This window comes from Alosa pseudoharengus, unplaced genomic scaffold (assembly GCF_046254945.1).
Source record: "Alosa pseudoharengus isolate Yale_2024_CS ecotype anadromous, Long Island Sound unplaced genomic scaffold, YU_APseudo_1.1 YU_APseudo_1.1_scf_16, whole genome shotgun sequence".
NCBI lineage: Eukaryota > Metazoa > Chordata > Actinopteri > Clupeiformes > Clupeidae > Alosa > Alosa pseudoharengus.
Window position 1 is genome coordinate 36,673,957 of NW_027468630.1, and position 101,936 is coordinate 36,775,892.

The following is a 101,936-nucleotide window of genomic DNA, read 5'->3' on the forward strand; positions in this document are numbered from 1 at the left end:
ATTTGAGTAATTTTCTGCGGCACACCTGATGATCTCTCACGGCACTCTAGTGTGCCCCGGCACAGTGGTTGAAAAACACTGGCCTAGGCTAGGGGTAAAAAAATTCCCCTTGGAAATGAGACATCATAGCCTAAGGGAGAGCAGGTATGATTGATAGGCTACACTTTTGAATTAAACGTAATTTACAAAGTGATTGTACCACACAGAAAGTTAATATTTTGTCACTAGCAACCTATGTCTTCTGTCAAATGCCGTTGCATTTTTAGCTCTGAACAAAATAGTTCAGGTATTATTTCAGCAACAGCGAAACGTGCATAATGTTTCATTCGTCCCTCCTGGTCCGGATGAATGAAACAGGCAAGGGGGACAAAATCAACATAGAGTTTAAGGTATGTAAATGTCCCACAGCTTTTTACAACATATCCTAATGGTCATTACTTGACATCAGAAGTCTGTAGTACATGTGAGTGTTTACAATCAACAACATGCAGTCGGCAGCAGTAGACTGCAGCATTCATGTCTGACGAGTGGGGAAAAGTTCAGCAAATTTCGCTGCTGCTGCCTGCTAGACATTAGTTACATTTTGAACATGCTGTCAATTCATGGGTGATTCTCCAACTACAGGCACTTTTGGCCTTTCAACTTTTAGAAAATTAATTATCTCCAAACACACATTCAAAATCATTGATACACTCATTAATATATCTTGAAACAAAGTATGATACTGGGCACAATTGCATGACATGGAATATTGAACATTATTTTTTATCAGTTTTCTAAAGCGTAAGGGAAAAATGTCATTTCCACCACACCTCAAATTATGTCCTTTATTTGCAGATTATACAATATAATTCATTATGTTACATTATATATCAGTTACCATATGACTACCTAATCATACCACATAACAAATCCTAAGACTTTGTGTAATGTATATTGCTTGAAGTTGCTCGGTACAATATGAATTATGTTTTTCATACTCAAAAATACTCTTTATTTAAAGTATACATAAATTATTAAAGCCACTCACATGTTTTTTCTATTAATAATGACGTATGGATTATAGTTTCTGAAAATAGTATAAGTCTATTTGTTGCACTCTTAAGACAGACTCCGTCTTCTCTTTAGCAACTTTATTTTGCCAGTTCTGTTGGAATTATATTTTTACACGAAGCAACACAAAATCTTCTCAATGTTCTAATTGCAGCAACATAGCCCACGTTTTTTTTACTTGGCTCAGCTCTCTACTAGGCTACTGCGCTGGCTGATGACATCATCGTAACTGAACTTTTACCTTTCAGTAACATAAATCATAGAATTAACAGAATAATATCAAGAATATTTATAAAATGAAGTTACAATTATTTCCCCTACTGAATCTAAGCATATCCCTATTGTAGGAAATTATAAAATTATAAAATAATACTTCTAGGTCATAACATATATCACCTGGAATTATGTTTTATTCCCTTAAAACATATGTTGTGATGGTCATTTTGTGGTGGAAATGACTGTGGGGACTGTGGTGGAAATGACATTGCATCACTGTCTTTCTGACTTTGTGGTGGAAATGACCTCAATTTGTGGTGGAAATGACTGTGATGGAAAATACATTCTCACAGTTTTCAGCCATATATAATCACATTCCATTGCCATACCCATACTTTTGGAGATAGGGCACAATGTATCCAAAATACACACAACTATGCTTTTTTCACTTATTTTGCATATTTTGACAAAGTTACAGCTGTGGTGGAAATGACGTCAAATAAAAATATTATATTCTCAAGTGAGGGTTACAATGATTTTTCTTCAGTTTCTGATCACCATATGTCTCTGATATTTGCCATCAACCTCCCTCTTTAGTAACACTATGTTTTCCCCTGGTAAACAAATAAACATTTTTAGGTAAAAAAGTATATATTACTGGAAATAGGTTGTGTGGTGGAAATGACAGAAAACCTTAGGGCCACTGATGTTTTCCCTAAAAAATTGTATAAATATATTATTTGCATTAGAAATTGAAATGGTATGTGTTTATTTAACTCTTTCTTGCAACAAACATGGTACAAAATCATCTAGGTTTAATTCATTTTTAGTGTATTTTAACAGTTAAAGGTTACAAGTCTGGGTTGGGGACAAGCTCAAAACAGCCAAATCCACTGATAAAAGCCCCTCTAAGAGCAGTAAATCAGAATATATAGGCATGATTAATTTTTTATAGGATGCTGGTGATCTGGCCTTTGCAAATTGACATGATTGAAACAAAAATATTATATTTTTCCACAAAAACAACCACAAGGACACAAAAGTGCCTGTAGTTGGAGAATCATGTGGAAGCTGACATGTAAAATGCGTGCAAATATAGGCAATAATTAGGCATGTGCTGTTGTTAACATTCGCAAAATAGTGATTTTTAAAAACTTTAAAAACATTTTCTTAAATACTTTTGACTAATATGTCTTCCAAACAGAACTTTCTGAGTTTGGCATACATCTCTTCTCTTCCTCTGATAAATTTCCTGCATGATATAAAAATATGATGTAGCTGTTTCAAGTTGTTGACATTCAAGACAGGCTAATTTGGATGCTTCCCTAAAATATGAAACTATTGAGGTATGGCCAATTCTCATTCTGGAAATAATGACTTGTTCTTTTCTTTTTCACCCTCCTCTTCTACAAATACTTTCTAGACCATTCACTTTTCTGGTTAATGTAAATGCCTCCTATTCCCAATAATATTGCCAATTCACATTGATTTCCATCCACACAATGCACTGCATGCCCAAGTCCAACTGAACCATGCCCGAGTCCACCTCTTCAAGTGGGCCCAGGCACGGATCAGCGTACCATGCCCAGGTATGGTATGGAGTGATCATACTAATCAAACAAACTAGACTTTGGAGGTCAAGCGTATTTGGACACGATACAGGCGGCATACTGTGAATACGCTTTTTGAGATTTCATTTCTGAATACGCTTGAATACGCTTTTTGAGATTTAATAATTTGGCATCACTGACTATGTTTAAAGACATGGTCTACAATTCTGGTGAAAGGCTGTTGATATAATTGAGCTCAACAACTCATATTACACTCCTGCCTTTGTGTTTTCCAGAAGCAATGCATTGTTTGGCTGAAATAGTTTGATTCACTCTGAGCCACTTTGTCTGTATCCCATTTTATTAGTTTTCTTAGTTAGCAGACATTCACAGAACGTACTATAGAGGATATTAGAAACAATCTGACAAAAAACATAGGCCTATTAGATTGGAATTGCAGACTGAACCTTTAAATATGTAAAATGTTGAAGTGTTTCACAAATATGAACCATGTATTCATGTATTTCTGAAAATGTAGCGTAATACATCTTAACATAACATCCATCAAACATGCACAAGGCCTACATCTCAATCAATGGATGGTCTCAGACCAAGAATGCTCACAAATTTTCAGGCTTACAAAATGTATAAGAACAAATAATCAGACAACAAACAGTTGACTAACTGCTCATTACATGTGGAAATAATGGGAATATACTCTATGAAGCTTATTAGGAGAAAAATAACAGCAAAATACAGTAAAAACCCTGTGAAAAGATCTCTGTCTTAAAATCCAAGCTAATATCAACACACTGGAGTCATTCACTTGGAGTTGTGTCCCAGTCTGCAATATTCAAATGCCCAACTGGAATGTTCTCAGTCCAGACCAAAGATTGTAGAGCGCTACTTTGGTCTAGACCTGTTTTTATCTGAATCAGAGCACTTATTGGCTTCCATTGTCCTTATTTGGAATGCTCAAACATTCTTTGAAGGAGTGGTCATCTTTTGTTGAAACTGGGGCTTTGTATGTAGATCTGAGAAACCTTTCCAAAAGGGTCCATGCTGTCTATTTGCAGGTGTAATGGGGTGTCCTGATGGTGCTCAGAGAGAGAGACTGAGTCACGGTGGTGGATTTGTGTATGTTTCAAATTATTGCTCATGGGCAGGAACTGAGCATGAGTGTTGAGACCCTTTTCATGACCATGGACCTGGCTGCTGGTCCTCACACCCAGGCTTAACAGGGTGCCATGCTTGCTGGAAATGTAGATGTTGTATCCATCTGGAAGAATCTGCTCAACAAAAGTGCAGTCATCTCTCACATAACTGTACTAGAAAGAGAAAGATAAGAGAGAGCGATGATGAAAGACTGCACATGAAATACGTGTGACAGCCCTCTGTCGTCACTAAATGACCGCCCTGCTTTAAGTTCTTCAAGAGCTGTTTGCGTTAGGTATACAGAGGCCAAGGTTGTTTATGCTGTATGCTGTTTCTTTTCAATGAGGTTTTAACAGTGCAAACATGCCACAATGGGACAAAGGTTGTATTAGAAGCATGCATAGCTGTCATATTATTGTTTTAATATTTCTAAATCAATTATTGTAAAAAACTCTCCAGGTAACCAAGTCACCTATAATAATGTCCCTTTGTGACCAGCAAGCTATATTAGTCTATAGACTTCCAAAGCATAATACTTGTAATTGTGCATTAATTGAAAGCAGAACTTTGTGGTTGTAACAGAATGAACAGACTCACAAACTAGCACAAGTTGTCTTACAGGCTAAAACATTGCACTCACTGATTTGAATGGCTGTTTACATGAAATACTTACAGATCCGTACAATTTTCCTTCTCTCTCCAAGCACAAGAACTTAGAACTTGCGATTCCTTTGATGGCCACGCAGCCGTTATCAACTGGACGTATTTCCATCAAGCCTGAGCCATAGATGATAAAATAGAATGAACACAAGTTAAGATAGACTGACTAGTCTTTGCATCAATAACATGAATGCACAATAACATGCTATGACTTATGCTAACCTATCTGGTTCGTGCTGCCTATAATGTACTTACTGTGCAATTACCACAGAAGCTGACACTTAAGGTTGTAAGGTTGACTCTTAAGCAAGCTAATGCAAGCTAAAACACCCAGTCTGAAGCCCATCTGAAGCAAAGTCTGTGGTATGTATAACTGATAACTTACTGAGAGCACTTTGTTGAAGGGATCCATCCACTCTTCCATCCCTTCTAATTTGAAGATGAAGTCCATCTCTGGCAGCATATAGATGCTTTAGCCTGATAGGCTGTGTCCAGTCATTTCCCAAATGCGGTCCGGAGTCAGGCAAGGGGATTGACATTACAGTCAATGCCTGAATAATATTAATACAGCACAGTGTTAAGGACATCATCATTTGCATTACTGAGGAATCCCTAGAAATGTAATTAACTTAAGTTAACTGCCTCCACAATGCAACTGGCTTTCGTTCGAGTGAGCTCGTCCTTTGCCTTTTATCTGCAAAGCTTATCAGTCCAATCAATAAGCATTTACCTCTTTGCCAGTTCTGAGAAACACATCACAACACACCCCACTGAGTAGCCAACAACAGTTAAAGAGATAAGAAAGGGCTGTCCACACTCAAACTCAAAGTTCCAGATTTTCAAAACTCATCTCTGGGCTACCCGTGGAACATCGGAACTTACTCATATGTATCTCAATACATTTCACTCAATTTTTGATAGAATATCCCTACATTCATTGTACCTTTAATTTGGCAACATTATGGCTATTGTCACCAAAAAAGGTGTGGGCTAGTTTAAACTGAACACATGTTAGCTGCCAGAGAGCTAGCCCTTATAATGATCGGTTATGCAAACTGATTTCTAATATTCGAGAAGGCCTTTTCATTCTGCCTTGCTTTTTTTGTGAATCACTGGGGTGGAACACCTGAGTTAAACAGTAATTTAGAGTAAACAACTCCATTCATGAAAATTCAGTCGCTGCATGAAACTCTTTTTGTGACATAGACTGATCCATCTAGAATATTTCTGCACTTTGCTGTTATAATATAGGCTGTATTTTCTGGGCTATAAAGCTATAATTGTGATGTTTTATATAGTTGGCAAGGTTACAGACTTGCCAGTGGACTAAAAAAGCTGAGTCTATGTAAATCCTTGTAACATGACACTGTCTGAAGTAGTTTGAAGTAGTTGAACCTTTTGTTGAAGGATTCGCTGCTTTGAAGGACCATGCAGCAAAGGCAGTCTACTAACTACAGTAGATCAATGGAAATGTAAAGTTAAAAGCATATAAAATTCGGCACATTAACAGTAATCGAATAACATCCTTAAAGGGACACCAGGCAAGCTTTTTCTCTACGAAACTCCCCCAAGCTCGGTCTGAAGCTCTTTTCCTTTTCTTTGCGGCTTCTGTCAAGGGTTTTCGCTGCTTCTTCGCCGGCTCTGCCATTATACACACGTTTGCAACAATCTCTAGCGTTTTGTTAACCTGCCTGCTTCGGTCGGCGGGTAGGATACACTGAACTTGCAAGCGGGATATTCTTCCTACAGGCAGTAGGGGCGGGCGAGAGAGTCTTCATTCGCCCTGTAATGAGTCATTTAACCATATACCGACTTACGAAGAGAGTAATTAACACAAAAACGTTACCTGGTGTCCCTTTAAGATTTAAGGTGTAATGTGGCTTAACGAAGGATATGATTTAACAGCACAAAATCAATCACACAAATATAGCTGCAAGCAGCAATGAGGGGGCCAAGCTGGAGTTGCCATGGCAACTGCTGTTACATCAGACATATGGGGACTGCCCATTTCTCCGATGCTCCATTGTTCCAACCTCTCAATAATCCGAAAAATTCCCTCTGGTCCAACAGCCCACTAGTCCGACATCCCTTAGTTTCGAAAAAAAGGCTATTTGCACCCCTGGTACAATTAGCAGTGTATGCTATTCGTACCCTGGTGCAATTAGAAGTAAATTCTATTTGTACCCCGGTGCACACAGCAATGTGTTCTATTAGTACCCTGTCTGGTACAAATATCAATGTATGCTATACGTACCCCGGTGCACACAGCAATGTGTTCTATTAATACCCCGTCTGGTACAAATATTAGTCTATGCTATTGGCACCCCTATGCATTTATTCTGGCATATTGATCACGCAATGTAATAATAAAAAAGCAACATTTTTTTTCTTGTTATGTAACAGGTTGTGAATAGCTCAGCTGTGTAATAGACACTCTGAATAAGGTATGCTGTTTGCATCAATGTATAGTTAGAAGTGGATGCTATTCGTACCCTGGTGTTTATAGTAATGTATGCTATTTACACCCTGGTGCGTGAACTAGCTAATTGTTGCAATCAAAACTTCCGTTTGAGAACCGATTTCTTGTTCAAATTGCACGCCTTCTCTCCAGAGACGTTGGTACACATGCGCACTCACTCTGCCAAAATGCATCATGCGGAAACCACCCCCGGTGTCACGACACCACCAGGTTCTCCACCAGTCTCTTCTCCTAGTCACTCTGCTCCAATGATCTCCCAATCTAATTCCCCTGTCTACTGATTACCCAATCATCCAATCTTCCGTTGGCCACTCCCCACCTGTAGCCAATCTCCTACTGCCTATTTAAACCCCTGTCACTCTGCTCTCTCTGTCTGGCCTCTTCAACGGAGACACTTACTCCAGCGCACGGACTGCTCCTTGTTTCCAAGCCCCGCTCCTCTTTTCTGGAATTTCCTGCTACGTCCCAGGTTGTAGAACTTTTATGTTGGACATTTTCTATTGGACTTTTTCTGTTGAACGATATCCTCTTGCAAGATTGGAGCCTTTATATTGGACTGCCTTGTTTGTCAAGTCAAGATCTTCTGAGCGTTAACTTCACTTCAAGACCTAGTTTTAATTCTCCTGCCTTGGTTGCTGTTTTCAAATTAAAACGACTCGATTGAGCCTAACCTTGTTTCCTGAGTCTGTGTGCCCTGACAGAAGGCCAGACCAGGTAATGGAGCCTCAACCATTAAGAGCTGAACATGTGGATCCCTTCCAGGGAATGGTGGACAATGCACGGCAAACACTTTCCAACTCTGCAACCGTAGCAGCTGCCGCCGCCGCTGCAGCTCCAGTAGCACCTCCAGCTATGATTCCAGGGAACGCAGTGGTGAATCCAGCGCCATATTCTGGAACTCCAGAGGCATGCAAGGGATTTCTGTTGCAATGCTCATTGGCCTGGGAGATGCAGCCACACAGATTCCCTACAGACCGATCGCGAGTAGCCTATATCATCTCTCTGCTCTCGGGGCGTGCCTTGCAATGGGCTGAAAGCGTCTGGAGACAAAATGGCCCCACAGTAGCATCGGTGGACAACTTCGTGGCTCATTTCAAGGAAGTGTTCGACCTAACTGAAGGCGATTCCTCCACCCAAGCAAAACTGCATGCCCTGAGGCAGGGCAGGAGGTCTGTGTCCGAGTATGCAATCCAATTCCAAACCTTGGCTGCTATCAGTGGGTGGAATGAACCAGCACTGCTCACCGTTTTCAGACAAGGGTTGGAACCCTCTCTCCGTCTCCAGCTGTCCCCCTATGATGACGCCATCGGACTGGAGAGATTCATTCAGCTCGCCGTTCGAGTAGCCAACCGCCGAGAGTGCTGCTTCAAGGACCTCCGCCATACCACTTCAGCCTCTGTTCCCCAAATCGATGACGGACATGCAGCTGCTGGAACAGAAGCAATGCAAGTAGATTCCCTGCGACTCACCCCAGCAGGGCGACGCATGACCCAAAGTCTATGTCTGTACTGTGGGACTTCGGGCCACTACATCACTAGATGCCCTACACGCCCACCACGACCCATGGTCGGTATCGTGAGTACTCCTCTTGTGCACTACAAACCATTACTCATTGAAGTTGCCCTGTCCCATGCTATGTCCACCTACCCAGTCTTTGCTCTCCTGGATTCAGGGTCAGCCGGGAACTTCATTTCCGGGTCCCTTGTCCAGCGTCTCCAGCTCCCGAGGACCCGATGCACTGCCCCCCTCAACGTCCACTCAACAGTGGGTAAGCCCTTAGCCCGCAAGCGGGTCCAATATCACACTAATAACCTAGTGATGCGTGTTGGATGTCTACATGTGGAGAATGTAACTTTTTATATCCTTGAAGACTCCACAGTCGATCTGATTCTAGGGCGCCCCTGGCTTATCCAACATGCCCCTGTGATCTCCTGGTCCACTGGAGAAATCCTTCAATGGGGAAAGGAATGCCATACCAACTGTTTCCCAAAACTCCCTCGCCCCTGTACTCTCTCTCCAATGTTGTCACTGAATGCAACCACCATTGAAAGTCCAGGGCAGAGTCGTCCAGTAGTTGTCCCACCTGAATACTCCTCCTTCAGCGATGTGTTCTGTCCACGCCGTGCAGCTCACCTTCCTCCACACCGACCCTGGGATTGTGCAATCGACCTGGAACCTGGTCAGCCCCTACCACGAGGAAAGGTCTACCCACTCTCCGTCCCTGAGCAAGAGGCAATGAAGAACTACATTGAGGAAGCTCTACAATTGGGATACATACGCCCGTCAAAATCACCAGTGGCTTCTTCCTTCTTCTTCGTGGCTAAGAAGGATGGTGGACTTAGACCCTGCATCGATTACTGTGCACTGAATAAGATCACAGTGAAGTTCAGATATCCCCTTCCACTTGTTCCGGCAGCTCTTGAGCAACTGCGTGATGCCAAGGTATTCTCCAAAATGGATCTGAGAAGTGCCTACAATCTAGTCCGCATTCGCCCAGGCGACGAATGGAAGACTGCTTTTGTCACCCCCACTGGTCACTACGAATACCTGGTAATGCCCTACGGTTTGTCTAATGCACCCTCAGTTTTCCAGGGGTTTATCAATGAAGTGTTCAGAGAATATCTCAATCTGTTTGTCATGGTTTTCATTGATGACATACTCATATATTCAGCCAACCCCACAGATCATGTCAAGCACATCTCTCTGGTCCTGATGAAGTTGCGGGAGTTCCGGCTCTTCGAGAAGTGCCTCTTCCACCAAACCTCCGTGCAATTCCTGGGCTATAACATCAGCGGCCACGGAATTAGTATGGATGACGAGAAGGTGAAGGCGGTCCTCTCCTGGGATGCTCCACACACAGTCAAAGGACTCCAACGCTTCTTAGGGTTTGCAAATTTCTACAGGCGCTTCATCCATGGCTTCAGTCTGACCGCAGCACCCCTCACCTCTCTACTCCGGAACAAACCCAAAAGCCTCTCCTGGACTCCTGAAGCTTCAGAGGCCTTCCAGAAGTTGAAACGGGCCTTTGCATCTGCACCAGTCCTTTGCCACCCAGACCCGGAGAAGAAGTTCATCGTGGAGGTGGATGCATCCACCACTGGAGTTGGCGCCGTCCTTTCTCAGTACCAAGGTGATCCTCCTCGTCTTCATCCCTGTGCCTACTTCTCTAGGAAGCTTAGCCCAGCGGAACGTAATTATGACATCGGTAATCGTGAATTACTTGCCATCAAGCTAGCCCTGGAGGAGTGGAGACACTGGCTTGAGGGATCGAAACACCCATTCTCAGTCCTTACTGACCACAAGAATCTCCAATACCTTAAAGAAGCAAAACGACTCAACCCCCGCCAAGCCAGATGGGCCCTCTTTTTCACTCGCTTCAATTTCACTATCAGCTACAGACCTGGATCACGTAATACTAGGGCAGATGCCCTATCAAGAATTCACCATCCAGAGGAGTCCAGTGAGCAACCTGAACCCATCCTGCCAAATGAGTCCATCTTGAGTCCCATCTTGTGGTCCCTGGATGAGCAGATGGCCGCCGCCAGGGAGTCCGACCCGGCTCCACCGAATACCCCAGCTGCTCGTGCCTACGTTCCTCGTCAGCTCAGAATTCAACTCCTCACCTCTGCGCACTGCACCCCCGGCACTGGACACCCTGGGACCAACGCCACCCTTACACTTCCCAGAGATCGCTATTGGTGGCCTGGCATGACTCGGGACATCCGCAGGTTTGTTGCGGGATGCCAAGACTGCGCAATGGCAAAAACTCCTCGTCACCTCCCTGTGGGGAAATTGATTCCTCTACCTGTGCCACAGCGGCCTTGGTCGCACCTTGGAGTCGACTTTGTCACAGACCTCCCACCGTCCAAAGACAATACCTGCATCCTTGTGGTGGTCGACAGATTCTCCAAAGCCTGCAAACTCATTCCACTCAAGAGTCTTCCTACGGCAGCTGAGACAGCAGAGGCCCTATTCACTCACGTGTTCAGAAATTATGGCATCCCTGAAGATGTGGTGTCGGACAGAGGACCCCAATTCATTTCCCGCTTCTGGCGAGCCTTTCTCCACCTGATGGGTGTAAGCGTGAGTTTGACGTCAGGCTATCACCCTCAAACAAATGGACAAACAGAACGGAAGGTTCAGGAGATCAGCCGATTCCTTCGAACCTACGGTCACCGGCACCAAAACACCTGGAGTCAATTCTTACCCTGGGCCGAGTATGCGCAGAACTCTCTGCGTCAACCTTCCACTGGCCTGACACCATTCCAATGCATCCTTGGTCACCAACCTCCACTGTTCCCCTGGACGGGAGAATCTTCTGATGTCCCTGCCGTAGACCGTTGGTATCAGGAAAGTGAGAGGGTCTGGGGTGAAGCACACCACCATCTACAGAGGGCCATCAATCGCCACAGTCGCCATGCCAACCTACGACGATCCTCAGCACCGGAGTATGAAGTGGGTCAAAAGGTGTGGCTGTCTACCCGGGACTTCAGAATGCGTCTCCCATGCAAAAAACGTAGCCCTCGATACATCGGCCCCTTCACCATCACTCACCGAATCAACCCTGTCACCTATCGCCTCTAGCTCCCGGCTCATTACCGAATCCACCCGACTTTCCATGTGTCTCTTCTAAAACCCCCTTCTAAAATCTCTCTCTCCTTCCTCCACAGAGCCTGGTGCCGCTGTTGATCCCCCCTTGCCGCTTTTCCTGGACTAGTGTCCTGTCTATGCCATCCGCGACATCCTGGACTCTCGGCGTCGCAGAGGCCGGTTAGAATACCTGGTCGACTGGGAGGGCTATGGTCCAGAGGACCAGTCCTGGGTGCGCCGATCTGACGTCCTGGACCCAGCCCTCCTTGCTGAGTTCCATCGCACCCATCCCTGTCGACCAGCCCCCCGTGGCCGTGGCCGACCGCGACGCCGTGTCACCTCGTCCCTGGAAGCGGCTCCTGAAGGGGGGGGGGTAATGTCACGACACCACCAGGTTCTCCACCAGTCTCTTCTCCTCGTCACTCTGCTCCAACGATCTCCCAATCTAATTCCCCTGTCTACTGATTACCCAATCATCCAATCTTCCGTTGGCCACTCCCCACCTGTAGCCAATCTCCTACTGCCTATTTAAACCCCTGTCACTCTGCTCTCTCTGTCTGGCCTCTTCAACGGAGACACTTACTCCAGCGCACGGACTGCTCCTTGTTTCCAAGCCCCGCTCCTCTTTTCTGGAATTTCCTGCTACGTCCCAGGTTGTAGAACTTTTATGTTGGACATTTTCTATTGGACTTTTTCTGTTGGACGACATAAATTTACTCATCTAATTTGCATATTATGACGTCACTGGATGGTAACCACCGTGAATTATGTACATTTCAGTAAATACTAGATGTTGAACATATTTGAGCAGTTATACTTTCTTTTTTTGTCATTTCACCGACATAACAAATGAACAGGAATACAGTCACATGTAAACCAACAATAGTAAACTATTACTATAATCACAAACCCTATGCTACTATACAATAAAGTAGCCTGGTCAAATCAGTTCCATATCGCGGGTGACTTTGTAGTTCTTCAGAGCCCTATTTTTACAACCCCTGCTGTCTATACCACGTCCATTACGGACACTATCATCACTATTGCCACTGGTACCTCCAGCTATGTTGGGCAAAGGGTCGAAATAAGCATGGTATGCTTAGTGGACACTGTCGCAAAGACGTACCTCCATTCACAGACGCACCGTGACTATCAGTCAATAGACGATCGATCATATTCTCCAAAAGGCAGATATTCTCCTTCAGAATCAGAATAGGTGAATAACAGATCCAAGACTTCATCACACGTGAATTTTTTTTTTCAACATTTGGTGTATTTCTGCTTCAATTTGTGCAAAACTAATGCCTGCATCGCATCCGCGTTATGGAGGACATGCACGTCTTCGTGTGTTTCTCGCGTGTTTTCGCGAGCTTCCTGAAAACTTTGAAAAAGGTTGAGCTTGAATCAAGCTCTGGGTGTCTGCCAACTAGTGGTCAAGAGTACAAATGAGATTTTACACTGTACTCGCGTCTATCGTCTGTTTTATTCAGTAATGACGCTTGTCGCAATATTGCGACATGGGCGGTTAGAGGGTTAACTAACAAACTGACGGTTGTATGTGTTCACTGAACCAAGATTATAAAAACAAAACACAACTTTTCAATCTAAAACTTAATCTGAACAGATATTAGTGCCGAAACCTTTCAGAATTCTTCACTTTCTGCTGATGAAAAAACGAATGTCCGCCATGTTTTTTGTTCACGTGAGCAACGTCTTTTTGTTGTTGTGTGTAGCCCGGTGCATTAAGGGTTAACTTCTAAAAGCCAGCTGGCCAATGAGAGCGCGACCCCTGCGTCTCCACAGCAACCACAGAAAAACTTTTGAATGAAATCAAACGAAAGACACGAACCAACACGAACTAACACGAACCAACGAGAATAATCTATCAATAAGAACTCAATAAGAAGAGAAAAGGTAACTATTTGATCCAATAATAAGTTAGAACATGGTGTAATATGATAAACATGATTAGTAATGAAATTCATATGATATAGTAACCTGAACGAGAACATAAACCTGACCGGAGGGAAAACGATTGACAGGACTAACGTTAAATCGAATGGATTGAAGCAGGCCCGGGGTGGGTAATCGGGAGAATCGGGAGAATTCCCGGTGGGCCGCTTCACTTTTGGGCCGGTCGAGGAAAAAAATATTGACATTTGTCACGTTAGTCTAACTTCTCAAAAAGTAGGCTACACGTTCCGCATTCATTGCATGGCACCATTGCCTCTGCATGGGTTGTAGCCTACCGTGTGAGGGAGTTCTCCCCTCCCAAAAAGAGTTGGTTGGGTCCATATAGCCCGTCTTTTCCAAAAACTTTTCTCAGATACGGATAGCCGGGCCGGCCCTACAGTAGCCATAAGCGTTAGGAAGGATGGATGGTAGAAAGAGGCCAGGAGGGACTGAAACGGCCAGGTAGATGCTGCTAAATGTGCCAAGCTTCTAGATTAGGCCTACAGACAAAAGTGGCAACTGGTAAAGAGAGATAGCCTATAGGCAATGATTATTAGCAGTTATTGGGCTAATATTGGACGTTTGTAGCGTTGTCAAGCTATTTGCAAGCAACATATTACATTTCTTAAAATATTAGCCTTTTGTATCCGATTCATAGACTTTGCAGTATGCAAATATTAATAACAAAACTGAAGTTTGATCTGTGTAGGCCTATGCGGTAAAAATTGTAGCCTCTGAGCAGCAGATCAACCAGTCGACCACTGAAAATGATGAGCCCGAAATTAGTGAAAGAGCAAAATATTTATGCTACATGATGAACCTATATGCCTTGTTTGCTTAGAAGAGGGTGTAGTAAAGAAGTAGGCTAAATCACCAAACAACAATATAGCCTACCCATGCAAAAAACATGTAGCCTAAACATTAGTTCAATATGCCTCTTTGTGGAAGCGTGGGATAGGCTACATTTCAAAAGCTTTCTTTCTTTCTGTTTTTGTTAAAGGAACCATATGTAAGAAATGTATTTCAATTAATCATAAAATGGCCCTGATATGTCACTAGACATTAAGAAATCATGTTAATTTCAAATACTTATATCACTGACAACTGTAGTCCGGCCAGGATATTGCCATTTAAAAAGTGAAGTTGCAACCCTCAACTGATGTTGATGTTGTGTTTTGTCATGTCATGTTGTGTTTTGGCCTGATGCGCCACCCTCTACCTATCTACTAATCACAAAGTCAGTAGTGTTTTGGCATCCGGGTTGGCAACCTCGAGTCAGGAGGGAGGAGGAGGGGATACACCGCTCTACAGTAATTTGAAAGTGATTGCAGTACCAGTTTTGGCCAAAATCTTACATATGGTTCCTTTAACTTGTGGAATAGTGGAATATTTTTTGTTAACTTCTCAGTTTAAGTGAATTATTATATAACCTTTACACATTTGTTGAACCATGGTACTAATAAAAACTACAGGATAGTAAGAGCTGAAATGTTGCTTCATTTATCCAATTTCCACCACTATGGAAAACGTGGGCCGGTCTTGGGCCTGAAACTCCCGGGCTGAAAAGTGGCCCCACTCCGGCCCTGGATTGAAGGTACATATTTAACTGAAATATCTACAAGATTAGAACAAGACTAAATACATAAATAGTAATGTAGACATAATTATGACCGTAGACATCCAGAAGACAAAATTTCAAACAGAACTGCAACTTTCTGAAATGCCTGTACTGTCATGCTGGCTTCGGTGAGTTCGTTTTTTCTGTTAAAAGTTTATGCTAAGCTTGGTTTGCTACTAGAGCTACTGCTGGTGCAGCACCATAAAAGCCTAACGCTAGCTTGAACTCCGGTAATGTTTAATAAACCTTTTAACATAGACCAGTTTCATATAATTTATTTATTGATTTAATTTATTTGATGTGACTATTTATTGGATGTTTTGTACTCTGAGACCTGGATACATGATTGTTTCTGGCCTGTATATTTACAGGTCAGGTTTTTTTTATAGTGGATAAAAGATCTGAATTGATGGCGAGCCTCCCAGAATCCCGAATCTGAACTTCCCTTCACCTTTCATTTCCCTTCACACCACTGTGGTAGGACTGTAAGACTGACCCAGACTGACCTTTTGACTATTCCCTGACTTGACCCTTCCTGATAACTTCTGAATGAACTGAATTAATTGATTGTGACACATTGATTGTTTAACCCATTGATATTGATAAAACACTTTGTTGAATTGATACACATACATACTATAATACACTGAATATTTATTGTATATATTTTTATTTTCTTGTAACATTGAAAAATCACATTGAATATTTTAGAACTTAGGTAAGATAAGGGTGCACCCGAATATAGAACCGTATATAGAACATCTGATATTGTTATTTATTGCACTGCACTTTGTACATTCTATTTATTTCAATCTATTCATTGTACTTATTAATTGTCTTATTTGTAATTATTAAATGTCATCATTATTCTAACTTTAGCTTGTTGCATCCATCTACCTCCAGTAGTCTTATCTAGAAACTTCTGATTCTGGTCCAAGTAACTAGACATAACCTATAGTAAATTAAGCCGAGTGCTACATGTCACAGGGTGTGAATAGCTCAGCTGTGTGGCCAAGGCTATTCGTACCAGGGGTGTAAATAGACACTCCGAAAAAGTAAACCCTCTGCTCCGACATCCCATTGTTCCGACCATAGGCTAGGCTTTTGTGGATCAACTCCCATGCATAGCCTAATCTAACTTCTGAATCAACAATAACAAGCTAAATCACTTTTCTCTAGCTTATTAGCCTAACACATTTAAATGTGTATCTTTGAAAAACTGAAATAAAATTGTAGGCTAACCTGTCCAAAGTTCATCAGGGTAAAGTTATCTCAATTTTGGAGGTGAGTGTCGCTAAAGAAGGTGCTAAGATTGTGTAGATTAGGCTGAAAGCTATATGCAGAACACAAGTCTGGAAAAGCATTTTTTTCCCTCTTTTTGTAATGCTATACTCAAGCTTACTGCATATGTGCTTAAAAAATGAAAATATGCTCCGCTTTCCAGGTGCCTTCCATATCACCGCATTGCACAGTAGGCCTACTCCTGTAGCCTCATGGTTAGATGATCTCATCCTTCAGGTACGCACACCCACCTACAGACCCCCCCCCCTCCCCCCCCAAACAAAACTTTCAACACGTTGATAATATTTGTCCGTTTCCCGGTTATGTTCGTGCATTGGTCAGCTAAAAAGCTACACTATACCATACATAGTACACTACTAACATCCACATGCAATATCTTAACAACAACGCCTAACAACGACCTATTATTAATTTGGACAACTTTATACAGCCTTATAAATAAAGTTACCTTTAGTTTTGTTCTAGCGTAGCCTACCGTTCACGTATGGCTTTAAACAGCTGTAATACTAGCCTAAAATTTTGACAAGCACACCAATGTTGCCTACCTTGTTCTTGCAGCTTGCATATTTGAAATAACCCCTGTAGCTTTGCTGTCGCCACCCTTTCTGTTTTCACTGTTTAAAAAAAAAAAGTGGGTAACACTTTATAATAACTACACACAGTTCATCATTTATTAAGCCTTTGTTACTTATTAGTTAATGGTTTGTTCATCATTAGTAATTTCTAATTTATCATCAGTAAAACATTTGTTCACACAGTTATAAATAGTTTGTTCATAGTAAATAAGCATATATATAAAATATGTTCATACATTATTGTTAATACTTAATAAATGATGCAATAATATGTTTTTGATTAAGTAATATTTCCATTATTTAACAGTTGTTACATACACATGCACTAATGATGAGTTAAGGTGAGGATACATATTTTATAAACCACTTCCTAATACTATAATTCATAATTAACTCAGGAGTTACAAGTGGTTAGTTAATGATATTTTGTGAGCTCATCTAAAGTGAGGACGTTTTATGCCTTGCAACACATTTACAAATGAGTTATAAAGTTTACACTTGGATTTATTAATTTAGCCAACACTTTCACCTAAAGCGACTTACACATGTCAATGAAATTAAAGGGCAAGGTGGACGCTGGGGTTTGAACCCCCAACTTTATGGGTTACTGCATGTTAACCCAGCTCCCTATCCACTACACTACCTCTGCCCAGTAGTATTACAACAGTCAATTCAAAAATATAATATAGATATGCATGTTTACTATGAGCAAACCATTTTTAACTGTGTGTAAACATGATTTACAAATGATAATTAATGTAGGAATAATGCTTTACAAATGAAGAATACAGCATTTAATAATAGTTTACAGATGTTTAATAACAGTGTGTAGTAGAAGAAAACAGAAACTCTTGCATAGTTGTAGGGGTTTCTATCTGGGCCAAGGTAGTGTAGTGGATAAGGAGCAGGTCTAGCATGCAGTAGCCTGAAAAGTTGGGGGTTCGATTCCCGGCGGTCACTGTTATGTCAATGGCCTTCAATTTAATTGACATGTGTACGTCGCTTGTCTGCTAAATGAATGAATGTGAATGTAATCTTTACAACTCATTTCAAAATGTGTTGCAAGGCATAAAAAGTCCTCACTTTAGATAAGCTCACAACATATCATTAACTAACCACTTGTAACTCCTGAGTTAATCATGAATTATAGTATTAGGAAGTGGTTTATAAAATATGTATCCTCACCCTAACTAATCATTAGTGCATGTGTATGTAACAACTGTTAAATAATGGAAATATTACTTAATCAACAAAATATTATTGCAACATTTATTAAGTATTAACAATAATTCATAAACATATTTTAGATATAGGCTTATTTACTATGAACAAACCATTTATAACTGTGTGTACAAATACTTTATTTATAAGAATTAACATAGGAACAATGCTTTACAAATGATGAACAAAGCATTTTGTAATAGTTTGCAACTGGTTTATAATAAGAAAATGATTTCATTTTAAGTGGTTGTTTCATTACTTATTAAGTATAAATCATGTACTTACAAACATATTTTTTGGATAGGCTTATAAACCATTTATAATTGTGTGAACAAATGCTTTACTGATGATAAATTATGTATGAACAAGAAATTACTAATGATGAAGAAACCATTAACTAATAAGTAACAAAGGCTTAATAAATGATGAATTGTGTGTAGTTATTATAAAGTGTTACCAAAAAGTGTTATGTCCATGCTGAGCCTCGAGTCTCGAATGTTTTGCATAGACTCAAACATGCATTTAATCCCTTAAATGTTTCTCTTTGTGACCTTTCCTCTCTCTGTGCTCAGATTGATAGACGTGCCATACTTCTTATGACCAACCAACAGCTGAGACCTTACTTCCCATCATGCTGATCGACTTGTGGTGATCAGCTTTTGAAGGCGGAGTGAAGGTGGAAGTGGGAGAAAAGCCAGGCTTTTTGATAGTTTGCGCAGCAAACTGCAGAGGACAAACAGGAGACGAAGAAGAAAGAAGCTCAGGGCAGAATTCTGCTTCTTTGAAGAGTATGACAAAAGTAGAGTTAGGATGGATGAATTGCTTCAAGCAAGTTAGAACAAAGCTAGGAGGGGGCACAAGGAAAGTCATCGTCTACAAAGATGCTGAAAAGGATGATTTAGGATGTCCCGATACCATTTTTTTTTCAAACCAATACGAGTATGAGTATTACATTTGTGTACTTGCCGATACCGAGTACCGATACCGATATTTCTACCACAAAATAACTAGCATAAAATTGCAATGAATTTTCTTCTCTGCTCTGATTGCTCTGACATTTGTGTATTTGCCGATACCGAGTACCAATACCGATATTTCTACCACAAAATAACTACCATAAAATTGCAATGAATTTCTTCTCTTCTCTGATTGTTACAATAAACCTAAAATAAATGTAAATAATAATGAGTATCACATAAAATATAATAGCAGGCTATTTCAAACAAAAAATAAACAAACAATCAGGTCTGAAACAAGCCTCCAGTTGAAAAAGCACAGTTTTATCACGCACATGCAAAATTCATCCAGGTGCAGAATCAAAGATTCGGTTAAAGTGAAGATCTGCACACTGTAGAGCTCCCATTTAAGTATTTTTTATTTTGGTAACGTTTCAAGCCCTTACGGCCCTCTGAGGAAGGGCGTTACCAAAATAAAAAATACTTAAATGGGAGCTCACAGTGTGCGGATCTTCACTTTGTATTAAAACAAGCCTCCACACTGGCACTGTGTCCATATCTTAACTAAACAAATGATTAACTAGACTATTTTGCACTGTCTCTCAGTAAAATTTGATAGGACAACAAAATATGATCCCACGTGACCCTACTGCAGAGACTTTTGTAAAACTGGTGTGGCTTCTTTAAGAACGTAGAGTGAGCGGCCACCTAGCGAGAGAGGAAAAGAGAGAAGATGCTTCTGCCATTTATTGATTGCTGCCAAAGCAGAGTCAGTGAACGAGACTTATGCATTGTCTAAACTATTGGCCATTGAATAAATTGTGGTGATCGGTGATTTTTCGCACTATGTCTTGCCTGCCTGTTGACTTAGGCTACCGTAGAAATGATCCGACTAATGTGACGATCTGGACTGAAATAAAGGCACTTTATTACACGGCTGTTCAGAGTGCTGCAGAAAGTTCCATTCACATGAATGGGCCTTCCCAATGTTTGGGCCTATGTTAAAGGAATACGCCACCCCTAGGTGAAATTGAGTCACTCCCCGCAGTCCCTAGAGTTGGATGAGTGAGCCAAAGCGTTTTATAGCCGACCCAGCCATTGTCCTAATCTAGAAACGGCCCGGTTAGCTTTAGCTTAGCATAGTCGCTGTAATCCGGAGATTCCAGCTAGCATGTCGTTACAAAAGTGAATCAAATAACTCAAGATTTTTTATAATTATTTCTCGTAACCTGTACATTCACATCGAGTACAAATATTAATGCAAATTAACACGAAGGGATTTACTAGACCAATTTAGATTTGGAACTATTTTCGGGCATAGCACCGGCAAAACACCGCTGCCAGGCGCAAAGACATCACGCAGCATCTGTAAACCCTCAACTTCCGGCAATACACCAGCGTGACTACCAAGTTCTCTGCTACTAGGCTGACACTGACAGGTGGGCTTTCTCTAAGAGTTCTAATGGCGATGAATATGGAAGATTACACAATTGGGGTCATTCTTAGCAAATGGTTCCATTTGTGTCCCCATGATATAATCAAATATAAGTTGTGAAAAAATGGGTTGATACTTATTTTTTTTAAGCTTTCTTACTAATGAAACCCTTCTTCACTACATAATAAAAGGTTTATGCCCTCAGAGTTTATTAACACTTAAATAATTACTCTGACTGTGGTACAAGCACTCTAAAATGTCATGTCCCCGGTCAGTTTTTTTAACTTCAGTTGCAAATATAAGTAATAAAAATCAAATATTTTTTATGTTTTTAACTATAATTGCAAATAACTATTGATAATACATCTCACCACATGCTATTTGTTAAATTTAAAATATATTTTAATATTGAAAATCTTGAAATATGGTCTGTCCCTGAGTTCACTGTCCCCCCGCGTTACTTTGATGAAAATTCTTCTGGACACGCCCCCTGACTGTTCCTTTAGTCACCTGACACTCAGGAAGTAGGATTCATTTTTGGAGGGAAAGCAACTACAAGGAGCAGAGTCAGTAACTCTCTTTAATCAACACTTTTTTTAACATTTATGAGTGGCTTACTAATGCGGTCAAGCATAACATGTCCCCTACGTTACTCAGATTTATATTGGAAACGGATATTTTTGTGTGATTTTGAAGATATAGCTAATCAATATACACAAAATCTTCTTGTGTAGTCACCATGTGCTAGCCTGTTGTTCATTACATGAGTAAAAATGGCCGACTTTAGCATAATTTGTCCCCCCGTGTTACTGTCCCCCCCACTGATCTATAAAGAACACTTTTCTTCTTTATAGATCAGTGGTCCCCCCGCGTTACTGTCCCCTCCCGTTACTCCTGGCTGTACATAAAATAGGGTGACTTATTAGAGGGTTAGGGTGTTGATCAGTGTCTGACATGTATTTTTATGTTTTTATGAAAGAGCCGCAACCTTTGAATAAGAGGTCCATGCAACTGGAGAAGACGGTGTGGAATTTCATTGAAAAACACCTGGGTTGCTGGTCCGCTTCATAGCTTTGCTATATATAAATAAAAAAAAAAAAAAAAAAAAGATATTTCTTTATAGTGTAATACATTTCATGATTGAAGGTGGGGTGAGGTGAGTTGCCTTTCAAATATATTGTTGTTCAGGGATTTTTAATGACCAACATTTTAAATGTTGTCCACCCCGTTACCAACATTGTTACACCAGGGAGTGTGTTTTTGTTATATTCATGAAATAAAATCAATACATATTTTGCATATCTTTGTGGTTACTTGCAGAACAAGAACTGGCAAAATCAAATATCTTAAACATTTGACCAAATTCCATAGAATTTCCTTTTTTTTTTAAAACAATTGTGTGGACATTACCATCTAGTCTTAAATCAGAGTGTGTATTTTATATACAGTGTGTGCTTATTAAAACTTTCTTAAAATATATTTACAGGGGCAAGGTGAGGGACAGTTGAGCTCTTAGAAAATGTAAATATTATAATAACTGTCCATTAAAAACATGTATTAATAGAGATGAAAATGTCCAGTAACGCGGGGGGACATTTGTGTATACACATGTACAACAAATCTGATTAAAATTCTGATGTCATAACATCCTGAGCTGGCCCAATATATGTTTCTCATAGTTGAACATGTCCCTCATCAGATGAAATGATAAAATCAATGAAAATGTGAAAAAATTTTAGGCAAGGTCACCACCCTCAAATGGCACCATTTGCTAAGAATGCCATGATGATTTCGACTACCAAGATCCAAGACCCTACCTTTTCGAACCTGAGTTCACTGAAGAGGAGTTGCGAGCTTTGGATCTGAGAAGAGAGGACGTTGCGACTAGTCAAGGCGAGTCGGATGAGAGAACGAGAGCAAACACGAACTGGTGGTGTGAGTGTGGAGTGTGCCAACCCATGCCGACTGAAATGGAGTGTTTATGCTGTGCAGAGTGGGATAAAATACTGCAATCGATGGTGGGCAACGCTCCCAAAGAGGAGCGTGACCGCAGTTGTGTCACTGCTCCCGACAACTTCTCAGCAATCTCCACACTCCCATCACCAGTTCGTGTTTGCTCTCGTTCTCTCATCCAATCAACAACTAGGCTACACTCACGCATAGTTTAGGTGAGCTATTAGCCTGGAGATTCCAGACCTTGGTAATCTAAGATTAAGGGTCTGGCCACGAATAATGTCCAACTCGAGGGGCGGCACCAAGCGTGCATTTGAGAATCTCACTGCACGCAATTGGATAAGACTATACGACCAATGTTTACTGACTGATTCCGGACTTCGACGCAATTGGATACGACAGATACACTATAGGCGTGTCTCATTTCAGGGGCCGGATGCTTTGGAGCATTCGTGCTACCTAGCACTGGTCTTCTGTGACAGCATTGACCGGACCTGGCTGGACCAACGGTTTTTTAAATGGGACGGTCTAGCCTAAAAGAACGGATCTGTTACGTCATTAGCCCGAGTAGACTGTCATCTGTTTAGCTTGCCTTTGGCCCGCCTATATCAGATACACCAATGATACAGCGATGTGATTGGCACCCCTTGATACAAGTGGCAAAAGTAACATGCATCATTACTCATTGCCAGAGTGGCTCGCAGAGGCAATTCAAATTGTGCTCTTGCGAGAACTCTGGATTTTCCAGGGTAGTGAGCTATAGTTTAAACAGAAAACCATACACGCGAGGGTATTAGCTGCATAGATTCAACGCAGATACATGAATCTAGCTAGTTGTTTGTTTTTCAAGTGCACACAGTGATTTAGGGGAAACTGTAAGTATCGGTGGGTGGTATCGGGGAATTTTTATGAGTAGGAGTACCATATGGGCCCAGTATCGGCCCGATGCCAGTATCGGGCCATCACTAGATTTATTCCAAGAAGCCATTCAGCGATTCTTTCCCTCTGGTAGAACCGCAAAGACTAGGCTATCAACAAATCACCGTAAATGAGGGAGTAACAGTTGGCCAATTGTACTCTGACACTAAACTCTCTCTTCTGAGGTTCTACCTGACCACAAGAAAGAAAACAGTCATCACAATCAGAGGGATTAATCTGAAGTTGCTTTCAGACATGTGGATCTTTGTCAAACAAAAGTCCGACCCTTCGGGTGATTCAGATATGATGCTAACAAGCGGACATTATGTGTAAACGACACCAACGCACATAAACAGAATCTCCACGTGGTTGAACAAGTTGAATGTGGTTGAACACGCATATGAACAGAATCTCGTTCAGACATCAGCTCATTTACATAATGTCCATCGGAAATACTAGGAGGGGAGTAGTGTAACAGCCGGCCAGCTAAGTTTGAAGTTCCAAATGGCCAGTTATGTTGTTCAGATATACGTCCCAACCACTTGACATACGCAGAACATGCGGACTTACACCTATGTCTGAAAGCAGCTTGAGACTCCTCTCTATCAGGAATTTGCAGTACAATCACAACCTGCAAGACAACCTCAGTAGACAGCAACATTGTATTATTTTCTACAGAAATCATCTCTGGTTATACAGAACAAAATTTGGATGACACATTGCCAGTGTCACCACAAGCCATACTAGCACAGACAGATAAGACAAATGTGACATGTGTTTCGACACTGCACATTTCCATAACAACAAAATCACATATACAAACATCCAGGCTAGGAATTATGAGAGATAGCCTTTCTGAGTTCTGGAGTGAGTTTTATGTTGCCTGTGTATCTCAGGTTCTGATGGTATTTCCTTCATAAAATGTTTTATGCTGTGATGAATGTGGGTCGAAATAATGTATCACTGCTGAGATTAATGAATTCATTGTTTGAATGAAATGAAATGAACTGATAGATTTTCAGTATTGGCAAATAGGATGAAATGATGTGTAATTAGAGTATTAGAGTAGATGTGTAGACAATGAAGACACAGGTATTGTGTTTAAGTTTCCCTCCGTTGTCCTTGGTTACCTGTCTGACCAAGGCCCTTCATCCCGGATTACTCAGTTAGGCTGAGTGGCCAGATCTAGGAAGACTGCTGGTTGTTCCAAACTTTTCCATTTGAGAATGATGGAGGTTACCATGCTCTTGGGCACTTCCAATGCTGCAGAATTGTTCTACCCTTCCCCAGATCTGCGTCTTCACACAACCCTGTCTCGCAGGTCTACGGACAACTCTCTTGACCTTGTGGCTTGGTTTTTACTCTGACATACACCATCAACTGTAAGACCTTATATAAAGAGATGTGTGCCTCTCTTAATAATGTCCAGTGAATTTATTTAGGCACAGGTGGACTCCAATCAAGTTGTAGAAGCATCTCAATTGATAGAAGTAGGATGCACCAGAGCTCAATGGCAAGTGTAATAAGAAAAGATGTGAATACTTATTTAAATTAAATATTTTAGTCTTTTATTTTTTTATACATTTACAAAACACTCCAAACACTTGCTTTTTGTGGGGTGCTTGAATATTGTGTGTAGATTGATGAGAAAAAATAAATAATTGAATCAATTTCAAGATGAGTCTGAAACATAACAAAATGTGGAAAAAGTGAAGAGCTGTGAACTTTCTGTATGCACTGTAACACTTTAAAGGCCTCCTTTTGCCAATAAAACAGCTTTTAATCATCTGTGACATTTGAGAGTAATCCATTTGAGAGTACAAAGCAATGGATTTGAGACCATTCCTGGTTACAGAATCTCACCACCTTCCAATTTTCATATCTTGTGCATTCTCCTCTTTGGCTCATCCCACTGGTTTTCGATGGAAGCTTCACTGCAAAAACTGCTTATCTAACAAAATCCAACCAAGTGTTATTAATCTTATATCAAGATAAAAAAACTAGTTGGTATTGTTTTCAGTATAAAGAGACTTACCTAGCGCTTTCTTGTGAAATCATTTGACTTAATTTAAAAACAAATTGACTTATTTTAAGACATCTCATCTTGAAAACAAGCAAATTTGTCTGCCAGTGCGTTAAGCAAATTTGTCCTAAAAACAAGCAAATTTCTCTTCTTAAATTAAGTCAAAATGGTCTATTGAGAGGGCGCTAGGTAAGTCTTTCCATACTAAAAACAATACCAAATAGATTTTTTAATCTTAATATAAGATCAAAAACACTTGGTGTAATGGCTATTTGTCCTTTCGTTAACAAAACAAAATAAAAAAAATAAAATGGCCATATCCTGGCACCGTGGATTAGGCTTTACGCAGGTCAAGGAAAACAATTCAAAGTCCATACCAGAAAAGGCATTTCAATGTTGGTTTATTCACCATTTCAGCAAGTTACAGCCAGCAAACACAGCCTTCACCTCTCTGATCCCTGGTAAAAAACCATATGCCCCGGTGCCCTCTCCAACCCATCCCACTTGACCTACATATATGTACATTTGCACCTGACGGCCCATTCAATTAACGCAAGCTTAAATTAAACTCCCATAATGGAAAACAATAATACAAATAATAAAGAAACATAAACCCAGTTTAAAGTTAACAAATAATGATAATAATAATTATAATAATAAATCAAGGATGTTAATACTAAAGAAAATTAAACCACAAATAGCTCCAACAACCCAGCCCCTAATTGTGAACATGAAATCCCACAATTACATTCAGCGTAAGCATAAGAGGTATTTCTAAGCTACACTACTAAGAATCTTCAGGTCTTCTTCTCTCCTCAGGGACACTTGGACATCTGAAACAAATCAAATAGATAGAGGAGGAGGAGGGGAAGAAAGAAAGAGAAAGACAGAGAAAGAGAGAAAGAGAGAGAGAGAAAGAGAGAAGAGACTTTCAGGGGACAGCCTAAAGGAGGAGACAGAGCTTGGTAACAGATCTCTCCAAGATGCTGGTCTTCGTTTGGACCCTCACAGAGCGGACCAAGCCTCTGGAGTCAGATAAGGTACTCAACACTCTGCCCATCATCCAGGAGCCTCTTGGAGCTGTGGCATCAGCAATGGTGACAATATCCCCTAAACAAAAGCTCCTCTTCGGTCTCACCCATTTTTGTCTCTCTTGCATCACCAGTAGATATTCTGATGTCCACCTTTTCCAGAAGAGCTCGGCGATATACTGTACTTGTCTCCACCTTCTCCTAATGTACAGATCAGATGGCTCAAACAAACCTGGTGGCAAGATGGGCTTCCCTTTTAGCTGGAGGATGTGATTGGGAGTGAGCGCCTCCAAATCATTAGGATCATCTGAAACTCTTGTGATTGGCCTGTCATTTAATATCGCCTCTACCTCGCAAAACAGAGTCTGCAGACCCTTCTCATCCAGAGTTTGCTGCCCAACAACAGAGGTAAGTACACTTCGTACTGAGCGTATCAAGCGCTCCCACACGCCACCTTGATGTGAGGCCGCTGGTGTGTTGAATCTCCATTTCACTCCCTCTTGGACAAAGGTACTCTCCATCTTTGATTGATTTAACGCAGCCAGTGCTCGTCTTAGTTCTTTCTTTGCGCCAATAAAATTTGTGCCATTGTCTGACCTTATACTCGCCACAGGACCTCTTCTGCAAATGAATCTTCTGACAGCATTTATGCAGGAGTCTGTATCAAGAGAACATGCCACTTCAAGATGGACAGCACGGCTACTCAAACAGGTAAAGATTACTCCATACCTTTTCAGAATGGTTCGTCCTCTTTTTACATCAAGTGGTCCAAAATAATCCACTCCCACATCTGTAAAAGGTGCTTTGTCTGGCAAGACTCTCTCTTCAGGCAGGTCTGACATTTTCTGCTCACCCAGCCTTCCTCTGTAACGTCTGCATACTATACACTCAGAGATGATTCTTCTGGCTGCAGAATTGGCACTAAGGATCCAATATTTCTGTCTTAACTTGCTCAGCATGTGATTACGACCAGCATGTCCAAGTTGTTGATGAATGTGACGCAATATCAGCTGGGCAACATGCAGATCTTTGGATAGGATCACAGGATGCTTTACTTCCAATGGCAATGCTGATTTAGACAGGCGACCGCCAACTCTGAGTGTGCCATCTTCCAAGAAGGGATCAAGACGATACAGGGGACTATCTTTAGACACATTTTTTAAGCCTTGTTTTAAAGAGGCAATTTCACTGCTGAATCTTTGCTTTTGTACATAATGGACTACTGCCCTTTCAGCTTCATTAAAGCGTTCAAGGATCAAGCTGGATTTTCCAGATGTGGCCCTAAACCTTTTTAGCTCCTGGTCCACTTTGTCACATTTACCAGCCACAAGTTCCTTCCTCTTCCGACTCAAAAGCAAGAGACGCTCTTTTAGCTCTAGGAGCCAGGCTACTGATGTTCTGAGCTTCCTCCAAGAGGAAAAATAATGGATAAGGCGATCTGTAGGAGTGTCACTGTGCTTAACAATAACATTCACTATTGGCTCCTTCTTCACCTCTGGATCATCAACAGAAACCAAAGATGAACCTATGTCAAATATTGGCCACTCACTTGCAGGTAAAGACAGAAATTTGGGGCCCTTTAGCCACTTTCCTTGAGTCATAAACTCCTTAGCCGTCAGCCCGCGAGACGCTTCATCAGCAGGGTTGTCTTTGGTATTCACATATCTCCATTGCTGCATGCTTGTGGCTTCTCTAATAACTGAGACTCTATTGGCAACAAAAGTGTGGAAGCGACTTGTCTCATTTAAGATGTACTTGAGGACAGTAGTACTATCAGTCCAGAAAAATGACCTTTCAAGTTGTAACTGAAGCTCTCTCAGCAACATCTTATCCACACGAACGGCCAGCACAGCTGCAGCAAGCTTGAGGCGAGGAATGGTGACTTGTTTCAAAGGTGTAACTCTGGCTTTTCCTACAACAAATGAGATATGCACACTGTCAGTATTTTCAATCCTCAAGTAGGAGACTGTGCCATAACCAACCTGACTGGCATCTGAGAAATGATTGAGTGCCGCCTTCACAGGTGTCCCAAAACTTCGATGCTTCATGCATCGCTCCACTTTAAATCCACTCATATGCTGGAGGTCAGTGAGCCACTTAGACCAGCGTTTGGAGAGCATAGATGGTATCGGCTCATCCCACTTTAAGTTCAGTCTGCACAGCTCCTGCAACAACAACTTGGCAGGGATAACAAAAGGGGACAAAAACCCAAGTGGATCATAAAGAGAGCTCACCACAGATAAAATGCCCCTCCTGGTATATGGCCGCTCTTGCACTGCTGTTCTGAAGCTGAACGTGTCGCCTTCAACACACCACTCCATCCCAAGTGCTCTTTCTAGGGGAAGCTGATCCTGGTCCAAATCCATTTCCTTTGTGTTTGCAGCTCTGATGTCACTTGGAATTGATGCCAACACTTCACGACTGTTAGTAACCCATTTTTGAAGATTGAAGCCGCCCATCTTGCAGAGTGAAGCCAGTCCATGTATCAGTTGTATTGCGTCCTCTTCTGTGGCTGTGGACTTAAGACAGTAATCCACATAAAAATTACATTTAACTGTATTAATGACATCAGGTGAGTACTCACATGCATTGTCCTCTGCTGCTCTTCTCAGAGCATAATTAGAGCAGCTTGGTGAAGACACAGCTCCAAATAAATGCACCCTCATCCTGTATTCCTGTGCTTCATTGTCAACATCTCCATTAGGCCACCAGACAAAACGCAGAAAGTTGACATGTTTGTGTGGAACCAAAACCTGGTGGAACATGGCATGGATGTCAGCCATAACAGCAACAGGCTCTTCTCTGAACCGGAGGAGGACCCCGACAAGTGAGTTGGTTAAATCTGGGCCCTGCAGAAGTTGACAGTTAAGTGATGTTCCTTTATATGTGCATGCACAGTCAAATACAACACGGAGCTTTCTTTTGGTGGGATGATATACACCATGGTGGGGAATGTACCACACCTTTCCCTCTGAAACCTGTTCATCTATGGGTACTCTTTCAGCGTAGCCTTGCTCCAGCATGTTGTTCAAGAAGTCTGTGTATTCCTGTTTAAATGCAGTGTCTCTAGCAAATCTCCTCTTCAAGCTTTGAAGTCTTTGTAATGCAATGCAGTGGTTGTTGGGAAAGACAGGATCGATCTTCTGCTCTGAAGGGTAAGTCAATGCAATAATGTCCATTTTGTAGCTCTGTTGTGTTCTGTACAATGCTCATGAATTTAATGTCCTCCCTTGACATCTCCAGTTGTTCATCACATGTCCTTTCATTAAAATCATGATTATACTGCTGTCTTAACATGTTCTCCAAGTATTCTACTGATATGTGATTAGCAGTTACAACAGTACAGCCTGTTTGGACATTACCTCCAGAGTCTCCACCACGAAGAGGCCCGTTTATGACCCAACCAACTCTTATCCTTACTGCATAAGGTCCATCACATTGGCTGTTGATTAGCTCCCATGGTTCAAGTACTTTGGGAGCATCGGTGCCAATAAGCAAATCCACGTCGGAATCCACCTCAGGTAACTTAATGCTGCTCAAGTAGGTCCATTTAGCAACATCCTCTTGACATGGGATATTCCCTCTTGACACTGGCATTGTAGCTTGTGTCAGAACAGATGGTAACTCAATAAAATCCTCTTGATCAAGACCAGATACCTCCAATCCAGATACGACAGTAGTTTGTACCTTTTTAATCTGCCCCATTGTCCTAAGTATAATGTTCTCTGTTTTGCCAGTTACCCCCAACCTCTTTGCCAAATTAGTAGTACAGAATGTACCCGAACTCCCTGGGTCAAGAAAGGCATATGTGTACACTATTTTGTTGCTCTTTTGGCTTTTCACTTTCACAGCGACAATAGGGAAAACAGTACGGTCCTCTTCTCCAGCCCCTATATGTCCACATGTCTGCTGTAAAGCAGGGCTCACAGTCTCTTCCTTTACGCCATCCTTTTCCACATGCAGGACAGATGGATGCTTCCTATGGCACACTTGACAATCCAAACGACTCCTGCAGTCTTTGCTTGTGTGTCCAAACTTTAAGCAGCCAAAACAAATCCCTTTTTCCTTTAGGAAGTGTATTTTGTCCTGCTGTGTCCTTGATTTAAACTGTGAGCATTTGTCCAGTGCATGGCTGGTATAATGGCAAAATATACATTTTATCTGGAATAGGAGTGATATTTTTTCTGTTATATTTATCTCCATCTTTTGTTGCAGTAACATTGGTGGCAAAAGTACCTCCTTTTCTCCTCTGCTTCATGTGAACTGATGTTTTAGCTTGGTTGGCTGAAGATGGATCATGAATATTCCCAAACAATGGGTCTGAAACAATTTTGACTTGTTTTTCAATAAAGTTCACAAGATCAACAAATACTGCCCTGCTACCTGTTTGTTCATGAATGTTACATGCAACATTTCTCCACCTTTCCCGCAGCCTGTAAGGGAGTTTCATTACGATAGTCCTGAGGTTTGCTGGCATGTCCAACTCTTTCATGTATTTGATGTGCTGTACTAAGTTAGAACAACCTCGAAGGAATAAAGCAAACGATTGCAGTGCACTTACGTCCTCAGATTTAATTGAGGGCCAGTTGGTAATTTTGTCCATATAAGCAGAGGAAATTTTATATTCACTGCCAAAGTGTTCAGTGAGCAGTGTCTTTGCTCTTTGGTACCCATGTTCAGGGGGAAGATGCTGGCAGCTTCTAACAAGGTCTCTTGGCTGGCCCCTGGTGTGCTGCTCCAGGAAATACAAGCAGTCACTAACATTTGTTGTTTTATTCTCAACACAGTTTTCAAAGGCTCTCAAAAAAGATTTAAAATGCAAGGGGTCACCATCAAATACAGGTATATTCCTCATAGGTAGAGCAGAGGCTGAATTTTGCTCGACTAACAAAGCAGTGATATCATTCTGGCGTTGCATGACGCTAAAAATGTCCGGAGTGGGCTGGGCTTGATGCCCTTCTTGTGCATCATGTGCCCTTTGTGCTGGTGGTGTGAAAGTTGGAGTAGGCCTATTTGTAACTGGTGGTTGTATTATCCCAGTGTGTTTTGGTCTGACAACTTGAGGATTCAGTGGAGGGTTAGATTCACCTTGGGTTGGTACAAACTGCTCAGCATTAGGATTTAATCCATTTGACATTATTTTGGCCTTTTCAACATATGAGTTCATGCCATCTGATACTCTAGAGCCACACTCTGAACTTAACTTATAAACTTCAAGTTTTGCGTTAGTCTCTTTTATTTCAGTTTCCAATGCCAGTTGTTCCTTTTCTCTTCTTAACTGCTCCTGTTCCCTCCGGAGTTGTTCCTTTTCCAAACGTATTTTTCTTCCTTTGCCTCCAAAAGGTGTTTCTTTTTTAAAGCAGCCATGCGTTCTACCAATGCTGCCCTTTCTGCTTGTGCTTTAATTTTAGCTGAATTGGTAGAAGATATTTTAGATAGTCTAGAGCCGGCATTAGAGCTCACTTTAGGACCAGCAACATTTGATGCGCTGTCTTCAGGCCCAATATCGTCATTATCATTTTCAGCGGGTTTATCGTCATTTGGTGGTTCATATGAGTGCCCAACATTAGATAGCCAGCTCTTTACTTCTTCAATAAAACTAGAAAAGGTAGCCACTTTTCGTGGCTTCTTCAAAACACGTTATCAATTTACTCAGAATGGAATTAACAGCGTTTACATTTTCCGTGGCTTGCATCAACTCATTCAACTGATTCATATACATTTTAGCTTGGCAAGTCTGTATAAAAAACATCATGCCCTTTGTTGTAAAACTGATGCGGCGTTTAGACAAAGGCACAGATTGCAGGCCGATGTCAGTGGCTGGCGCTGCGCGCTGTGGTGGCTCATTGGCAGCTTTTAATGCAGTGTCGGACATTGTCTCCAGTCTCTTGTTTATTTTCTTTATTTATTCTTTACTTTTTTAAAAAGGTCACAAATTTTAAAACTGATTCACAGTGCATAAGCCACCTATAGGCCTACCGTGCAGCAGACTTGAGCTGGTGATGGCGACTGGATGCGCGCGCCCGTGGGCTTTTCCCGAAGTTGAAGGCCTTTCAACGTCCAACAAACTTGATGCGCCAATAATCCAAATACTGAAAGATACATCCAGCGCTCCAGTAGCGTCACCGTTATCCAATACGATGTCCTCAGAAAACTTTCACTTTGGGATGGATTGGATTGAAATAGTCCTTGCTGTATCTAGGCCGTAAATCCTTCACTCCTAGGCCCGCGTCTCCTCGTGGGAATAGTAATCCAGTACGCACAAACATTGTCCTTAGTCCATTTTCACAATTGTTCAGGTAATCCAAGAAGTATCCACTGCTGGGGAGGTTTTTTACTTTATGTAATGGCTATTTGTCCTTTCGTTAACAAAACAAAATAAAACAAATCAAATGGCCATATCCTGGCACCGTGGATTAGGCTTTACGCAGGTCAAGGAAAACAATTCAAAGTCCATACCAGAAAAGGCATTTCAATGTTGGTTTATTCACCATTTCAGCAAGTTAGCCAGCAAACACAGCCTTCACCTCTCTGATCCCTGTAAAAAACCATATGCCCCGGTGCCCTCTCCAACCCATCCCACTTGACCTACATATATGTACATTTGCACCTGACGGCCCATTCAATTAACGCAAGCTTAAATTAAACTCCCATAATGGAAAACAATAATACAAATAATAAAGAAACATAAACCCAGTTTAAAGTTAACAAATAATGATAATAATAATTATAATAATAAATCAAGGATGTTAATACTAAAGAAAATTAAACCACAAATAGCTCCAACACTTGGTTAGAATTCATTTTTTGCAGTGTTGATTTTGTATTCAGTAAAATATGTTTGTGTCTTGTGGTTTTTTTGTGATCTGGACATGTGTTTTGGATAGACCTGTTGGATGATCCAATCATTACCCACCTTTTAGTGTTTTGGCAGAATGATTTTTAAAATGATCAGGTACTTCATGCAGTTCATGATACCATGCACCCTAATGATGTATCAAGGAATAAAAAAAAAAACATAACATCATAGAGCCTCCACCTTACTTATACAGTGCCCTTCATGTCTATTTACACCCTGGTAAATCTGAATAAAAAGAGGTATAATCTTTAAATCTCCATCATTCTCCAACTCTATGGAACACAAGACCTGTGTTATTGGTAAAGGGAGGCTTTACAAGTTTCTTGGTGTTTTAAGCCCCCAACATTTTCTTCAAGGCAGCGCTGCCTGGAAGGCGCTAGGGTTAGGCATGGGTTAAGGTTAGGGTTAGGTGCCTTTAAGTCAACGGTGGCAGCGCTGCCTGGAAGACGACTTTGGGGGATTAAAACACCATCGATCGCTTTACAAAGTATGTAATACAGGGGTGCCAATAATTCTGGCACATGTGTTTTTGCTTTCTGGCATTCTACCTTGCACGTGATTGTTATCTAGCCTACTGAATATCTGAGTATCTACTCTGCCATGCCTAGACTGAGTTGCAGTAGTGTACACAGACTGGCCTGTCTCCAGGAGAGCCAGCTGTGTAAATGCACACAATTCATGTTTTGGCTGACAGGGGTCATCAGTAAACCTTGCTTTATTTCACAACATGTTGGTGATATATCATTTGCTTTCAACAGAACAGATTTAAAGTGGTTAGAACCCAATTGAGTTTATTATTGTTCTTGATTTCTAAACATATAATGAGGAAATGCCACACACTCTCATACAAACATATAATTTTGATCATAGATTTCAAATGGGTCACATAAGTAATAACAAAAATATGAGCCACTACTAGTCAGATGTGAGGAAGCTTTACTGTGTATGTTTTTGGACATCTTTGAGGATGACTAATCCCCACTTAATTCAATCTCTGGCACAAATGCTCCATTACATATGTTTTTAAACAGTATCCATCAAAGTGACCTGCATGCATGTCTGCATATATTCCTTTAAAAACATTTTGAAATTAAGTTTAGTTTTGACAGATTTCAACATTACATATGCATGTGCAAATGTTCTAACTAAGGCCACAGTAGGAATTGATCAGGCTTCTCACACACATTATTACCAGTAATACTTTTGATGCAACATTTGATATATGTATAACACAATATACTTATAAATAATCTGGTTATACATTGCTGTTTATGGTTGCTTAGTTCCCCTTAGCTTCAATACCATGTGAGGAACAATGTTCATGTATTACATCACTGAGAGTCACGCATTGTCACAGCTGAACTAACATAGACATAGACTACAGTGTTACAGAGATCAATATCAGTTTACTAAATTCTCTGACTGCATGACAGAACATTCTGACAGATTATTCTCCTCAGTACGTGTTGACTCTTCACTGCTGGTTGGCAAATAGATAGCTTAGAGTTTTAGACAAACAGGCATTTAAAGTGCCCTTTTGCTATTAGTCATTTAAAATCCAGTATAATGTGCTTGTTTAGCCCCCCATTTCTGTTTTTAGAGTACCAAAAAGAAGTAAATTGAAAATGTTTCTGACTGACACATTTCTTGGAGCCTGGGAAATGGAAACCTCCCTAACAAGTTGACAAAACGTGTCATGATATTGGATATATGGTATCATAGTATTGATATGTTTATGGTATTTGCCAGACATTTTTGTCCAAAGGGACTTACAGTATACACACTACATTATTAGTTAAAAATATTAGCAGTTGAAAAGCCTAGGCATAACAATAATAGTAATAATAACAACAACAATATAAATAATAATAAGAATCAACAATGAAAATAATGACTTTTCAAATTAACAAAACACATAAACATACAAACCATAAAGAAGGGGAGGGGGGAGTATTGAACGTGTCAACATTTTTTCAAGTATATTTCCAATGAGGCTATTACAAGACATTAGTATTACCTCAGGGAAGTATTCACAACATTAAAGTCCGTTATGTGTAATACAGTGGATTAGCACAGGAAAAAAGTATTGAACACGCTAAGAAAAAGTAGTACACTAAAGCAAGGAATCAGCTGAAATATGTAAGTAGTTAAAAAAGTCATTCCCTATCTGTACAAATTGTTATAAGATGGGTTAGTAGATATTGATAGACTAAAAAGATTTTTCCTTACTAAGGTATCAAACAAGATACGTCTATGTAAAAGCAAAGAACTCTTCCAAGACCTTCACAACCTTGCCAGCAAATCGGTGGAACTGGATGTGACCTCCACAAGACTGAGCTTATTAACAACCAAGTATAAGTGAGTAGGCTATCAACCCCCAGGAGGGCACAGTATTAAGGGCGAGGGTAAAGAGGCCAACCATGACTGAAATCACCCAGAGAAGGCAGCCAGCTGGGTTCTATACTCCCCTATATAACACTATCTAGGACAACAGCCCATCCTCTGGAATCAATGTGAATAATTATCCCTGCCCTCTCTAAATTCTCCAACACAACAGGTTTAGTGCTATAGAATTATGTCACATCTTTCTCATCCAGCTTTAACCAAATGTAATAATATTACAACCATTATTACATAATAATAATTATATTATTATTAATACTAATAATTAAATAGGCCTACAATTATTTCAAATGTGTAGTTTATTGTTAAAAGAGAAAATTTCCACACAAACGTAAAAACATTATTAAGACACATGGTTATGCCATTCGGGCAACAACAAATTCCAACTGTCGGGGGAAAGGCCATCCAGTAGGCCTAATGTTCGGTAGTCCATCATTAACGTGGAGTCGACAAATATAGCTATTGATATTGTGTTTGGAATGAGCGTTTTAATTAACGATGGATCGTAATTTACCTCTTATTTAAGATGTGGAGTGGAGACTTTGTAATCCACCGCTCTCTCTCCATTCAGTCAGCGAATGTCTGATGTGATGTCACACAGGAAGTGAACCTCAGCCGTCATGGTAACGTGCGCAGGAAAATAATTACTTTTTTTTTTTTAGTTAATTAGGCAACGAAAACTTTGAGGAACGAAATAAAACCGGTATTAACCGGTTACCATTATTTTTAAATAAGTGTTCCTGTTCCAGAACATAAAAAATAATAACGTTTTCGGTTTCGTTTCTGTTCCCTGTAAAATACAAAAAGTTCCCGGTTTTCGTTTTCGTTCCTTGAACCGGTTCAAAGCCCTGGTACGAATAGAATTCACTTCTAATTGCACCAGGATACGAATAGCATACACTGTCAATTGTACCAGGGGTGCAAATAGCCTTACCCAACAATTAAACATGGTGGTGGGAAAAACAGTGGCTACACAACCGAAAATCTCACAAATATGAAATTGTACGCAACCATAATGTTGGCCTACCCACAGGGTTGGGTAGTAACTGATTACATGTAATCTGGATTACGTAATCAGATTACAAAAATCAAGTAACTATAATCAGCCCAGATTACAATAAAAAAAATGTGTAATCAGATTACAGTTACATTGTTGGGGATTACCTGATTACATTTTATCATGCAAACAATGCAACTTTTTTATGATAGCCTAGCTATCTTTTAATTTGACAAGCTTTGGGCTTGCCGGTTTGATCCCCGAGCAGTAGAAAAAATGTGGGCGGGGGAAGTGGTTGAGCACTGCTCTCCCATGCCCACATCCACGGCTGAAAGTGCCCTTGAGTAAGGCACCTAACCCCTCACTGATCCCCGAGCGACAGCTCACTGCTCCGGGTTGGTGTGGGCTTCACCTCACTGTGTGTTTCATCTCACTGTGTGCTCTGTGTGCTTCACTAATTCACGGATTGGGAGACCAAATTTCCCTCACGGGATCAAAAGAGTATCTATACTTACTAACTTATTTACTATTGGGGCAGGTCTCTCGGCACACTGCCTGATCTTTTCCTCCTAATCTCAATGTAGCCTCTTGTTTTAGTGTTACCGTTTACTTTGAGAAAGTCACCAGGTCCCCCTGGTTGAAAAACATCCCAAAGGAATAATTTTCTCATCCCCACAATTGAAATGGACATGGTGTCATTTGGGTTTAATGCTTCCTTTTTTATTCCGATCTCAGGCCATGTCCCTGGGTCAAAAAAAATCCAGCGAAAGCTACATTCATTGTTAAATTCATGTTTGGAGAATAGTGATCCATGATCGCATCCATGATGACTAAGTGCAATTTTTGGATGGGGTGAAAATTTCAACCACCAAAACACCACCCCCAAAGTGGAGAATAGCTATAGAAATGTATTAGTTTTGGGTGTTTTTCAGACAATGGGACCTGGTGACCTCAAAGTAAATGGTAATACTTTTGGAGGAAAAGATCAGTTCATTCACACAGGAATGCTTTACTCAGAGCAAAGAGATTCCTTAGATGCAATAAAATAATAAAGAGAAAAATAGAATGAGAATTCTTTCATCAATTCAGTAGTGGTGTCTTTTACTTAAGGGACATATTTATTGAAGTAATTCTGAAAGTAATCCTAAAGTAATCAGATTACGTTACATGTGTTTGGTAATCCAACTGATTACGTTACTGATTACAAAAATTGCCATATAATTTGTAGTCAGTAATGGATTACATTTCAAAGTAATCTGACCCAACCCTGCCTACCCATAGCCAGTAAGTCACACATGCACAGTAGCTTACAGATCTGGTCTCTCAAGTTTGCAGCTGCCATTCGCCCGAATTGAGCCAAACAGAGACTTGTTTTCTAAAACAAAATTATAGCATTGAACTAGAAAATACAATTTTAAGGAATTACCAGTGCATGAAACTGCAAAAATGGTATGTAAAATATCATAGTTAAAACAGATAAGGCTGCTAGATTGTTGCTAAGGTAATTGAGATGGTTGCTAGTGTGTTGCTATGCTAAATACAGTGGTTGCTATTTTGGTTGCTAGGGTAATTGTGATGATTGCTATGCTGATTGCTAGGTTAACATTATGATTGTGGTTGTGAGGTTGTTGTTAGGTTAGATATGGTTGGTTGCTAGATTGTTACTAGGATAAATAAAATTGTTGCTAGGTTGTTGCTAGAGAAGATATGGTGGTTGCTATATTAAATAAAGGAGTTGCTATGCTGGTTGCTAGGGTAATCATGTTGGTTTCTAGGTTGACATGGTGGTGGTTGCTAGGTTGTTGCTAGGGTAATTTAGATAGTTGCTAGGTTGTAGCTAGGGTAGATATGGTGGTTGTTAAGTTGAATAAAGCGGTTGCTATGCTTGGTTGACAATATTGTAGTGGTTGCTAAGTTGTTGCTATGGTAATTGAAATGGATGTTAGGTTGTTGCTTGGGTAGATATGGTGGTTGCTATGCTAAATAAAGTGGTTGCTACATTGAACAGCAATACTATGTTATATGCTGGTTGCTAGGGAAATCATGTTGGTTGCTATGGTGGTTGCTAGGTTGACATTATGGTGGTGGTTGCTAAGTTGTTTCTGGGGTAATTGAGATGGTTGCTAGGTTGTTGCTAGGGTAGATATGGTGGTTGCTATGCTAAATAAAGTGGTTGCTATGTTGGTTGCTAGGGTAATCATATTGGTTGCTATGGTGGTTGCTAGGTTGACATTATGGTGTGGTTGCTAGGTTATTTCTAGGGTATGGTATGGTGGTGGTTGCTATGCTAAATAAGTGGTTGCTAGGGTAAGCATGTTGGTTACTATGGCTGTTGCTAGGTTGACATTATATTTGTTGTTGCTAGTTTATTGCTAGGGTAAATGAGATGGTTGTTAGTGTGTTCCTAGGCTAGATAGGGTGGTTGCTATGCTGGTTGCAGGATAATCATGTTAGTTGCTATGGCGGTTACTAGGTTGACAATATGGTAATGGTTGCTAGGCTGTTGCTAGGGTGATTATGTTGGTTGATATGGAGGTTGCTAGGTAGGAAATTCAGTAGACTAGGGGTGTACCCAAATACCCATACTAGCGTACTATATTGCAGGTAAGACACAGTACGTCACAATCATAGTTTACATTACATTACATTTGGCTGACGCATTTTTAACCAAAGCGACTAACAACATGGTATGTCTGAATACTTAGTAGGCATCGACTAGTAGGCAAAAAGTACCCAGATGGCCTACTACCTCCAAGTCAAATCAAGTCAAGTTCATTTATTCTTCTCCCTTGGGAGAAATGGTTTAGAGACGGGGTACTGCTGCACAGACAAACATGGAACATACAGAGATAACAATGTGTAAAACATCCAACATAGAAAAAGAATACATACTGTAGCTGGATAGGGACCAGAGTGCAAGAGGATCTGAGCTGTGTAATTCACTCTACCTAAATCAAAAGTACAGTGCTAGTACACATAGTGCAGTGCACAATAAAGTGCTGGTGCATATTACTGTAGATTGTTAGTACATATTAAAAATGCTGGCACACATTAGATTAAATGTACAGTTTTAGTACACATTTAAGTGCAGTGCACAATAAAGTGCTGGTGCATATTAAAGTGCAGTGCACAATAAAGTGCTGGTGCATATTAAATGTGCTGGTACAGATTTAAGTGCTGGTACATATTACAGTTGTGGTGCTTACAAAACCTCCCTACATTTGCTCATTAATGAGCTTGACTGACAATGGGACAAAGGAATGTTTGAACCGGTTGTGTTTGCATAAGGAGACCCTGTACCTTCTCCCTGAGGGCATTTGTGAATATTCATTGTTCAAAACATGGGAACTGTCATTTAGAATGTTTTTTGCCTGAGTGATGACAGCCTCGTCGAACAGTTCCTGAGGGTTAAGGGGGGAGTGACCCATAAATGCCCGCTACTCTGACCAGGTTGGGAATTTGTGATTTTGATTTTGACATTTAGGTTCCCAAACCAGTTGGTGATACCATACCGTAAGATGGGCTCTATTGCTGCGTCTGCCAGCTCAGGTCGCTGTCAATATGAATGCCTCTAGGTACTTGCATGAAGTCCATTGTACCATTGTACCCTATGTGGTGTAGTGCCATCTAGTGACAATCATCGGTGTAAAACGTCACACCCACAGGAAGTGAGCAAGTGCTTCCGATGTAGAAAACATGCAAAAACCAAGGCCGTAGTCATGATGTCAACATTGGGGGGGACCAAATCTGTGGTGGGGTCTGAGGGACCCCCAAACAGAATGCTTTCTTTGGTTATTGTCCGCGATTCACATTAACTAGGCTATCACGTATTGTAAACGTCGCCACATTTGATCACGTTTTGCCTGCATGGATGCGCGATTAAGTGCGCATCTAAATATAATATGCAAGATGCAACAATCATTTCTAAGAGGCCTATACACGGTAATTTCTGGCATTACTATAGCATATGAATGCATTATTTATGTTGAAAGACGTGAAAGAAATGACACAGGCTTGCACAAATTCATCATTTAAAATAAAACGTTTCACTTTCGCTATCATTGCGAGAATAGGCTACAATATATAAAGCGGTGGGCGGTGGTAGTGTAGTGGTTAAGGAGCTGGGCTAGCGTGCAGTAGCCTGAAAGTTGTCGGTTCAATTCCCGGCTTCCACCGTTGTGCCCTTGAGCAAGGCACTTAACCCCAAGTTGCTCCGGGGACAATGTGATCCCTTGTAATATAGCTGACATGTAAGTCACTTTGGTCAAGAAGTGTCTGCTAAATGTAATGTAATATGGAAAATGTTCCCTTTCAGTCTGATCGGCTCCAAACATGTATAGGATTTCCTTAGCCTGTGCTACACCTTTCCAAGAAGTTTTGTGAAAAGTGTTCCGGTAGCTTTTGCGATATTGTTGACAGCACTACCTCACCGCAGTATAGGGTGCAGTGTTGCGCGGGTTTGGTCACAAGCGGCCCGCGGTCGCCCGATATTTTAATCAACCCGACCGCAACTCGGACCGCAAATATTAATTAGGACAAAATTATACCCGACCCGCGATCCGACCCGCTTATTTACAAAAGGTGTGCTTTTGGTTATAGCCTGCATGCAGTGTGACAGTATAGGCTGTCTTTCTGTAAATCAAACTAATTTATTTGCGAAACTTTATGCAGTAGAACTACACGCAGTAGGCATGCAGGACATTTGCGCAGGAGAGAGAATGAGAATAAGAGCGCAAGCACGCATGCAACCACCAAGGATTAGAACACTAGGATAAGATTTGAAGGCCATGGACATCTTACATACATCTTTCTTTCGAAAACAGAAATGGTGAGGCAAGGTAGGCAAGAGAGATACATTGCTGGTCAAAACGTTATGACATGTTGCCAGGACACCGACCGTATGGACCACAGAGCGGTAGCACAAAACCAATACGTCTTACAAGGCGAAAACGCAGAAAGGCTAGATTCAGCGCTAGCTATCAAGGTAACCTCTATGATCTAGAAAATATGATTAGACAAATTAGGAAAGAAACTGACCAGGAATTGAATCGTAATGTTAAACTAATTACTTTGCAACCTACTCTTGAATTAAGATCACCTGAAAGCGTGGAAGTGAATGAATGTGTTGAAGCAGATGTTGAACAATGTGCAGGATTACTAAACCAGATCACCCTGACCTCAGAAATACTTGATGATTATTGAATGTGAATAAAAGAATGGATGATGAACCATAACTGCAAACAATGACCTCATAATAAATAATAAAGTGCGATGAATGAAATGTATCAGTACAAGTATTTTAGTAGCATGACTTTGTAAAGTCTAGAGAGTTATGTATGTCTCAAAACTGTGAAATGAGTAAAGTGCCTTAAACTGTTTAAATGAATGTATTCAGATTGCATTGTGTGAAGGTTAATGCCATAAGTGTTTGTAACCTGTAAGAATGTAATCGATCTCTTGATGACTGTAAAGTGTATGTTGCTAAATGTAATGTGTCACATGGTTATAATTGTCATTAAATATAAACTGTTTGTGTAACCTCTGGAAACTATTTGTAAACCTGAATGTGATGTATCATCTCCGAAATGTAACCCGGAGAAGGATGTGAATGCGTGTCATTTTAAATTGTTGGTTAAGATTAGTGACTTCTAGAATGTATTAGCTATTGTGAGAATACTCCCAGCCATATTCCCAGCTAACGTGAGAATATTCCCAGCTATATTCCCAGCTAACGTGAGAATATTCCCAGCCCTCGTGGGAACTTCTAGAAGTTTCTAAACTGTCGTGGGAAAATAGGATTGATTTGTCTCAGGAATGTGTGGGGGAGGTCAAGTCTACCTAGTATGAATAAGGGCTGAACTAGACAATCGGGGCTGCTTCTTCTTTTTTTCTTCTACTGCTACGTGCTGTTTGCTGTTACGCTTGATTGTCAGGATTCGTTGTCCGTACTTCGTTGAGAAACCGAGTGTTGGAACTTTGTGCCAGGCTGAAGCCGCGGATCGGAACTCCGCACCACCTGTTGCCGGGATCGCACTGTTACTCCGACAGTAAAGAGACTGCCGAACGACTATCAGCGGATTTTTTCCCTTTTTTTTGAGGACTTACTCTTTTTTATACCTTTTCCTCCATTTGTGGATTTACTATTGTATTCTCTTCTCCATCTGTGGATTACTATTTTTATTGTACTCTCTTTTGTGGATTTACTCTTTTTATATTCTCTACAACATTATAACCTGCAAGTGGATATTACGCCGCATTTTGTTATCATCTCCAGAGTGCTGAAAAGTAAAGAACTCATTTAACCTTGGCATCTCACTCAGTATTTTTTTGTCTTTTCTTGGTTTTTCTACGAATTCCAGCAGGAGGGTAAGATAACTGGTTTCTTCTGTGGTTATTCATCTGCTCTTTCTAAGACTTGGGTTAGTTGGACTTAGGTGCTGCTGGACGGTAACTAAATCTCCATCCTTATAAAACCTGAGCAAGAAGTAGCCTATAACCTGTGTCTCTAGATAAACTCTAGGGTCAAACATCTTCGCACGTTAGCCAACTGTTCGAGACCTAGGCGTAGTCGCTCCTTATTTCATAAACATCTCAATAAATCCACCACGGAAGCCTGATCAACTTCCAAGGGGGATATTTAATAATAGGAGTTTTGGGTTATCTGCGCCGCAGAGGGAAGTCGTGCGACTGTACTCGACAGTAGGTCCCTGCCATCTACAATAACTTCCAGGGAGGTATCGTAGGTTTTAACCGCTTAGGCCTGGGGTTACGTCTGAGAAACGGCTGACGTTGACTAGGTTCTGGGGGTTACCTGCAGGGGGCAACACAGTTAGCGTAAGAACTGGTTTATAATGCTGAATGAAGCACAAAGCTTTACTAAAGCACATCCACTGTTTAAAGTCACAAACACAATGAACTAAGCTAACTTTTATGCGCAAACCTATACATACCGGTAGATATGGCTGTGTAGTCTGTGCCATAACATTTATTCCTGCAGGCTGCCCGTTTTGGCTGTCATACTTTTAAATGGCTTCGCAAGAAGTAGGCCTATAGACCATAACTTGTACTACTGTCATCTTCTTTAAGAACTTTTCCCAATATTTCCCATAGCCTATATCGCTTTCCCTGAAGGGGTGTCTTTATTATTTTAACTCGCGTCTTCAGCTTCTTTACTGTTGACTTTACTGTATTGATGCTAGCCTTCTCGTGATTTTCTAAGTAGGCCTATTTGTAGAAAATATATATTTAATTCATTTTAACTGACCCGTCCGCAAATGACCCGAATATCATTACAATATTTTGTTTATGACTCATAACCGCGGGTGACCGCGGTCATCCGCGGGCAACCGCTTAATTTCGGGCAGACCGTCACCGCGCAACACTGGTAGGGTGCAGTAAATGGAAGCTTTTGATATCGCACGCCACTAACGAAAAACGGAAAATCACCAGGACAAACCACTCAGGGGTGTAGGCTACTCTGGAACCATAGGTTTGTGCGTTATTTACGTTTGATTACATTTCAGATACGTGTTGGTTTCCTGTAGGCCTAGTATAGCGCTTTATTCTTTCTTTATTTTTCTATGTTCGAATATTGGGGGGGACATTTTGGTCATATTTGAATATTGGGGGGGGACACGTCCCCCTCAATGTCTATGGTGACTACGGCCCTGGCAAAAACAAATAGCACACACATCAGATATGTACATTTGATAAATACACCACATGTATTTAAATACACCGAAATGTCATGGGTCGAGGACCGCAGGTGCTCGGGACTGCCATTGTCGCTTGCGGCTATATTTATACATGTTTCTTCATGTGATGCTGGAGTCTTTCGACTGATTCTAAATGAAATCAGGTCTGTGGCTCTCTAAGAGCCTTGTGGGTTGTATTTTTTACAGACAGTCCTACAGCTATCATTGAAGTTTATAGTCAACTCTGGTTTGAGTTTGACGGACATATCAACAATAACTAGAAAAGCATTTCCTGAAGGAAATACAGTGCATGAAAATGCAAAAATATGATGAGTTCATATGGTTAAATTATTTGCTTGGTAGATAAGGTTTACTATAGTTGGAATGACTGAACAGTTAAATAGGTTGATAATTGAAATGGTTACATTTTTAGGCAGATAGTTGACGATAACTAACAGTTGGAATGGCTCCAATGTTTACTAGTAGTTATGCTAACTATGTTAACAAAGATAATAATGCTAACCAAGTAACTATGCTAACTAGCATGTTAACAATGTTAAAATGTTAACTATGCTAACCTAGCTAACTTAGCTAACCTAGCTAATAATTTTTATTAGTTATGCTAACTATGCTAACTAGCATGTTAACATGCTAATTATGCTAACCACGTGACTTAGCTAACTTAGCTAATCATTTTTAGCAGTTATGTTAACTATGCTAACTAGCATGTGAACATGCTAGCATACTAACTATGCTAACCATGTGACTTAGCTAACTTAGCTAATCATTTTTAGCAGTTTTGCTAAAAATGCTAACTAACATGCTAACATGCTAGCATGCTAACTATGTTAACCATGTGACTTAGCTAACTTAGCTAATCATTTTTAGCAGTTTTGCTAAAACTGCTAACTAGCATGCTAACATGCTAACTATGCTAACCATGTGACTTAGCTAACTTAGCTAATCATTTTTAGCAATTTTGCTAAAAATGCTAACTAACATGCTAGCATGTTAACATGCTAGCATGCTAACTATGCTAACCATGCTAACTAGCTACAGTGGGTAGGAGTCATAGTTGATGACAAGTAACAGTTACAATGGCTAAACAGTTAAAAAGTTCAGTAGTTTAAAGGGTTAAATTGTTTAACCCTTAGAACCCGATTGACGCAAAGTGCGTCAAAAAACACACCCCTTCTTCTCTGTTACATTGCTCCGGAACGGTTCATCGCAGCGAGATGAAACCTTTATTGCACGACAGAGCAGAAGTGGGGCTTTCCAACGAGACTACACACTTGTCTGTACGATCAAGTATGAAAATTAAAAAAAATCATGAAATTAAATCAAATTGCATCATATTTACAGTCTATACTTCTCTGCGTTCACCTGCACACACATTACTCTAGTTTGAATTACTCGCGAACCCGGGCTTATAAAACCAGACGAAGTGACTGGAAAATAATAACGTCATGTACACAAACCAACGCTGCACACTCATTACTCTCGTTTGAATTACTCGCGGACCCGTGATCGCATAGATATGCCACGCATGTCAGATGAAAGAGGAGACTCAGAGCTATCATTTGATACCAAGTACATCCTTCTGGGTTATAAAACAGACAAAGTGACAGCAAAATAATAACTTCATATAGCTGGACTTACCCCACGTTTTTGTCTGTTCTTGTGGCAAAGCATGTTTATAATCCAATGCTATCATGTGTTTCTCTATGGCAAAGCATGTTCATATTCCGGTTTTGAGATCCTAGCAAATTCCTGCATGGCATCCAATTCAAGGCTCACATTGCATCCCAATTTGTTCAACAAATAAACACCTTTTTTGCCTTTACTTTGTTCATGGCAATGCAGTAAAAAGTTGAGAATTATTATGACAGCATACACACAGGCACGCAGGCTAACACATAACCTCGGGTCAAGTCAGGTCAGATCAGTTCGTGTCACAGATATGGAGCTCAGAAAGGTCACTATAAAAAAATGGCATTTATTTCCGTAAATCACACAGCAAATATTTCTGTAAATTGCTCAGCCCCAGAGTATCCCTCCAACATGGCAATTATATTGCCCGATTCAGGACAGTCTGCCCTACAACCACATGAAATGCATGTAGAGCTGTGAGCTTGCTATGGTGAGATACATGTCAAAATATAAGAATTTTTATAATACACTTTTTATATTTTAATTCTTTAAAAATCAAAATAAAATCAATGCTAGTATTAATACATGAAATTATGGCAGATCTGAATAGCCTAGACTCTCCTGAAAAAAACAATATATAATATAGCTGCAAGCAGCAATGAGGGGGCCAAGCAGTATAGCCCGGAGTAGCCACGGTGACAAGATAGAACTCAGCAGACACCCGGGATCAACAGGGCCGAGTATTGCCACCGCCTCCGCCAGCCAGCCCCCCCCCCCCACCTAATCACCCCAGCCCGTCCCATCCCGTCCTGCCCTGCCCTTCCCTTGCACGCACGCATTAGAATTAACTGGATGGAACATGTTGTCATCAGTTTCACATCAAAAAGTAAAAGATTGATATAACACATCAGCAACTACACATCAAAATGCAATATTGCTAATTGCAGCACCCCCTACAGGTCAAAGGTCACCATATTTTTTGAGCGTCCTCCTAATGGGGTAATGAATATATGTAGTAAGTTTGGTTATGATACATGGCAGGGTTGCTGAGATATGAGCTCACTTCCTGTTTGGCGGCTTCGCTGCAAATTTCGATTGGCTGTTACAGCCGAATGCTTCTGTCAATTGTTCCAGAAAGCAATATATTGATAGGTTATGGTCTGAAGATGGTCTGTGCCAATGTTGGTGAAGATCAGATGAAATTTGCGAACTGTGATAACTTTTTGATGTTTGTGATTAAATCTAACATGACGGCCGAATCAATTACGATTACATCACAAGTTGGCCTGGGTCGGCCTAAGGACCTCCAACAGTATTATCAGACACCACTAGTGCGTTTTAATTCTAAGCAAAACTGCAGCTACAGGCCAAAAAGCATGTTTCTTAATTACAGCGCCCCCTAGAGGTCAAAGTTCACCACATTTCTTGAGCGTCCCTCTGGTTGGATCCTGACCTCATGCACCAAGTTTGTCTTTGATACATGCAAGGGTTGCTGAGATATGAGCTCACTTCCTGTTTGGCGGCTTCGCCGCAAATTTCGATTGGATATTACGGGTGAACAGTTATAGTTCCGAAGACAAAACACCACAACTTTTGTGCGGCTTGGTCTGAAGATCATGTGTGTCAAGTTTGGTGACGATCGGACAAAATTTGTGACCTGTGAAGTTTTAGTTTCACTTTCACTTAAATCCAATATGGCGGAAAATCCATCATGGCGGAAAATGACGTCATAGGGTGCGTTGAACTCGGGTTGGTCCAAGGATTCCAACGGTACCTCATTTTTCAAAATCGGGTCAACAGGTCAAAAGTTACGTGCGTGAACGCACGTCCAACTTTGGCCTGTTGGTGGCGCTAGAGCCCTCGAGGTGCCGACATGAAACTTGGTGAAAGTAATCATGGGACTGTCCCTAATCAGTGTGCCAAATTTCACAACTTTTCACCAGACGGTTAATGGCAGAGGAAAGATGTTAAATAATAATTAGAAAAGCATTTCCTGAAGGAAATACAGTGCATGAAAATGCAAAAAATATGATGTAAAATATACAGAGTAAAAACAAACTATATTGGTTGCTAGGTAGATGAGGTTTAATATAGTTGGAGTGACTGAACAGTTAAATAGGTGGATAATACTTAACTTAGTTAACTTAGCTAATGTTTTCATTTTTAGTAGTTATGCTAACTAGCATGTTAGCAATGCTAACATGCTAACTATGTTAACCATGTTACTTAGCTAATCATTTTTACTTAACTTAGTTAACTTACTTAACTTAGCTAATCATTGCTAACTATGCTAACCATGTGACTTAGCTAACTTAGCTAATCATTTTTAGCAGTTTTGCTAAAAATGCTAACTAGCATGGTAACATGCTAGCATGCTAACTATGCTAACCATGTGACTTAGTGAACTTAGCTGATCATTTTTAACAGTTTTGCTAAAAATGCTAACTATCATGCTAACATGTTAGCATGCTAACTATGCTAACCATGTGACTTAGCTAACTTAGCTAATCATTTTTAGCAGTTTTGCTAAAAATGCTAACTAGCATGCTAACATGCTTGCATGCTAACTATGCTAACCAAGTTACTTAGCTAACTTAGATAACTAGCTACAGTGGGTAGGAGTCATAGTTGATGACAAGTAACAGTTACAATGGCTGAACAGTTAAAAAGTTCAGTAGTTTAAAGGGTTAAATTGTTTAACAGTGAAATATTGTAGTGAGGACTTTTATTTTGAAACAGTTTTTGGCAGAGGAAGCAGTTGAACAGGATGTGTAGTCTTAATAGGGCCAGTTTGTATGCTTAAAGCCTGAGACTGGCAGTTGATGCAGGTGGCCCGAACACCTGCCATAGGATTCAAATGGTTAAATTATTTGCTAGGTAGATGAGGTTTAATATAGTTGGAATGACTGAACTAGGTAGATGAGGTTTAATATAGTTGGAATGACTGAACTAGGTAGATGAGGTTTAATATAGTTGGAATGACTGAACGGTTAAATAGGTGGATAGTGTAAAAGGTTAAATTATTTACTAGGTAGATGAGGTTTAATATAGTTGGAATGACTGAACTAGGTAGATGAGGTTTAATATAGTTGGACTGACTGAACAGTCAAATAGGTGGATAGTGTAAAAGGTTAGCCTGAGAAACTGATAGGGTGCAGGTGGCCTGGCCACCTGGCCTAGGATTCTAATTGCTTAACGGCAGTCTTAATAGAGCCATATTGTATGCTTAAAGCCTGAGACAGAGTATATCGTTTAAAAGTTAAATGTAGATAGTGTAATGGATGTTGATAGACAGAAAGTTGAATGGATGTTGATAGGCAGATTGTTTAATGGATGTTGATGGATAGTTCAATGGGTGGATGAGTGAATTGTTTGAAGAGGATGAATGGATAGAAAGTTGGATGAAATGTGTCTTATATCCTTGTAGAATGGAGAAACACAGAGAGAGTTGGTCTAGTTCAGTAGAAAGCAGTTGATACAGGTGCAATCAGTTGAACTGATTCTTTGATGGGGCCTAGATGAACAGCTGGAAGATGATACCAGGTGCAAATCAAGTTAATTAGTCCATTGTGATGTCATCAGCCCATGTTAAGTCTATGGGGAAATTTTGAGTAGTTTTTAATTAATAGTTTAAAAAGTATAAAAGTTACAAAGCTGAAAAATACATAGCCCACATGTCCTAAGTAAGACCTACGCAACATAGTTTGAATGAAGTTTCTACGTTAAACGGTTGAAGCTGCATTAACTGCGTTAGAAGAAGACGAATAATAAGAACTAGAAAAGCATTTCCTGAAGGAAATACAGTGCATGAAAATGCAAAAAATATGATGTAAAATATCATACAGAGTAAAAACAAACTATATTGGTTGCTAGGTAGATGAGGTTTAATATAGTTGGAGTGACTGAACAGTTAAATAGGTGGATAGTTTATATGGTTAAATGATTTGCTTGGTAGATAAGGTTTAATATAGTTGGAATGATTGAACGGTTAAATAGGTGGATAATACTTAACTTAGTTAACTTAGCTAATGTTTTCATTTTTAGTAGTTATGCTAACTAACATGTTAGCAATGCTAACATGCTAACTATGTTAACCATGTGACTTAGCTAACCTAGCTAATCATTTTTAGCAGTTTTGCCAAAAATGTTAACTAGCATGCTAGCATGCTAACTATGCTAGCATGCTAACTATGCTAACCATGTGACTTAGCTAACTTAGCTAATCATTTTTAGCAGTTTTGCTAAAAATGCTAACTAGCATGCTAACATGCTAGCATGCTAACTATGCTAACCATGTGACTTAGCTAACTTAGCTAATCATTTTTAGCAGTTTTGCTAAAATGCTAACTAGCATATTAACATGCTAGCATGCTAATTATGCTAACCACATGACTTAGCTAACTTAGCTAATCGTTTTTAGCAGTTTTGCTAAAAATGCTAACTAGCATGTTAACATGCTAGCATGCTAACTATGCTAACCATGCTAACTAGCTACAGTGGGTAGGAGTCATAGTTGATGACAAGTAACAGTTACAATGGCTGAACAGTTAAAAAGTTCAGTAGTTTAAAGGGTTAAATTGTTTAACAGTGAAATATTGTAGTGAGGACTTTTATTTTGAAACAGTTTTTGGCAGAGGAAGCAGTTAATCAGGATGTGTAGTCTTAATAGGGCCAGTTTGTATGCTTAAAGCCTGAGACTGGCAGTTGAGATCCAGGTGGCCTGAACACCTGCCATAGGATTCTAATTGCTTAATGGCCGTATTATGATGTCATAATCGGCAATGTTAAGTCTATGGGGATTTTTAAAAAGTTTTTCTTTAATAGTTTAAAAAGTATAAAAGTTTCAAAGTTGAAGATATAGCAACCCGATCTGTTTGAAGACCTACGTTACAAAGTTTGAATGAAGTTTCTAAGTTAAACTGTTCAAGAGAAATTGCGTCTAGAAAAAGTGGTAAGCGGAATAATAATAATAATAAGAAGAAGTTGCCTAGGAAGAACAGTACAGTGCATTTTCATGCACTGTAATAAGAAGAAGAAGTTGCCTAGGAAGAACAGTACAGTGCATTTTCATGCACTGTAATAATAATAATAAGAAGAAGCCTAGGAAGAACAGTACAGTGCATTTTCATGCACTGTAATTAAGGGGTGTGGCTTTTGCGATCGGTCAATTGGCTGGACTGCTGTTGATTTAGGTCAGTCACTTTTAAGGGGGGTGAATATTTATGCAATCGCTTATTTTGCATTATTAATTAATTAACATTACTGTTTAGAAATTTGCTTTCACGTTGACATTAAAGGGGGGATTTTGTGTCAATTATTGTAAAAAAAAAAGCCACGTTAAATGGACAAAGATTGCATTTATTGAAGCAAGAAAAGGGAAAATATCCAAGGGGGGTGAACACCAACGAACAGTAACTAGCAAAGACGTCTGTGGTTCAGCAGTAACCTTCTCTCTCTCCCATTTGCTTCCTGCCTCTCATCACTGTCCTATCTCAATAAGGGCAAAAAGCCCCCATAATAGACAAAAACCTTCCAATTTTTTATTTAATCGTTTCAAATTGTATTTGTAGCTTTTGCTTTGAAAGTACTAGTATACTCAAGGAAATGCAAATATGGTTTAAACAATTCCTTTATTTCACTGTTTTTAATGTCCAAATCACTATTTATTTAACACATAATTAACAGAAGGTAAATTAGCCCCAGCTGAAAACATTGTACATACCACACATTTCATATTTCAGTACATATTTCACTGTATAACTTTTGAGTCATTGTATACTTGTGTCATAAGAGCAAAAGTCAAGAGTCTCCTCATGACAAGGCCATCTTTATTTATATCTTTACTGTTACTTCATCCTCTCTCCTCTTCAGGTTGGAAAGGTGGAAACATTGTTGGCTAAAGCATTTCTCCTATTTTGCACCACCTGTATAGAATCTTATATATGTTTTTTTTATTTTACTCCTTATATAAATGCATGGATAAGGCACTAGTATGTTTGCATCTATGATCTATTAAATAACTTAATGTGTCCCTGTTATTCAATTACCATTTACCACTGGTTCACAAAATAGAAACAGAACATTCATATATACAGTATAAAAATGTAAATGGACAGTCTATGGAAACAGTTCAAATCAAGCCATATTAATCAACATCTGCTGGTATCACATATCCTTCTGAATCATCACACTGAACGAACTTAAAATAAAATAAATACTCTTCAGCATCAAATGAAGGACAGGGTTTTCTGCATCAGGGCAAGTTTGACGTTTCCAGTGCTTAACCTGCCATCTTCTCCTCTTTGGACTTTGACTGCCAAGCTGAAGTACTCCTTGAATTCAACGAGTTCTCCTCCAATACGCCACAGCTGTGATGAAAGCCACAGCAAACAACAAGGAAACTGTACGCCATCTAGAAACACCATGGATAACACCCTCCTGAAAAACATGTAATTACATCAATTTACAGTAATCTTGCTTCCTAAAAGCAGGGGAATCATTACGTTCATCAATCCTGTACTGAATCTTTTATCAATCCTGTACAACATGTGAACTAAAACTAAATATTTAAATCGGCTTATCCGCATGAACATATAACCCCAAATCAGAAAAAGTTGGGACGCTGTGTAAAATGCAAATAAAACAGAATGTGAGAATATACAAAAAGGACACAGACAACATCTCAAATGTTGAAAATGAAAATTTGGACTATTTCATGGACAATATATGTTCATTCTGAATTTGATGCCAGAAACATGTTTCAAAAAAAGTTGGGATGTTTACCACTGTGCTGCTTCACCTCTTTCACAATTCTCAAAATTCTAATGCTTAGGAACTGAGACCAGAGTTTTGAGAATTAAATGTTGTCCCATGGATTCTGGAATCCAGTTCATTATAACCTCATTTATGAGTGGCACAGGTTGTTGGACAGCAAAATAATTGGTAGATTGTGTATGGAGGGGGGGTTGGAGAGGGGGTTTCACAACAGGTTATGCTTTGTGCCTAGTCTGAGGGGCCAGTAGAGAAAATGTAGACCTACAAAAGAACAATACTTGACAGTCAAAAACATTTAATTCCAATCTTTGAGGGACTGATTCTTCCTCAGTATTTAATCCTTCTCCAATATATGATCTGAGCAGTATTGAGCTTGATAAATCCCACTTTTCCCTCACATATCTAGTAATGCTGTGCTCATTCTGCTCTGGCCATGCATAGCACCCTGCTTCTTACAACTGGGGACATACCACTCTCCTGTGCAACAAAAACTCAAACTTTATTGTCTGAATGTTTGATTATCATTTTAACTGTTACAATCAATGTATGGCAGTGCATAGCTGCGGGTGACCCATCCTCTGTAACAGTTGCTACAGCTCTCACTTCCACATTAGTCCAACTTCTACAGCCAGACATAACCAGCTAACGTAGCCTAGCTTGTTTAGCTTTTTATTTTTACGCATCACGGCAAAATCGTCATGGCTATCATGTTGTGTATTTACATAATCACATCATTTCTGTCAAATCAAATGTGCATTTACAGAGCAAACCATAGCCAAACTTGAGTAGACTCCCCAAACAATGTTTTCTGTGCATGTAATATAAGTATAGTATATAGTATATACTCTTTTGATCCCGTGAGGGAAATTTGGTCTCTGCATTTATCCCAATCCGTGAATTAGTGAAACACACTCAGCACACAGTGAACACACAGTGAGGTGAAGCACACACTAATCCCTGGCGCAGTGAGCTGCCTGCAACAACAGCGCCGCTCGGGGAGCAGTGAGGGGTTAGGTGCCTTGCTCAAGGGCACTTCAGCCGTTCCTACTGGTCGGGGTTCGAACTGGCAACCCTCTGGTTACCATTCCGAAGCGCTAACCAGTAGGCCACGGCTGCCCTTGTAATGGCTACTTAAGCAAGTGTGGTGAGGGGTGGGCCCCCGGCAGCAAATCAGCTTTATTTGGAGTTGAGCGCTTAGACCATGGCTCTCTCTGGCAGCCACAGGCACAAATAGAAACAAATTATTTCTTAATTATCCACTTCACTATCCAACGTTACACAAATACAAAATCAGAAATTAGGAATCTGGAAGCTTATAGTTTTTAACGTCGGCATTTTAACACTTCTTGGTTCATAGGAAAAAATATCTATGGGAAAAATGAAATGTTTTTTTCTGCAAATACATTAAAAAATATAGCCGCAAGCGGCAATGGCGGGCCCGAGCACCTGCGTGCCGCAACCCATGACATGTCGGAATCCAACAAAGAACCGACGTGGTGCATTTGTGAAATGTACATATTTGATGCGTGTGCTACTTGTTTTTGTATTTTATTTTCTGCCACATGTACTTGCTTGGCCAGGTGGGGGCGCAATGCAAGGCAGGCCCATTGGGTGTCATCATAATCATAGTATATATTAACCTGAGAAATTTCAGACCATTCATTTTAAGCAAAGAACATTTCTGATACACTTTTTGGTTGGCCAGATGGTGGCGCTATGTTAGGCATGCAAATTACACATGTGAATATCATCACAATAATGATATCCAACATTTTTGTAAACTTTCAGATCAATCACTTAAGGCATTGTCCATTTCTGGCACATTTCCTGCTTGACCAGGTGGTGGCGCTATGCCAGGCAGGCCCATTGGGTGTCTGGATATCATCATAATCATAATATCTATTAATCTGAGAAGTTTCAGCACATTTATTCAAAGCATAGAGCATTTCTGGCACATTTCCTGCTTGGCCAGATGGTGGCGCTATGCTAGGCTTGTGAATAAAGAATGTGAATATCATCACAATAATGATATCCAATATTTTATAAAGTTTCAGATCAATAACTTAAGGCATTTTCCATTTCTGGAACATTTCCTGCTTGGCCAGGTGGTGGCGCTATGCCAGGCAGGCCCATTGGGTGTCTGGATATCATCATAATCATGATATCTATTAACCTGAGAAGTTTCAGACCATTCATTCAATGCACTGTGATTTATGACACATTTCCTGTTTATGTGGTGAGATATTAAAATCATATCAAATATATTACAACATTCAAAAATACCTTCACAATTTAACATCAGCGACATCTTGGCATAATGTTTGCCAAATTTCAAATGAATCTGACAAACCGTCTAGGAGGAGTATGTTCAAATTGATCATGTGACATCAGTATAATTGTCATTCTTTCTGTTGCCAGTTGGTGGCGCTATGCCAAACATGCATTATGGACATGTGAATATTATCATTGACATGGTCTTCAATGATCTGTGAAATTTAAAACATTTCAAGCCATGCATGGTGAATTATGACACATTTATTGTTTATGTGGAAGGGTATTAAAATGAATAATTTCGCCATTTCGTCAAATTACAACATATCGAATAAAAACTTCACAATTTATAATCAGGAACATCTCGGCATCATGTATACCAACTTTGACATGAATCGGATCAACCGTCTAGGAGGAGTACGTTAAAATTGATCATGTCCACAACGCACAAAATCTCAATTACCTCACTTCCTGTGGGCGTGGCTAATGGCATGTTAATACAAAAGTTGTTTGTTTTTGGGAGTTACATACACCCACCAAATTTGGTGTGTGTATCTAAAACTATATGCCAACCACAAGTCACTGTGACGTAAGGGGGCGCTATGGAGTTCCTGGGCAACGCCCGGTGCCAAGCTTTTATCCCTGTCTATTCACTGTACCACTTGATGTGTGTGCTAAATTTCATACGTTTTCGATTATGTTAACCACCTCAAAATATTTGCCAACCACGGGATCAGTCACCTAAGGGGGCGCTAGCGAGTCCCTGGGCCACGCCCGGGGTCAAGCTCTTGTACCTAACTGCGATGCATGACACCTGACGTGTGTGCCAAATTTCAAGAGTTTTCGACCATGTTAACCACCTCAAAAACAGGAAAGCAAAAAAGTGGAATAACAATAATAATAATAATAATAATAATAATAATCCTTACAAAAACAATAGGGCCTTGCGCCCTTCGGGTGCTCGGGCCCTAATGAGCGAAACAACATAGAAAACCTAGGCTTTTGGCTTGGTGAGTTATAATGTAATTATTATTTTGTCTTGTCACAAACTGTTGTCCTGTAAAAATGTTGCTACTGAATCAAAACACTAAAGCACAAATTAAGCAGACTACAAGATATCGCTTACCTGGTGCAGCAAGTTGTGCACAGGTTGTACCATTGGTGGCAGTGAAGCAAAATTTTCAAAATAACATATTTCCTAAGGAAACACACACACACTCAGGAAACATACCCATCCTCCCTGCTGGCGGATCCAAGCTGAGATGTTTTCCCTGATAAACTGGAGTACCCAGCTAATGATGTGGCGAATGATTTCAAAGTGGTTTTGAGTCAAAGCCTGGGGAGGGATGAAAAGAGACAACAAAGTGCTGAAGTTTAGGAACATATAAATATTCAGTACTTATACCAAGCTGTAATGCATTAAAAAAACATGGGTCTACAATATTTCTATACTCCATACCAATTACAATTCAATAAACATTTATCTCTTTCACTCATCTATTTAAACACATTCACATTCATACCCACACAGACACATACACAAACGCACACTGGGTGTGCTTTTTACATTGAACAAGTTACAAGTTAAACTAAATACTAATTTAAATCAAGCTAAACTTATCTCAACAAAATGTACAATCCTAGAATCTGATCTGAAGGACCCAAACATTATGGGTTTCTCTAAATATACATACTGCCTTTAATGCTAGACAAACACCTTCTAGAGTGTTCATTGGATTTCTTTAAAAATTGGTGCAATATCATTTACATACATTTACATTTATTAATTTGCCGGATGTGTTTATCCAAAGTGACTTACAGCAATGGAATAACATTTAAGCTATTAGCATTTAAGCAATTTAACATTTAAGCTACAGAGCTACAACTACAGCAATATAATAACATTTAAGCTATTAACATTTAAGCATTTTAAACATTTACTACAGTGCAGAGGAGACTATAGCTAGGAATTACCACTGCATCTGTCAAAACTAGTACTATAGGAGTACCTATTCATTAAGTACTAGTCAAAGTATGGAGGAGAAGTGGTAGAAGAGGAGGTAGAGAGGATGTAGAGCGAAGCGAAGAGGGAGACATGAAGAGGGGGAAGAGTGTAGTAAGTCTATATAGTGTGTGACGTTGTCATAAGCGCTAGGAGAGGAGGTATTCCTGGAAGCGTTGTGGCTTTAAGAGTTTTTTGAGGATAGAGGAATGCCCTGCTCTGATGGAATTTGGCAGATTGATCCAGCATCGGAGGACCCCAGATAAAAAAGTCTGGATTGTCTTGGGTGTGGAGGTGGCAGTGCCAGACGACACTACTTGGATGAGGGCCGCATCCAAGGGGTAATATACAAGCCTTTATGAGAGCACTTAAGTAAGTGGGTGCAGACCCAGCAATCACTATATGCAAGCATTAGTGACTTGAATTTGATGCGGGCGGCTAAGAGAAGCCACTGGAGCTCAATAAACAGCAGTGTGCTCAATGAACAGCGGGGTCCACACTGGCCGCAGTGTTCTGGACCATCTGTAGCGGTTTTACCACAAGCTGGAACGCCTGTGAGGAGGCTGTTGCAGTGGTTTAAGCGTGATATAACCATGGTCTGTAGTAGAAGCTGAGTGGCTTGTGGGTAAGGTATGTTAGACCTTAGACACGCCCAAGGAGGCCATGATTTAAGTTCATTCATTCTGATCAATCCCAATGCAATGTGAACATCTCATACGTTTATGTTTCCTTTTATAAGATAAAGTTATCCCAACTACATATCACCTACACTGATATTAAGAGGAAGGTCAGGCCTTCTGCCTGTTTGAGTTATGTTGAGCTGAGGCCTTTGCCTGAATTTAGCCAGTGCTATTTTTCAACATTGTGGAATAGATCTGGCCGCAATCTTTAATCTTTAATTTTGCTATAATATATAATATTTCTGATTATCACACCATAGCTTTCTCCCCACCCAATTATAATAGTTATCACCGGAAACACTTTATTTTAATGTGTCGCTGTTACAGTGTACCTGACTAATTAGGTACAGTGGTACAACCTGTGTAACAACATGTACTATCAGGTACTATCATTGTACTTACATTATGTATTTGTGGGTACCTACATATAGTTGTTACATTGTAATACTGAGTGCTTTTACAAAACTTTGCCAATTTGCCTAAATTTTCATCAGAGGCAAAGAGCTGACCTGAGACCTGCTGGATGGGGTAAATCTGGTCATGATAGATTTGATATACAAACCATTCTTAGCTCCAGTCAAGGCCTCATTGTCTTCAGTGTATGCCTGATGGATGCTACTATCTGCTACTATACCGCAACTTACTTCCGTGATTTGGGAAAAGCCCGTAAAAGTCCTGGCAGGAAGCGATTACATCAAAATTTTTTGGTATATCCAGTTTTTAATATTTTTTTCCCGAAGTGTTTACAACTTAGTGTTAACTAATAATTGTTGCAAACTGGTACTACGAACAAACTATTAGTGCATTCCTGGATGTACATCCTTATGCATGCTTCCTGCCAGGACTTTTATGGGCTTTTCCCAAATCACGGAAGTAAGTCGCGGTATAGTAGCAGATAGTAGCATCCATCAGGCATACACTGAAGACAATGAGGTATACACTGAAGACGTAGCGGTATAGTAGCAGATAGTAGCATCCATCAGGCAAGTCTTATTTAAATAAACTCCTGGTGTATTTACAAACTTTTCAATGCCTCATTTTATGAGTAAAGAACATACTGTAGAAGTTTCGTACCATTCAGGGCATTATTAGTGGGGTAATTTACGAGATAAAAGTTGGTACCATTACAACTGCAGAAACTCATTAGTTTCTGACAGCGCTACTCGACCAGGGTTCGACCAAGGGAAAACAGGTTCTGGGAGGGTGTTTGGCTCGGGGTCATGGTGCAAAGGACCCTAGGGTGAAATTACTCCGAACCATCGCTTTAACCACCTCAAAAAAGGAAAACGCTCTGAGACAAAGTTAAAATCAGAATACTCGTAATAATAATAATAATAATAATAATAATAATAATAATAATCCTTACAAAAACAATAGGGCCTTGCGCCCTTCGGTGCTCGGGCCCTAATAAATGATAACAACAACAATAATAAAATACCAATATTAACAATAGACTCAATAAAATTGAACGGAATACAAATAAACATAAACCATAAACATATACTGACCACAACTCTATAAGAAGGAATTCATTATATGAGGTAAACAGACATGACTTTAAATGTCTTTTGAAGAACCCAAATCATTCCACCAATGAGGGATCACACAAGAGTCTTGATTGTGAAGGACCACTTTATAGTTTTAATGTATGCTGTTGATTAATAAAATGAGCATGGGTTCTCACACAAATTTCACAAATAATTCTGTTTTTTGTATGTGCTTTAATGTCATTTGTATGTGAATTTGTGACCGGAAATTCTATGCACTTGTAGTATTGAAATTTGTCCTTCTGGTGGCATGGTAGTTTGCACAAGGGGATACCAGTCTCCATTGATGGGGTCAATGTCAAGGTGGTAAGCACCTACAAGTACCTGGGTCTCCACCTGGACAATAAACTGGACTGGTCAGGGCTCCAGACTAACTTTTTGCACTGGTTGCACTGGTGCGCCTAACTTTTTTTCTTAGGTGCACCAGCACAAAAGTTAGGTGCACCCAAATTTTCAACCACATCGCATTTAACACCGCAGCAGGTTCACTTTTTATCCTAATTACTGTCCTATATAGGTTGTCCTATGACTTATGATTTACAATTCTACAAGAAAAGTAACTTAATGAAGTGTTGGTGCTTTAAGTGCTCCACTGAGCTGAAATTTAAACTTAAAACATCTCAAGATGAATCAAATAAAAATAACAGTGAGCAAATTAACAGTGCACGTCTTTTAAGGGCTTCAAACTGCACATCTCATGGCTCAATGTCTTACATACTATCCTTCATGATCTTTAGGCCTTGGCTAAACCAGCTCTAGCCAGGCTAGCATCTTCCATATAAATGTATTTGAGCACAATTTAAAGAGATGTTCCAAGTAGCCTGGGGGATTTTTATGTGATTTTGCAATGATGATTGCAATAATCATTTGACAGCCCCACAATGCAATTTACTTTTTAATTTTAGTATTTTTAAATTTTCAATAAGAACATCACTATGGTTAATGCAGTAACGAAATGGTAGGCCTATTAGGCCTATTATAGGCTATTGCAATGACTTGCAATGCTCGATCTAAATGTGTCCATTCAATTCACCGTACACAATGACCACAGTTATACATTCAGGGAATATTCCAGACATCCCAACCTGCAAAAAGCCATTTCAGGGAGGTATCACAACCCCCCCCCCCCCAAAAAAAAAAAAAAATAATAATAAATAAAAAAATAACAATACTAAAAAAAAAACCTTTAACCTACTTAGATACTGAAATACAGATGAATATGTTTGTTCAATAATGTCTAGTCAGTACACCAAATAGGGAAGGCCTATAGATAGTAATTGTGAAAATAAAATATGTAGATCTTGCAGTTTGGTCTTGTAGCCTTGGCAACTAGCCATCTAGTATAGGCCTGAATAATATGCACATGAATTGACACTAGTTAAACTCACCTCAACATGTTTTTTGCAATCATTTAACCCACCATGGGCAATGCTAACACTGTTACAAACAGTGCATCGTGCAAGACTAGGCCTATCATTATTTTTTACTCTTATAAACAAGGGTACACTTTGAAATGGGTCTTACATTTTCCTTTTTTTGGGGTGACTCTCCTGTTCCTAGATACACTGAACTGATTTAAAGCTAAAGATTAAAAGCCCGCCTACACTGAAAACTGATTGGTTGATTTAGCGAAACAGGCCAATCAGGATGCTCTATGTCTTGGATGCGCTCAGACACACGCGCCACCCCTCTCTCTCCCCTGTCGTGTGCGCGCTACACTCAGACGCACACGCGATTTTAGGTCTCCCTCTCACGTGCGCGCTCTTGATCGCTCGCTATAGATTCCGGGAGATTTTATCTAATTTGCGGGCGTCAGGGAGTCACCCGGAACTTCCGGGAGACTTGGGATGTCTGATATTCGGGCTTTAAATGTAACAGCGATATTCAGTTTGCGCCAAATACCGGATTAAATTGATTGATGCCATCAGAATGAGTTTACACAACTTGCGCGCAAAACGAATATTGCTGTTGAAAACCGGGTTACTCCCTGCATGTAACTGCGGTCAATGACGCACTCCTTTTCGGCGATATCTGTATCTCTGTCGTTCGGGAAGGCCTTGTAGGCCTATGCATTGTTCGCAATTTTAAGACGTATTTTCATCTGCAATGACTCCTATAAATTTGGCGCAAGTGGCATTCCTGTACATCGGATTTACGTTCAAACTATTTTTCTGGTGAATAATTATTTCGGACTGAACTTGGTGAAGGGAAGTTTCACTAGGCCTATCGTAGGCAACGATAAACTTGATCATCATCTCGGGCTCGTCTGATCGGTTTGCTACTGCCAGCCGCCGAAAGGCAGTGGGGAGAGGGGACATTTATCTCGGCCTATGTGACCACACTGTAATGCAACTGCATCCACTCTGTTTATCTGACGGGTCTCTGACCTCTCTCTCTCTCTCTGCAGCACACGCAATTTACACACAGGCACTGGGCCACGGCCAATCAGAGGGGAGGTCCCGCCCTTCACTATCTGTGATTTGTTTAAACCACGATATTGGCCAAATATGTGTCTGTTATTGATCCAAAGGTAGAGTTTCAATGTGGACAGTTTTTCCTCTCTCGAATAGCTGGTCGCACAGGTGCGACCTCCGATTTTTTTTAGTCGCACTTTTGAAAAATTAGGTCGCATATGCGACCAAATTGGTCGCACTCTGGAGCCCTGCTGGTCAGCCAACACTGACGCACTGTACAAGAAAGGGCAGAGCAGGCTGTACTTTCTGAGGAGGCTGCGCTCCTTCAATGTGTGCAGCAAGCTCCTCAGGATGTTCTACCAGTCTGTTGTTGCCAGCGTCCTCTTCTATGCAGTGGTATGTTGGGGAGAAAGCACAAAGAAGAAGGATGCGGGGCGACTTGACAGGCTGGTAAGGAAAGCTGGCTCTGTAGTGGGAGCTGAACTGGAGTGCATCACTTCAATATCTGACAGAAGGACTCTGAACAAACTTAACATCTTGGACAATGAGTGTCATCCACTCCACAGCACTATTGTTAAGCAGAAGAGCCTGATCAGCTGGAGACTCCGCTCACTGCCTTGCAAAACAGACAGACTGAGGAAGTCATTCATCCCCAGGGCCATTGAACTATTCAATGCATCACTTAAGGGAAGAGGAGAAATAGACTTCTCCGCATAGTCTGTCTGCCTCTTCACCACCTCCATGTCTTGAGCTGTCTGTCCACTAGCCACTTTACCATTGTCTTTTGCCTCACTGTTTGCGTGCTTTATTAGCACATATGCACAACCCCTCCCTCCATGCCACAGCCAAACTGTGACCACACTTATACCTTTCTTAATATAGTTATTTATACATAGATATATAGACTTTATTCTTGTACTGTTGCACTGTTTGACTTACTCATTTGCACCATCACCATGACACTCATTCACAAAGAGCACCTTACCTTACCTTACGCACAGAGGACCACAGGCTCAGTCCTTGCTTCAGTCATTGCAAGCGCACCTGATTGATTAATTACCCACTATGTGGATACTGTTTTTTAGAATTAATTTAGATTAAGTTTTATTTAGTATAATTTGTATTTTAGTATATTCTTTATCTTCTACAGTCCTTATTGCTTAGTTGTGTTTTTTTTTATTATATACTTTTAATTACTTTTTCTGCTGTTAGTGAATGTTGTGTGTGATGTCTGTATGCTACTGAGACCTTGAATTTCCCCTTGGGGATCAATAGTATCTATCTATCTATATTTCTATCTATCTATGAGCTTTTAAAAGGTAGCTGGTGGATGTGAATGTGGTACGAAGCTGTGCTTGAACCTATGTGATTTTATATGGCGACTTATAGTCACGTGTGACTTAGATATGAAAATATATATAATTGAACATGTTTTTAAATGTTAATTCATATTAACTGACATGAACCCTACATGAAACATTACCATCTACAGCTGCGAGAGAGCGCTCTCAAATGCACAAGTTCTGTGCACTTTCAGTCAGAGATTAGTGCTTGCACTATGCCTGAAACATACGTGCATACCTAAATCCTCAAATTATGGCCGGAATTCTAGGGCCTCAGATTCGGACAAATAAAGGCCAGTAATAATTGCCTACATTGTTTCGATTTAACTCATAAAAGAGCTCTTCTTACTATGTTATATTGTTGGTTGGTTTAATATTGTTGCCGATGAAAAGTCATTGTCCTACACCATGAGTCTCCAACACCATCGCTCTCAAGCTACCAGTCGCTCGCCGCCCCCTTCTGAGTTTGCCAGAGGCTGAAGCAGTAACCTACATTTAAACACAATTGTTGCTGCCAGGCATCAGCCTACGAATTTCATAAAAAAAGTATATAATGCAAAAAAATAACTCAGGTTAGGCTATCGTAGACTTCTTTGGCTATATGGAATAAGGTTTCCATTACAGCACAGCACACATTCAATGAATGAAAGTGGATGCCTGATCTCAGCACTTTGACACTTTTAACTAGATGAAACTTAATAGTGAACCATCAAACCCTTACAGATTTCAGTGGTCATCAGTCCCGATATTTAGCAATATAATCAAAGAGTCCAAATGTAAATTAAATCGAACATCTTCTGCTTTTGATAGCCTACCGATATTCTTTATCTTCTACGGTCCTTATTGCTTAGTTGTGTTTTTTATATTATATACTTTTATTACTTTTTCTGCTGTTAGTGAATGTTGTGTGATGTCTGTATGCTACTGAGACCTTAAATTTCCCCATGGGGATCAATAGTATCTATCTATCTATATTTCTATCTATCTAGTTGGCATTACATCCATGCGCTTAACGTTTGGACCGTATACCATAATTAGAAAATTGAAATGCAATGTAATTGAAACATTTATAAAATTGTATAAATGTTTCTATTCATTCTATATTCCGATAATGTTCTATATCATACCAGCTATGCTTTTTACAAATATGTTTTTGATGGAAAAGTGGTGTTTAATTAATGCAGCAACAGACCACGAATGTTCGCCTCTGTTCAAGGCAAACTGAAACATGTTTCAAATCGATTGCGAACGTTCGCCTATGTTTGCGACTTTGAACGCACCCACTTGTCGTCTTTAAGTCTCGGTTGCTACCCTAGGTAACCAAACTATATACAAAGCTGGCATAATATCTTTAGACTGCTGACAAACTGTTTTATGCGTTCACTGAACAAAGATTATGAAAATTAAACACCACTTTTCCATCAGAGACATATTTGTAAAAAGCATAGTTGGTATGATATAGAACATTATCGGAATATAGAATGAATATGAACATTTTCTTCAAAAACACAGATAGAAATGTAGCTCAGTCAGTAACAGGTCACTCTATGATGCAGGAGACCGGGGTTCGTTTCCTGCTTGCTGCAGCAATTTTGAAGGTGCATTTCTCACAGCTAAATCAAGCTAGATAGATAGATAGATACAGTAGATATATAGGGCCCTATCATGACATTCTAAAGTGCATCGTCACTCGTCAAAAGTCTATTCAAATTTAGTAGGATGTCCAGTTCACATTGGGAGGGGTTTCGCTATCAAAAGTGGGGTGCATGGCGTAACAAGGTGTTCCTAGGTCTTTTAATCAGTCATATGGGTGTGTTTGGGGCGTAACATCATTTTAAACCAATGAGAATGACATATGTCATTCCCTTTAACGACGCAACGCGCGATATGTCAAATAAATGCATCGGTATTTTGGCATTCAACGGCGCATTTGAAGGAGGCTGCTTGCGAGACCGTATGAAATAGTCATTCTTAAACCATGCATTACTAAAACCTAGCATAGCCTTCACGCATTTGCACTCGTCTATTTAAACTCATTGGCAAAGTGAAACTAACTTCACCAAGGAGTCAGTCAACGACAAGACAGTTATATGCAGTTACTTTCACTATTGACTGACAATAGGTTACCACCGAAAGCATAGGCTGGAAAAAGCAACACTTACCCTAATATTGCTCAAATGACTGAATAAAACATTTATCCTGCAGAGGAGTTGCTTATATCTCGTGACAGTGCATCTTCAGCTGTGCTCCATACGTGTCTCTCGCCTCTCCCCTAATCACTTTTAACCGTCATTACCAATTTGCAAAATGATGGTGAATAATTACTCATTATGAGATGTACAGTATTTCGTAATATCTTTGTTCTAATTATGTTTCCCATTGTAATCGTGCAATTTGTAATGCTTTGCATGGACGTGCACTGGTGTGCGTTCATGAATGATAGAAGGATGGTGCGTGCACCTGCCAATATGACTGTTGACATGCGCTCTTAAAATAGCATATGAACAACTAGCCATTGACTTCTGACCAGGTTTAGGTGGTGTATGATAGCGATTTTTAGACAACGCGCTAGGCCCCTCCCTAGGTTGTTAATTGCCAACCCCTGGGCGCAATGCTTAAAAAATAAACGTGCAAAATACCGAATTCAACTTCACGCGGGTGAAAAACGAACTTTACGCCATGCGCTGGTGACCCAAAATACAGCCCATAGAGATAGAAGGCCGGGCTTGTGGAGCAATATGCTACATGGTCCTCGCTTTAGATTGGGGGGCTGCAAAATTTACTACAAATAGGTAGGAAAGGTCTTATAAGTGTATTAGTTATCCACTTCTTTGTCTTATACACCATTAACAAGCATTAACAAGCTGCTTGTTAACACTTACAACTGTTAACAAATATGCTTGTAAGTAACTTAAAAGGCTGCTTACACTTACAAGCTGCATGTTAACAGTTAGTTAATGTTATTAAAGGATAACAATAGTTAACTAACTGTTAGTAATGAATTGTTAACTGCTTATTATGCACTGTTAATACCTAATAAGCACATGTTATTCTAAAGCGTTACCAAAATTCCAATATGCATTGAATGCAAAATAGGAAAGACACAACCGCCATTATACAAAGTCAATTGCGCTGGAGTGCACAATAGGGGCCTAAAGGTAAATGTAAGTCAATATGAAAATAATGTATAATGTATATTGTAAGTAAGAGATAATGTTCAGAATGCTGGTCATCATCGGAAAATAAGTCCCGACTAGGGTTGGGCGATGTCCCCTAAATTGGCATTTGACGATGTGTACAGTAAAACATTGTGATGGACGATGATATTGTCGAGGGGGGGTCTAGTAAACACTAATTAATACCATATGTCTGTACAGAAATACATTTATAATTTTCTACATGAAAAATAAAAAATGTATTATATATATACGGCCTGATGAAAGTGGACAGCTAAGAGAGACATACTGACCAGACTACCGAAGTTGTGTGGAAGATCTGCTCCAAGAAAATCGTTGTGAAAGACGGATAGACAATCAATCTGAACACTGAATATTACACATTGCCAGCCTTCGCTGGGCCTAGCAAAAAAGCTACTTAAGACTACTATCGTTGTCACTCATTTAAAATCTTGAGTAGTAGGCCTACGCTATGCAGCATCCCACGTTATCAGGCTACCGTCTATGCTGACTATGAGGGCGGCGGGAAGTGAAAGTAAAGGGCTGCGATCGCGCAGTCCAGGCTATAGGAGGGTGAAGTAAAAAAACTTTTACAGATAACGAATCCCGATTACCACTCCGCTACTGTCTGGGTCTTTTGCTAAATGCATAAAATTCAAGCCTTACAGTGAAAGACGGATAGGCTACCTTCTGATCCTGTAATTAACGAAAGAAGTGGTTTATTTATAATTTATGTATAACACAGAGGAGAAGGACGCATTTGGCGCTCGCTGTAGCCTCGCAAAAATATTTGAGCGCTAGAATGTCCTAGTCGTAGCCTAACAATAATAATTCAATAGGACTATTTTCTGCTAAAACATTGCTACATATTTTACGTCCAATGTAGGCTATAGGCCTGCGAGACGTAGGCTACAAAAAGACAATTACACATTCACGTCACAGTCAGGAATTATTTGAATAAGATGGTAGACTAATAAGTCTTTTATTTTATAAGACGGTAGACTACTACGTGATAACTGTTTGGCTGACAGCCTTTAAAGTAGGCTCAATTTCATTTCCAGGGAAAGGCTTTTTTATGTTTTACCCTTCAGACCTGTTTTTTTTCTGTTGAGCAAAAAAAATATTATTCAGCTGATTTTTACTCATCTCCAATGTAGAAATAAAGGGGAAAAATATTTTTTGCTAAATCATGTCTTTATTACTATTTTTTAATGTCCATTACAATGGACGCCTCGACTAAATAGGTGTAAAATGACATGAGGACTTAGGGAAAAAACACTATGTTTTTTACATAGTAGTATTGAAAGTAATACTCACATATGACTTAAACATTTGGAACTGAATGTTTGCATGTGTCTGAATGTGTTTATATGTCTATGAGCAAGTCAAAACATGCACATTAACTAATGTGCCGGATTGCGTCCACACAATACCTGTGGTGAATGTTCAGCAGTTTTCAATATACACACACAGTTTGCATTGTGTTTTGCTTTTTGCACTGTTGTTTTCACACAGTCTTATGAACTGAACTGTTAAATTGAATTTTTTAATTACATGTTCCAATACGGAACACCGGGGTATGTTTGCAACATATTTGTTTGTGTATATGGAGGGAATGTGCTTTACTAAAGTGTGTGTGCTCATTTTACTAAATTGTGCGCTCAATTTTGTTAATCACATGCTCTTTTTACTAAACAGTGTGTTTATTTGACTACATTGTGGGCTCATTTGCTAAATTTCACTCTCATTTTATTTCATCACATTCTCATTTTAATGTTTGGAAAAAGAGCGCACAATTTAGTAAAATAAGCGTACTTTTTAATAAAACGAGAGCAAAATTTAGTAAAATGAACACACTATGTACTGTAGTTAAACGAGCGCACAATACATAAAAATGTGTGCACAATCTAGTATATCGAGCGTACAATTTAGTAAAGCGAGCACATGATTTAGTAAAACAAGTGTATGTTTTCTCTATACATAGAAAATCTTGCAATGACACCCCCCAGGAGATGTCATTGCAAGATTGTTTTTGTATCAAGATAATATACGCTCGTTTTACTGAATTATGCACTTATTTTACTATGGGTGCGTTTGTAAATTGCCACTCCAAGTGCTCTGAGCCAACTCTGAAACTTTTAACCATTCGTAAATTTGGAGCGTGGGTGGAATTATCGTTCATTTATTCAAAGTGTCACACTCTCGGGGCATCCAGAGCGTACTCTGGGTATTGTTATACTAACAAGAATAGATTGTAACATAGTTAGTACGGAACCCTAGAGCGGTCATTGCAAGATATTTTTTGGTATATATCCAGAAAATGTGCGCTTATTTTACTAAATTGTTTGCACATATTACTAAATCGTGTGCTTGTTATACTAAATAGTGCACTTGTTTGACTAAATTTAGTAAACGTGCGCACAATTTAGTAAAACTTACGCACGTTATACTAAATAGTGCACTCATTTTACTAAATTGTGCTCTCATTTTAATTGTTGTAAATTGAGCGCACAATTTAGTAAAACGTGCACACAATATAGTGAAATGTTATGTAAAATGTAATAAACTAGTTTTTTGAACTTCAGAGAGCTATTCTATTTTCAAAGTGTCAGATTGAATTTATGAACGCACCCTAAATTGTGCACTCGTTTTACTACATAGTGTGCTCGTCTAATAAATCGTCCACTCTTTTTAGTAAATAGTGGACTCATTGTACTAAAATGTGCACTCATTGTACAAAAAATAGCACAATTTGACTAAATGAGCCCACCATTTAGCAAAATGAACACACTATTTAGTAAACCGAGCACACATTTGACTGAATTCATAGCACAATCTAATCAAATGAGAGCACGATTTAGTAAAAACGACGACACATTTTAGTAAAATGAGTGCACATTCATCCAAAATAGCTGAAATAAATAAAAAATGCATTCAAAATGATAGCTTGGGTCTTGAGGATATGTCAGAACCTTGCCTGGTGACACTAATTAAATGTGTTGGCTAACATCTCCCAACACCTGATGTCCATTGGGATGGACATTAAACTTTGAAAAAATCCTGTACTACACTGTTATGAAATATATTCAAACTAACTTCAAATATCATTACCTGCAATGGTTAGAATTATATGAGTGCAAATTGGTTAGGCTATCATAAACATAAATTTATATTTATGAGGGGGAAAAGGTGCTTAGTCCTGTTCCTATCTAGCTTCAGAGCCATGCTTGTCTTGTCTGATGTCTGAAGTGCTCTCAGATCAAGTTACAGGCCCTAACTGCATTCTGATTGGGTCATCAGGATCCAATCATTTACAAAGCATAATTGACCTCTCCAGAATAAGTCCCGCCTCCGTAACTTCCGTATCCATCCAACTTCCGGGCGTGGATTGCCTATGGGAAATAACATGGCGTTTCGAAATATCATACCGGTAAAACATCTGTAGGTAGCGAAGTTGAAAAAGCTGGTGGGCAGATTGGCCTACACACTTCTGCCATCTAGTTTCCACTGGATTTTTTGATTGTTGGTGCCGTTTAAGTAGTATACTATAGACTATACTACTTAAACGGCACTGAAAATCAAAAAATCCAGTGGAAACTAGATGGCAGAAGTGTGTAGGCCAATCAGCCCAGCAGCTTTTTCTACTTTGTCACCTACAGAGTTTGACAGGTACGAACTTTCAAAACGCCATGTTATTTCCCATAGACAATCCACGCCCGGAAGTTGGATGGATACGGAAGTTAGGAGGCGGGATATATTCTGGAGAGGTCTATAAAAATGGTGAAATCACAGATTTTCATTGGTTTAGACCTAAAAATATGTCATGTCCATTCCCTGTTACAGCAGGAATTAGTGACTGGCATGTGGGGGCGTGGCATCACGATGGTTGCTTCCCATCGTGATGTCTGTCAACCATCACGATGGACGATGATATCGTCCATCGGCACAACCCTAGTCCTGACAGGGCGAACAGGACCCTGACGAGCCAGCGGAGGACCCCTCACAAACTCCCAAGCATCCTAGCCTGCTATACCAAGGTCAACAACATCATCGTGCATGTGGGCACGACAAAACTCTCACCACCCTATTGGACACAGGAAAACAGATCATTATCTCTGGGCCTCTCCCTAAAGGAAGGGTGCCGAGAGATGGTCCAGACTGTTCGATCTCCACACCTGGCTGCAACGCTACTACGCCTCCCTAAGCATCCCCTTTGTCAACAACTTTGACTTGTTTTGGGAGAGGCCCAGCCTGCTGAAGCATGGTCTCCACCCAAACCGATATGGAGCCAGGCTGCTCTCTGACAACATGACAACCACACAGGCATTGACATCCTGTACAAAATATCAGAGATTCATGCCCCAAGGTATCGATTCAAATAACATTGTGCATGTAAATGGATCTGAAAATGTTTTCTACAGGGTAACATATAATACTACCACTTAGGGCTGGGCGATATAAACGGTATAAGCGGTATGCGATAAAAATTTGGCCAACGATAGAGATTTTTGTTATACCGGCATATTGCGATAGGTCATTATGTCATCAAATTGCAACACGCTTGGCCTGCCGGGACCGGCAGCAACCACGAGGAGGCCACAGGTGTGGAAAAATGGCAGCGAGCGGTAGCGACACAGACAGTTGTCCAATCAAAAGGTTTATTAGCTGAGAACGAGAGCAGGGACACAGACCCAGAACACAATACACACGGAGCAGGTCAAGTACACACACACGCTACACATACAGGGGTGGACGCAGCCCCCCACACAAAAAGGATCACACACGAGTAGGGTTGGGTATCGTTTGGGTTTTATCCGATACCGGTGCTAAATCGATACTTTTAAAACGGTGCCGGTGCCGAAACAGTGCCTGAACCGGTACTTTGTTTTTAAAATGTTTTAAATTAAAATGGTCTAAAGCATGAATTGCTTTTTTTATTGATGAGACAAATTTGAACATGAAATTGAACTGTTATATTCAATTTACTATCAATATCTCATTGCTCCTATGAATAATACATTTAAATGTTAAAACAGCTTGCCATGCATGCACACACAATGGTAAGCTTTCAAGTTTACCCAGTGTAGGCGGTTTGCCATAAGGTATGTTAAAACCGCTTGCCATAAAACTGCCAGGTCATGGACAACGGCATTTGCAAGCAAGCTAATCTAACAGGGACTCTACTTTCCAGTTAATTCAGTGTGTTCGCAAATGCTTCAAGAAATGTTATGTCTTGACTTAACCCATAACACGCAGTAGTTTTGAACATGTTAGGCTACATGTCGGTGTTGAAGTGTTAAGATTCCCAGCGCTAGCCAAGTAGGCATTTTAACAGCAACCATGGCTATGCGCTAACACCAGTCAGCTGAGTTTAATTAGCGATAACGTACGGAGATGGTTTCGTAGCCTCTTTGACAGCTCAGTGACATCAGGTATGTAACCTACATATTTGTTTTTTGCCAGCTAACTTTTAACATGATCTTCATATTCATTGTGATGCTATATGGACCTCATGCATATGAAAGATTAATATCATGCCATTATGTTGTTTAACACACCGTGAAATAAAGTTTTCACCTTACAACTTTGCTGATAACATTTCAAATAAATGTCAGTTATGCATTAGCAAGGATATTGTGTAACGTATAGGCTATCTAGCCTACTGTTTCTGTTGTTTCATAGCCTTTTGCTTGTGTGTAGTTAGGCCCACTGCTAGATTTTGACAGGAGCTCCCGATATCGCTTAAAAGTAAGCTTGGGCTCACGCAAGCTGTCAAACACTGTCCACTCATGTGGTGCACCCCTCTGGTTTATACATCCAGTGTTTATGTTAACTAACTGTATCTGGATGTGTTGCTATCAGAGCAAGACGTTAGAGATGGCGCATGACATGCAGTGATGCCTCGTATAAAAAATAAAAAAAAACGCTATTTAAGCACCGAAATGAGGCACCGAAATCCACGTTGTTATTCGATGCAGTTACTACCGTTTGTGTCGGCACCGGTGCCATATTAGAACCGTGTTTCGGTGCCCAACCCTACACCATGGGGAGAACTAAAAGGGAAACATGTCACGATAAAGACGCTAACTTTAGACTTATAACTTAGGAGAAAAACAGACATAAACCCCCAAACAGGGTAGGAATTTCACGGCGGCCACATCGTTGCCTCTTGCGTTGGCCGTGAGGCCCCTTTGAAAATCAGAGGTTTACAGGCCACGGTGGCCTTGGTGCCCCCTTCTTTCAATATTCTGCTTTGCGTCCTACTAATAGCGATTTTTATTTAGCCTGTGTGGCCTGTCAAAATAATCTAAGCATTCACAGCGCAAATTAATTGAGTATTTTACGCAGTGGAGAAAGTGACAGCGCAAGAAAGAAAGTGCGTCCAAATTCCATTCATCTCAGTTGAACTACTCGCGAAGTAGCCTATTCATCACACAGACATCACAAGTATCACATCGTTCTCAGCTTTTAAACGATGTTACCCGATAATTGCTTAGTTGAACGGTTCGCGAGAAAAGTAAATAATATAATTCAATTTAATCATACATTCTACTGAAGGTTTTGCGTCCCATGATCTCCCAACCCATTCATCTCGGATACTTCACGAACCCTTCTTTTAACACATGACAAACCTTATATCAAAATAAACAGCAGACCTTACCGAACACAAAGGTGTAAAGCAGTCCCCTGTACAGTTAGCCGTTCCAGAGTAATCCAGTTTTGAATTTGCAGTAAATTTCGACATGCATGGATGTCTCCAAATTTGGGCTTTAAGTTTTACAATGTGTTTAAATTGTTCCACATGATTTCATAACCGGCCAAATACAAAATAAATGTTACAAATATCGCCTAGATATTGGTAAATCAGAGGACAGCTGACTGAGTTTGTGAAAGTAGCCTTAGCCTAATGATCACAAAATGCTAAGCATGCATCTAGGCTATTTGAGTTTCTTAAAGCTGAGCTGTGGTTAAATTGTTCAATACATGATTTTATAACAGGCCAAATATAAAATAAATGTTATAGCCTAGATATCTGTAAATATTAGATGATCAGATGATTTACAGTTCTATGTAATATGTCATGTTTCATGTTTTTGTAATTTCATACAGTGATGTCTACTGCAGTGAATAGGCTAAATAAAACTTTGATCATTTTTATTGATCAAATTTTTAAATAAGTAACAATCTTGACTATTTTATGCAAGAACCTGCTAGACCTATATTGAAATTCACACACCAAATTATACCGCAATATATACCGTTTACCGTATGTGTCCCAAATTATACCGCAATATTAATTTTAGGCCATATCGCCCACCCCTACTACCACTATAGATTAAGCTGCTTCATGCACTTATAGTTCTATTCCGACATTGATTTCTGCCCAACGTATAGTGATAAGCAAAGGCAATTTTAAAACTAGACACCCAACTAATATTCTTTCTATACCTCAGCATATTCCTCCTATAGTTTGTTTAGGAGAAACAGGTCAGAATTCAGTTCTCTCCAAAAAAAGATCTGACTTTTTCTGTGAAACAAAGAAAGACAGCAAAGACTGGCAAAAAATATGCTTTGACATAGTACATGTTTGAAATATCAGTGTGCATACCTTGAAAATTAGCTTATAGGCAAGGTGAAATAGTGCAACCACTCTCCCCCAGTTGATCCCATCTGAGAAGATGCTTCTGGCTACTGTGACAAACACATCCTGGGCACAGTTAGCCTGCACAGTATTAATGAGGCTGGTGAGGAGAGGAGACAGTGACAATGTAGTTTATGTGTAATACTTCAGTGTCAACATAATACTCTGCATTTTGATATTGGATATATAAGTAAGGAGTTATAACCATATTTTTTACCAGATATACAGTTGGGCTCATACATTTACATACATACATACTCACACTTTATTTGTGAGATAAAGTTTTCTGAGAATATGACTGATTATGCTGCAAACCTTGAATGGTTGGCCTTATAAATACACACTAGTTTACAAACCCAGGCTTGGTAGACCATAAACAGTATGCCAGACAAATCCCTCAGATATTTCCCTAGTCATATTATGGACCATTGGCCCATGTGTCGGTTCTGCTGAGCATCGAATGCATTATTTAAAATTTGGCCGAAACCGTATCCCAATAATTTTTTGTGATGCATGGATTAATGTAGTAAACATCACCAGAACTGTAAAACTGTGCTCTGCACCAGAACTGTGAAACATTTACAAAGCATAATTATTGCAGCACTTGAATTGGTCACATTATAGACAGGGTTATTCATATTCATTTTCATTTTCAGCTTTTTAATTTACATTATTGGTAAAAATGTAAATTAAAAAAAGAAATGTCACAACACAGAAAATTATTATTAATTTTCTTTCTTTTTATTATTATTATTTATTATTATTATTATTAGCAAATAATTGAAAATTGAAAAATGAATGGCATAGGCCAGGGGTCACCAAATGGCGGACCGCAGTCCGAGTCCGGACCATGACATGATCCTATCCGGACCCGGACCATAATAGCCTAATTTAGATTTTCTCGTATACAAAGCTGCGCTAAATGTTTCGTTGCTTAGGATAACAACATTTACTTCAGGAGCTTTAGGAACCAATATTTCTCTTGCTGCTACTCAGCCAGTGAAATCTGTGAATTCTAATAAAGTCGAGTCAGTGAGTAAAGTAGCCTACTATGGGGAAGAGACTCTGACTCACTGATAGCCTGAAACGAGCGAGGAGAGGAGACAGGACGAGAAACAATCAGATGGATATCTAAGTTAACGATAAGTAAGTTATTTTCAAATCATCGATTGCACAAAGAGGAGAAAGCTAGACAGCGAGAACAGAGCTTTATATAACGATACGGGGGCAATACCACGCAAAACTGTCACGTCCGTAACGCCAACTAAATATGGATGTGACAGTTTTGCGCGGAATTGCCCTGGACCTCTTCTACATATTCTGAGACAGGCGATTTTTAAAAGCGCCAATTTGAAGCACCTCTACTAGACAAAGCATAGGCTATATATTGAGCAAGCATAGGGTAGGCTAGGCCCATTCAACAGTGAACTGAGACCACAGAATATTTTACGATTTAAGAAGGCAATATGATTGATCCACCACAATCGTTAAGCCTATGCATTCACTGCCCAACGTGATGTTCTGGGTTTCCAGGATTTCGGGTCAAAATAAAAAAACAAAAAAAATAAAATTAAACTTGCTGATTAATGGGTTCAAGGAACCAGCTGTGGAATATCCATCCTTGTCTCAGCTCAAATTTTATTTTAAGTTCACGTTAAGATCTTAAAAATAGCCAAAGCTACTCAGTTTTTCTCCCCAATTACTCTTATCTTGCCTTATTTCTCCTCATTTCGAATGTTGCCTTTTAGGCTACTTATTTTATTTCACATTAAACATTAGGCCTAGGCCTACAACTAGGCTCCATCCATCCATCCTAATATATTATATATACACACACACACACACACATACATACATAGCCTAAACACGCACGTTAATCATTATGATGCTCTGGACCTTTGCTTGCGGAAATTTTCCGTAACTGGACCTTGCTGAAGATTAATTGAATACCCCTGGCATAGGCCATACCCCACCTGTGAGCTAAAGTATTACACTTATTTTTAATGCCCCACTTCTGCTCTGTCACGCAATAAAGGTTTCATCTCGCTGCGATGAACAGTTGCGGAACAATGTAACAGAGAAGAAAGGGTGTGTTTTTTGACGCACTTTGTGTCAATCGGGTTCTAAGGGTTAATCAGACATGGGTGTGTTTTGGGCGTAACATCTTTTAAACTAATGAGAATGACACCTGTCATTCCCTTTAACAGGAAGCAGCGCAACTTCAAATTGCACATTGGTATTTTGATAGTCAGCGGCACATTTGAAGGAGTCTGCTTGCACACTAGACTGTATGGAACAGGTATTCCACTAAACCATGCTTTACTAAAACCTAGCAGAGTATAGCCTTCACATAACAAACTTAACAAACTCGGCAGACACCATCAACGTCAAGTTAACATTAACCAGCTTCCATGGGCTGATGAGCGCCTTGGCTAGCCTGCCTTATGTCTCTGAAGTCCCTCATCCATCCGTGACGCTGCACATCCAATGTCTGGATGGAGGGATTGCTCAGCAAAGCTGCCTAACATTAATCTGCAAGAGATCTGCAGCTGCCACGACCACCGAGCTGCGGCTGACATGCGAGCTGTCATGCTAGCATCTACCGGTGCCTGGAGTCTGGATTGAGTGCTAAGAAATTCTGATGACAGCGTCAACCATGAAACAACAAACAACAAACGGTCACTGTCTAGGACCACCGAGCTGATAATCAGCAGGGTCGCCAATCACAAATTCGGACTGTCTTGTTCTTCCAGTCTCTCCAGACTGCCAGTGAATTCTCCGGGTTGGTCAGTTATAAAGAACTTTGTTGGTGTTGCATCGGTTGTGAAGACACAGCTGTGCACAGTTTTCACGCGGGTCATCTTTGCCCTTGGACATTTTCAGCCGGTTGGAATTTTTATTTATTTTATTTATTAATTTGTTTGTTGTATGTCTTATATGTCTTGGTGTCACGGGTACACTGGCGACTACGCCGCTCCGTCCGGCATCTTTTGTGTTTGTTATTTCTTCAATGTATGTCTTGGTGTCACGGGTACGCTGGCGACTACGCCGCTCCGTCCGGCATCTATCGTCTTTGTTAGTCTGTGTCAATGACAATGTCTTATATGTGGAGCGCTTTGGGTTGCACTCTGTGCATGTTAAATGCGCTATACAAATAAATCTGACTTGACTTGACTTGACATATCTGCACTTGTCTATTATTTGAACTCATTGGCTAAGTAAAACTAGCTTCACCGTGGTGTCATAGTCAACAACAAAACAGTTCTACACAGCTAATTACTTTCACTATTGACTGACAAGGGGTTACAATCGAAAACGTAGCCTGAAAAAAGCAACATTTACCCCAAAAATGTGACTGAATAAAAATCCTAAGGCTATTTATCCTGCAGAGAAGTTGTTTGGGACTGCTGCTAAGGGCTGCTTACATCTTGTGACAGCGTGTCTTTAGATGCGCCTTTCGCTATAGACCAGATTTTTCTTGGTCAGTGGCGTAATGATTTTTAGAGGGTGTAAGATCAGACCACAGCTTGTGCCACACCCATGGGCACAAGGCTTAAAAAAGCTAAAGCTAAATTGTTATTAAACCCAGTGAGCATCATTACACATAATTGTGCAGGCTGCACAATTTTGTCTTAACTGTTGCATTTAAGTTGACTGATCATCTCAATACCAATGTTTTCCAAGACTCAAAAAGAGAAAAAGTATTCAGAATCAGAAATTTAGTATTTTCTCATTTTATATCAGTAGTTTATGGGGAAGATCCTGCCTTTAGGAGGGTTAATTGTAGAAAAGCTGCTGGACCGGATGGAATTTCTAACAGGGTTTTGAAATTCTGCGCTGCTCAGTTAGCTCCTGTGTTCACTTATATCTTTAACACATCATTGGCTCAAGAGACAGTTCCTACTTGCCTCAAGCAGTCTGTTATTGTTCCAGTACCGAAAAACAAAAGTCCATCATGTCTGAATGACTTCCGCCCAGTAGCCCTGACGTCTACAGTGATGAAGTGTTTTGAGAAGCTTGAAAAGATTATCTGCTCATCCCTCCCTGCCTCCTTCGACCCCCTCCAATTTGCTTACAGAGCCAACAGGTCTACAGAGGATGCCATCTCAAACCTCATGCACACCACCTTAACTCACCTGGAGGAGGGGAATGGGAATTATGTGAGGATGCTGTCCATTGACTTTAGTTCAGCATTCAACACGATAGTACCTCTCACCTTGGTCACAAAGATGAAGGCCTTAGGACTGAACACCACCCTGTGTCACTGGATATTTGACTTCCTCACCAACCGTTCACAAGTGGTTAGAGTGGGGGGTCTGACATCTGACTCATTAACCATCAGCACTGGTGCTCCCCAAGGCTGTGTTTTGAGTCCACTGCTGTACAACATCTACACACATGACTGCAAAGCCAACAGTAGTCATACCTCCATCATCAACTTTGCAGATGACACAGTGATCTTGGGCCTGATTAGTAACAACAATGAACCGCTCTACTTGGATCAGGTTGATGAGGTGGCACAGTGGTGTCAATTTAACAGCTTGACACTGAATATCAATAAAACCAAGGAAATGGTAGTGGATTACAGAAGGCAGCAGCAGAACTACAGTTACACCCCACTAATGATCAGCGGGCAACGTGTAGAGACAGTCACAAGTTTTAAATACCTTGGTGTCTACATGAAGACTTAACATGGACTGTTAACACTCAATATGTTCTGAAGAAGTCCAGACAACGACTCTACTTCCTTCGTCAGCTAAGGAAATTCAAAGTTTCTACATCCATCATGAAGGCCTTCTACACTTCAGCGGTTGAGAGTGTTCTAACTGGTAGCATCATCACCTGGTATGGGAACTCCACAATTAGAGATTGTAGTACTCTGCAGAGAGTAGTGCGCTCAGCTGAACGTACTATAAGAACTCAACTCCCTGCTCTACAAGATATCTATTCCAGAAGAGTACTCCTAAGAGCCCAAAAGATTCTGAAGGACTCTTCTCATCCTAACAATGGATTATTCCTACTAGGGGTGGGCGATATGGACAAAAAATAATATCTCGATATTTTTTGTGATTTTGACGATAACCATAATTAGTCGATATCCTTTAAAAAATAGTTTTTGTTAAAGTCTGAGTTACTTTACAGCTCATTATTTATGAATAGCATCATTACAATAATAACCAATAACCTAACCTGTGACTTTTTAACCAAATCAACCAATGCATTGTCACTCTATGACACATTTCCAATTCTGCCCCCACTTGTGTGTGGCAATGACATGGTCTAGCCAGCTACATTAGAGAAGATGAATAGGCCTAACAGTTTCCCAAGAGAAAGTCTGAAGCTGAAGTCAAACCTTTACATAGGATTCAATGTAAAACTAAGAGCAGACCAACAGCCTACATCTCAGTTATTTCCGTCTATGTTTTGTTTTAGAGCAATCACGTAGGCTAGCATTCCAAGTTACTGAATAGAAACTAATGCGTTAGCTTATGGCTAATGTAAATGAGAAATCCCATAGAGATGCTAACGGTTAGCATAATTGGTAAACGTAGATATTTAGAGCGAACTTCAGTCCATTTACAAAAGAGTTACATGAGAATAGTTATTTGTTTACAACTGACTATTAAAATACTCAAAGGCTAATGTTTTCTCTACATATAATACCGTGTAGGAAAAATAAACATGCGTGGGAGAACGTTGTGACCCACTAGTGATCACGTGACACTTGCTCTGCTGCACTTCTCCCGCATAGCCTACCTCCTGGGAATGTATGAGTCTTCAGTGCGTGATTTCGAGTGTTTTTTCAGTAATTTAAATACTCGATAATGTCAATTTGCACATCGTTAAAACAATAATCACGATATTATCGCAGACGATATATATCGCCCACCCCTAATTCCAACCGGTGAAATCAAGAAGACGCCTATGTAGTCACAAAGCCAGAACTGAGAGACTCAGGAGAAGTTTTTATCCCCAGGCCATCCGAACTCTGAACTCACACTATACTGACTTTGCACACATTCACTCCTCAGCACTCTCAAACATTTCCCAACTCTGAACTCACACTATACTGACTTTGCACTCATTCACTCCTCAGCACTCATGACCCACCCCCCCCCCCCCCCACACACACACACCTACAAGACTTTTAGCACTTTTACATCCCTCTCCCTATGCTACAGACCTATTTATTTTCTTATTTCATCACACGTCAAAACACACACACACACATATCTGACTTTCTCCAACTTTTGCACATCTCCATAGAACTTTTTATTTATTATTTTTGATTTCTCCTCCATCTACCCATGTCCTTGATTGCCTAGCCTTTCTGCCACCCCCCACCCCACCCCCATCCCCAACACACACACAAAAAACACACACACTTACATCATCACTGTCATCACCTCACATACATACAGCACACTGCTTGCTACAGTAAGCCTCCTCTACATACTTGCTGCACACTGCCCCCCCCCCCCCTCCCTACATACACAGCACATTGTCTTCAGGATCTTCTCCAACACACATCATCTACATACTTACAGCACACTGCCCCCACCTACCCACACACACACTACACACACACACACACACAGTCACTGCTCCACTCCCCTCCCGCCCACACACACATCTTCACTGTCATCACTCACATACATCATACATACAGTACTCTGCTTGCAATAGTAAGTCCCTTCACCATACTTGCAGTACACTGCCCCCACCCTCTTCTGCTTTTGATAGCCTACCGGTATGCCACTCCAAACGAAACGTATGTCTCACAATAAAACGTACCATGTAAGAAATAAAAACCTGCCTCGAATACAAGCCTGCCCCAAATAAAGATGCTGTGCTTTGCACAGCCTAAGTAAATAAAAGACCCAAGCCATAATTTGAGGATTTACGATAGTCTGTCTCCTAAACATTCCTCACCTGTTATCCAGACATGCATGAAAACATTTGAAAACAAAACTCACAGTCATATATATATTTGATCGCTGTTTTGCTTTAAAGCATCTTTCACGTAATGAATGCGCACTCTAGAAAGTGAAAGGATGCCTACTACAGTATGCGCTCCGAGGCTGTAGCTGTCTGTTCACGTCCGCTGTTCACGTCGATTATAACGTTCCTCAAATGGAGAACACATCCATGTTCTCTCACGTCTCATGACCACTGTGTTTTCAAAATTCCTGATAGTTCCTGATCGCTTTTGTTTTCCAGCATTTTTGTTCAGTGAATCTTTTGTAAATTGTTTTACAATTGCATTTGGGCCCTCCTTGGCAGCCTTAGTTATTGCCCGGCTCGCCTCATCTTGCAGCCATTCACTCCTTCCTCTGCATGTTCTTTTAAAACAGCATCTTTTTCTCTCGTTCTCGGAGGTAGAATTTGCTCTGCTGCCGGCTTGTGCCTCCATGTCGCCCAAAATGCTTGATTGCATTGCATTCTGCACATTTTTTGCTAAATGTTCATGTACCACATCAGCATCTTGTAAATTGCTTTACAATTATCCTCGGGCCCTTATTGGCAGCCTTCTTTATCGGGCTTGCCTTAGCTTGCCACTATTCACTCCTTCATCTTCATTAACATTCCCGGTAGAATTCTCAATATTTTTGATCTCTATGTGTCCAGTTGCATAGTCTGTCTGTTCTTGGTCTTGGATTTTGTGAAATACATTTCTAAATAAATGCGACTTAAAGTCGGGTGCGACTACATGTGTTTTTTTGTGTTCGTGACGCATTTTTTGACTGATACGACTTATACTCCAGAGTGACTTATAGTCCGGAAAATATGGTAACTACAAAATCACTTTCAAGTAAGATGAAAAAGGTATGTAGATCATAAGAAGGTGCTGCTAGATTATTTGATGCTGAGAGAAACAAAACATAAAAAGAATAATGAGATAACATACTGTTGAAGTTCAGCATTGCGATTAAGGTCATCAGCTATTTTGAGCAGCTGACCCACCACTTCTTTCACTTGGGGATCATCTCCCTCACAAGGAGTCCCCCCCAGGATCTCATGGCTGATGTGTACGTCAGGATTTTCTGTCTGAATTCTTTCTATCACATATCTGCAAATAAAAACAAATATGACAGCAATAATATATCAAATTGAGGCACCAAAGACCAACACAGACACAAAAGCCATCTTTATGGGATTATGTGGCAAAAGTGATTTACCCTCTTAATACTACTGCTCCTTGCTCAATTATTTGGTCATCTATGACATCTAGGGAGAGAAAATAAACAGTTACAGTATATGTATTTATTTATTTATTTTCAGGTACAAAACTTTTGGTAAGGACAAAAGTGGTGATAGTTGATGTCATATCAAACTAGTGTGCTAATACCGGCAATGGCTAAATGGCTATACAACACAATCCTGAGAGGAAAGTGGTGAAATAGCTTTGCAAAGTACAACCCCAAAAAGTTGGGACGTTGTGTAAAATGCAAATAAAAACAGAATGTGATAATATACATGTTTTGTAAACCCATTTAGCAGTGTCATTCCACGTCAATTCAACCAGGGCCCACGCACTTAGGTCTCAAAAAAATCTGAAAACATTACCAGGTGTGCCTATGTTACCCAGGAGACACACTGTAAAATTACTCTTATGTAAGATCAATACTTTCCAAGATACAGCCAGTTTTACGGAGGGAGGGGGGTGTCGATTTCGTTCGGCCTCTTTTTTTTGTCAAAGTTCACAAGCCCATAGCGCAAGAACTAAACCATGTAAGAGGCTCAAATTTTGCATGCTGGTACATAAATAGGAATAGTATGTAGCAAAATTGTCACGTTTGGTCTGGATGATCCTGCATGGTCATAGCTGTCCCTCAAAGTGATCAAAATTGTATTGGAGTTTTTGGTTGGGCTCTGTTTAGGCCTTCAGAAGACATATTTGTACTCAACATAGGCTCTTGATTTATTTTCTTTATTGAGATAAGTAGAAACACTCTCACAAAAAGCTATGAACAGAGACTAAATTCCTTCAGGGTCTGAACAGCAGACCTCACAAGTCTGAAAAATCATTTTGGTTCTCATGTTCAGCGCACCCAAACACCTTGTGGGAATATACAAATATTTTTTTATATTAGTTCCTTTATTCACCATGATCCCTTCTTTTTAAAGACACCAATTTGATTTGTCTTATACAAATCTTTCTTTTTTTATTTTCCACCCTGAACATGGGCAAAATGCACCATTGAGATCAATATGTTTTATATAGAGTTACCACAGTGCCACCTGTAGTTGTATAGAGTAACCTGTGGTAAACACAGATTGTAATGATATTTGATTTTTGAGGGCTTCTGAGATCTGGGGTTATTACCTTACAGAGTTTGTCAGAGCCGTGCCACTGGAGGAGGGGCCACTTATATAGCCTCCTATTCCCCTTAATTATTGCAAATATTTCCAGACAGTTTTTGTGAGGGCTACTTTGTTAATATTGGGAAACTGCGATAAAGGGGATGCGACCGCACAGCCTAAGCTGCTGAAGTACCGTGAGGGCGCAGCAAATGAACTTCAGAAACAATATTTAAGCTCATGATATTAAGACCGGCCCATCCTCCTGAAGCTCCCGATTAGCCACTCCGGGCCTGTACTAGCATAATGAATACAGTACGTGTTGCACAATGCTTGCACACAGTTACAGTTCTATCTACCGTTTTCTTTCCGCTGTCATCATAGGTAAATTTAAATCTAAAAGCTTCCCATACACCAGACTTATGGGACGCTGGTGCATCCTCCAAATCCGGCCTGCCTTCATTATCTCTCCCACTAGCCATTTCTACACGTGACCCACAGCACTCCACACCTCCGCTTTCACGCGAAAGAGGAAAAAAACTGTCTGAGGTCCCATATGGGCATGAAGCTACATTACGTTTGCCATGAACCATCAAAACTCTACGATGCACAAATGCCCCACACATGCCCCACACTGAGACAAGCGAACCGAACAGTTCAGATTTTTTACATGAACCGTGCCACCCTTAATAAAAAGCATAGATGTGACAAGATTAACCAATTGGGCATGTTGCAAGCCTCATTAATTAAACCTTTGTGATTAACTACTTGCATTAGTTCAAAAATCGATTTCGATTGAGGTCTGGACTATGGCCGGGCCACTCTAAAATGTTGATATTGTTGTCTGTTAACCATTTATTGCCTTGTTTGGTTGTATGTTTTGGATCATTGTGTGGTTTAATGGTCAAATACCGCCTATTGGGGCAGGTCTCACGGCACACTGCCTGATCTTTTCCTCCAGAATCTTAATGTAGCCTTTTGTTTTAGTCTCATTGTTTACTTGAAAGTCACCAGGGGCCCGTTGCACAAAACTATAAGGGATTAAGCCAGGATATCTGGGTTATTTATCCATGATCCGGTTGCACAAAAACGGGATGGGGGCAGTAGGATATGTTATGGTAAATGTCACCATGGAGATTTATTCTGTGGAGCTAGCCTGCTCCAGACCAGGCTAAGTTCCAGGATCTATTTAATCTCATCCCTTATCTCAGTCAGCAGTCACCACAAACAGAATTCAATAGTTATTCCACTGCCCACTACACATTGTTGTCACATAACTAGACCCACAGTCATTATTTAAACATTTGTGATCATTAATTTCAATCATTTTGGATAAATAATGATTTTTAGATGATGTTGCAATCATTAGATAATTGACAGTTTTCCACAGACTATATAAGGCTATATAAAATGACAGAATATTAGGGCCACAGAGAAAAAAACAAAAATTCCTCTGCCACTGCAGGACATATTTAACTGAAATTCACAGCATGCGTCTCTACCACTGCAGGATATATTTAACTTCAATTTAAAGCATGAATATTAACTCATTTAACACGTATATTGGTCCCTCACTAGAGGACCACTGTCATCAGGAAAGATTGCTTTGCTTTATCACTGTGACGGTGTTGCCTTTCTTTTTAATTATGTCTTTTACATACTCGCCATTCCCGACCTGTCATGTGACGTCACGGGAGCGCCGTAACCATTTATACTCGTGCGTGGTGGTCGCGACACTAGTTGCAATATTCTCCTAAACAGAGGTGTTGCTGTTGTGAAAAGGCTATTGCTACCTACTTTACACCGTAGATGAAGCATTGAAGCCGCTCTACTTGCCATGGTGAATCAGTGAATCAGTGAATCTGTGATCGGTGGTGGGGTCTATTTGAGGGAGCCGTGAGCGCGCACTTATCCAGGATCGGTTTCACCTGGCTTGAGGAATCCATGTCTGCTCATCCTGGCTTGGTCTTTGTGTAACCAATTAAGCCTGGACGCTCTTGTTTTGGATTCATTGAGCTCAGCTCAGTCACTTATCCTGGATATCTTGATCCTACTTTTGTGCAACGGGCCTCAGATCCCCCTGATTGAAAAACATCCCAAAATAACGAAATTTGGGTTTAATGCTTCCTTTTTTTATGCCAATCTCAGGCCATGTCCATAGGTCAAAAAGACAATCCAGTGAAAGCTAAACCCTCTTGTAAATCCTGATCTTTAGTTAACTTCCAAAACTGTTCAATTGAATTGAAGTCAGGGCCTTGATTTCCTTTCTCTGAAACCAATTGAGAGTTTCCTTTGCTGAATGGTTAGGATCATTGTCCTGCTGGAAGGTCTAGCCATGTCTCATCCTCATCATCCTGGTGGATGTAAAGATTCTCCCAGAAAAAAATGACTCCATTCATCATTCCTTCAACTGTATGAAGTCTGCTAGTACCATGAGATGAAAAACAGCCCACACCATGATGCCACCACCTCCAAACCTCACTGTTGGTAGGGTATTTTTAGGGTGATGCACAGTGTCATTTCTCCTCCAAATATGGTGTGTAGTATGACATCCGAAAAGTTACATTTTTAACCAGAATAAATTCTCTCAGTATTTCATAGGATTGTTCAAATGTTGTGTAGCAAACTTTCAACGAGCTTCGACATGTTTTTCTTCAGCAATAGAATCATGCTGGATGAGCGTGCATAGAGGCCATGGCGGTGGAGTGCATTACCTATGATTTTCTCTGTAACAATTGTACCTGCTGCCTCCAAATCTTTCTGGAGCTTTCTCAGAGTGGTCCTTGGCTCTTGGGCTACTCTTCTGACTATCCTTCTGACTTCCTGGTCAGAAATCATGCAAGGAGATCCTGTGCATGGCCAGTTGATGATGTAGTGATGTTCCTTCCACTTGCAAATAATGGCTCCAATACTGCTTGCTGGATGATTCTGAAGTTTTGAAGTGCATCTGTAACCAGTTCCATTAATATGTTTGGCAACAATAAGGTTGCAAAGATCTTGGGAGAGCTCTTTGCTTTTACCCATCATGAAATGTTTCTTGTGTGACACCTTGTTAACAAAAAACCTTTTTATAGCCCACCAGTATGTACTAACCCAGCTTATATCAATTTGCACAGATAGGAGGGATAATTTCTCTAACTACTTATAGATTCCAGTTTGTTCCTTGCCATTCCTTGCGTTTGTGTACTGCTTTATCTTAGCGTGTTCAATACTTTTTCCCTGTGCCATTCCACATTTTTACTCATAACACTACTTTTACACATTAATGTTTGGATTTTTATATATGTGTGGATTACCTAAGTTAATACTAATGTCCGGTGAAAATTTCATGCGAATAGCCTCACTGGAAGTATACTTACTGAAAAAAATGTTGACGTGTTCAATACTTATTTTCCCCGCTATATATATAATTATATATATAATTTTGGGCATGCCATATTTCATGAAAATGTTAAAAAAAGATGAAAATTATTCTTTTTTTTATTCCATGTTTCTCCCACATTGTCTTGCAACCTTTTGGCATGTGACAGTGTCATTTCAGTAAGAACAAACATATTGGTCAAGAGAAAATTAAATCAATATTTGCCAGGGGTATGAATAATTTTGTTATTAACTGTATAAACACACACACACACACACACACAGCTGTGCATAAGTTAAGACACCCATGCTAAAGTTGACTAAAAAGAGGAATAAAAATTCATCTTTTGGAAATGTATCTTAATGCCTTAATTAAAAAAATGAGGCCTACCAGCATAATAGCTGGTTTGATTTGCATTGAGCTATTAGGCTAACTGAAATAAAACCATGATATATCTAGGTATGGTGAAGGGTATGTGATGATGTGGGGCTATTTTAATTCCAAAGACCAAGGAACTTGATCAGGATGCATAGTATCCTGGATCCATGAAAAGGCCTTTAAAAAAAAAAAATCTGCCTGCCGATATGGGAATTTAACACAGGGAGTTCCTTACTTATGCCCCCTGTATTTTAAAGGATAACATGTATTCATTTACGATACATGATTCATTCACAAAGACAATTGGTGTCTCTATAGGTTGGATTTTTCCCCTCATTTTTTTTTTTTAATTTAAGGCATTTACATTTCAAAAAAAATATTTTTCATTCCTCTTTTTAGTCAACTTTAGCATTGGTGTCTTAACTTAAAGCAACACCAAATAACTTTTCCTCTGTCGCACGCACACTTGTTTATCCAGCACTGGCTTTTGATTTTATGAAAGTACGATGATTTCATGATTTTATGAAAGTACGATGTATTGCGACATCAGATGCAAGTCAAATTTGTAGTTTCTTATGTCTCATTCCATGGAACTACAGATCCGCTACCCGATCTGGCAAACTTACATAGTGCGGTTATAGCCGATAGAGGGCCGCGAAGCGAATGCAGAAGTGCCATTCACCCTGTTACGAGTTGATTAACCACTGAAACGATTTTTGGAAACATTATTTTAAGGTACAAAAAACTCTTTGGTGTTGCTTTAAGCACAGTGTATGGTTCTGGGGTTCATTTCAATGTTTGATCACTAGGGGTAGTATAACTGGGCCCAGTTTCGTGCTTTCTGCAAAAACTGAACGATTCTTGTGCTTAGCCGCTGTAGGCTACTGTGCAGTGCTACGCCTTGCAACAATGAAAGGACTTCAGTGGCATAAAGGAAACGGGAATTCCGGGGGGACGAAATCGTGTTTCCGAATCGGATCCAACGTTGGCTTACTCACATTTAAACTGTTATTTCTTTTATATATATATATAATACTAATAATAAGTTACTGTCATTTCAGATCGATCTAAACATAGATGTAGGCTAGCCGTTTTGCCTAGGTCTGAGAAATGTTTAGCCATGGCACTCACATCAAGACCTCAGGAAATTCAACGTTAGTGAATAATGAAAAGCCTAACGTTACAGTAGCCTGCCTACCTTCACCCCCAGTTGCTCCTCGCAGGTCATCATCTTCTTTCGTTTTTTTTCTTGGATGTGCCATTCCTTTAATGAGAATTGTGTAAGTTCAAAATATTGTGTAAGGAGTGTTAGCCTAAAAACCACCTATTATGATGTCCACTGAACTTTTCCACTCAACTTTTTCACAAGTCTTGTTGTCACCTCAAGTGACCACAATATAATCGCGTAATTGTGCCTTGTTTAAAATGTTCAACCTCGATGATGCAGCGAAGAACCTGATATTAACAGAGCAATGCAAACCAAATCTGTAGAGAAAACTTCAGAATGTTGTCAGACCACTTCGCTAACATTTGCAATAAGGAAATACAGCGGAAATGTGTCAATCGGTATGTCGTTTTGCCGCGTTCGCGACAACTCGGAACCCGGTTTTTGCCGGCTTGAAATTCCCCAGGTCGAACAGTTAGAAAGGACCGCTTTAATACTCGAGCAGTTGCTGTTTTTGAACATGTCTTTTCACAGGAGGCCAGTTTAGGGCGATCTGTGTTCGAGACGACCAGATAATTTATCCATGGGCCAGACCGGGTGCGTTTCCCAAATGCATAGTTGCTAACTACAATGCATCTTCCGTGGCAGCGTCACTGCCAAATCTGAGTTGACAATATTAGTCACTTTACAGATAGGCTACGTTTAGATAACAGATACATTTTATTTAGAGCTAATAGATAGATAGATAGATAGATAGATAGATACTTTATTGATCTCCAAGGGGAAATTCAAGAAAATAGCCTATAGCATAGTCTAGCCTATAGGCCTAACAGATATGCTCTTATTTTTTAATTTTCCAAAATTAAAAATGTGATAATATGTGACATGATCGAAGCTTAAGTGTTTGTTCATGCGTAAGTCAAATCTACATTTGCTATCATAGTTAGGAACTATGCTTGGGAAATAGACCCCAGGTGGGTAGGTTACTAACCAAGGTGGAAAAACTTCAGTGATGCCATTTTTTTATGTTACACCAAAAGAAGTGAAGCAGTGAGTGATACACCTTCCAAATGAGTAGACGTTTCTTTAGCAGAAAATCTGCTAGGCTATATTCAAAGTGACTTGCAGTATTCATTAAAATAATAGTTTAAAGGGATACCAGGCAAGCCTGATTCTTTTTCTCTACGAAGCTCCCCCTACTGTCTGTACGTGTCGATACGTGTGCGAGCCCTCGCTCGGTCTGAAGCTCTTTTCCTTTTCTTTGCATCTTCCATCAAGGGTTTTCACTGCTTATTCGCAAGCTCTGCCATTATACGTTAGCCTGCCTCTGTGCTGGGGATGCAGGATGTAAACTGATCCTGCTTCTCGCGATGTCTGAGACTTTGTGAGACTGAAGTTCGGCGGGTAGGATACACCGAACTTGCAAGTGGGATATTCTTCCTACAGGCAGTAGGGGCGGGCGAGAGAGCCTTCATTCGCCCCGTAATGAGTCATTTAACCATATACCGACTTACGAAGATGATTAATTAACACGAAAACGTTGCCTGGTGTCCCTTTAACATAAAAGTTAAATGCTTACATTAAGCATAATAAAAGTAATAGTACGTATACACCGGTAGCCTACTACAGTACAGCATAGGCCTAATTATATAATAATAATAATAATAATAATAATAATAATAACAATAACAACTAGAAATGCAATTCCAAGGAATTACCAGTGCATGAAAATGCTAAAGTTGTGATGTAAAATATCATGTATAGTTAAAACAGATAATACAGAGATGGTTACTACGGTGATGCTAGGATAGACATGGTGGTTGCATAGCTTAAAGTTGATAGTTTAAAAGTACACTGTTTAAAAGCTGAATGTAGATAGTTTAAAAGTTGTTGATAGACAGTAGATAGTTTAAAGGTTGTTGATAGACAGCTAGTTTAATAGATAGTTTAATGATAGTTTAAAAGTAGACCATTTAAAAGTTGAAGGTAAATAGTTTAAAAGTTGTTGACAGACTGGAAGTTTAATGAATGTTGATATTCAAATAGTTTAATGGCTGTGTATAGGTAGATATTTTACGATAACTGAAAGTTGGAATGGCTCTAATATTTGCTAGCAGTTATGCTAAGATTTTTAACAATGCTAACCATGTTACTTAGCTAATGTTATATAGTAGTGCTAGCAATGCTAACATGCTAACTATGTAACTTAGCTAACGTTTTCTAGCAGTTTAATGAATGTTGATATTCAAATAGTTTAATGGCTGTGTATAGGTAGATATTTGACGATAACTGAAAGTTGGAATGGCTCTAATATTTGCTAGCAGTTATGCTAAGATTTTTAACTATGCTAACCATGTTACTTAGCTAATGTTATATAGCAGTGCTAGCAATGCTAACATTCTAACCATGTAACTTAGCTAACGTTTTCTAGCAGTTTAATGAATGTTGATATTCAAATAGTTTAATGGCTGTGTATAGGTAGATATTTGACGATAACTGAAAGTTGGAATGGTTCTAATATTTGCTAGCATTTATGCTAAGATTTTTAACTATGCTAACCATGTTACTTAGCTAATGTTATATAGCAGTGCTAGCAATGCTAACCATGTAACTTAGCTAACGTTTTCTAGCAGTTTAATGAAGGTTGATATTCAAATAGTTTAATGGCTGTGTATAGGTAGATATTTGATGATAACTGAAAGTTAGAATGGCTCTAATGTTTGCTAGCAGTTATGCTAAGATTTTGAACTATGCTAACAATGTTACTTAGCTAATGTTTTATAGCAGTGCTAACATGCTAACTATGCTACTTAGCTAACATTTCTAGCAGTTTTGCTAAACATGCTAACTATGCTAGCAATGTTAACTATGTTAACCATGTTACTTAGCTAACTTAACTAACATTTTCTAGCAGTTTTGCTAAACATGTTAACTATGCTAACAATGCTAACATGCTAACTATGTTAACCATGTGACTTAGCTAACCTAGCTTATCATTTTTAGTAGTTATGCTAACTATGTTAACTAGCATGCTAACTATGCTAACATGCTAACTATGTTAACCATGTGACTTAGCTAACCTAGCTAATCATTTTTAGTAGTTATGCTAACTATGCTAACTAGCATGTTAACAATGCTAACATGCTAACCATGTGAGTTAGCTAACCTAGCTAATCATTTTTAGTAGTTATCCTAACTATGCTAACTAACATGCTAACATATTAACTATGCTAACCATGTGACTTAGTTAACCTAGCTAATCATTTTTAGTTGTTATGCTAACAATGCTAACTAGCATGCTAACTATGTTAACCATGTGGCTTAGCTAACCTAGCTAATCATTTTTAGCAGTTTTGCTAAAAATGTTAACAATGTTAGCGATGCTGACATGTTAACCATGCTAACTAGCTACAGTGGGTAGGAGTCATAGTTGATGACAAGTGTTGACATAGTTGATGACAAGTTAAAAGTTGTTGATAGACAGCTAGTTTAATAGATAGATAGTTTAATGATAGTTTAAAAGTAGACCATTTAAAAGTTGAATGCAAAAAGTTCAGTAGTTTAATGGGTTACATTGTTTAACAGTGGATTATTGTAGTGAGGACTTTTATTTTGAAACAGTTTTGGGTAGAGGAAACAGTTGAATAGGATGTGTAGTCTTAATTGACCCAGATTGTATGCTTAAAGGGGTGGTTCAGGATTTTGGACATAGGACCTCATTTCCAAGTAAGCAAGTGTGATATTTATCAGTGGAGACCGTTTTCAACACGTTTCATCCAGTCCTTCTAATTGCAGAGTTCGCAGGTGCTAGGCTAGCGCAAGTCAACGGTATGTGCTAGCCTGCCACTAAAAACAGTCTTACCCGCTCCAAAGTACACCCGAGGCAAATAAATTATAACGCCAGACTATCGATGTAAATGTCTGTTTTGATAGTGTTATTTCTAACGTTATTCTATCCTTGCATTTCAACGATCGCATTACATTTTGAGGGACTAGTTTCTTAGCAGCGGCGGAATTATACTTGCTCCGGTTAGTAGTACTGCGCCGAAAAGTAAACAGTAAAGCGCACTCCAATGGGGATATCAGTCCGCCGCTGAGATGCAAAATGACTACTACCAACTTCAGGGACCAAAGTATAACTATTGCAATGCGATGCGAGGGTAGTTGTATTTCTTACACTATTCTATCAACACAGACATTTACATCGATTGTCTGGAATTTGCCTCGGCTGTACTTTGGAGTGGGTAAGACTGTCTTTAGTGGCAGGCTAGCACATACCGTTGACTTGCGCTAGCCTAGCACCTGCGAACTCTGCAATTAGAAGGACTGGATGAAACGTGTTGAAAACGGTCTCCACTGATAAATATCACACTTGCTTACTTGGAAATGAGGTCTTATGTCCAAAATCCTGAACCACCCCTTTAAAGCCTGAGGCTGCAGGTGGCCTGAACACCTGCCATAGGATTCTAATTGCTTAGCTTAACTAGAAAATGCAATTCCAGGGAATTACCATTGCATGTAAATGCAAAAAAGCTGCTGTGTATAACATTATATTACTTACAGTATGATTATTCAGATTATACAGTCTTACAGTATTCTTGAAAACCACTTACTTGGTTAGATGTTAGCTTAGAGTATATGACAGTCAGTAAAAATGAATGGTCAATTCAATAAAACATTCTTTGTTTTAATACAGCAGAATGATACTCAGAATACACTAATGAACACTTACCAATGTAAGCTTGAAGTAAAAATCAGTTGTGTGTATATATATATATATATATACACACAGAACTTGATAATGCCAATCATATTATCCTAAGACAGATTTATTTATCAGTGGTAACTCTGAACTGGCACCAACAGCTAGAGGCCTCAGTTAATGGTATTAGGTCAAATTTGATGGTGATATATAGAGTCAGCCCTTCAGATGATCAGTTTTAGACAGAACTTAGGTTAGAATCTTATTTTTCACACAGCACAGCTCAGGTCTAAAAACAGAGGTCTAACAGCATAACTAAGTTTCACAGATGTTACAGCACAGGTATGATTCAAAGGTATGAATGGTTGACAAATATGATTCACAGGTATACAAGTTCCAACAATAGTTCTCAGAATGTCAGTGTAGATCTCAGAAACGTCTCAGTATGGTTAAATGGTATGTGCACAGATATGTTGAGATGTGGTCGCATGTTTGTAAGAATGTATGTTAGTAGGTATGTTGCTAGCAACATTGTCAGAGATGTATGGTTGACAGGTGTGCACAGACAGGCACACACACAATGTCAATGGTCATCACCACTGGTCTGGTCTGGAACCTAAAAGACAAAAGCAAGCAAGTTTAACAGCTATACCAAAACAATACAAGGAATGTCTGCAATTGTACAATTGTTCAATACAGCTTATTTATTTAAGTGAAGTTACATTAGGCTGACACATGTTTAACCTAACGAATACCATGGTAAACAGTTTAAGCTTTTTAAACAATTCTCTACAATTCTAGGACAATTAAAAAAGGTAGAGTACAATACAATTGTTGCACCATCAAGCTACTGGTAGTTAAATACTAGCCTATAATATTAAATTACAAACAAAGCAGAATTCTGTGTTTTATTGTTTTCAGTTTAAGGATAGTTGATAGCTAATCATCAGCTTTTCAATATAAAACATAAGCAGCTTAGAATACTTTTTAGGCATGGGTTTGTTGTTGCTTTTGATAATCATATGAGTAAGGACTGATCATTCTGATACTAGGCCTAAGTATCTTGATAACCAACTGCTATAAAAACAGCTTGCTAGGTCTGTCAGACACATTTTTTCCTACAAATTACAATGTACAACCGGAAAGCTCGATTCACGTGCCAGGCTACACTTTAATTTATAGGCCAGAACAATGCAGAAATGAGTAGGCCAAGCAAACATACTATTGTAGCCTATGTAGACAACACAAACGTTATAGCGCAACTTCTGTACAATACTTCATATTTCCTAACAGTAGCCTATTCATGGCTTTCATAAGGTCCCTCTCCACAGTATTAATCAAGCACCATGCATTCATTATCTAGGTGCTTGATTGTATACAACTGTGGAAAGGGACCTGATGAAACCCATCAAAAAACGAACTATGATAGCATACCGTGATAGTATTTAGTTACTTAGGCTACATAAGAATCAACAGCGTAGAATGAAAACGTAGCCTGGTCTATTTATACAAACAAGCGGTGTACAACGTTTGGTAAATAAAAACAGGAGCATATGTTAGCTTTAACTAAAATGTGAACGGTAGAAGCTACAGTATAACGTTACGACCATCAACAATGAGTATTCATGCCATGAATGAAACCATGATGGGTTTCATCAGGTCTCTTCACACAGTATAATTGTGCTGTTCTGTTGTTAATTTAGGAGTAGGGAGACCTCTAGTGGTCAAATGCACTTGCAGTAACGTTATTTTGTACCTGCGGGGTTTCCGTAGTTAGTTCAGAGCGACATTGATGAGTTACTCAGACACGTTTTTTACCTCTCAGTTTTACATGGCCAGAAAACATTTGCCTGTAAGTATTTTCTCAGTTTTATGATTTCTAGTTGCAATGAAAAAGTTCCTCTTGTGTGGAACTTTGTCTATGGAATTTAGTTCGTTTTGAATGATTACCTTTGTCCAATATGCTAATTGGTAACAACCCAATGGAATTCACCATACATATTAGCCTTAAGCTAACCCATCCATTTGTATTAAAAGCATGTAATGTTACGTGATTGTGTACATATCTGCTGTAATCTGAACATATAACTAAGATATATTTTGTATGTATGCTTAGTTTTACAGTGTTTCCAAGTAAAACATTTAAAAGGAACATCAGCGTCATTCTTGGGGAAACTGTTGTCTGTCTGTCCAGCAAATGTAACCGGCTAACCACCTCACACACGAGCGGGGGCAGAACAGTAAAAAGGCAACTCTTCCAACGGCCAATAATCGTCCTGTAAGTAGAAAACAAAACAATCATCACCACACAAAGAAACGAAGAAATGGATTTTGAAGAACTAGAGACACGGTCACAAATATCCAACTGTTCAAGAACAAGCAAACGCTCTGTAGCTAATTCCCTCGCTTTAAAAGCACGGGCTAAAGCAGAAGCTGCGCGCGCTGAGCTGGCGTTTGCTAAGCGAGAGGCTGAGCTATTAAAACAACAAGCTATACTACACGCCAGTTTGCATGAACTGAAACTAGAAAAGGCTGCGGCAGCCACAATTGCAGAAGCTGAAATGCTAGAAGCAGCTGCCGAAGATGATTATGAACTGTTAAGCCCACTTCAGCCAATTAAAACCAACATGCTGCCTCAGACCCCATCTGAACTTAATGGTGAAAGTGCTACTGTGCAGACCCATGTTCAACATCCAGGCCGTCAGTCCTATCAGAGTGGAAGAACAATCAACACATTAGTCACAGTCTCACCTCCCGATGCAAAGCCACCTACAACTCCACACACACCAGTGCGCCAATCTAACATGGACAGCGGTGAAGTGAAGAGCTGTGAGAACCAAGGTGATACAACATCGAGTGAAATCAGTGACTATGAGTTCCTCGAATTGGCTCGACAACGCTCGTCGAGAGGAGAAGCTACCTGGAATTCGAATCCGGTCACTAGCACTGTAAATGCACAAAGAAAACCACACAGCTATAGAGAACTTACCTACAACATCATCAGCGATGATTACAAGCCTCCCTTGCCATATCAAGCGCATCCACTCCCTATGTATGACACGAGCCAATACAGTACTGCAGCTAAAACAGACTTAGGCAAGTACCTGATGCGACGTGAGCTGGTGAGTTCAGGCCTGCTAAAGTTTGATGATAAGCCAGAGAATTACTGGGCCTGGAAAGCATCTTTCCTCAGTTCTACTGATGACTTAAAACTCTCTGCTAGAGAGGAGCTTGATCTGCTATGTAAATGGCTAGGTCCATCATCGTCTGAGCAAGCTAAAAGAATTAGAGCAGTACATATTCATAATGCACCAACAGGCCTCAAGATGTTGTGGCAAAGATTGGAAGATGTTTATGGCTCACCTGAGGTGATCGAAAACGCCCGCCTCAAAAAAGTTGAAGATTTCCCCAAAATCTCAGCCAAAGACAACCACAAACTAAGAGAGCTTGGAGACACTCTCATGGAACTAGAAGCAGCTAGGGCAGACGGGTACTTACCTGGCCTGTCGTATCTCAACACCTCCCGTGGAGTCAGCCCGATTGTCCAGAAACTACCGCACAACCTACAAGAAAAGTGGATTACTGTAGGATCACGTTACAAAGAACAACACAAGGTGCCCTACCCTCCATTTGTAGTCTTTGTGAACTTCGTCATTGAACAAGCAAAAACGCGCAATGACCCCAGCTTTGCCAGCATAACGGGAGCATGGTGTGCCATCAAGACAGAAAAAAGTGTTTTCCAGTCATCCAGTCATCACGCGAGAACATCAGTTGCTGTAAGAAAGACTGAAGTCTCAACAAGTAGTGGTGACAGCACAACAGCAATTAGCAAAGATGATGATCGATCCTGACAAACAGTGCCCGCTACATAACAAGCCTCATCCACTGAGAAAGTGCCGCAGCTTCAGAAATAAAACATTGGATGAAAGGAAAGCTTATCTGAAAGAAAAGCACATCTGTTTCAGGTGCTGTGCAACATCTAACCATCTTGCTAAAGACTGTGACAAGCCTGTGGAGTGCAAAGAGTGCAACAGCAACAGACACCCGTCAGCGCTACATCCTGGGCCCGCCCCATGGAAAACTGATGCCCGTGTGAGTACTACAGATCATGGCGGGGAGCAGCAGCAGCAGCTGGAGGTTGTTCCATCGGTGACATCCAAATGCACTGAAATCTGTGGGAGTGTGAACACTTCAAAATCATGTTCCAAGATCTGTCTCGTCCTGGTGTATCCTGCAGGGCAAAGAGACCAAGCTATGAAGACCTATGCTGTTCTTGACGAGCAAAGCAACAAGTCACTTGGCAGAACAGAATTCTTTGAACATTTTGGGGTCAAAGGAGCAGGAGCGAGATACACACTGAAGACATGCTCAGGGGTGGTTAAGACTGCCGGGCGACGCGCCAGTAACTTCATTGTGGAATCATTAGACGGCAATGCCCACATTCCCTTGCCTACTCTGATTGAGTGTGACATGCTGCCAGACGACAGGTCTGAAATACCATCACCAGAGGTAGCCAGACATCATCCCCATCTCAAGCACCTTGCAGACAAAATCCCAGCCCTGGACCCAGATGCGTCAATCTTACTTCTTCTTGGACGGGATTTAATCCAGGTGCACAAAGTACGAGAACAATGTAATGGGCTTCCCAATGCACCGTTTGCCCAGCGACTCGATCTTGGATGGGTGATAATAGGAGATGTGTGTCTGGGAAGAACACACAAAGCCGCCATCCTGAGCCCATGCACCAGCAGTTTAGTAGTAAAAGAGAAGATTGATAAACCTGTGCCACCCCACATGTCCCCAGGTGTTTCTTATGTAGCCAGTGTCAGCTATGAGGTAGACCGCTTGGGCAGAAATGTGTTTCAAAGAACGCAGCATGACGACAAGCTTGGCATGTCCATTGAAGATGAGCTGTTCCTTGACCTCATGGACAAAGAGGTCTACATGGACGAAGCAAATTGCTGGGTAGCACCTCTCCCTTTCAGGTCAAATAGGCCGCGTCTACCCAACAACAGACGACATGCTGTCAACCGTCTCACGTCCCTACTCCGCATGCTAGAAAAGAAACAAGGCATGAAAGAACACTTCTTCAGTTTCATGCAAGCAATGTTCAATTCCGATCAAGCAGAACCCGCCCCAGCGCTGACTGCAGAACAGGAACGTTGGTACCTACCAATATTCGGTGTCTATCACCCACAGAAAAAAGACCAAATACGTGTGGTATTCGATTCCAGCGCCAAGCACGAGGGCCTCTCTCTCAATGATGTCCTTCTTAAAGGGCCTGACATGAACAACACACTGCTGGGAGTCCTCATGCATTTCCGCAAAGAGCCTGTAGCGGTTTCGGCTGATGTCCAACAGATGTTCTACTGCTTCATCGTCCGTGAAGACCATCGCGATTTCCTGAGGTTTCTGTGGTTTGAAGATAACAACCCAAGCAAGCAGATCACTGAATACCGCATGAAAGTGCATGTTTTTGGGAACTCTCCTTCCCCTGCGGTAGCCATTTACGGCCTGAGAAGAGCGGTCCTGCATGGAGAAAAAGAACACGGTGCCGAACCTAAGCAATTCGTCATGAGAAACTTCTATGTTGATGATGGGCTCACTTAATTCCCTACTGACGACGAAGCCATCTCCATCCTGAAAAGAACAAAAGAAATGTTAGCTGAGTCAAGCATCAAATTACACAAAATAGCCTCTAATAGCCGTGCAGTGATGGATGTCTTTCCTCCGGAAGAGAGAGCCAAAAACCTGGTGGATTTGGAGCTAACTGTAGACCCCTTACCACAGCAGCGCAGTCTAGGACTTACCTGGAACTTACAGTCTGACACATTCACCTTCAGTGTGTCCAAAGAGAAGAAGCCATTCACTAGGAGGGGAATCTTGTCCACAGTTAATGGCCTTTATGATCCCCTAGGATATGTGGCACCTGTAACAATCCAAGGAAAGGCCTTAGTCAGAGAGCTGTCCGCTGAACAAACTGAATGGGATGCACCTTTACCAGCACTGAAAGAGGAACAGTGGAGACTATGGACAGACTCACTCTCTGAACTTGAGCAGCTTCAGATAGAAAGACCCTATGTGCCTGTCTCTCTGCGCTCCACAAAATTTAGAGAAGTCTGTGTCTTCTCTGATGCCTCCACCATGGCAATATCAGCAGTGGCCTACCTCAATGCAACAGACCAAGAAGGTCACACTCACATTGGATTCCTCATGGGCAAGTCAAAGCTGGCTCCACATCCCCCACACTGTTCCACGGCTAGAGCTTTGTGCTGCTGTCTTGGCTGTTGAATTGGCAGACTTAATTACAGATGAACTGGACACAGACATCCACAAAGTTACATTCTACACAGACAGCCGGATCATACTGGGCTATATCAACAACACAAGCAGAAGGTTTTATGTATATGTGGCAAACAGAGTTGCTCGCATCAGGAAGTCCACAAACCCTGAACAGTGGCGCTTTGTCAGTACAGAACACTACCCTGCAGATCATGGGACCCGCTCAGTGCCAGCAGCCATGTTGAAAGATACCATCTGGCTTAAGGGCCCAGCTTTCTTGTCCAGAGACACCTGCTCACAGCCAGAGACATTTGAACTCATAGACCCTGACGCAGACATTGACATACGCCCACAGGTCAAAGCTTTCATAACCAAAGCCTCCGACGGTGAGCTGGGGTCTCATCGATTCGAACGATTCTCCAGTTGGAAGGCACTGAGTCGAGCCATGGCCAAGCTCATACATAAGGTCAGGTCTTGCACGAAAAGCCAGCCCAGCAAGATAGATGAGTTGACACAAGCAAAACTAGTGCTCATCAGAAATGCTCAACACAATGTGTTTGCTAAGGAGATGAAAAGCCTTTCCAAAGGAGGTACCGTCTCTAAGTCCAGTCCTCTGAGGAAACTGAGTCCCATTGTGGATACAGATGGCCTACTAAGAGTTGGAGGGCGCATCACCTTGGCGGGCGTACCCTGGGAGGAGAAACACCCAATCATAGTCCCCAAGAAGCATCACATAGCTACCTTATTGGTGAGGCACTATCATGAACAGGTCGCACATCAGGGCAGGCATCTTACAGAAGGCGCTGTGCGCTCTGCTGGACTGTGGCTGATTGGAGGCAAGAGGTTAGTGTCAAGCATCTTACGTAAATGTGTAACCTGTATCAAGCTGAGAGGAAGAATGGAAGAACAAAAAATTTCAAACTTACCTGCTGAACGACTCAACCCAGGTCCTCCATTCACAAATGTAGGTGTTGATGTGTTTGGTCCATGGACCATAAGCTCAAGACGAACCCGAGGTGGCATTGCAGAGAATAAACGCTGGGCAGTCATCTTCACTTGCCTGGTTACAAGAGCTGTGCATATCGAAGTGATCGAGTCTCTGTCATCCTCAAGCTTTATAAATGCATTGAGAAGATTCACAGCTGTTCGTGGGCCTGTGCGCCTCTTTCGTTCTGACCAAGGGACAAACTTTGTCGGGGCATGCAAGGAACTTCAAATAAAATCTGAAGACCATGAACTGACCGCTTACCTGCAAGACCAAAGCAGCACTTGGATGTTCAACCCTCCCCACTCCTCACACATGGGTGGAGTGTGGGAGCGGATGATAGGCGTCGCACACAGGATATTGGATGCACTGCTGATACAGACAAACACCCCCCATCTGTCTCATGAGGTTCTGGTCACACTGATGTCCGAAGTCATGGCCATAATGAACACCAGACCCCTGGTTCCTGTGTCATCCGATCCAGACATGCCCACTGTCCTGACGCCTGCTATGCTTCTAACACAGAAAGTTGAGCCAGTGTCACCACCTCCAGGAGAGTACGACCTCAAAGACCTGTACAACAAGCAGTGGAAACAAGTCCAGTCTCTAGCTGACACATTCTGGAAACGTTGGCGTCAAGAATATCTGGTGTCACTCCAACCAAGGCGAAAATGGCACGAGGAAAAGCCAAACCTGAGAGAAGGAGATGTCGTGCTTCTCAAAGATGCACAAGTCAAGCGAAATAAATGGCCTGTTGGAGTAGTGGTTAACACCATTCCCAGCAAAGACTCTAAAGTTCGCAAAGTGGAAGTGAAGGTGGTCAAACAGGGTATCCAGAAGGTGTATTCTAGGCCAGTCTCAGAAGTTGTTCTACTTGTGAAAGGGGAATAGTGTTATAATGTAGTATAACAGGCGGGGAGTGTGCTGTTCTGTTGTTAATTTAGGAGTAGGGAGACCTCTAGTGGTCAAATGCACTTGCAGTAACGTTATTTTGTACCTGCGGGGTTTCCGTAGTTAGTTCAGAGCGACATTGATGAGTTACTCAGACACGTTTTTTACCACTCAGTTTTACATGGCCAGAAAACATTTGCCTGTAAGTATTTTCTCAGTTTTATGATTTCTAGTTGCAATGAAAAAGTTCCTCGTGTGGAACTTTGTCTATGGAATTTAGTTCGTTTTGAATGATTACCTTTGTCCAATATGCTAATTGGTAACAACCCAATGGAATTCACCATACATATTAGCCTTAAGCTAACCCATCCATTTGTATTAAAAGCATGTAATGTTACGTGATTGTGTACATATCTGCTGTAATCTGAACATATAACTAAGATATATTTTGTATGTATGCTTAGTTTTACAGTGTTTCCAAGTAAAACATTTAAAAGGAACATCAGCGTCATTCTTGGGGAAACTGTTGTCTGTCTGTCCAGCAAATGTAACCGGCTAACCACCTCACACACGAGCAGTAGCAGAACAATAATCAAGCACCAGTCTGCATTCATAATCTATTCTAGGTGCTTGATTCTATACACCTGTGGAAAGTGACCTAATGTTAAATAGAACCAGAGATTACGTTTCTAGTTAAAACGCTGCTGCCTAATGAAATGTAATGTTAGT

General features: G+C 40.3%; 3 protein-coding genes across 5 annotated transcripts; 1 reads left to right on the plus strand and 2 right to left on the minus strand.

The window, feature by feature from the left end:
• Positions 1-3,198: 3,198 nt before the first annotated feature.
• Positions 3,199-18,995, minus strand: fgf19 (fibroblast growth factor 19). Of its 2 annotated transcripts, XM_076288245.1 has the most exons (5): positions 18,924-18,995; positions 17,122-17,190; positions 5,020-5,185; positions 4,648-4,751; positions 3,199-4,147 (listed from the first exon to the last, which is right to left on the minus strand). In XM_076288245.1, exons 3-5 carry the CDS (start codon positions 5,171-5,173, stop codon positions 3,818-3,820), a joined length of 588 nt encoding a protein of 195 aa, XP_076144360.1. In that variant the 5' UTR covers positions 5,174-5,185; positions 17,122-17,190; positions 18,924-18,995; the 3' UTR covers positions 3,199-3,817. The 2 variants fall into 2 exon arrangements, with proteins under 2 accessions (XP_076144360.1, XP_076144359.1); XM_076288244.1 differs by lacking the exons at positions 17,122-17,190; positions 18,924-18,995 and having other exon boundaries at positions 5,020-5,233.
• Positions 18,996-51,904: 32,909 nt separating this feature from the next.
• LOC143126012 (apoptosis regulator BAX) lies at positions 51,905-88,728 on the minus strand. 2 transcript variants are annotated; one of them, XM_076287931.1, is made up of 7 exons: positions 88,541-88,728; positions 88,381-88,446; positions 82,321-82,369; positions 82,050-82,211; positions 74,108-74,240; positions 56,568-56,672; positions 51,905-52,729 (listed from the first exon to the last, which is right to left on the minus strand). In XM_076287931.1, the coding sequence occupies exons 2-7, from the start codon at positions 88,442-88,444 to the stop codon at positions 52,631-52,633; spliced, it is 612 nt and encodes a 203-aa protein (XP_076144046.1). In that variant the 5' UTR covers positions 88,445-88,446; positions 88,541-88,728; the 3' UTR covers positions 51,905-52,630. The 2 variants fall into 2 exon arrangements, with proteins under 2 accessions (XP_076144046.1, XP_076144045.1); XM_076287930.1 differs by having other exon boundaries at positions 88,381-88,728.
• A 10,400-nt stretch (positions 88,729-99,128) lies between these two features.
• Positions 99,129-101,708, plus strand: LOC143126351 (uncharacterized). The gene has a single exon (XM_076288246.1). It carries the CDS (start codon positions 99,129-99,131, stop codon positions 101,205-101,207), a length of 2,079 nt encoding a protein of 692 aa, XP_076144361.1. The 3' UTR covers positions 101,208-101,708.
• Positions 101,709-101,936: the final 228 nt, after the last annotated feature.

Bases quoted from the DNA above. Each gene is read 5' to 3' on its own strand.
- fgf19 (XM_076288244.1), bottom strand. From the start codon at position 5,233: ATGCAAATGATGATGTCCTTAACACTGTGCTGTATTAATATTATTCAG. The intron at 4,752-5,019 runs GTAAGTTATCAG...TCTATGGCTCAG, and splicing joins CCTTCAACAAAGTGCTCTCA to GCTTGATGGAAATACGTCCA. The intron at 4,148-4,647 runs GTAAGTATTTCA...TTCTCTTTCTAG, and splicing joins AAGGAAAATTGTACGGATCT to TACAGTTATGTGAGAGATGA.
- LOC143126012 (XM_076287931.1), bottom strand. From the start codon at position 88,444: ATGGCACATCCAAGAAAAAAAACGAAAGAAGATGATGACCTGCGAGGA. The intron at 82,370-88,380 runs GTAGGCAGGCTA...TTCTCTCCCTAG, and splicing joins AGGAGCAACTGGGGGTGAAG to ATGTCATAGATGACCAAATA. The intron at 82,212-82,320 runs GTAAATCACTTT...TTTTATTTGCAG, and splicing joins GGAGCAGTAGTATTAAGAGG to ATATGTGATAGAAAGAATTC.
- LOC143126351 (XM_076288246.1), top strand. From the start codon at position 99,129: ATGTGCCTGTCTCTCTGCGCTCCACAAAATTTAGAGAAGTCTGTGTCT.